This window comes from Chanodichthys erythropterus, chromosome 19 (genome assembly GCF_024489055.1).
Source record: "Chanodichthys erythropterus isolate Z2021 chromosome 19, ASM2448905v1, whole genome shotgun sequence".
Lineage (NCBI taxonomy): Eukaryota > Metazoa > Chordata > Actinopteri > Cypriniformes > Xenocyprididae > Chanodichthys > Chanodichthys erythropterus.
Genome location: NC_090239.1, coordinates 22008830 through 22115205, shown reverse-complemented (window position 1 = coordinate 22115205; position 106376 = coordinate 22008830). Strand labels below are relative to the sequence as shown.

The 106376-nt window shown below is 40.0% G+C and overlaps 7 protein-coding genes and 3 non-coding genes across 11 annotated transcripts in view; 5 read left to right on the top strand and 5 right to left on the bottom strand.

The window, feature by feature from the left end:
- Positions 1–28596: 28596 nt before the first annotated feature.
- Positions 28597–33082, top strand: LOC137008314 (transmembrane protein 238-like). The gene is made up of 2 exons (XM_067370285.1): positions 28597–29791; positions 30716–33082. Exon 1 carries the CDS (start codon positions 29227–29229, stop codon positions 29779–29781), a length of 555 nt encoding a protein of 184 aa, XP_067226386.1. The 5' UTR covers positions 28597–29226; the 3' UTR covers positions 29782–29791; positions 30716–33082.
- Positions 33083–33218: 136 nt separating this feature from the next.
- Positions 33219–40140, bottom strand: foxk2a (forkhead box K2a). Of its 2 annotated transcripts, none has more exons than XM_067370282.1 (9): positions 39651–40138; positions 38623–38817; positions 38365–38506; positions 38133–38279; positions 37171–37364; positions 36468–36658; positions 35649–35930; positions 34965–35153; positions 33219–34299 (listed from the first exon to the last, which is right to left on the bottom strand). In XM_067370282.1, exons 1-9 carry the CDS (start codon positions 39941–39943, stop codon positions 34145–34147), a joined length of 1788 nt encoding a protein of 595 aa, XP_067226383.1. In that variant the 5' UTR covers positions 39944–40138; the 3' UTR covers positions 33219–34144. The 2 variants fall into 2 exon arrangements, with proteins under 2 accessions (XP_067226383.1, XP_067226384.1); XM_067370283.1 differs by lacking the exon at positions 33219–34299 and adding an exon at positions 34312–34458 and having other exon boundaries at positions 39651–40140.
- Positions 40141–40706: 566 nt separating this feature from the next.
- wdr45b (WD repeat domain 45B) lies at positions 40707–46137 on the bottom strand. Its single transcript, XM_067370284.1, has 10 exons — positions 45726–46137; positions 44507–44581; positions 44030–44131; positions 43735–43822; positions 43086–43180; positions 42762–42952; positions 42512–42597; positions 42335–42436; positions 42085–42206; positions 40707–41901 (listed from the first exon to the last, which is right to left on the bottom strand). Exons 1-10 carry the CDS (start codon positions 45790–45792, stop codon positions 41795–41797), a joined length of 1035 nt encoding a protein of 344 aa, XP_067226385.1. The 5' UTR covers positions 45793–46137; the 3' UTR covers positions 40707–41794.
- Positions 46138–46283: 146 nt separating this feature from the next.
- Positions 46284–46356, top strand: trnar-ccu (transfer RNA arginine (anticodon CCU)). Its single transcript has one exon. It is a non-coding gene; the product is annotated as a tRNA-Arg (tRNA).
- Positions 46357–46584: 228 nt separating this feature from the next.
- On the top strand, positions 46585–46656 carry trnaq-cug (transfer RNA glutamine (anticodon CUG)). Its single transcript has one exon. It is a non-coding gene; the product is annotated as a tRNA-Gln (tRNA).
- A 506-nt stretch (positions 46657–47162) lies between these two features.
- Positions 47163–49275, top strand: mrpl58 (mitochondrial ribosomal protein L58). Its single transcript, XM_067369615.1, has 6 exons — positions 47163–47328; positions 47456–47483; positions 47564–47623; positions 48129–48211; positions 48279–48448; positions 48523–49275. Exons 1-6 carry the CDS (start codon positions 47170–47172, stop codon positions 48605–48607), a joined length of 585 nt encoding a protein of 194 aa, XP_067225716.1. The 5' UTR covers positions 47163–47169; the 3' UTR covers positions 48608–49275.
- A 3225-nt stretch (positions 49276–52500) lies between these two features.
- Positions 52501–52573, bottom strand: trnar-ucg (transfer RNA arginine (anticodon UCG)). The gene has a single exon. It is a non-coding gene; the product is annotated as a tRNA-Arg (tRNA).
- Positions 52574–53131: 558 nt separating this feature from the next.
- Positions 53132–56519, bottom strand: si:ch1073-357b18.4 (uncharacterized protein LOC797129 homolog). The gene is made up of 4 exons (XM_067369862.1): positions 56160–56519; positions 54828–54899; positions 54405–54685; positions 53132–54079 (listed from the first exon to the last, which is right to left on the bottom strand). Exons 1-4 carry the CDS (start codon positions 56290–56292, stop codon positions 53462–53464), a joined length of 1104 nt encoding a protein of 367 aa, XP_067225963.1. The 5' UTR covers positions 56293–56519; the 3' UTR covers positions 53132–53461.
- Positions 55950–76786, top strand: LOC137008065 (uncharacterized). Its single transcript, XM_067369863.1, has 3 exons — positions 55950–55972; positions 75215–75526; positions 75628–76786. The coding sequence occupies exons 2-3, from the start codon at positions 75451–75453 to the stop codon at positions 76125–76127; spliced, it is 576 nt and encodes a 191-aa protein (XP_067225964.1). The 5' UTR covers positions 55950–55972; positions 75215–75450; the 3' UTR covers positions 76128–76786.
- A 27667-nt stretch (positions 76787–104453) lies between these two features.
- LOC137008012 (solute carrier family 2, facilitated glucose transporter member 11) overlaps positions 104454–106376 on the bottom strand; it is a 1942-nt gene continuing 19 nt past the window's right edge. The window contains exon 1 of the mRNA XM_067369790.1: positions 104454–106376. This exon is cut by the window's right edge and continues 19 nt beyond it. Coding sequence (XP_067225891.1) covers positions 104744–106255 — 1512 coding nt within the window. The 5' untranslated portion in view covers positions 106256–106376 and the 3' untranslated portion in view covers positions 104454–104743.

Genomic DNA, 106376 nt, shown 5'->3' with positions numbered 1-106376 from the left:
GAAACACTTAATTTAATGATCACGGAAGCTCTGAGACTTTAGTTAAGATCCAAGAGCAGTTTAATAGGACAATCGTTGTCACAGCCAGGAAAAAGTTCAAAACACATGAAAACAAAAACAGCAAGAGCGCTCAGATGTGCAACGTGACAATAACAAAACCTCAAGGAAACTGACAGAAACAAACCAGGTATAAATAGGCAGAAACAAACAAGATAAGTGAAAACAGCTGTGTGCAATGAACAGTGATTAGTCCAGAACAAAGCATGATGGGATATGAAGTCCGTGTTAGTGAGAATGTCTGGCGTAGAGTGCCCTCTGGTGGCTGTCAAGGGCACTCCAGCAGGTGATCATGACATTAACACATAATTGCATGAAAAATAACTGAGAATATATGTTGGGTAAGAGCAAATGCATGTATAAACTAAGCTATCAGGTTAACCGCGTATCCGTATGCTATGCTAGTACATAAGCTAACTAATACAGACATTAATGATCATTATAACGTAGTTTAAACATTGGGGGGCCCAATTTGTCACTACAATGGCTCAATAGGGAAGAAAAGAAAAGACCAGCGCAACTTCCCTTTGATGCCGACTTAAGGACATTTGGTTCTGTTTCTGCAGTGTTTGCTGAAGGCCAGTTGATTGGCACATGAAGTTAGCTCTTAGTGTTATTTTAGTACTTCACTAGAGCCGTGTGATGTAAATAATGCTTTTTCTAACCTTGGAATTTCCTTCCAGGTTGAGCTGAACTTACGGCTGCAACACCTCTAATGAAAACAGATGGCTCCAAACAAATTGCCACCGTAAAGCACAGTTTGGCATTTTCTCCATACGTCTTGGTTCCCTTCGTATGCTTCTCCGACAATATGTGAAAAACGGTCGAATCAATCGAGGAGGAATTTATTAGCCACCTTACTTAGACTGCCAAATCCAACCATCTGTTTTTATTGGACAAACACACAGAAATCCAATGCTTGGGTTTAATGTCTTGGCACGGTGATGATGTTGTTGTTTTTTTCCCTTTTGTTTGATAGAAGAGTTGCTTATTGCGTCTCTCACTGATGCATTTCAAAGTGCTGGTGGTGTCGGTCACTGTGTTTGTTACATCAAACTTTAATAAAGCCACAGATTGGCTCAAGTCATCAGAAAACTAAGTCTTATTTTGCACAATCCTGCAAAAATAAAACAGTTCTGTTATCTGTTCTTCAAAACACGAGTGTCCCCTGCAATATTAAAATGTTTCTTAAAAAAAAAGAAGAAAAAAGTTTCTTTCCAAAGACGGGTTATGCGCTGTGCAACCATGACATATTTTTATTTTCCTCCTGTAAAGTTCTCACGCCGACTGGCGCCAAGTATGCTAATACAATTGGATGTTTGTTAAAGCGTTCAGGAGAGTTAGCAGAGCTCTCAACGCTGTATTATTCATGAACTCTGAATCATTGCACTTTTTAATATTACATTTATCTAGGCTGCTCAAGTGATAGCAACTTCAGCACTGGCTCATTTTATACGCCAACATAATTCAACTGCAGCTATCAGACCGATAAATAAAGGTAACCAAACGCAGTTATGCACACTACATACTTTAATCCTGATTAAAGATGAGAAAAACACAAAGGCTGAATTCAGAATCGCATTCTAGCTTATGTAACAATAATACTCCAGTATGTTATTCTGAATTTAGCCGATGTTTTGTTTGCTTAGAGAGTCTGCAGTGAATTGTTTTTTGTCGCTCTCTATTTATATTTTAAAGTACACATGAAATCAAAATTGACCTTATTTATTTTGTTAGCTCAAACTGCTAGTTTTGCGGTGAACAATTCATCCGTGCGATCAAAAAAATAACTTGTTGGTCTAACTTAATTCAATTATGACACCTATTTCCACACAGTTGAACTGATTTATTTGAACTTAAGCTAGGTTAATTGTACTGATGAGTAAAATTCATCCTATTTGAATGAGATCACACCAGTTTCATTTGACGTATTCTGTGAATGTTTCCTGAACATAATTCACTCTAGTTGATCCAACCAGAGCTATTGCAGTTCAGACTGGTGCACTTGTGCAGAGCTGCTCAAGTTTTCTGCGAAACGTGTAGCATGAATGTAATGATCAGGTAAAGAACTTCTCATCACTGGCTTTAGCACAATTAAAGCTTGTTGAGAGCAACATAGATCTCATGTAGCCACCCATAGACTAACCACAAGGTCTACACTTCAGCATAATGGTAACCTCATAAAAATCGACATAACATAAATTCTTTTAAATGTCAAATATAACTGAACATCAAACTTTAAAAGGTATTACCCTTTCCTAAAAAAACACATTAAACAGCACTTAATTTCAACATTTACTGTCCCAATCTATCCCTACCCAAAGCATGCTGGGAACTAGAAATCCACTGCCTGGTTTCAATCAATGCAACATAAATGATTTGTGTAGTCCTAACACAAATGGTTTAGGTTAACCTTACATTTTGCAAATGTAATATCATTTAACATAGTACAATTGAGTGCAAATGCCAATTAAGTAAAAAACTAAAGATGTGTGCTGTTTCAGCTTATTTTATTTAAATAAACTGAGCAAGCAGCTAGAATCATTTTTTGAGTGTGCAAGTCACTCCACACCAAAAAATTGTTTGGCTTCGTAATATTTAATCAAAATCTGAAAATGCTGCAACGGTGCTCTTCTCTGATGACGTCAGTTTGACGGTTTGTGCTGAAATCGCTTAAACGCTCCGACCGCTAGTCTGCTATGAGCTGGAGGAGCGCTGAAGTTAAACTCTGCCCTCGATTCAATATTCCGCTTCACTTGGAAATACGTCGCAGCACTGGAGAAAAGACGTTTGCAACTTCCGGTTCACGCGGAGTTTAAAACTAGAAATCCACCCTCAATCTGATGGTTTATCAGTATTGTTGGCAAATGTTGGCACTTAATAACACTGAATAATGACATAGAACAATGAACAAACACTGACTGGGACATTATTTATATTTATTTATTTATCAGATGCTTTTGTCCAAAATTGAGCATACAGGAGCCAACAATTCTACATAAAACTCTGCTGTGAATTTGCAGTTTTGTCCTCTTGGCAAAACTAGTTTTACTGGAGAAAAACACAATGAAAACTGCACGTGTCCTTCAGCTTGTTGAATATTTAAAAGTTACACTCTTCATTATTGAACCAACAGGCATACATTGATCCGTTATTTTCTGTAAGCTTTCTCTGTTGCTGAAATGCATAAAACATTTGAATTATAATGCTATGCTATGGCACCTTCTGGCAAAGATAACCATGGGATTCGGTCGAGCAATAAAATAAGATTTATAGCATAAAAGCCTTTCTGTTGTTGTTGTTTTGTTTTGTTTTGTTTGTTTTTTTCCAAAAAGAAGGATGATGCAACTGAGACATTTTACATAACGTGGAATGACACTTAACTCAGAAATGATGAAACCTTTTTAACTTATGCAGATCTTGCCTTTTATTCAGTGGAGGAAGTGCAAACGCTGCCTACACACGACGCCTATAAACAGGTGGTGATATGATAAACAATTTAATTGGCTGTGATGTGTAAACCTCTCTATCGCTCCCTCTGAAGAATGTACATACTAACAACATTTAAAACCTCATTCTCTCTTATTAGGAAATAAACACACCAATAGTTTTTCTCAACACCCACTCTTAAGAGTCCGGCTGGCGAAAAACCCGAACGCTGGACTACACAGCCTTTGGAGAATGTTTTATTACACCCTCCTCTGGGTTTGGATGTCATTTATCACTGCTGAATCTCAGCCGGCTGTTGAAGAAGGACGTGTTGTGGGAGCTTTCCTGGCCTGTCAGGCTTTGAGAAGCTGCAACTGCTCAGGGTAATTTCTCCCTGTTCTCATTCTCACAGATGAGGCCGACGGCTCGATCCGAGTTAAGCAGAACTCTCAGAAACAAACTTTCCTCCGCTCTCGTCTCGGGCAGATGGGGCTCGCAGAAAGAAGTGTGATTCCAGTCAATGCCGGAGAGCCCTGGAGATTCAGGGAAAATGTAGTGCACGCATCGCTTAGTTCCTTAATTTCAGGCTTCTGACTGGAGGTTCGGTCTTCTATGGCTGATTGGCTTTTCTTCTCATTATTAACGCAGTCGCACTCCAGAGAATGCCTCCCATTGGCTTCACCAAATATGATTTATTAAAACACACTACAACATATTCATTAACAAACCTCAGGTTTGAGCAAAATATGTGAAATGTCAAAGCAACTCTTGGCGGAAACGTACGCCGTGGCATTTAATAAATTACGTTCATGCTGAAAGTTAATTATAGTAACTCAGGTTGAGACAGGTATGAGGGAAGATGAACAATGTTTTTCTCGATTGCTAACACACTAAAACTGATTGAGATGGCCCAATTTCCCAAACCATTCATTCAGTTCTCGAAACAAAGACACACGTCCTCATTTTTCACAGGTTTAACCATGTTCTCATTCAGAAAACACAAACACAATATAATTACCTCGAGAGTCACACTGTGAACTCGTACAGCACACATTTATCCATGAGTAAACATGATAGCAAAACTGATGACAGAATCTCAGGATAATGTAAATCGGGCCACGTGTGATTATGTGCTTTACAAATGAATCCTATAGTGGTGGGAGACAAAGAAGAAGAGGAGAGGAAAGGAAAAGTGAAGGGAACAGGGTTCCTGATGAAATGCAAAGCACTTTAGTTGACCATGTTCTTGTGAAGGAATGACCATGAGGGAAGTTGGTCTACAGGGTTTTTTCTTACAGTATATTTACAGTAAACAGTAGCAGTACTGTAGATGAGAGAACTTCCACTATTCCATCTACAGTAAAAACTCTAGCACACGACGAACACACTCATAACTGTCAAACTGATTTGTAGCCATAAGTACTTCTTATGTTTCGTATCCCGTACTGAGGAGGGAGAGAAAGTCTTTTGTCAGAAGACTAAGAAACAATATCATGTGACAGGATGTGACATCATTCAGACACCTGCAAAGGACCACATGGTCATGAAGCAAAGTAACTAACTCTCTTTTAACTATTTGAAAAATTAATGTTTTCACTTGATCATACGCATGTCCCGAAACATCAGGTCATTCGGAGCAACCGCTATAAAACATGGAAAATGTTGTAATATTTTAAAAACTTGGACTAAATATAAAGGGTCGGTTTCCCGGACAGAGATTAAGCCTAGTCCAGGAATAAAGTGACCTTTTAAACCAGATTAACAGAAATCTGCTTTCTCTGTCATGGTTTAAAATTCCTAGACTTAGTCTAGTCCAGACTTTAATAAACTGATTTCCTGGAGGAAGACTAGAGCGACTCCAGGACTAAACTGAGCTTAAATAAACCGATAAGAAGGAGGTTTAACTTCAGATTAACGTTGTGTTTCAAAGAAGACACATGTATTACTTGGATATATATCGATATTGATATACACTGTATGTGTGTGTGTGTGTGTGTGTGTGTGTGTGTGTGTGTGTGTGTGCTTTTGTTTATATTACATTGTGGGGACCAAATGTCCCCATGATGTAATATAAACCTGAGTTCACCTACATCGTGGGGACCAGCCAGCGGTCCCCACAATGTAAATGGGTTTATAAATCATATAGAATGAGTTTTTGTGAAAAAGTAAAAGTTTGCACAGTTTCCTGTGAGGGTTAGGTTTAGGGGTAGGGGCAGGGTAGGGGGATAGAATGTACAGTTTGTTCAGTGTAAAATGCATTGAAGTCTATGGAAAGTCCCCACAATTCACAAAAACAAACATGTGTGTGTGTGTGTGTGTGTGTGTGTGTGTGTGTGTGTGTGTGTGTGTGTGTGTGTGTGTGGAAAGGGAGAAAAAAAAGATACTGCTGTAATGGATTTATGCAGGAAGATTGTGACTCATTTTTACGATTCAAAACTATACAGGAACTTTCTGAAGCAACTTACTAAACTATATATTTTTCTTTAACACTAACTTTAAACAGTAATTTCCTTTCATTCTTAAATCTGAGAACAGTTCTGTCAAATAACACAATGACTGATGATCCTCTGTGAAAAACCACAGAGCGTTTCTTTAACAGTGTGTGAAGCGCTGAATGTGTGACGATGACAGATTAGGCTGTTCTTAGAGAAATAAACATGAATCATTACCAACGCGTGTCTAAATAAACCACGATAAATCAATCTGGGCACTGAGAAACAGTTTTGAAGAAAGCAGTTGCAGGTCATATAGCCTTATGGATGTTGACATAAGCAATGCCACAATGCATTATCTTATTATAGCAGTAATGTGCCATTTTATCTTCCACAGAATCTCAGCAGTACCTTCCCATTCCAGCTGCAGGGATCCCGACTGGAGAGAGAAACAGAGACATTACATTTCCAGAGGTCAGAAAGAGCCTTTCATTACATTTCCAGAGTCTTGGTATAATCTGATCTCCTTGTTTCACGAGGGCTTTATAGAGAATGCTGAACACGCATTAGGAAAGACACGTTATACCCGCTCCATCTATAAAGCTCTGAGGTGTGAGCGAGTGCACAGTAATTCAGAGCTCATTTGACTGCGTTTCAGGTGTCTGTGTGGTTATTTACAGAGATGTGCTTGGGTTTAGTTGTAAAGACTTTAGTGAGGCACTGAGCAGCCTGAGGTGACTAGCAGCGATCGCTGATGAAATGTGAACAGCAGATCATTTTCATCTTGACCTTGCGCCAAATTATGGCTGATTTCTCAAGGAAACTCGTCGTGAATCTGGTCGGCTGCCAAAACCTCGACTCCTGAAAGTCAAGTCAATAATCAGTATGTAACAGAGCTCATTTCCATAGCAATGAAGCTTATTAATTAAAGCGGTTCGGCAGTGCTTTCAAATTCTTCTGAAACTGTGGTCTTCAAACACATCCATCTGCTGAAAACCCCGTCATTCTCTCATTTGCAGCAAAAGAAACTCATTATATATTCCTGGTTTAGGATTCAGTAATTGTTGATGATGTAAATACAAAACTATAGGCCTCTTCAAAGTAACTGTATAATAATTGATGTCCTCATATCAATATACGAAGTCTTAATTAAGCCAAGTAGATTTTAAATAAATACATTATTAATATATTTTTGTTCTACACAGCAGGAGATAGTACTAAAATGTCTCTTTTCCACACAATCAATGCAGTCAAATTCATCTGATATTTTACTTGGTTTAAAAGAAAGAAGAAGAAAAAAAAACACTTTGTATCCAGAGTTTTCCTGATGAACACATTTGATGAAATTGGCTTACAGAAACACTCTGCATGAAATGGACTTTCAGATTTTCTCATATCAGAGAGATTCAGAAAGAAAAGGCCAGAAAACCTCGTCTATTACTGTCTCTCTGAATGCTTCACTTTCTAAGAACTGTAAGAACCGTTCCAGTTATATTTCTTGAGCTTGAACGGCAACTGCTTTCTCACCACGCTTAATAATGAAATTAAAAGAAATAGGCCTATTTGACCATCCTCCATAACGCTGTTGTTATTTATATCTCATATCGTCTGTAAACTCTTGCGTTACCAAAGAAATGACTGCTGCATTTATTCCATTCAAAAGAGCTCCATTATCAGCGCCACACTGGAGAATGAAACCGTATCCGTCTCCCGGGTCGGATCGGCATGGACCGGAGCGGTTGAGCAATGAGAACGCTTTAGATCGGTCCATTGAAACAGTCGAATGTTTCTATCCGCTGATCGAATCACTTGAGCAGCACTATATTCTTACAAGACCTACACTGCCGAACAAGAACATCCCTGCCTGCTTTCAGCCTGCGTATCAAACGACACTGAATCTTGTTTTATACTGGTGGGTCACAACCCCAAAATTAGCCACAGGTCTGATCAACAGTGCCATATCACATATCTTTTGCTGCTGATGTCCATAATTCAATGCATATTCATCTGTCACTTGGTAGAAGCAGCCAAATTAAACAGACAGACATGGACAGGTTGACAGAAAAACCTCAACTAAACTATGAAAGGTACAAAAATATGACCCAGGCTTCTTGAAATCATTTGAATGATTGTGTCACATTGTGTTTTGTCCTGCGAATATTGGCTGTCCAGAGAATGAAACCATCGAAATTCATGAGACGTTTAGAGCGCCACTTTTTCTGTTCAGCCTCTGGCATGACGATGTAAATGTATTTCTGGCCCAATGGCTTCAGTACTTGACACAAAATCTGCACGCTTGTGTTTACATAAACAGTGTAAAGCGAAAGAACAGAATCTTCACAGAGCAGCAGCCAGAAGCAAAGATGGACAGTATCGGTTCATTTTCCAAAATAAGAGAAGATGGATGAACACAGTCAATAAGAACGAATTGAACAAGTTGTAAAAGTCTATGATGTTTAAACCTAACCCCCTCAGAAAGAGTTAAACAGTCTTTTCTGCTTGTCTTGAGGTAATATATTGGTAGACGACACAGTTTTACCGCTTTCATCAGACTGTTCCTCACATGGGTGCGAGGCAGGGAACAAGCAACGGCGCTGGAAAAAAGAGGAACAAACGAAAACAGATTACAGGGATTCAGTCATTTATCAAGGCCAAGCAGACAGAAATCTGCTCAAAGATAGCAGGACGACTCAAAGGAGGCCCTTTGAAATCCCAGGCCGACTCCAGGCCTCCGGCTGCGCTGCGTTCGGCTCCTGCAGGCGTTCTGGTTATAATAAAAACAGAGGATTAATTCACAAAGCCAAAAACATCGTGTACTGGCTTAAAAGTGTCCTTGTACTTCATATTATTCTTAAAAGTGGGAGATTGCCTTCACAGCGCCTCAGATTTGTCTTTGGCCTCAGGTTCAAGTTTAAGAAACTTCACACACTCTTTCTGCAGTGCGGGTAAGAGCACATTTTCTGTCCTCGGGCTTCTCGCAAAGCCATAAGAGTGGAAAATCCTCCATAAGGATTCTGCAAGATAATTTAATCCTTTAAACAATTTGTCAGAATCTCTCATACCTAAGATTGTCTTTAAACCTTTAACAAACCACTGCTTCCTGACAGAGCAATGAATAAAAATAATGGTTGACTTCAGCTAGACCTTCATCTCTGGGTCAAGATTGCTTTTTATCAGCCCTGAGAACTACTTAACGCTCATTGATCTTGTCTTCAGAGATAAAAAAAAAAAAAAAAAAAAACGATTATGTTTTCCTTTTCCATTGATGTGTTCATCCATCCCGTGCCCCTGAAAGTACACATTCTCACTTAAAAATGATTTACTCACCCTCATGTCCTGCCAAACCTTAATTTGAACACAAAAGAAGATATTTTGTCTATAAAATTAAAATCAGCGAGGTACAGTGTTATTTTGGAGCCCACTGACTTTTATTGTTCCTCAATGAAAGTTCCTCAAAATATCTTCTCTTTTGTTTCACAGAAGAAAGTCATTCAGGTCTGGAGCGACATGTGGGCGAGTAAATGATCATTTTTTTGTCAAGATTAAATCACTGTTTTAGTAATACCAACATATTACTGTTCATATCAGGCCAGTGTTTCTGTTCACTGCACAGTGTATGTCTCTCTAACCAAACCGGATTCAACGAATCAGCTGAATGTGTCGGAGAAGGGAAATGATCAAAATGTGCAGTTTTGGGTCTCCAGGCCCAGAGTTGATGAATAAAACCAGTGTTTGATGAATCAGCCACTCACAGACGAGAAACACAAATCACCACAAATAAGAGCAACAATACAGATTTCCTGATATAACACACACACACACACACACACACACACACACACATACACACACAGCAAGAGTAAAAGAGCTTCATTATTGAAAGCGTGGCTTCGTTCGCAGCGCAGCTCGTCTGAAGACTCTGACGCGAGGGTTTCTGATAAATGCACTTGAGTTTGGAAACGTTATCTTCAGCCTCAACAGCTGTTGTTCTATCATTTGGTTTGCCGTCTGCTCTTTTTACATTTAAAGTTATTGTACAGAAGGCATGTTTGGTTGCTTTAGACTCACTGGAATCCTCAGACATTCATGTAAGATGATTGTTTAGGGCAGAGGTTAGGCACGTTCGGTCCTAGAGAGCCGCTGTCCTGCAGAGTTTAGCTCCAACCCTTCAGCTGCCTATAGCCTTAGTAATCCTGAAGAGCTCGATTAGCTTAGGTGCGTCATTTCAAGATACCCGTAAATACAGGGTGAGGTGAATGCAGCACTTGTTCAGGTGTGTTTGATTAAGGTTGGAGCTAAACTCAGCAGGACAGTGGCTCTCTAGGACCGAACTCGTCTGCCCCTGGGTTAGGTCTACTAACACTATATAAGACCCGAAACTGAAACATTTACATTTGTGCAGTTTATACACCACCTTTCCAAAGTTAGGGTTAGTAAGATGATTTAATGTTTTTGAATGAAGTCTTTTCTGCTCACCAAGGCTGCATTTATTTGATCAAAATTACAATAAAACGGTGAAAAACAAAATATATATATATATATATATATATAGTAAAGTGTAATTTATTCCTGTGATCAAAGCTGAATTTTCAGCATCATTACTCCAGTCTTCAGTGTCACATGATCCTTCAGAAATCGTTCTGATATGATGATTTGATGCTCAAGAAACATTTATGATTATTATCAGTGTTGAAACTGTGATACATTTTATTTTTCAGGATTCTTTGATGAATAGAAAGTTCAAAAGAACAGCATCTATTAAAAATAAGAAATCTTCTGTAACATTATAAATGTCTTTACCTTCAGCAGTGTTTGAACAGTAGTGTACAGAATGAGAGAGAGAGAGATGGAGAAAGAGAGATAAGAGATCAGGCTGCTTTAGCTTCCTTCCAGAATTTCCTATGGGTTTGTAGAACAGTTGTTTTGTATTAATACACAAAATGAAGCCCGTGCTCAACATCACTTGAAAAGATTTTCAGATTTATTCATTTCACATTTATTACACATTCCTCAGAAGTAAAGACCACTGCGGGCCGACGCTTCTCAGCGGAGGAGAACAGATGTTCCCCACTGGCAAAATATGTACTAAGATTTATGTATTCATTATATTTTATTTGATATTTCAGTTTCTGCAATGTTTTTCCTAATCCCAATGCTCCCATAAACTCCAATAGAAAAACCGTATCTTTAAGTTAACCACAGACTTCAATTTTCCTAAAAAACTTAAATTGTAATTCAAAAAACCCATTAGGGTCTTCAGAACAGCTAAAATTATGATCCCGTCACAGACGGACGTATCTGCAGGTGAATCCGCGGCTCTCGACTGAACTGATGTTCCTCTGACCTTCAAACTCCATCCGACCCTTCAGATGAAATCAGTCCCCCGTGCCCGGGTCAAGGGTCAAAGACAGGTCAGATATAAAATAATCATTGAGGAACACTTCATTTAGTACAAGCATGTGAAAACGACATACATACTGATGTGACCTGGAAAATCACGGTCATCTTAAAATCATGTTATGGAGCTCACTGAATAACAGAGCAGCTGGTTTTTCCCAGAGCAGTGTGTGTCATTAAGGAAAATTAAGCTTTACACCTTCAAATCTGATCTATGAATCAGACAGGATAACATGTTCATCTCTGAGATTGTTCCTTTCTCCACAGATACAAATCATATACAGCATTTTGTCCACTTATATCACCTTTAATTATATAGCGCTTTAAACAATACAGATCGTTTCAGAGCAGCTGAACTTCATTTAAAGAATTAGTTCAATGAAATGAGAATATAGTCGAGTCTCGGGTGGTTATTGCTCTGCTCAGGATGTGTGAGAGAGATAAATGTACAACTATTATAATAAACACTGATTTACATTCAAGACAATACATAAAACAAGAAACAGACTGAAATAAGTAATCATTGAATGAAAATTGTAATTTACATGTTTGCACATTCCTGAGTCTGATTCATTCGATGAGGATGATTCGTTTGTGAATCAAACTGATGCGGTTCTCGAGTTCACTGATGCGATGAGCTGACCGTAATGATCTGAAAATGATTAATGACTTACAATTCAGTCTGTTCGTCAATCAGAAGACTTGAATACAGTCACTTCTTTTTCATCGCAATGGCACGGAAAAGCGGGACCAGCACAGCATTCAAACATTTCCGTGTGAAGCTTCAGAGTGCTTAGAGTCAGTCAGTGAGGTTTGGAGAGACATGAGTAAATGATGACAGAATGATGATTTATGGGTGAACTTTCCCTTTAACTCAGTCAAAGCCCGTAAAGAGCCACGGCTCTGCTTCATCCTCATGGACACACAGACAGAGTGGACAGAGCCGTCCTCATCCTCACCCGGTCTCAGTGCTGCCATAGAAACAAACAGGCTCGCTTTCTGATGGAGGTCACTAATGCAATACACACGGCAAATGCAACACGAAAAAAATCATTTTTGCACAACATCATTGGACAACGGCTCCACGAACACTCGTGAACAGACTGCAAGTGTGGCAGGAACCTTTGGGGATTGTGTTCATTCGTATGCAGAGCACACGTTTGTTTGTCGTGGTTAGTTTAGACAGTTAATTGTAGTATGAAAGTGATTTTCCGTGGCAGGGAAAGGAGTCCGTGTGAGTCCCATCTGTACACCGCACTAATCAAAGACCCTGCAATCTGCAGGACATCTTCATCATTTAATTTCTACACAACTGTGAGTTAGAAATCATCTTTTATTCCGAATCACTTACGACTTCCTGCTGATAAGGCGGTTTAGTTCGATAAAGATCAGACCTTGGAGGAAACTACACAAGATAATTCAGTGCTTTTCTAGGAATTCTTTCTTTCTCTTGTTTTATTCCTCCTTCTGAAGACTGTCTGAAGTCAGAAATCATATTTACTGTCGAAGGATTTGCACAAATAAATCTGAACACGTTCCTTTCGCATCTAAAATTATTAGTGGGCAGAAAAGAAACGAGACACAGTCAAAGTACATGTTTTCTATATTTCAATAACTATGACAATATAAAGGCCAGTGATTTAATTCAGAGAGCAACATGCTGTATAGGTCACATTTGTCAACAATGCTTTTATATTCTGGGAATCATTTTCCATCAAAAATCCTTTGTAATAAACTAAAGAACAAATGGTTACAGTGTAACAATAATTCACTACATGTTTTACTATATGGGTTAGGTTAGATTAAATTACATGTAATTATACATAGTTTCATAGTTATTACTACAGTAATTATATGCATCAGGCTGTAAAATAAAGTTTCAACAAACAAATGTATTACTATTCTGACCATTATTCTTGCCATTTATAGCTTGATGAAGTTCTCCTGAAAGCTGCTTGGAATTTGCTATTGTAGATTAATCTCCTGTCTTAGAGGATATTTACCATTTAAATTTAAACTTTAGAAGATAATTATGATGATTATCATCTGAATATGGAAGGCCTTGCCAGTCAAAGTAAAAAATAGCATCACATTGTGCCACAGAAAGAGCGATGAGTTTGCACAGTCCCATAAAAGACAATTATGATGATAAGGATAATTATGGCCATCTTCCATGCAATAATAAGAGGAGAATGAGAAAACAATTGTGACACTACAGCAAACGGGGAAACGAGTGCGGCTCTTAATTTAGCATTGCTAATGCATGGCTGAGGGAAGGAAAAGGTCGTAGATCTTTGGCAAATGATGAAGCGCTCCAGACGGACACACATCAGAGCTGCTGGCCGACACGGACGCTCTGTGTAATTCAACCTGTCAGACCCGGCCTGGACCGCATTATTAAATACTGACATCAGCTTGGTGTGATTTTACAGTTCCCACCAAATGGTGTTTGTTGCTTTAAAAGTCCTTTCAGAAGCAGGCGTATGAAATCTGACAGGGACTCCTAACCTTGTGCTGTGAATCCTGGCCACACACACACACACACACACACACACACACACACACACACACACACACACACACACACACACACACACACACACACAACGCATCTGCATTCATCTCATTACACATTTATTTTCTGATTCATATTAATGACAGCTAATAAATTATTTAGTCAGCTTTTTCTTTATTTCTCAAGGGTCATATCAAAGGCCATTTCTAAATCCTTCCCATTATCTATTCCAGAATAAATTGTCTCTGTCCCACTGCTCCTCTTCTGACCTTGCTGACTACAAAACTTCGGAGGGAATAATCGAGCACTCTGCTGCACTTTTCCACTTAAATCCAAAGAACATTCTCCATGACTTTATCAAGTCAAAAATGCCAAGATGAATGACAAAAACAATAGCCGAATTTTTATTTTCAGCTTGTGTCATGTTAACATTCTAGATTTCAATTAGGACTCTGTGTGGTTTCCCAATTTAAAATATGTTTTGGTCCTGAAAATCTACTGAGACGAGCTGACATTGGCACCAGAATTGGGCTTAAAATCAGCAGAGTGACGTTTTCTTGTGGGAAGGCATCTCTCTCTCTCTCTCTCTCTCTCTCTCATGAGAGGCAAATCCATTACACAACTGAGCCACACACTGGCTTTATGAACTCCACCACTGCTTTAAAATGCTTAGGTCTGCTTTTTGCTACACTCAGAGGGAACGCGCTCGGACTCAGACTAAGTGTTTCATTATTATTCTAATTAATGGAGAAAATTAAATGGATCTGTAGTATTTAAGTGAATGATTTTTCATATACTTTGTCACTAACTACAGTAGAGGGGGTTTATACTTCTGCCACCCACTCCAATCACGAAATCCTTCAGCCCCTTTCCATGATCACTCTCCCTATCTACAGTTATCAGCACGTAATCAAGGGTACGATCGCGCTACTCAGTAGAGCTTGGCTTGGTAAATGTTGTCATATATCTTGGGAGCACATTTACTGCTGTTGGACGAGGAGATTACCCTTAATGAGGCTTCCTCTGAAAGAAATAATCAGTAATTATGGGCACTGAAGTGTACACTTCATGCTGAACGCTGAAGCATCAATTATGATAACCAAAGTACATATAATGGAGGTCACACTGCAAATCAATGGATGAACTGCTAATAAAAGCCTTTCAGCACATTGTAAACGCTCATATATGAAGCTCAAGACTGTCTGACCCATTATGAGATAAAGAGAGGGGTGTAAAAGTCCCCATGAAAAATGATTAAACAAACATTATTTAACAAAAACATGCTATATTATTAAGAAAACAATTCATAATTATAATCAGTAATCATTTTATTATTCTACACACACACACACACACACACACACACACACAAACGTTTAATGTGGACTTTTGGAGATAAATAACTCTATTCCTTAAAACATTGGTTCCCAAGGAATGCATGGTAAAGGAATGAGGACGGTCAGGACGTCAGTGATTGCAGCAGCAGAAACACTCATCACTTTGAGCATCATTCTCTCATTTGTCCATTAAAACCCTCCAAACAGCCAGCAGCACCTCAAACCCGCTGCGTGTGTGAGCTGAGGTATAGTGGAAATGCTGTCGGTCAATGGGAGAGAGAGCCCAGACCTTCATCCCTCCCGCGGGACACGGACTTATTCCTCCTGTTCCTGGACCACAGGCTCCTTTTGATTTCAGAGGGCTGCTGCGCTCAGAAGAGAAGCAATGCATCAAAACGCCGGCACAGGGCTGCAGATAACAGAGCTCAGCCTGAGGAATAATAGACTTGATTGAATTAGCCATCCATTTCTCGGCATGCTCATAAATCTGGGATGCCTTGATCTCACTGGCAGCCAAACGGGGCCTGGACTGAAAAGAGAGGCGGCCTCTCAGCCACGGCAATCACAATGAGCCTGAGCCCAGAGAGAGTTAATGCACGGCTGTATCTAAAAGCTTCTCCCTTTAATCTGGGAGAGGCGGACAGGGACCTTCCCTGGCTCGATTGGGACAGACTCCATCCCCGAGCCTCTGGATGTCAGAGGACACGTCATTATGATGCCTAATAAAGATTCAGAGGAACACACACACAATGAACGAATACGCTGGAAAAACATCTAATGCATCCGTCGTGACGCTTTCAGAACATTCTAAAGCCATTTTACTACAGCGAGACATTCATATCACGTCACGATTCGATATTATTGTGGTACTCCAAGACATGTGGTAAAAGGATAACAAAAAATGTACGGTAATGCGTGTATAAGCGTGGACTTGGTGTCGGTAATCCAATGCACAGGACGATGCTGACACCAGAATAAAAATATTCATTTGCCATTATCAGCACCCACACATATTCCCCCATTGCATTATTTTACATTATATTCAACATTGTATATAGTAGTTTAATGTAGTACTGACACTAAAACTCTGTAAACCTACACAGTCATTTTCATTTTGGGTGAACTACACAACACATTTTGTCACTATCCACAATACGATACTGTTGCATTTTTTATTGCAATATATTGTGGGCGATATATTGTTACACCCCTATTTTTTTCTAATGGAGATTAACATTTCAGCTTCGGATTAAATACTTTAACAGTGCAGACGGATGTGCTGGATCCAGTCCAAACTATGATTGTGAGGTGCTGTTCTGAATAATGGACTGTTATGGATAAAAACATCAGAAATTATTCATTGTACCTGTTTACAGTGTAACCTTGACAGCTCAATGCTCCTTCCAAAAGTCACGGCAGCACCCAGAAGAACCGAAGCGCTCTGATTTTACATTCAGACGGGCACCTTGAACTTAGTGATTCAGGAAGATTTTATTTATTTTTTGTTTAGAGCTGTTTGGTTGAGGGAATTGGGAAGTGAGACGGCGGGTTTACACACTCAGACGTGAGGCTGGTGTCGCACCGGAAGCCGACGGAGGCAGGCGTGTGGGGATACTCAACTCCATGAAGGGTTAGGAAAGATTCTAGTAAACTGGGAAGTTGCTACTAGTGCGTCTCATGAACAGAAGCTCAGATTTAACTAGTGCGTCTCATGAACAGAAGCTCAGATTTAACTAGTGCGTCTCATGAACAGAAACTCTCAGACTCTTGCATTCAGAAAGTGGCGCCCCGAACTTTGTAGTCTTTAGTTAAAATATTTTTACTTCCCAGTGCAATATATTGCATATATTTTTATTTCTTCTATGATTATTTTATGATGATTATTTTAACTCCTTTTCTATGTAAATCACTTTGAATTACCATTGTGTACGAAATGTCCTATATAAATAAACTTGCCTTGCCTACAGTACACAGGTAGCTGTTCATTAGTTATTAGTTAGTGGAGGGTAAAAACAGAGGTTTATATATGTGAACAGGAGGTTTCAAAGACAAACTTAAAGTTCATTATGACTGACACTAGAGGAGCTGCGACTGTCAAATCCAGAGATCGTAGAGAGTGAAAAGATCCAATCAAACTTCAAGACAAAAAATGAGAATAAATCATTATCCTGACATTCATATGAGGTCATGCATTGGTACAGTAGTTCTGTGCTTCAAACACAAACTATACTACATGACCACATATAGACTGTTTCAACCAGACTTAAATGCAAGACTAAATCTGCTAAAATGATCATTCTGTGAGAGAACAGAACTAGTGATGGTTGACAGTAAACACTTTAACTTGTTTGGTTTGGGAGAAAAGCAATATTAGCAGGCAGAGCCCCATTAATGTCCGACCAGCTGTGTTGTGTTCATGTTAACACTCTCTGTACGAGACACAGTCATCATCTGTGACTGAAGCCAGACTCATTCCTGTGCTCCGCTCATCAGACCAGCGTTCAGCAGAGAGTTCCTCACTGAAGACACACTTACACTGATTTAAATGTGAAATAGTTCACATTCTGTCATCAAGCACTGAACAACAAACCATGACAAAATGTTCAATGCAGATACACGCTCAATGTAAATACACGCTGTAAATACATGCATTTCATGTATGATGGCACAAAGTTCGAGAATTAGCCATCAAATTGCATATTTAATTTTTTTTATAACAATTTACAATAAGCCTCATTTGTTAACATTAATGCATGGACTAACAAGGAGCAAAATAATCTTACAGCATTTATTAACCTTTGTTAATGCCTACAGGAACAGGCACAGAATCTGACAAAAGGAAAGATCGGAGCAGCTAAGAGGAACTATTCGGAAAAGCCGAGAAACCAGATTTCAGCTCACGACCCTGCGTCAGCGTGGAAATGCCAGAAAGACATTACTATGTATATAACATATAGTCATATACTAACATAACTTGTCCCTCTACACCAGTGACTGCACCTGCAAAGAGGAGCTGAACACACTCAAAACAGTGGAGATGATAGTGGGCTTCAGGAGGAACACACCAGCATTATTCCCACTCGACATCATGGACAGCACTGTGGCACCAGCATCTCTCAGGACCTGAAGTTCCACATATACTCCAGTGTCGAAGAGGACCAGCAGAGACTGAACTTATTTCACTAGCTGAGGAAGATCACCCTGCCGCAGGAGCTGCTGACACAGTCCCTGAATCCGTCCTCTGCACTTCTATGGCTGTCTGGTTCAGCTCAGCTACCAAATCAGACCTTAGAAGACAACAGCTGAGCGAATCACTGGTACACGTCTTCCCCCTCTCCAAGAACTGCACACATTCAGAGGGAGCAGAAGAGCTGGCAAAACCATTCTGGACTCTCACACCCGAGCCACTTCCTCTTTGAGCTGTCTGGTCGAGAGGACTGAACTCCAGAACAACGGTTTGTACCCTCAGGCAATCCATCTCATGAACACTTAATGCCCCCGCTGGCAGCAAACGTGCAATACACAACACTATTACATTTATTTATTTAACACACCATCCTCCTTATTTACATTTCCTTGCATTTGTACATAACATGCCTGTAGACACATATACCGTCTATTGTCTATTTTTGTATGCTATTTTTAAACTATTTTGTATATTGTTATTTCCTATTTACTTATTCTATTTGTATTCTTTTTATTTTATGTCTTGTCCCAGTAATTGTGCTGTGGAAGCTTCGGTCAACAAACAAATTTCTCATATGTGTAAACATAAATAAAGCTCTTTCTGATTCTGATTACAGAAAAACAGTTTTTCCAAAATCCCTTACTGTACTTTAAACATGTTAACAGATACAACTTTTGCTCTTAATGATGTATTACTAAATGTTGAGATTATACTGACTGGTATTATGTGGACATTCAACAGACGTAAGTGTTTTTATACTGTACAAACTGTATATCCTCTCATACCCCAAATCTACCCATCACACAAAATTTTCTGCATTTTTACATTTTCAAAAAACATTCTGTATGATTTATAAGCTTCTTTCCTCATGGGGACCTAAACAATGTCAAGGTCAAAATTTACTTGTGGGGACATTTGGTCCCAATAACACAGTGTTGCCCGACCAAAAAACTATCTTTTTTTTTTTAAATGGAGCGTCTGCATTGAAGCATGGAAACATAGAGGGCAAGTGGAAATAACATGGCTTTTTTAACACAGCATAGCTCTCAATCCTGAGACTCGGCCTCCGAACGCTGTGCAGGCCTATCAATATCCTTGTCTTATGATGCCCTTTCATGAAGGCCAAGTTGGCCTGGGTGAGATAACTAAGGTAGTTTTCTGAAACCTGACCAGCATGCTAAGCCTCTCACAATAGCATCTGCGGCAGGGCTTTATATATAAATGCAGGAGCTGCAGCGCTGAGTCTGGAAACATTAAATCATTGTGTTCTGCGACGTCTTAATAATTCAAGTCACTGAATTGTCATCCGTTTTGTTGGCTCAAAACTAAGACAGTCGTTATAATGCGTGTTTGCCCCACACTGTGAGGTGGATGGCGTGAATCAGGAAAATGTGTGCTGATAACGATGGGGTCGTGCGATGACAATGACTCAGTTAATTGCTATAACCTTTTCTTGCCAAGCTGGAGCTGCATGTCAGCGCTGGAGGGAAATTTGGCTTGTTGCTGTTCAGCTTCATTGATTGCTGTATTTGCTGATTTACGCACTGTGTCATGACAGGCCAAACTAAGACATGACGCTCACAAACACTATCACACCGTCACAAAACAAACTGAAGTTTATAAGGGAGGGAATTCAAAGACAAGCACATATAGACACACTGAAAAAATATGATTTGACATCACTTAAAGGGATAGTTTACCCAGATAAAATAAAACTTAATGATGAAATGACAATTTAACAATGAGAGAATTTATTCATTTTAGCATTTAATAGCAACCTAATAATTCCTTGAATTCAAAATGTCCGAAACCGTCGGCAGCGGAGTTCAGTTCAAACCGGAGTCGGACAATGATGCCTACAGAGCCGGAGAATATATGAAGACAGAACAGGTATGGTCTAATTTAATTACGGTTATAAATTATGTTGTCATCTTGCTTTCATCCTATCCGAATGATGGCTAAAACTTTACTGACGAGTTTTTATAAGTTTATTTATCACCCAAAAGATGAAGTGTCTGTTTTGACTCCAGAAAATCACAGTAAGAGCTGAATAAAACAGTACAAGAAGTGCGTATTAAAGTCTTATCCATAAACTCTGTCTCTACCTTGCATTATCATCAACATACACAGCGAATTACACAAAAACACAAGTTACAACTAATATTAAACACATATATTTAGACCTTTTTAGGGGGATGCTTAATAAACTGGTAAACTTTTTATCCGTAAAACAATGAAGAACTGTAATAAAGTGCTCTTCCCTTCATTACTGCCGTATCCAGCATCGCTCCGGAGACTGTAAGCTGGATTACAAACAGTTTGTACTGATCCATCCTTGAGTAACAACTTTTTAGCATTTTTTTGCATTGACCCTCGTTCACAAAGCAGTATGGTGTAAAATGATTTGCGCAGACATAAACAAATTTAGATATATGGGGCGCATTCTCTTCAAAAACAAAACGAATCCGCTGTGTCTTCAGCGGCTCTGATGTCGAGAGTACATGAAGACTGTTATGTTCACTCTTACATCCAACAACTAAACACCAGACATAGCTGTCGCTACAGCTGCTCCGGCCGGGAGAAAATGGCGGACAGTGTACAACACGCTCAGGCGAGTCTATGCTAATACGGTCAGCAGTCGTGGGCGGGGCCTGTGCCAAGCGACGTCACTTTGCCCATAATCTGCAAATGGCTTGTTCTGAGACACTGCTTATGATTTATGGGGAATAAAAAAGAGGAGTGGGTGGATTTTTATCATTATAAGGTGGTTGTGTTCACACACTGCCAACATTTATGTTCAAACACCATGTAAAAGTGAATTTTTCATAATAGATGTCCTTTAAGGTAGGATACAGTTATTGAGATTAGCGGCAGTAACGCACCACCAAAACAGCAGGAATGCGGTTCCTCTCATGGATGTGCCCATGTCCATTTACTGTCTGCCACGGGGACCTGCTGAAACGCTCCAAGCTTCTCTGAATGAGGCCAAATCCACGGATCGGTCTTGGCATGCACTAGTGGGCCGCGGGAAGCACTACAAATCGCTCGCATCCACCCGTCCTGCCAAATCCCACATCAGGAGCGCATGCTAGTCAGAGGACAAATGTGATAGATGGCACGTCTTCTGAGCCGTCAGAGGGTTTGTTTTACAATTAGACATCTCCAGGTGGTGTGCGGCCCGGCGAAGCTAAACGAAGGCGGCTGAATCCTGTTTGCGTCAGACTCGGGTGAGTGTCTGACAGTTAGGTCCCTCATAAATGTTGCCTGAGATCTCATTATGCCAGACCTTCGGCCCGTTCCTGATGGGGTTTAGCCACATGTCCTTGACACGCAGATACAAGCGCAGATATTTTTCACAGTGGCGTCCGGAGAATCGTAATTGCATTGGGCGCGTGCTTCAAAGCACAATGCCGCTAATTCAAAACAACTTGATCCGTGGGTAAACAAGTATATGTGTGGATATGAATACATAAAGAAAAAAACGCCTTTTGTTACCATCATACTTATGAAGTGATTATTCATGCTCAGATCCCTTAGTCCCCAAATAAATGAAAAGAGCTTAGTTCTGCAGGCTCATTAAACAGACAACGGCTGAAACAACTCATAACAGATCAATGAAGCACTAGCTGATCATAATGATGTTTTCAAACGAGAGCCGCAGTGGTGAAGTGTCAAATTTCTACACTTCCGTCCAATTAAATTATCATCTACGCTGCATTCGGGGCAAAATACGATTGTTTGTTTTTTGGAAAGTGAAGAATCTCAGCCGATCTATGGCGGTGTGGCTCCAGAGGAAAATCCACCTGATTGAAAACACTCTTCAGCAGAAGCTCAGAGATGAATCCGGTGTTGGACAGCACAGAAAGCCGATTTCTGTTTTCATTACTCTTACATACTTGAACAGGCAAGACAGTTTGTCAGGACTTCATCCCAATATCAAATGTCTTCAAGTCAGCAATAATATCTGACAACAATGCTTTAGATGCTGCTTCTATAGCTCAAATCAGACTAAAAAAAGCGATGCTCAGTCTCTCTGTCTTTGAATAGATCTGAGCAGCGTTATATATTTATTGGTATCGGCCAGAAATCCCTAAGTGATATGGTAGATGAGATTGAATGAATGAATGAATGAGGCATTTATATAGCGCATTCATATGTACTACTGAACACCCGAAGCGCTTTACAATCATATCAGGGGTCTCTCCTCATCCACCACCAGTGTGCAGCATCCACTTGGATTGCTGAAGTTTATGCCCTTACCTAAATGAAAAGTTAAAAGTCAGAACAAGAACCCTGAAAACATAACCCATGAAACATAAACTATAACATCATCACAATGCTCAGGTTATTTAGCCCCAGCACATGAAACAAAGACGTACAAATGATTTTATAACAGAACGGCCCTGAAACGATGAAACTAAATCTGTTTTGTTCTCATATTATCACGTGTATCCCTCAGCACAAGCTGTGTTCGGTGCTGACACAGGCATATACTCATTTACCATCTGTAAGAGAAAACACATCAAAGAAATAAAAGATGACAGAAGAATATACCTGCAATACTCAAAAATGACAAAACATCCAAAGTCAGGAGAGAAATTTGCTTCCGACAATTGGAAAATGAATGTAGTCGACTTGTTTTGTCTCCAAGGGAAGACGTTTTGAGATTACAAAGATTATAATAAAGAATGTAATGCAATTTCAATAGCAGATGTCTCATGGGAACCCATGCGGTGTCGAGCGCCTGACAAAACATAAGCTGGAAGACGGTAAAAAGATTCCTTTACTTCAGAGAAATAAGATGAAGAGGCAATGACTGAGCAGTCTTTAAAGCTGCAGTCTGTAACTTCCAAAATTATCCCAAATCATTTTTTGAGCAAGTACATAACCAGCAGTGTTCAAATCTCCTTACCTTGGCCCGATCCACAACGGTAAGCTTGTTATAATGTTTTCTAATTCGGATGGTACTGGTAGGTTTTTCACGGGAAATTCGAGCATGCAGCCGTTCGTCTTTGCATCATTACGTCACGTCTGTAAACATGAAGAAGTAGTTCCAGATAGCAGTCTCTATCATGTGAGGATGCTGCAGGTGACGGATCATTTATCCTTTTCTCACAGCAGCTGCAATAATTAAACTAATCATATTGATGGCGGATTGTATGGTATGACAAATTAATGTTAGAGATTAGACTGTACAGAAATTGAAATCTACAGGTAATGCTAATACACACTAAATACCAGGGACGTGCACAGGAATTTTGAGGGGCAGTTGCTCTGACCTAAAAAAAGGGCACTCCCCAATCGCTTCTCGGGTCGACATTAACACACTGAAAAAAATTATATTCAGAATTAAAAATATTTTTATACCACTTTTTAATGTGTGATTGTGTAAAGGTTTTCACGAGATACCAAATTTCGCGAACTTGCTTCCAATACTCGTTCTCATGGAGGCGCGGTGTGTGCACGGAGGGGTGGGGCTGTGCGCGCGCAAGTATGTGAGAGAGACGCGTGAGTGAGAGACGCAGGGAAATGAAATGCAGCTGAACGTTTGCTCTATGAAAGACATTGACAAAGACGAAAACTAAGGACATTTAATCTATAATTTTATTTTATTTTAAATAGTTTTCCCAAACACACATTACAGTTTTGGTTAGTTATCGTTTTTTTGTAATGCCTCGTTTTTATTTTTATTTCAGTTAACGACAATGTTTTTTCCCACCTAGTTTTCTTTTTTTTCGTTCGTTTTCGTTAACGATTATAACCTTACTCACCTTTCCGACAATGTTAAAGGCCCTTTCACACAGGACGCGGCATGGGCTGCGCAGCCGCTGGGCTGGCCAGAGCACAGTAGGCGGAGTTTTCCAAACATGTAGCGGGAGTTTTATACATAGTCATTTGATTGTTGTTCCACCTTTCGGTCAGCAGTAAAGCACATGTCCCGGGCCGTGCTAAGAAGTGAGCAATAGCAATAGCCCTGCTTGTAAGAAGAAGAAAGAGAGCAGCTCTTGACAGTGTCTGTCATGTCTCCATGACACAGCTTTTCTCCCGATGTCACTATACGACCAGCAAACTTGTATTGTATAGCTCTGGAAATTACAACTCAGTAAATAGCTGTTCATCCATTTTCCTTTCCGATTGTTTAGATGCTCCGTTTCTATTGGCCGCGCGGGTAATCGTCACAGAGCGCTGCGGCAAAAGTTGAACTATTTTGAACTTTGACCGCGGCGTGCGCGGAAGCTGTGCTGCGCTGCGCTGCCCTTGCGCTTTGGCCGACGCCTTCCTCGCGCAGCGCAAGCCATTGAAATGAATGGGTTTCATACCGCGTCCTGTGTGAAAGGCCCTTAAGTCGTCTCACCCGACAACCGCAACAATCTCCTTCTAGTGCCGCTCATGCAGGCTCAGCTCAGGTGCCGGTCGCGTGCAGTGCTGCAGCCACTTAAACAGAGTTTGCCCTTCCCCTACTGACTTTCACTTTCGGACGGGTGCCCGAATATGGAAGTGAATGAGGCTTTGCGAATTTTTTTTATTTATTTATTTTTTTTATCTGCCTACGTGAAATTCTGCATCCATTGTACGATTGTTTTATTTATTTTTTTCCACCTCGGAAGGGCAACGTGAGTCGAGAAGGGCATATGGGCAGTTGCCCGGGCAACCTGAGCAACCCCCCTGTGCACGTCCCTGCTAAATACACACAGTCACGCAATGCTGATGTTGTTAACATTAACAATTTGAGAAAAAGTATAACAATAATATTAGTTTCCACAATTTGATGTGATATGAGCCAAGCGAACCTTAGATTTATTCACCATTGGCAGTGTGATTTAGTGTAATGCTTTTTTCCCCCTCAGTTGGTCAGAACAAAAGTGGCTGATTTGTTATTCGATCAGATGACATTTTCCAGTGAAAATTCTTATTTTGGTCACACTTCCAAGAAAAAGCACAGTATCCACCTGTGCGGTGACTGACAGCCACACATTCTCCTCAAAACATCAGATTCATCCGCGCTGAGGAGCCGTGCCGATGCACAACCCACGAAAAGATGATAATTCTGCAAATAACTGCAAATGCAGGATTCAAACAGAGATGGCGACAAAGAGGCAAAACTTACAGACTGCAGCTGTAATAACGGCATAAATCATTGAAAACTGGAGATGTACAGCTTTTAGCCCACATCTACATGCAGGGGTTTTCCAACTGAAAGACCGCAGGGAAGAGCAAAATAAAGTTTTACAAAAAATATTTGATTCATAATTATAATCAAGTTGGAATCAAGAAATGCTAGTGTAGTGTACACAGATGCATTAAAAATGTCTTTCTCCTCCAGAAAGACGGACCAAAAATCCTGATGACTCATCCTGCGCTACACAGATTTCTGTCCAATCAAACGCTTCAGCTCCCCTGATACACCCTGCAGCCAATCAGCACACGTTACCGGCAGGTTATCCTGAAGAATGCCTCTTGTCCTCGAGATAAAGAGAGTCACTCTTTTCTTCTTTTAACAGGTTGTAAATTGAAGTTGGCTCCAGATGAATGCAGTGGTTTGAGTCTATTCCATCAATTACAGTTGGCAACACAATACAGGTTAGCTGTCAGCAGGCAGAAGTTACACTTGTTGTACGGATGGGCTTTATCAGCGCACATGCAGCTAAACACCTCATGTGGGCTTCAATTCACAGATAGCAATAAAAAGAATAGCCAGGAATGACGACAAAATCATAATCACCCCAGATGGATGAATCCACTGTGCGTTTAGATAAACCTGCTGTGTGAGGATCTGTTGGGAGAGATAAGACTGATCTCCGTTTCTGTCCTCGAGCTGCAGGCCTCGTGTTTATCGCTGAGAAATCAAAGGCGTAGGGATCGACTCTAGCGTGGGTCGAGCAGGACGGAGCTGTGGCCCGAACACACGTATGTAGAAGACGAGCTGATGGAAACACGCACGTGTCACGGGACGCCGGCGCATCGTCTTTCAGCTTGATTAAAAACATGAGCAGAAGTGACATTCGTCACGCCGCTGTCAGATAGGATAGGTGGCTCTCGCATTCATACGGGCACAGCACTTACACTTTGGCTATTATTGGAAGGATTTCTTCAACTACCACACAAATCCTAGCAGTAAGCCGTCACTGAGAAGGATAATAAAAAAACAAATTAGCCTCCTTCCCTTCCCACTCCTTTTTTCTGAATTATTGTGCTGTGGCACGGCTGATATGAAAGCTCTCAGGAAGGTGATGAACGGCGAGTGTAAACATTCAGCTGTGATTAGTGACGACGAGAGCTTAGAGCCGCATGGCCGTCCGCGATAAATAAGCGACCTTGGGGACGCAGAAGGACTGACGCAAAGAGCCGGTGCACTTTGACCCTGGAAGTCACAAAACACTGCCTGCAGCGTCAACAGATCCAGAGATGACAGCCTTGCCGCTCGAGTATCCTCCATACGAAGCGCGCCGACTCACTGCTGTTTCAGGCAGCTCTCGTCCGGGGAAACATCCGATTCCGTGAGACTGTCATACGTTTGGGAAAGCTGCAGGTAAGAGAGAGCGAGACGGGCAGCAGCGATGCCTCTGATAGCAGAACGTCTGCTTAAATGCTCGGGAAACTCAAGCGTGTCAGAGCTACAGATCCTCTGGGAAATCAAGACTTGGAGGAAGGCAGACTCTCTGGAAAGATCCCCGGCTCCAAGCACTGAGATCTGACATTTTGAAATGTGAAGTTTTGGACCACCTGCTGTAAACGGAGGTCCGTTCTGAGGCCTGATTAGAAAGAGCTGTGAAAGACCTCATTTGTCTTGTTACGTCTGGAGCTCGGCTCTGATTCTTCGAGCTGAGAATCTCTCCTGTAATGAGATCAGAGCCATCGCTGTCTTCATTCATCTTCTGACGCTGAATTATGCAGCGTAGATCTGTTCTTCACAAAAGCTGTTCTAGGAAAAATAAATATTTGACATCATTTCCAATGGGCTTTGGGATCTTGTAAAAACATTCAGTCAGAGACAGTAGGTGACGTTCTCCTGAGATGATCGACACGCTGATCACAAAACAGAACAATTGAAATCTTACGAGATGTTTTAGTGCTGAAAATATGACATCTTTTGATTGGGAGAAAGCTATCGAGAAAAAATATTGCTTTTACAGAATTATCAAGATTCAGGCTATTAAAAGAACAGCTTAGCGAGTAATGAATGAGTTACCGTCCTCCAGTGATTACCTCAATACACAACATGATATACAGCTATTGTGAATCTCACAGCTTCCAACAAAATGGCCACTCTCACCCTGCAATGCAGTCCGTGACAGAGAGATTCGCTTCAGCTGCAGCACAACAGCGTTCGGGTGAAGAGTCGAGAACATCTTCAGTCTTTCTGACTGACTTACTGCTGCATCTACTCTATGATCCGTCCCAGAGCTCGTCTGCATCCCGTCACTCCTACATTAACATGTGGTTTATGGTCTGCATTTCAATACTGCCATGGGAAGAGCTAAACATCTTTGACTGTGTCACTTTCCTTCACACCGAGGTCCCGCTCAGTTCAGCGTTCGCTTCTTGGATATATTCAATGAACAGTTTAGAAAAATACAAGCTTTCACTAGCTTTGGTCCCCCAGGACATAATTATTTCCAACACCTTATTATGCTTGTCCTAGTCAGAAGACAGCATCATCTCTCTGAATGCAGATGAAGGGATTCTCTAAACATCACTGAGACGTGCTCTGAGCTTCACGGGTGTTATAATGTTAGAGTATTTACTCATACAGCGGAAACGGGCGTATAAATGGATGATTTTGCTCATTTTGTGGTGCCATGTTTGAGATCTGATTATATCACAGCACATGTCTGCAGTTGCTCGCGAAGATCACTAGCGCCATCTGCCGGTTACATCAGCGACACAACAAACTTCCGGTACAGGTTTCAGTCAGACACTTCTGTATAACATTACACAGGACATTATTAAAAATAAAAAAGCCTAGTCCTTTTTTTCACTATAGCCAATTTAATGGCTAGCATGTTTGTATCATAGGCTAAAAATGACACAATTAAATGATAACATTAATAAGTTAACAAACTAACAATGAAAAATTCTTAGGTTAGGGTTAACTTCAGCATTTACTAATGCATTATTAAAATCAAAAATTGTATTTAAATGGAAGTTGTATTTTACAGCATTAACAACGATGAATAAATACTGTATCAGATGTGCTGCTCATCAGCGACATTAACATTATTGTAAAGTTTTACCAATTAAATGACCTTTTCACACTCTTTATAAACACATCTTGATTAGGAATGACACTTTACCTTCATTTTTCTTTGTTTTCTTCACACATTCATCTTGTTTTCTCCTGGTTAACAAGAAGCCTTTGAAATAAAACATCACAAGGAGCAAAATTGTTTGGTGAATGACGTCAGGCACTTTTACAAAGTAGATAAAAAACATTTTCACACAAAATCAAAACTGTTTAATTGTTTAATGATTAGTTCAGTCTTTGTTTCATCAATCAAACCCATGACCAATGTACGCATAATAAGCTACTGGTGAAGTGACAATCTTACCTTGGAAAAACAACTTCTTCAAATTCCCCAGGATCAAAGAGAACGCTAATGCGCATGCGCGGAGCAGCAATCACGCTCAGGGGGCGTTTCCCGAAAGCATCGCTATTATTGAACTCTGTTGGTAACTCTGAGTTCGCTTTGGAAATGCAGGTTTGCGGTGCACGAACGTTATTTAACGTGTTTCAACTTGAAAGCTTCGTTCACGTTCAAAACAACTCCGCGTGTCAGAGAGCGCATGCGCACTTCCAGGTTCGTCCTGGGTGACGTCACACGCAGGGCGGTGCTACGAGCAGGTGTATTTCACAGGTGTAAAGAGAAGTAAATGCGAGCGCGATTTGTGCGCTTGTTTGATGTTTGTCTCGGGAGCGTCATGGCCCCAGAGTGCGTCGGGGGCTGCGCCGCGTTATTCGCCCTCGGACTCGCGTTTGATATCGCCGGGTTCGTCTTGCTTTTAGTCGGGATTTTTGCCAATCTGCGACTGGACGGCAGATTTTACGGAGACTTTCTAATCTACACTGGCTCATTAATAGTGTTCCTCAGTCTCTTCTGGTGGGTCATGTGGTACACGGGGAATATTAAAGTTTCCTCGGAGGATCTGGAGAAAAGCACCTTTGATAACTTTGCGCACTGGGCGCGGAAACTCTCCGAGCGCCTGTCCAAGAGCGGGAAGAAGCCTCTGGAAGCCCGAGAGAAGCGCATCGATAACGGGAAGAACGGCGTTGTGACACATCACGCTCCGACGCGGATAACGTGGGAAAACTCGGGAACGGCGGGACGCGTCAATGAAGCGTACGAGAGGAGCTGCGATGAGAAGACGGTGGAGCTGGAGATCCTGAAGAACTCCGAGATGTTCGGGAAACAGGAACGAGTCCTCTGACACCGAACCGGTACGCGGTCCATCTAATGCAACCGACTTCTGTTCACATCACGGGGAACAACGCGACGCACTCCTGTACATTTAAGGATGTTTATCAAATAAATTATGAAGATCTATAGCAGACTTTCAGAAAGATGCTAAAATCACTCATTTACATAAAGGCAAGAAAATAAACTGAACAGGATGGAAATAAAGGGACTGGGAGTTTACCTGAAGGTGTCAGAAGATATATTTAACCATCTTCTGAACTTCTGATAACATTGTACTGATTTATGTAACTTTATCTGAGAGGTTAGAATGTTTTGAGATAAACCAACTAATACCACAAAAAGATATATTTAACCAGCAGAATGACGTCACATCCTGGAGAAGATCTGAAATCTCAGATATGAACATTGAATCTGTTTCCTCTCTCTCAGGATCTTCTGGGTTAGGGTCTTCCATTTTATTTTTGATTCCTAATCAGTTGATGTAGGCTACTGCTTTTTTGTGTACTATGTAGTGCACTTATCGTTTGTTAAAGTGATATTACAAAAGACTAACAGGGTGGACAGTTTACCAGTTAAACATGTTAGTATCGATTTAATAAGCTTCTTCACGTCAGAAGATATTGTAGCATCTTCAGATTAAAGTGAAATAATCAATTCACTCCACTATTACACACACACACACACACACACACACACACACACACACACACACACACACACACACGAATGATGGGGAAAATCACAAAATTGACTGTGTAACAGAAATGGCCTACAACTATAGCTTGTGTGATTCAGGGTCAGCTCGATGTTCTTTACAGGTTGAAGTTCAGGCTTCTTGTACCATTTTGCATAAAGTTAGGATGTTTTAAATGTTTATATTTTAAAATGATAGATGCAGTTCTGTGTTTCTGATGCTGTCAGACTCAAAGCGTTTCTCTCCGCAGGTGCTTCTCTTCCACGAGAGTCTGACGAAGATGGAGGAAAGCAGCAGTTTTTAACCAAACCTTCACATTCGGACTGGCTGAGAAATGAAGTCATTCATCAGGGAAAAGTTTTTAATTTGATGCATTTCTATGAGCACTTTATACATGATTTATGTATTTGTACTTTTAACTTGTACATATGAAAGGTAAATTTCAGATTTTATTCAGATTTATCATCTTTATAAAATAAAGGGTTGTCAGAAAATGATTCATGTGGCCAGTTTCTTGGTTTTGGTATTTTTCTGGAAAATATTCTGTTCTTCTGAAATGTTTGCATTGTTTAATGAAGCCCCTTTAATTCTGTTTTTTTTTAAATAGTGCAAAATCACTTTTAGTTTTAGTTCATACTTACAAAGTTATACAGCTTTTCCAGTCATAAATTGCACTTCAGGTACTACTTGAACTGTACATTAAAACAAACATTATGAATAATCCTCTGCAAACTTTATAAGGATCAAAGTCGTCTTCTGCTGAAGAGCGAGACCCTGATCACGTCAAGAAACCGGTTCACCCTTTTCCTCTCGTCCTTCTCCAGTGACAGACAGGGACTGATGACTTTAACAGACCGGCGTTTACTGCAAACAGAGCCGCTCTGAACATTAAAGCATAATAAAAGTGAAGTGAAGGACACATGTACTCTTATCAAGGACTGGAACAACAGCTTTTCTCTCCTAACTTCATTACAAACCCAGGCAAACCTGCCTGACAAATACAAGAGTGTAGAGACACACCCTGCTATTGTGTATCTGGATATTTGAGCCATTAAATCCTCCAGTCTTTCACAATCACAGCAAACGGACAATAAGAGTACAGTAACCACTGGAGAAACACGTCATGATGCTGTTTGATAGTGATATTGCCATCTATCAAAGCAGACATGGTAGTGATATAGTTCATTCTAACCAGTACAAAGTCATTAGTAATTGATCATTCCTAAATTGAAACACTAAAACAAGCAATTTATGTAAACCTGCTTAGAAACAATATGTATTATGAAAAGTATTATACAAAAACACTTAAGTTAACCATGCTGACATATCAGAACTCGGAGAACAGTATTACTTTACAGCAAACGCTGTTTCTAAGTTTCTTGCCACCATGGAAATGCACAACAAATTACCCTCCTATTATTAATTCATAAACGCCGTCAAGAAATCAGACAACCAGCGGAACAAGCAGAACAAGACGGTTCAGGTGGACAACAGGTCAAGTTTCCATCAACAGTCGAGGTGTCAGAGATGTATGGAGTGATCTACTTCTAACACCTGACAGAGAAACTCGATGCGGCGGAGACGTCCGGCTCGCCTTCAGATCACGGGAAACAGTCAATGTCAGGATCCTTTAATCAGACAACACTAACATCGAAGCACTTCACTATAAAATCACATGTAACTCAACAGTATGAGAGCCTTCTGGGAAAATCTTATCCCTTAGAAATGTAAAGGTGAAAATAAACAGGCCTGAATCTTGTGTCAGTAAATAACTCCAAACTCATTACGTCACTCTCGTGTGTTTAACAGACAAATGAATTCTTTATCCATAAATCATTGTTCTTTGTTTCCAAACCTGATTATAATGACAGCAGCAACCTGGAGAGAAAAACTAGTGTATTTCACAATAAATCATTCAAATCCTTAGAAAACAGAGCCATGGGCTTTAAAACACTCCCTTCTGTCTGTAACTTCACCAGAAGAGAGAGTCTTTTCCAGTGAAGGACTGATTCACACTCGGCTCTGGTTCAGTTCGGATAAAACACAAGATGGTCATTTCTTCCCTTATTTCTCTCAAGTTCCCAGCTGTACAACTGAGCGGTGGGATAGTGGTGTGCACGTGACAAAGGTTTTATCATCCTGACACAGCGCCATCTAGAGACACACAGCAGCTACTACACCTTCAGCAGTCTCTCTCACACACACACACACACACACACACACACACACACACACAACAGAAGTTATGGAGTTTTTAATTTAATTTATAAAAAATGCATATACCCACTGAAGCTGAACAACATCTACCACTTATTTTTCCGTGTGGAACATGTACTATCCGTGTAGACTCTTTCAGATGTTTGAACAGAATAAAATAATATTATTAACAGGCAAAGAGACTTCAACTTCAACACAAAGATAACAAACACAGCCAACGACATCTCCAATAGAAAAGGAAAAACATTGGGGAGGAAAGGAAATATTAGAAACGAAAGGTAAGTGCAGTAATGATCCCAATTGTATAAAATATTATTTTGCATTTTTTTCTTTCATCCTCTGCAGGTTCCCGCAGTCAGGAATCGAATCGGGTACAGCACATTTTCTCAACACGTTCATGCAAGCTGATATATTTTAACAAAGTACAAATGGAAATATATCTCATAGGTTACTGGTTAAAATATGAAAAAAAGAGGATGCGAGTAAACATCATTTTGATCTGATGTAATAGCGAGTAACTCAAACCCTCGATAGTGTTTCTTTTTTCTGAAAATAAAAAAAAAAAAAAAAAAAAAAAAATGAAGTAACTACATTCATTTCCATGACCACAAGTCCACGTCTTTAAAAATAAAACAGAATGAAAAAAGCCGAATGAGTTTCAGCGCTGCCTGTTTCTGTTGAGTATTTGTGCCTCAGGAAACACACACAAATAAGATCCTAAAGAACACGTACGACAAAATACTGCATATCTACTCAAGACTGCATTAGGTAGGTGGACATGGAGGCTAGCTGCCATGAGACTGGAAAAACCTGCCCACATTTCCCTTTGCCCAAGAGAAAAACGCTCATTTTTTCCATGTGTGAATCTGAAGCTGAAATGGTGAGCAGGTTCACATTTTAAGAGCTAATCGGTCTGAAATGATGTTTGGCAAGTCCGTTTCTGACCTGTCGTCTCAGCTGAATGTTCAGGACTCTGGGAACGGCGAGCACACGTCTGATACACATGCGTGACGATCACATAAATATCTATGTCAGTCATTGGCCGGGTGTTTGTTCGGGAAACACAAAAGGGGGTTCGTCTGTTTGCTCTTCATCGCGTTCAGCCCGAGACTCTCGTGATGGAGACCTTCTCTGCTGGGTTTACGCCCAGACAGGGACAACAATACATTTCATTCTGTAACTTCAAGTAGGCTATAATAATATATGTGTGTGCATATATCTGTGAGTATTTACCTATTGGTGTAAAAGGTCCCTCCCTCCTCCTCCAGAACAGCATCTCGCTCTCTATCTCTTTCTCTCTCACAATCTAATCCCCACATCTCTCCAAAAACCACTGACATTTCATCTCACCTCACTATTTGGCACCTTGGGTTCATTAACGGGTGACGCGGGTGCAGCAGGTGCGCGGCAGGCGGGGAGAAACAAAAAAAACGCGTTGAGGTCAAAAGGTCAGACGGCTGGCCTAGTCGGTGTCGTTCTGCTTGTCTCTCTCTGCGGTGACGGCTTCGGTCTTCACTCTCTTGGCGTCGGGCTGCTCGGCCTGCTCTCCGTTCTGCCGTTTGGTGGGGAGGGACGCGGAGGCCGAGGCGTGCGTCGCCAGCATGTGCAGCGGACTCGCTGAGGACGACCAGACACAACGCATTAGCAAAGTTACACTAACAGCAGAAAGCGTCTACTAGATTCCACTAATGCGCTCACAAAAGCCTGAGAGCACTAGTGAAAATACAGCTTTTGTCCTGTTTATGTGCAAAACTGAATCAAATAATGATGCCAGATCTGCATTAGGGGCAAAAAAAAAAAAAAAAAAAAAAAAAAATCAAATCAAATGAAATTTCTGCATCATAAACACTAGTGCTGCTCAACTGCAGCAAAAATCATAATCATTATATTGGTCAATACTGAGATTAGGAATATTTAACATGATTGACTTTGGAAACATCACAAATTTACTGAGCTTTTAACAGTGGATTTCCTTGAATGTTATATATAATTCAACTAAAACTATGTAATTAATATAAAAATAAATACAATTAAATTAGATAAGTAAGAAAGATGCACTTCCACAACCTACAGAAAACTACTAAAACTGCAAGGGAAGGAGAGATGATCTAAAACACGTCACTGTGAACACTGACCGGTTCACAATAATCTTGTTTTCAATATTAATACAAGTCAAAATTGTAACTGAAAAGATTAAATGAATCGCCCTAATAGAGAAATACTGTGATAACCTTTGCTGTAGATATTCCTGAAAACTGTAGTAACACTAAACCGGTCCTCACCCGTGCTGCCGGAGCCCTGCACCGCCGCCGCCACCACATGCGTCCCGTTCTGCGTGATGGCCTTGACGGGCAGCTGATGCTGGCCCACTATAGTGACCGTCTGTATGGGGCCGGACTGCGACGTCTGGAGAATACGAGCCGTCCCACCTATAGACGAGGCCGTGATGGCGGGAACCGGCTCCACTTTCACTGAGACAAACGTGACAAACAGCATTAAAGAGGAGCGAGAGAAGAGATCATTATCATTATACACAGATGCCGTCCACAGAGGTACATATTGATTTGAGAAAAACTCAAAGCTTCCAACAAGAAAAATGGTTCAGCAAGCGGCTTCCAACAAGAACGGTGAAGTAGTAACGTACAGTCATAGCATCTAGAAATATTGATATGACTTAAAATGGTTTAAACTCTCAGCTGTTTATTCTTATAATCCATTAGTGTCAAAAACAACAATATCACAGAGCTACTGATACTGAAGTCTGAGACGAGGATGGCATCGGCTGAGTGTGAATGACACGGGAGAGAGCGTTGCCATTGACGACGGTCGTTATCAGGAAATTAGGCCTCGGGCCAATCGGAATCAAGTATTCCACAGAGCCGTGTAATAAGATACAGTAAATTACCAGCTGCAACTTCTGATATTCATCCCTATAATCAACATCCACAGAGCTTCTGCACGCTCACCTTTGACCTCCTGGTGCTCTCCGTTCTCGTGCACTCCTGCTGTGACGATGCTGGACTGGGTGAACACGGGCTCTGCCACGTGCGTGTTGCTCGTAGACAGTCCGGTCACGGCCGCCACGGACACCGCAGGGATCTGATGCACCACGTGCAGCGTCTGCATGACGGGCTGCTGGGAAGCGGCAGCGGACACCGGCGTGGCCACGGCGTAGGTCACGGGTTTGATGGTCTGCGGAAGCTGGCGCTGGACTGTGATGAGAACGGGTTGGGTGTTTAGAGGTGAACCTGTGTGGGATCAAACCAGGTTAGACGCAGCTGAATCTGTCTGCTCTGTAATCATGCTGACAGCCACAGAGACACACACATGATGAGAGAGAGCCGTGAAATATAAACTAAGCTACATATTTATAGGCTCTTTCACCCTGCGAGAACAGCAGTAAATGTGTACGCTACTAAAGTCGAAAGAAAATGCATCTGCAAAATATTCAAAGTAATGAACACTGTTTCACAATAAACATTTGTTCGTAGTAAACGCCTGTTTTTCTGAATCTAATAAAATAAAATGCGATTTAAATCCAACTGTGACTTATTTTCTGGAAAACACAGTTATCACATGGAAATCATCAGAGTTGACCAATGAATTAAATTTCTATGACTAGCACTTTTTTGTGATTAATGGATGGATGTTTGAAAATCCATTTGATTCAGACCGATCCGTCCGGAGAATCAATCCGGCTGATTGTGAATGCCCACAGAAACACCAAACACCCAATCCCTATACGGCTCTTGATTTCTGATCTTTGCCGCGAGGGGTGACGTCACCTGGAGCGTTCTGTGTGAAGCAGGCCTCCTGTATGACTGCTAGTTTGGGCTGAATGGCCGGAGCCGGAGCAGGCGTGGGATCGGGGTCCATGGGAACAGGCGAGCCTTCTCTCGATAAGCTGTCTGGAGTCTGAACGCCGCTGGAGTGGGCCGACAGCGCCCCGGTGTGGTTAGGAGATGCTGGAGCGCTTCTGAGGAGAAGAGAAGAACACTGAATGAAGAAACTCGAGCAACACAGTTGATGAAGGTTTAAAAGCACGGAAACGGTGAATAGTCCACTTTAGACGTCTTATTATCCAAGTCTTGACACAAACGCTTCAGAATACCGTGACTTTATTTTCAGTCCGGCTGGTGAAGATAAGTGCAGTAATAGATCACCTACAAATGACGATTCTGTCTTCATTTACTCATCATCTCAATCTCAGTTTAATTATAAAGCACAATTAAAACCAATGACATTTGACCAGTGTGCCGAAAAATTATTTAAATAAGTTACAATTACAATAAAAATCAAGACTAAAAAAGTAATGCAAGATGAACTACAGCAGACATCACAAGGGCTGAAGAAAACAGATGTGCTTTTGACTTTGAAAAATAATGTCCTGTTGGTGCAGTTCTGACAGAAACAGGTGAGCTGGTGCAGCTACGGCGAACGAAACCGTATTAAACTAACCTTACAGTAACGACACGAAAATAAAATCACCTGGATGAGAGCGGGCCGAGCGGAGTCCTAAAGCAGGGAACGCCGCGCGGCCGGCGCTTGCGGAAAGCCTGTTCGATCAGCTTTCCCTCGGATGAGGGGTCGATCCTCCAGAACGAGCCTTTGCCCGGCTCCTCCTGAGATCTGGGCACTTTGATGAAATAGCGGTTTAAGGACAGATTGTGACGAATCGAGTTCTGGAAGAGAAACGTGACAAAAAAGGGTCAAAGAAATGTGATCTCATTGGACAGAGTGCGTTTACATGCACGTTCTTAACCCGATTACGCTCAATACGCCGACAGTGCATGTGGTCGCGTAAACGCACTCGCTGTAATGATGAAGCAGACCGTAATGAGGCTCATTAAACGGGTCGTATCGTACTTTTCCCTCCTATGGTCTACTTTCAGGTTGTGTTTCCGGTTTATTGTCTTTCTTTTGCCCACATGATCACTCTTCACACTTTTCTTTGCAAAATGAGGAATGGCTTTGCACATTCACAAGTCTGCGTTACGTCACAAAATGTGTAATGTGCTCTGAAATGTGAAGACTGAAACCAGCGGGAATCTTGTTAAAAGATGAAAATCAGCCACATCATTTCTGCAGCTACAAACACAGGAGGAGCTGTTGAGCATTTATCAGTTCTTTGGGCATTAAGGAATAAAAGCTTTAATCTTTTTAATTTATAAATGTGGATGGTCATGTGTTGATGAACCCATCTGGCTCTTATATCACAAGATCAAAAACCATGAGATTGATCATGGAATATGAGCCCTATAAATATTTGGACCAAATGGGAAAGCTAGGACTCTCATCTTGTCCTATCAATGCTGTAAACATCTTGTGGATTTTCCCAAACAATAAGTCTGTCTGGGCCGCTCGAGTTCGCCTCAACCACATACAAACACTACAGCACTGCAGAAAGACTAAACACACGAACCCAAACAAAAGAGCCGATTGACACTCACTTGCCAGCCCTTGTCTGCCGTCCTGTAATATGGATAATTCTTAGTAATGTGGGTATATATTCCATTCAGTGTTAGTTGCTTGTCTGGAGCCATTGTGATGGCCTGAACAATGAGCTGTGCGTACGAGTACGGAGGCTTGGAGTCGTCCTGTGAAAGACAAGAAGAACGTGACGACCACATATGCACTGAAAAACGAGACATCATTAGTCAGGGTTATTAAAAAGACACATACTTTCGGACTGTCTCCTCCGGAAGCTTCCTTGTCATTCTCGGATTGGGAATTTTCATTGATGAGATCCGCCGTGAGGCCGCGACCCATTTTGTAGCTGGAAAGCCCCGCCCCTCGCGGACTTGACGGACATGAGTTGGCAGCGCTGAGGAAAAAACGGCATACGCATGACGCATTAAATCTGTGCTTTAACAATATCCCAATGATGATAAGGCTTCGGGCACAGGGGGCAAAGGTCAAGTGTAAGTGTAATGCACGCACCTGATTGTGCCGGTCGGAGATGGGAGTGGACTCATCAGGTGGGCGATGTTGTCGGGAATGTTGATGGTCAGCGGCGAGATCTGGGGTTGGACCGCTTTCACAGGAGACTCCGGGGCGTTCCTGCGCTCTCTCTTGTCACTGGACAAGGCCGTGAATGTAATTTTGATATTTGTACTGGGAAACCGGAAAGTGCACCTACAAAACAGGAAACAAGCGAGTTAGCGATGTCAACCCATTACACGCTCATCAAGTGGCATTTTGAAAATAGAAATCCATGTCAATAAAACGCAGAGAGATGTTGATAAACCAGCCAGTAACAGTAGAGCCGGTTTATATATACAGACATCAGATTGATCACACGACAGACATCACTTCATCAGAAATATATATATATCTGAACCTCTGCAGTGTGTTCAGCCTCAGGTGACGTTAAAGCATGTCAGAAACGCTTCCGCTGACTATATTAAGTGTCATTAATCTTTGCAATCTGAGGTGAGGCTGATTTAATAGAGTCTCTGCAACTTGGCAAATGATGCATGGTCTAAATAAAGATGGAATAACAATAAAGGTGAACAAATTTAGTACCCTTCCTCCATGCATGTACTAAATGCAAGGTCAAACTATGGCGTTAAAACTATTACTTCATTACATTAGATAGAAACGACGATCTCATAATCAAATATGAATTATATTAATCAGGCCATTATTCAGTGTACGTCAGATGGGGGTCAATTAAAAGGTCAATGGAGCCCAAAACACACTGACTGCTGGATCTTCGTGCAGGAATAACAGCACCATGTTCGTTGGATATGCTTCAGAAGAAAACTGCCATTCAGAGACACATGATGGTGTCAGATGCAGAAGCCTTCAGTGTTGTGTAAACAGAGCGAGGCGGCAGCAGACGCGCGTTAGTCGCGCTTGTCATAATCAACACGTGCTGAAACGAAACAAAACAAATACCGCGAGCGTTCGACGCAAACGCATTCCCGCGGCGCTCGCCTAATTCCTACCGACAGACAGGCGCTTACATGCGGGGAAGCTGCAGAGGAGGCGCCCCTCGCCTCTGGAACACCCCGTCCACGAACACCCCGTTTTTGCCGAGGCATCGAAGATAGAAATCTCCGCTTCCCGTTCCATCCTCGCCGGCGGAGAAAATCTCGAGGTGCCTCCGTGAAATAAAGCTCGAGTGGCCCATGCTCACGTCCACGGAGCCTTGTGACGAATTCCGACCGATGGTGACCGAGCGCTTCTTCATCAGATACTCGAACTCTCGGCCCTCGAGCCGGGCGACAACCGAGCCTGACATCCCGCTCACCGCCATCTTTATTATTTCTCTTGACGGGAATTTGACACTATAAAATGAAGGAGCAGACGGCCGTTTGTCGGTCGTGAGGCCCGGTTGCAAAATTTAGAGGGGGGGGAATCGAATCAAAGGATGAGAAATAAACACGAAGGAACGCGCAGCCCGGGGACAGCGGCTCCAACCCACCGCCGCGACAGAGAGAATGAGAAAAGGATCAACTCTACCAAACAAACCGTGGAGGCGGGGCTAGCGTGACTGACAGCGGTAGCGACCAATAGTTCGCCGACTCTCGAAGAGAAAAATGTAACGCACCAATCAGCAGCGAGGCGAGCGCGCGTGTAGCGCCGGGGGTTGGTTGCAGTGTGAGCTGACACGCATGTAATTAGTGTGTTGTAAGAGACGGATTGGCGATGGATGCCACAGTGTTACCGTCGCTGCGGACATCCTACGCGCAAAATAACAAGCTTTAGACCGTAATTGTGGTTTACCAAAGAGATATGATAATCCACTCTTCTTCACACGACTTTGGTGGCCTTGGCGATGACTGTGTGTTGTAATGATATACTTGGAAACTATTCCAGAACACCTTCAGTCTGCTCGTGTTCTTCTGTAATGATGCTAGTAGCGATAAACAAATCAGCATGCAAGAAAAATATGCAGCATCACCTTTGCCAAGTTCCTCAAACTGCACAACCCTACCAGAGAGAGAAGAGAATCACACTCATCTATATGAGATCCAAGAGAAGAGTTATTCCCAGAGCTGGTTACACCTCGTTAACATGAAAGAATTGCCATTCTTTATTTTTACAATCGTCTTTAATTTGTCATACGATACTGAATTCTGTGGGCATCATCATCTTCATGAAATTATGCATATCATTTGCATGTTATCAATGACAAAAGCATCAAACGAGTAACAAAATAGCTTATAGATACATTTCAAAGAACAGTTATAAGAATGAAGACAAAAAACAAACTAAAAAACACTAAGTTCTTCAGGTGATCAGACTGGCACGTCTGGTTCGAGTGCGCCATTCTTTAAAAGAGATCGGCGACTGCGACACTACAATCTGCAGCCGTGTTTCAAGAGTTTACAGTCTACATCCTAACTACTGCTTACATTAACCTTTTTAAAGTAGCAATGTAGTTATTCTCGATTAGTTTGTGAAGAAAACAGCGCTGATCATTTTATTTGAAACAATGGAAAGTGTAAATGTGGACTAAATATGATCATGTTGTGCTCGCTTCACGTCTCTCGTGCGATAGCACAGTCACTGAAGTAAAACTTTTACACTGAGATAATATTGTTTCCCTAAAGCCGACGAATCCTTGCCAAAGAAAAATACTGCATTACATGAAATGAGAAGCACACATTTACACCATAAAATGTCTGTTTTGTTATACTAGTCTATAGAATATGTAGTTACGTAATTTTTCATCTGGTGCTCTTACAGCAAGAAAAACAATATCTAACACTAACAAATACATAGTGTGAATGATGTACATGTACACCCACCTCTCGCCTGAATTACATTAGATCAGGTTAGTGGACAAAGAGAATCGCTCTCGCTACCTAGCCAAGGACATCAACGCTTAAAAAATCCCATGGAAGACCATTTAAAAAATGTTGTCCTTTCAAAAAAATAAGGTTTCCCTCGTCACTCCACAGAAAGCGAATTCTGCGCTCACAGTTTTTCAGTCATCTCTCGTCTTCTGTGGTTTGAGTCGAGAGAATTTAGAGTTTCTGTGTGTCTCTCCTCCACGTGTGTGTCACGGTCGCCTCCGAATGCCCCTGGAGTCTTTTGACATCCCGGAAACTTTGAGATGTCGAGAAAGAAGCAGTCTGGTAAAGTGAAGTAGTGTCTGCGCTCAGATCTTCTCGTCGGTCATTTCCAGGAACTGCGCGTACACGTCCCTCGAACACTCGCCTTTCTGGTTGAACAGAAACTTGTAGTAGCTGCCGTCGGAACAAATGGCTGGAAGAGGGAGGGAACGAGTCAGTGGGAAAGTTGGTCACTAAACAGCTGAGAATGACCGTTTGCTCATCCACAACACATGCATATTAATATTACACGGTTCTTTTTGATAATATGACCTCATGCGTAAAGTGTGCTTTCAATGCCAGCACAGAGGAGCTCTTAAAACAAGCTTCACGCTACCTATGACAGCGTTGGGTTCTGTTCCGAAGGCACAGACGCAGGCCGAACCGGACGGGACCTGGAACTTGGAGAAACTCCATTTGGAGCTGAAATACTTGGGGAGAAAACTGGCCGATGCCAAGCTGAGGTAAAAGAGGGTTTGAGGGACATGTGAGCAAGATGCCTGCACTAAAATACATGAACATAAATGCCAGACAATAACAACAACAACGTCTGATCATTAAAACCCTGAGTGTGCTTCAACACGAACCTGGACTGCTTGTTCCTTTTGGGATCCTCTGCAGCAAATATGTGGACTGTGCCGTGATCGCTCGAAACGCAGATGAGCGACGCGTCCTGGTTGAAGTTGATGCTGAAGTACAAATACACGGTTATAAACACACACACATTGCTCTTTACAGTAATAGAGTAGGATGTAATGGGTTACCAGTATATATTGGCAGTCTGTGAGCCTCGTCTCAGCTCCTGGATGAGATGACCTGCTGAGGTGTCGAATATTCTGATCAGGGTCCCCTAGAGAGAAGACAGATTCTCCATTAGCCAAGCACTGACGTATTCTTGGCCATTCAGTGTCGGAAGTCAATCTAGTGACGTGATCGGACAGAGCAGTCAATGTGTGACGTCAACACAAGAAGCAAATATAAAGACAATTGACCACCAGTGGCGCGAGAACTGACTTTTTCTGACGCCGTGGCGATCCGTGTGCCCTGCAGGTTGAGCGCCACGCAGCACAGCGCCCCCTCGTGAGCAGGAATATCCACCGGCGGTTTCTCCGTGTTGGCCAGATCGACTATCTGAACGTGTCCGGAGTGCGTGGCTGGGAACGCCAGCAATGAATTGTTGCTGTTTGGGCACAAGACACACAAACCTGCAGAGACGGTCAGAGTGAGTGTTCTCATACGACACAGTACAGTTCTTATGTCTGTCCCGCAACGTTCAGATTAGCTTATAAGAGCACAGATGAATCGCTGCTATTCTCTGTGAATGCAGTGATGACCTACCTTTGGGGTTATAGCATGTTTCAAAGACGTGCAGCTGATGAGGATTATGGGTAAATGTAAAGACTTTAATCATGGAATCCAGAACCACCACAATTCTGAAACACCAAACGAAGGAACTTAAAGCTGATTATTACTGTAAGTTCACAGGCTAAGGAGTGTTGTAAAATGTAAAAGTAATTTGTGTATTTGTGTGCGTGTTTTTGAAGCGTTGCACAATCACAGAGGCTCGTGATAACCATCAGACAACACTGACTTCAGGAGCTTTAATAAGCCTCTAAAAAACTCTTTACGATGTGTTCGTTGTAATGCGATCCGTTTTTATTCATTCTATTACTGACTTTTCACTTTTTCTTCACTTTTGAAGTACTGTATTATAAGTTTTGTCATGGTATCAAAAAAAACACCATGTGTAGCACGACATTTCATTGGTATTTCTGTACAAAACGTATCAGTCAGTGTCAAAGATGGTTAAAGTAACCTGAAATTATGGCTGATATGTAATATGATGCTGCTGTACTGCATTTGTGATACTGGAACTTTGAATCTCATAACCATTTTATCTCTAAAACATCCTGAATCAGCTGTCAGATATTTTCACAATCAAAATCTAACAAATATTATACCAAAGTATTTAAATGCATATATATACCTGTCACGGCGAAGCTTCACCGCTTTGACCTCGGTGGAAAACTCGATCTCTATCACGGTCTTTTTCTTGAGATCATCCCAAATCATCACTAACACAAACATGGGGAAGATGCACACGTTTTTACAGATTTACTTGCATATTACAATTATGCTAAATTCTTTCATAAACATCAAATATGTTTATAAATTACCCACTGAGGTCAGAACACGCACTAAACGCGTGTCACCTTGTTTCACAACTTTAGCAAATGATGCCATAAAGCCTTCGACCAACATCATCTCGAAGAGAAACATACCTTTATTGGGAGGGTACTTTGGTTTTTTCCCGCCTCCCACGAGCGCAAGATAATTGCATCGAAAAAGCATCTCCACGTGACCAACGCCTCCCTCCAGAAACTCTGAACAAAGAGAATCACTGAGTCATCAGCTGCCACAGTAAAGATCCATAAACTGCGAGAGGTGAATGAGTAACTGTTGCTAAATGTGTGTCCTGTCTGTAAACTATTCCTGAGTCATCATGCAGTCATAGCGCAGGACTGAACTACAGACAAACGGATCTCTTCATCTGCTGTATGCATTTGCATTAATAAGCAGCAAGGTTTAAAAATCACATATGAAAAATGAGTAAGTTACTAACTTCCACATATTGTTGTAATATTGTGTTATCCCTTGCTGTAGCGGCGTCTGATCTGAAGTGTTTTCACCTGTAAACATCTGTCCGTCTGTATCTAGTGAATGAACATCTGCAGCCGGTGTCTGAACAGCAGACTCACCTTGTTTTTCCTTCTCTTTGAGCGGGTCTGTGTTATACACCCTGAATCCATTTTCCATTCCACAAGCAAAACATCCTGGTGGGGAAAAACAGACATTTTAAGGGAAATACTGGGATTTCCTGTGATCTGCTGTTTGACCTTCAAGAGGACAGTGCTGGAGACAGACTACTAACCCTAACCCTAACTAACACTAACCAGATCCACATAAAGGTGTCAGTATCAGATACACGCCTGTACATCTCCATGTGGCTTGGGAACCAATTATATTTATGAGAATCCATTTATTAGCATCTTCCTGGGAAGCGATTAGTGAGTGAAGTTCAACAAATCGATTGATGGATTTTAAGGCCCGGTTTCACAGACAGGGTTACATTAAGCCAGAATCAGTTCAATTAGGGCATTTAAGTAGCATTTATTAACTGCCTTAGAAAACAAACATAACTGATGTGCATCTTGAGACAAACAATGTCACACATTTTAAGATATCTCAGTGATATTTGATTTGATTTGATTTGAGTTAAAACAGCTCAAACATGAGGACATCGAGATCTACAGCTTCATTACATGCAGTTATGATTATTAGATGTAAATGTCACTGTGACAGAGAGAAACCTGCATAAATCCCTATTTTAAACCCGTCTTCATTCTCAGTGGCTTTAATGCGTCAATAAATGCTGCTTAAATACAGTTATTTGAGCCCACATTGTGGTATAGTTATTAACGCACGTTATCGAATGCTGACATACTTTAATAACACACAACACTGAATTATTTAGCTTAAATGAAACCCAAATGCTCAGATTGAAAGCTAGCGCTATTACAGTTAGCATGGCTAACCCGAACTGCCAATGTTTATTTGATAACATGTGAAACATGGTCACTTTTAACGACGTTACCGTCGATATTCATAGCTAACGTTACAATTGTTGGTCAATTACAATAAAAACATAAATACAAACACGCTGACAGCAGCCCTAAAGGAAACAATCATGTGATCTCTGTGGCTAACCAGCTGTTCGTTAGCTTGCTAGCCAAAACAGCAGTAATGTTCATCAAGTTTAACATTTCTTACAACCAGACTCTTAGACTGGCAACAACAAGCAGAATGAAAACACTGATGTGTTTTAATGTGTAAAACGAATAACAGTTCTCTGGCCCTGATGCATAACGGTAACGGTGAGTGATGTTAGCTTGCGTTAGCTGATAGTAAACATCTTACCGTGATCCTGGTTAAATCCAGCATACAGTAATCCATTACCGTGAGGGTTTGATGGTAATAAATTCATAGTGCTTGGTGTTACTGGTCTGATCAAAAACGAAAAGACTGTAACCCTAACTAAAAGACGGCATTAGGAGCTGTAGGCTAATGCTACACAGCTCAGTTTCGCGTCATGACTGTCTGTCAGGAAATAGAGTTGGCCGCGCGCCTGCGGTTCCTCCCGCCGCACCGACTGAGCTCCGCCGCGATCACACGCGCGATCCACTGCAGAAACACGCTCCTCACGCGTTATGTGATGTGTTTGCTTTCTTAATAATCAGATATGACCAAAACATAAGGCAACACATGACTTATGGACAACTGCTATCGTTATTTTATTGTATATATTTTATGTGCTACAAGAAACACGCGGTTATACTAAAGATTTTCTATATATACAGGAGCGAAAATGATACTGCAAGCGACAATAAAAAACCAGAAGATGAAAATGAAAAAAAAACACAAGCGTTTCTCGTCTCGTGTATAAGTATGAAACTGTTCCGGGTGTTTATCGTCACCGCCCCAGTGGCCTAATGGATAAGGCACTGGCCTCCTAAGCCAGGGATTGTGGGTTCGAGTCCCATCTGGGGTGATTCACTTTTACATCCAACGAGTCTTTTAATCGCGCATGTGATCCCAGAAACGGTCTAACGGTGGATCATTTAGTTTAATATGTTACAAAGAAGGGTAAATCTCGGATCAGGTATTCCATATGCCTACCTAGAGGAGAAACGAACGGATATTTAATATTACATAAGTTCATTTTAACATCATATTACAATCCATTGAAAACAGTCTATGAATCTCTTTCATAACGGGCGGTTCCATGGTGTAATGGTTAGCACTCTGGACTCTGAATCCAGCGATCCGAGTTCAAATCTCGGTGGAACCTTCCCTATTGTTTACCTTCACTGTCAATGGGAAATAATTACAAACTTCTTTCCATTTCTCTCACTAAGCACTTTATAAAACAATGAAAATGAATATATGCACCAGCATTAGACATGTGTTTACAGTAACATTGTAAAAATATTAGTTTTTCAAAAAGTCATTATCACAAACAACATTTTTGATCTCAAATGTTATTGTCGCACTCCTATTTTGAGAAAAAAACACAACTACAAACAAAAGCAATTTAAAGATTAAAGCTCTTTTGGGATGATTTGTGCCAGGCTCAGTGTCCGACTCTAATATTAGATACTTGCTAAGACTGAACAATGCCATATATGAGGCTAAAATTAGTCAATGAAATCTGTGGCTTTGAAAAAGGTGTAGGGCTGATATACAGTTTTTTAGCATTTCTGTTTAATTTTAAGCTGCATGTATGAAGTAACCGCCCATTTGACGCAAAAGCGGATGTTTTTCTTGCACGTGGTTCTTCGTTTTCAACATGGCGGCGGCATCCATGGTTACAAGTTTCTGTTTCTTACAGCTGAATAATCTGTCTTGTTCGAGGAATATGTGCCGTCGATTACTGACTGTATTCAGTAGAGATAAAACGCGATTGCAACTCTATGCAGACAGTCGTGATTTTCACATGAAAAAAGCATCGCATTTCACACAGGTGAAACATGTTTTTTTATCTCCATAATTTAAACATAATTTCTGCATTTGCTGCTCCATGACTCTAAATTATGTGCGACATCTCATTGCTTCTGCCAACATAACTGTGATAAACATCACATTGTCAGGACGATCTGATCTCGCGCATCCCTGTTGGTAAGAGGTTCATCATCGACACCAGTTTATTATTATAAAGGGCTGAAGCCCTTTTCTACTGAAACTCTGTCTTTCCTCAGATAAACTGAAGATAACATACAGTCGGAGCAGCGGACCGGGCGGTCAGCATGTCAACAAGGGTAAACCGTGTTAATGACTGTGATCTGGTGCGGGTCAGTAACAGAAAGAGTCGCTCGTGTTTTGCGCTGATCGTTGCTTCATGGCGCCACCTGCTGACGCGACGATGAAACCTGCTGTACCCGCTTTAATAATAATAATTAATAATTCGTTACATTATATATATTATTTATATATACATTATACATTTTCTGGGTACTCAAAGCGCTTTACATATTGAAGGGGGGATCTCCTCCACCACCACCAATGTGCAGCATCCACCTTTAACTAGTGAACCGTGTGTGTGTGTGTGTGTGTGTGTGTGTGTGTTAGTGCAGACTGCACACAAATATATTAATATTAATACATGTTATACATGCTGAAATGAGTGTGTCTGATGTGATGTATAGAAAAAGTGGTTCAAGACAGGAATGGATTTGTCAAATAATAATGTACTTTCTGTTCAGATTAAATTAATTTTATACACATTAATTTTTTCACGTAATATTCTGTAATGTTGGTTTGCAGTCAGTACGAAAGCAGAGGTCCGCTTCCACGTGCAGACAGCAGAATGGATTCCAGAAGAAGTGAGGAGAGAGATTCTCCTGAAGGTGAGAGTAACATGTATAATAACACGCGTGTGTAACTGCTCATGCATATGAACACTTTTGTCAACAGAATAAAACTCGTGTCAACAAAGCAGGAGAGTTAATCGTGACCTCTGAGATGAGCAGAAGCCAACAGAGGAACCTAGAAGACTGTCTTCAGAAGATCTCAGAGATGATCGCTGCAGCCAGTCAGCGGCGGCCGGACCCGGAGCCGGAGGATCTCGCCCTCAGAGCTCACAGGTGAGATGAAGCACAGCGAATCACAGAGAATCACTAATGCAATGTTGTGTCACAGTGCTGTTTTTTGTTTTCAGATTAGATAAAAGAAATTTGGAAAGACTCAAGCAGAAGAAGATACATGCTGCAACAAAGCAAGCAAGACGAGTCGACTTCGACTGAACCCAAAACATGATTGCATTTGTTCTGTACTCAAATTTTAATAAAAAAACAGCAAAATATCACACTGTAAAAGTTGTTGTTGTATGTATAGCATGTACTGAATTATGTCAGATCATTTATAACTTTTTTTCTGAAAATAAAATTTTAGATTTGAAGCAAGATTTAATAAACTGTAAACCTGTCAAGTCAAGTCGCCCTTTTTTATTTATATAGCTCTTTTTACAATGCAGATTGTGTCAAAGCAGCTTTACATTGATAACTGGTACATCATTTTTCCTTTTAAAGAATAGTGTCAATGCAGGCGGATCAAAAGCACTGTTGAATAAATGTCAAGGATACTGTTGAATATCAAATGTCAAATTAAATTAAATTAGGGCTGCACGATTAATCGTATTTTATCACGATAACGATATCTGCTTCTCGATTGATTTTAAATAATTGTCACAATATTGGCCCGCTCTATGAAAATGAACATAATTTGGAAATATTGGAAGTAATATTAGGAATTTTGCTGGTTTATCTTTTTAAGTTCCTAAAGGTTTTACCAGTTTTCATAATGTTGATCAGCTAGAAATGGTTTTTCTTTGCTTTACGAATTTGCCGGGCAATTTGAATCTGGTTTGTCTTATTGCAAAAGAATTGTGTTGCTTTAAAATCTAATGTGAATACATATTAAAAAGTGCTCACCAAAACCATGTTTTGTATTGATTTACCATCTAACGAAGTTATCATAGTTGGTTAAATTTAAGTCTTTGTGCCACCTACAGGCCTTTTGGGTGAAGTGTAGGTTGGTAAAGAACTTGCAAAATAGCCATAGTCTCATTACTCTTTTGATAGAATAAACATGATTAATAATCGTGATTATAATTTTGAGGAACTGTGGCACTGGCTGTCGTGTTGACTGTCTTCACAATGGATGATCTAGTCGACTCGATCTCTGCTGATACAGGGCTGCGTTGTGGTCGTGTCAAGGCACCGGTCCTCGGAAACGGCCCGAATCCGGTTGACTACGGTAAACCTCGGGATGAACAGAAAGACTAATATTAGCGTAGATGCCATTCTTTTTCTGATGTAACGAGTACACCAGGGGCACGTTCAAGCTCACACCGGTGCGCAACGTTTTGCTACGTTTTCCGGGTTGAACGACATGTTTCCTGGAAACGGTGTGCAACTGGTTTGAGATGCGTTTTCTCTTGTTTGGTGGGCGTGTCAGAAATGTCAGCCCAATCAGCGGCAACCTGTATATAAACCACGCGGTATTAAAGAGACAGCTCGCACACTGGGTATTAATGTAACATACAAATACTTTACTTGTATATTTTGCTGTTGTATTGTGAAGGTACACTTTAATAAACTTTTCTATACTCCTCTGATTATATAATGGTAAATATTACAATATCAAAGCACAACAACAGTGATATCAGCATTAATGATAAGCCTATTAAACAATAAAATAATATAAATCATAACAGTCACTGAGGTAAGAAGTGGATTATCCTTCACCTGAAATGTTTGTCTTTTCATCCTGAAATGCAAGGCAAGTGTTGTATCAAAATAATTAGAAGATTCCACAAATCCCTTCACTCGATTGGGATGTTCTCTTTTATTCTGGACGGCAAGGGCAGTGGCTGTAACATCGAGGGTATTTTGCAGTATTAAACATGTATTTATATCGACTTCATCAGGCTCCGAAAATTCTTCAAAAAGAACACAAAGATTGGCCTTCTCAGCTGCCATAGTTGCAACGCTTGCGTCATCACAACGGGGTGTTCAACGCGCCACCGTTTCCGTTTAAAAAACGTTTTGCAACGTTTTGTCGGGGCTGAACGCAGCCCAGGTGTTATAGTGTTCCCGGTTCCGGCTGAACTAATTTATGCAGCCTAATAATCCTTTAACGGATTTGAAAATATAAATATATAATGTGTTATGTGTATGCCAGGTTAAAGAGATGCGTTTTTAGTCTAGATTTAAACTGGCAGAGTGTGTCTGCATCCTGAACAATGCTAGGAAGATTGTTCCAGAGTTTAGGTGCTAAATAGGAGAAGGATCTACCGCCTGCAGTTGATTTTGATATTCTGGGTATTATCAGCTGGCCTGAATTCTGAGATCGCAATAAACGTGAAGGACTATAATGCATTAAGAGCTCACTTAGGTACTGGGGAGCTAAACCATTTAGAGCTTTGTAACTAATTAACAAGATTTTAAAATCTATACGATGTTTAACAGGAAGCCAATGTAATGTTGACAGAACTGGGCTAATATGGTCATACTTCCTAGTTCTAGTAAGAACTCTAGCTGCCGCATTTTGTACGAGCTGTATTTTATTTATCAAGCGGGAGGAACAACCACCCAGTAGAGCGTTACAGTAATCTAGCCTTGAGGTTATGAACGTATGAACTAACTGTTCTGCATTCTTCATTGAGAGCATATGTCGTAGTTTAGATTTTTAAGATGGAAGAAAACGGTTTTACGGATGCTAGTAACATGGCCTTCAAATGAAAGATTGGTATCAAAGAGCACACCCAGGTTCCTAACTGAGGACGAAGGTTTAACAGAGCAGCCATCAAGTGTTAGACAGTATTCTAGATTATTACGTGAAGTTTTTGGTCAAAAAATTAGAATCTCTGTTTTTTCTGAATTTAGTAGTAGGAAATTACTGGTCATCCAGTTTTTTTATATCAGCTACACATTGATAATTTTGTGAATTGGTAAGTTTCGTCAGGGCGTGAAGAAATATAGAGCTGAGTATCATCAGCGTAACAGCGAAAACTAACGCCATGCTTCCTAATGATATCTGTACAGAGTGAAAAGCAACGGTCCTAGTACTGAGCCTTGCAGTACTCCATATTTAACCTGTGATCGATACGACATCTCATCGTTTACTACTACAAACTGATGACGGTCAGATAAGTATGATTTGAACCATGCCAATGCAATTCCACTAATGCCAACATAATTTTCAAGTCTATTTAAGAGAATATTGTGATCGATATTGTCAAATGCAGCACTAAGATCCAGTAACACTAATAGAGAGATACAACCACGATCTGATGATAAGAGCAAATCATTAGTAACTCTAACGAGAGCAGTCTCAGTACTATGGTACGGTCTAAATCCTGACTGGAAATCCTCACAGATACTATTTCTTTCTAAAAAGGAACATAGTTGCGATGAAACTGCCTTTTCTAGTATTTTTGACAGAAAAGTAAGATTTGAGATCGGCCTGTAATTGACTAATTCTTTAGGATCTAGTCGTGCTTTTTAAATAAGAGGTTTAATAATAGCTAGCTTAAAAGTTTTTGGTACGTATCCTAATGACAAAGATGAATTAACAATATTAAGAAGGGGATCTATGACTTCTGGAAGCATGTGTTAAACCTGTGTTAACCTGTGTTAAAGCAAAGAGCTGGTTTATACTATACATGTGCTTTGACTGTTAATAGAGGGTAAGACAGAGTTAAAGTGTTTGAATGACACACTAGAAAAACCCCATTACTCATCCAGTCGTGTTCATTGGCATTTTTAAATGTGAATGAAAGTGAAAATTTGAATAAAATATAAAGAACTAAACCTATTTTTTGATACAGTTTCACATAGAAATCCACAACTTTAGTACAGGAATAAAAACATACTAGCAGAGGATGGTTTCGATCCATCGACCTCTGGGTTATGGGCCCAGCACGCTTCCGCTGCGCCACTCTGCTGCTGTGGTGAAGCGGGATTTATCTGCTAATACTAATCTAACGTTACATGTCATCAACAGACTGACTCTCAAACATTAGTTGACACCTGAATTTATACTTTGTTTTGAAAAGCAAATTCACGAATTTCATTTTTAAATGATATTAGTATGTTTTACTTATAAAAAAAAAGAGAGAGAGCGAGAAAAGAACCGACCACGAAGGGACTCGAACCCTCAATCTTCTGATCCGAAGTCAGACGCCTTATCCATTAGGCCACGCGGTCGACGTAGACATAGCCTGATCACTGCATGTATGTATTATTCACTAACGTAAATTCTCAAATGTAACTGATTCCCGTAATCCTGCTACATCGTTTTTGCTTGTTGTACATCCATGTGAAATAGCGGTCGAATAATGAACGATCACTGTCCTTTTAACCAACTTAACTTGTCAGTTTTCATGTGCCATGGCATGTGATCTCATTAAGTACTTAGGCATCTACCAACAGTCGGACACACTCAACACATCCTAACGGGTTTCTCACCGGTTCCGCGCAGAATTTTCTCATCTCAAACGAGCTTGATCCTAAAGCCGTTTTAAGTAATGCATAAAGAAATTGCGCGTTGTAAAACAAGGCACCGTTCAGCTGTTACAGTCACAGCACTGCAGACTGGAGACTTCATCAGTTTTGGAGGCAGATTATTTTGCTTGCATTGAATAAGAGCCAGTGTAGTGTGTACTGTGCTGCTGACCACTAGAGCAACAATAATTACTACATGTTTATTCTTATTTTTCATTTTAAAACCGTCCATCTTCCAAAAGGACTTTTTCCCCCTTCATTTACAACTATAATAATGTTTTTTTGTGACTGAACATTAAACAATACTGTTATTGAGTGTCAAATATTAGTCAAAACTAAAAACCCTCTGTGGAACAATGTTGTAAAACAATAAAACATGAAAACATCTTTTTTTAGGCACTGTATGATAATGTGTTAAAGAGTCCATACGTTTGTGTTTTTACATTTTGCTTTCAAGCTTTTAACAGTAACCAGGATCCCAAATCAATGACTTAAATAAACTATTAACAACAGGATACAGTTCATACACTTCCAATCAAATTCAATTCAGTTTCAAATGCAACATTAGCACAAGAGAAACAGGAAGATCTCTCAGTGTTTATCAGCCAGCCTCTGAAGCAGCGCGATGATGGTGTCCTGTTTGGACGAGATCAGCTCCAGCGCCGTCGCCATCCTGCCCATGGCATCAGCCGTGGCCCGCGCCGCTCTCTCCCTGCGCCGCTCGCGCGCCTCTGTCTTGCGCTGGTGTTGCTCGTCTAAACGAGCTCGCTCTTCTTGACCGCTGAGGAAGTTGCGAAGAAGTAAAGTGCGTTCCTCGGCCTGCCCGTGCTGCTGAGCGACTCGAGAGGCGGCGGAGTTGAGCCGGAGGTGCCGTAACCTCCGCTTCAGAGGCTGGCGGTTCACCGGCGGAGCTGGCTTTGGTGAAGGGGACGGCAGAGGTGCGTCTGTGCTGCAGGAGGGGCTGGCGCTCAGTTTCGGGCTGACCTTGCAGAGCACTGGGGACGTCACCAGCGTCGGGATCTGGGAAGAGGTTGTGATGATTCCGGTGGGAAGCAGACACGGAGCGGCCACCGCAGCCACCGGAACACTGCTGGATGGAGGATCCTCAGACTTTACAGATGCTTTGGCTGTAGTTGCAAATCCAACAAGAGTGGCTGAAGCAGGGCCTCGCTGAACAAACTTAGTCTTTCCTAATATATTATCCATCATCTGTGATTAATAAAAAAAACCAGAACAGAACAGAGAAGATCATTCAGTCACTGTAATTCCACCATCATAAGTTTTCTGTGTCCATGATGATCCTACAGTAACATCAGTATACCGTATTCAACATTTTAATATTTGTTATTCAGGTATTTAAAGTATTTCAGGTAATACGTTTAGTGTTTCTAAAAAAAGAAGGGTATTTGAGACTCTTGCAATAATGCAATTTCTTGACATGAGAATATAGTGAACGCCTGCAGCCAATAACAAACATGCTGGAAGCTTTATGAAATGAATATGCATTATTAATAACATGTTTCCAGTCTCTTACCTCAAAGTACTCCCACGAGGTCTTTGTTTGGCCGCCACACAACAAGCTGCGATCTTTAACTCTCTTGTATGTAACGATGAGGTTATTCCATTTTCTGCGAATCTTCTCCACAGGTAAGGAGTGACCGTGACTTTCCAGTTCTTTTTGGACGCTCTGGAAGAGAAGCGATCGCTCTCGTGCGCTGTAAACGTCCCAGCACCTCTGCATGGCTTCGATCAGGTGCACAATGGCACCGTGGGTAAACTCAGAAGATGTGGAAACCGCCTCAATCCCTCGAACACCTGTGGATTTTGTGGATTGCAATACAGTGTCAAATCAAAACATTTCATTTTTTATTTAAACATCACCATTGTTCAATTACAAATACTACAGCTGGACAATACTTCATGATAATATGATATAAATGCTCCTTAACACACTGACCATGCGGGACTTTGTTGTCTCTGTTGTTAAAAACTGCTGACGTTGGTAAAGCACTGTTAACACTGATGGGATCTGTGAACACAAACACAACGAAGAACATGAAGAACAGCTCTATCACTTCTGTAGAGAACAGCAGCCTGGGCTCGGTAGGTTACTTTTTACTTTTACTTTTATTTCACTACAGATTACAAAATACATGCCTTAAAAAGTCACCTGAAACGTATTTTGTTAGATTACCCGAGTTTTGTAATTTAATCTAAATACTTTAGAATACTTTGGAATACTAATAATATGTAACACAAAAAAATGGTTTTTATTTCACAATTCTAACCTTTTTCTCCAGAATTACGTGATATAAAGTTGCAATTGCGAGTTATAAAGTCAGAACTGAGATATAAACTCGCAATATTGAGAAAAGATGTCAGAACTGCGAGATATAAACTCACAACTGAAAGAAAAAACAGTCAGAATTGCAAGTTTTTATCATGCAATTCTGACTTTATAACTTGCAATTATGAGCTTTGCCCCCAGTTTCACAGACGAGGCTTAATCTAGTCCCAGACTAAAGTGCATGTCTGGTTTATGTTTATAAAACATATATTGTATACTATTTCTAGTTTATGTTTATAAAAGCTACTTAAACGTCCTAATTAAACTAAAACCTAATCCTGGGCCTAAATCTCACAATTCTGACCACAATTCTGAGATAAAAACTCGCAATTATTTTTTTTTTTTTTTTTTTTTTTTTTTTTTAACAATTACAAGGGACTCACAAAACATAAAAACAGTCATGGATCATCTCGGTCAGGGCATTAAGCAATAAGAAATGTGTTTGTTTGTTTGTTTGTTTGTTTGTTTAAAGAAGGGATTAGCTACTCAATATAAAATGATTGATTTATAGACATAAGTAAATATATTTTATGTTTACAGTAAAACATTCAATTTATACAACTATATAAGTTGTTTTAAGAGTGAAGGGATCACATATTTTCAATGAGATTTTCTGGCAAAGCAACAACGACTTCTCTGATTGGTAGAACTCTCTTAAGGATTATGGGTAGTGCAGTTTTTTAATGAAGCTAAAAATCACACTGGCTTGTGCAGAGGTAGACAGATGCTATCGCTGAACAACCTCAGATATTGTGGTAGGTCTGTGTTGAAATGTTTATATGTTATGCTTATAACATTTCTCCATGAAGAAATTAATTAGTTCAAGTCTAATTAAGTGTCTATATTGCGCACACAGTAGCCAACTTCACTAAAAGAGGCAGTCAAATGCTTAAACAGTGAAAGGATTTATTAAAACTGGACGAAATCCAGCGATAGACTCACAGAGCAGAACCGGAGCCGCGGCCTCGAGCTGTGACGCTCGCGCAGAACACGAGCCTGCAGGCGCGGCGTCATCATCGCATAACGGCACGCAACTCGCCGCAGACGCCTGGTTCCTGAGAGGAGTGCCCATCATTACAGCGCAGTGCGAGACGCGAGGACTTACAGGAGGCGAGGGACACTGACACTAGCAGACGCGCTACACCTTGTGAAGTTTCACAACTTTCCTGGGCAGAGATCAGTAAAATCCCGCTCACATTTTGAGCGACTTTCAGTTCAACATAACGGAATTTGTAGAGAAATGATTTGGCCAGTGCAATCCGAGCGACGGTTTATAAAGATTTAAGATCAAGTGTAATGGCTGCGCTCCTCACCATGTAACTGCGCAACTCTGCTGCGCGTGTGTCTCTCGCCATTGGCTGCTGGTCGCCTGCGTCACACGCAGTCTCTGCAGACGCGCATCGCAGACGACGACACTAAAGATGCGCGGTCTGTGACCTGTGAGATCATTCATTACTTAGTGTAAGATCTTTACTTTGTACTCAATCTGAAAGCTCGTTACAGAAAATTACACAATTTTTGCGATTAATCAAGCATGCATCTCTCGGTGTTCAGTGTTAGTTCAGCCATACAGCTGCACTTAAATGGTTCCAGTTTTGCCACATTAGTTTGCAGGTCTTGCAGTGAGTCGTCTTGGTTATTTCCTTTACTCCACAAATGTTAAGAATCAGAACTTTTATATAATCAAAATCGATGTTACTTCTAGGTTTAAAAAACTGTAAGTAGATTTTGTTGTTTATTTGGTGCAATAACATAAGAACTGTATTTACCTCCAGATGGCGATGTTGAATAATTAATTGTCATTTAACTGAGCGAAAACTTGGACCAAATGAATCAAGAATTGCAACGTTGTTATATATATTCATATTTAATATATATATACACTGCCCTCCAAAGGTTTGGAAATGCCCCAAAACAAGGGGGTTTTGGACAATATTGGCATGAATCCTTTTTAATTGGATAAGGATTTAAAAAAATGATAAGGATTTATGCAATGATAAGGATAAGGATTGATAAGGATTTATGCAGATATCGTCCCAAACCACACATTGCCAGGCGTGTTTCCAAACTTTTGGAGGGCAGTGTATGTATATATATATATATATATATATATATATATATATATATATATATATATATATATATATAAATAATGAATTACACAATAATATTATGATTATTTAATGTACTAACTGCTTTTAGTTGTGTTTTTCACACAACTAGCACAAAACATGTCCCAAAAGAAACATTTTTGTTTACATATACCTATTTGTTTTCACTAATTATGGCTATGGGTGCAAACTTTGGTTGCCTGGCTGGAGAGACATTTTTAATTTCATAGTAATGCAAATTACCCAAATACTTAAACCTGAACTTGTACTAGATGCACATTTTAAAAACTGTCCCCATTAAAGGTGCAGTAAGTGATTTATGTGAAATCACCGAAACACACCCCTATCCGAAAGGATCACACCCCTATATTGATAGCCCCGCCCACAAATTCACAAGCACTATGCAGAACAGGTACGTCTCCCATCATTAGAGGACACGCCCCTTACTACTGATTGGCTACAGGTGTGTTTTGGTGCTCGGTCAGATCCACTTTTAACAGCGTTTCTCAGAAATCTCTTAATGCACCTTTAACTTTACCTACCATATATGGTGCGTTAGCTAGCTAGCTAATATTACTAGCTAGGCAGATTTTTTACTGACTAATTTTAAAAAAAAACATTTATTTTTGTATGCTCTATATTGTAAGACAAAAAATCACAGTATATAGTATATTGGCTACGTATTAGGGCTGCACGATTATGACAAAAATCATAATTGTCGATTATTCCCTTGAAATTGTAATTGTGATTATTAATTACGATTAGGGATGTCCCGATCAGGTTTTTTTGCCCTCGAGTCCGAGTCATTTGATTTTGAGTATCTACCGATACCGATACCGAGTCCCGATACTTCTATAATACATTAAAAAAAAAAAGAATAAAGAAGAGCAAAAAAAAACAGATCCAGGATGTTCCTTATTTTTTATTTAATTCACCTTATTTTAACATTCAACAACAAACAGAGCACTTCTGTGAGGTAGCTTGAACAATCAAGTAATAAATAACATAAATTCTTCACTTCACTTTAGTGCAACAGTAAATATAAAAAGTCTAATATAAAAACAAATATATTTAAATATATTTATATATTTATATATATAAATATATATGCTGCAGTCTGTGTAATAACTAAAATAATCTTTATATATATCATATTTTCTGGCTAGTTTACTTTAGATTTTTATAATACACCATACTTTAATCCAAACTGAATAAGTAAAAACAAGTTTAAATGGGTAAATCTCCAATACTAATTTTTGATTTTTAATTTTCTTTTGAATACAATCCTCAACTGGATGGAACTGAAATAAATACTTTGATTGTTGCGATCCTATCAGACTTATGATAGCAACCTGATTCGTAACAAAGCACTGTTGGCCAGAGGAGAACTGGCCCCCGACTAAGCCTGGTTTCTCCTAAGGTTTTTTTTTCTCCATTTTAACACCTATTTGCCACTTGTTTGCCACCTGATGTCACCTGATGGAGTTTGGGTTCCTTGCCGCTGTTGCTTTTGGCTTGCTTAGTTGGGGACACTTGACATTTGATATTCAATAGTATTGACATTTATTCAACAGTGCTTTGATCTGCCTGCATTGACACTAGTATTTAAGAGCTGCTGTGCAGCCAAATTATGTACCAGTTATCAATGTAAAGCTGCTTTGACACAATCTGCATTGTAAAAAGCGCTGTATAAATAAAGGTGACTTGACTTGACTTGTGGGTCATACTCAAATTCTTGTTAAAACACATTAGACATGCTTATTCTGTGCATTTGAACCCTTTTTTGTGTGAAATTATATTTATTTTGTGCTTTCACTTTAATTGAGCGTCAGCAGCGCAGCGTGTGTCTCAATCAGCTCCCTAGTTCAGTAGTTAGGGCACTGATCAGGGTATCAGCCACATTCACTTTCATTATATACTGATTCACGACCTAGGGAGCTAGGGAGCTGATTGAGACACAGGGATAGACTCGGTGCCGAGACGATCGCAGCACTGCTGCTTACGCGACGCTCCTGCCTGACGTTGGTTAACACGCACACTGAAATAATATGCGCTGCTCACGCGCCGCTTATGCTTGCAGTGTGAAACAGGCCTAAGTCTGTGCCACCGCATAACTAGATGTGTTAGAAATAATGAGAATATATATATACATATATATCCGAGTCCTGATCGGGAGGTAACATCCGATTCCGATAGAGTCTGAAACCACGTGATCGGGCCCGATTTCTGATCACGTGATCGGATCTGGACATCCCTACTTACGATTGTCATAATTTACACTGAATGATGTTTTGAATAGCTTTATACCATTGTTTGAAGCAATTGCATGAACAAGCTGAACACTCTTCCTAAAATGTTTTATTGCTTTTCTATAGCAGTAAGCCTCAAATGTCTAATTGTGCATTGATTTAGGTGCTTAGGTGCTTAAAAAAAAAAAAAAAAAAAAAACATATGGGCCATTTTCCTGGTTGCATTCGCGCCGCCAGCAGGAACTCTGAAGTGACGTAAACTGCACTTGTTGTTGTGACTTTTATTGTGACGGCGCTGAGAACAGCTCAGCCAGAGCTCGTATTCTCAGTCTTCATTAGTTTATGTTGTGTTTAACAGTCCTGTCTAATAAACTGTTAGATAGAACTGTTATTCAAAGAAAGTAGAGAGTATATGAACAAGTGTTTGTTTGCTGTGTTGTTGATGCCCAATGTGGCTAGCTGACCAGAAATACATAATCATGTTTTGCTTGGCCCGTTCAAAAGCACACTGGATTTTCTTCTTAGTCTAAGGTTGAGAGGTACATCTGTCACTGTTTTCATGTTTGTAGAGTTAGTTCGTGGAGTAAATATATAGGCTGTGTACACGGCTTTTTACAAATGGCGGGTGCTGGGCTGCGTTCAGCCCCGACAAAACGTTGCAAAGCGTTTTTTAAACCGAAACGGTGGCGCGTTGAACTATCCCTCTTGAACTATGGCAGCTGAGAAGGCCAATCTTTGTGTTCTTTTTGAAGAATTTTCGGAGCCTGATGAAGTCGATATAAATACATGTTTAATACTGCAAAATACCCTCGATGTTACAGCCACTGCCCTTGCCGTCCAGAATAAAAGAGAACATCCCAATCGAGTGAAGGGATTTGTGGAATCTTCTAATTATTTTGATACAACACTTGCCTTGCATTTCAGGATGAAAAGACAAACATTTCAGGTGAAGGATAATCCACTTCTTACCTCAGTGACTGTTATGATCTATATTATTTTATTGTTTAATAGGCTTATCATTAATGCTGATATCACTGTTGTTGTGCTTTGATATTGTAATATTTACCATTATATAATCAGAGGAGTATAGAAAAGTTTATTAAAGTGTACCTTCACAATACAACAGCAAAATATACAAGTAAAGTATTTGTATGTTACATTAATACCCAGTGTGCGAGCTGTCTCTTTAATACCGCGTGGTTTATATACAGGTTGCCGCTGATTGGGCTGACATTTCTGACACGCCCACCAAACAAGAGAAAACGCATCTCAAACCAGTTGCACACCGTTTCCAGGAAACATGTCGTTCAACCCGGAAAACGTAGCAAAACGTTGCGCACCGGTGTGAGCTTGAACGTGCCCCTGGTGTTTTGCATGCGTTTGACCAATCAGCGTACACTTACAGCACTGCTAGTTCTTTTTGTGCTGGGTTAGACCTTTTACAGTCTGAAGTAGCCGCGATTCGCCTCTCACAATGTAACATGCTCTAAACACACAGAATAATGTAAGTGGATTATTTTTTTGTATTCACACCTTTGAATATTGTGAAACCATGGCATCCTTCAGGAGTTTACACATACATGAAATCAAATAAAGTAAGTTATGGTATATTTATAATTTATAGTAATTAATTTAATTTAATTTATGCGTATTTGGAGTGCTGTCCGGTGGAGGGCTCTGAGCTCGGATTTTGGCCTGAACCCAGAGTACTTCCCCTCTTTAACTGGGATAGAAACCTGCCAAGAGTGAGGTGATGGGGTGGTGGAGGGATGCTGTGAAACTTGTCGCGGGATAGAGGTGAGAGACGGCTTTATATACCGGCTTCCTTTTGCACTGATTGGTTGATTACCTGAAGTGCGCCTCCCAAATTTAGTTAAATAAAACTTAATTTAATCGTATAGAAATTGAAATAGAAATTCGATTAATTGTGCAGCCCTACATATTATTGTTTTTAAAAAGTGGTGTATACGAAATAAGCTTGTCCACAGTTATAAAGCAGCAATACAGATTAAAATCACTAATTAACAGCTAAAAAGGAGAAACATAGATGCAGTCTAAGTGTTAACAGGTCGGCAGTAGAATGTTCTATACGAACGCATGCATTCAGTCCTCAGAATACAGTAACATTAGTTTATTTTTCCTGTGGGGCCTAAGTGTAAGGGATTTAATAAGATCCACCTTTTCCCAATGTGGTTTGCTCAGTAGCCAGTGCCATTTTTAAAGGTATCTTTTATCTTACAAACTCATTTTTTGCTGCTGTAAGTGACATTACTGACAGAAGTTTTCCACAAATTCAACTAATCCACAACAAAATTATGTTTTGTAACACTTGAAAACTCACCCATCCGGCTGATGACAGCTATGTACTCACTTTGCTAAGTGCATAAAACTGATAAGCCATTTTCTAGCCATTTAAAAAAAAAATGCTAAAGACGTATCTTTTTCTTCAGCACTTGACCCAGTAGTAGTAGCACTTACCTTGACTAATATTCTTCTCCTATCTGTGTATTTATTAAAAAAAAAAAAAAAAAAAAAAATCGCTATGAGCACTTTACTGACATAACTGTGACTTCACTCAGCACTTACATACTGTTGTTCTCATGTTGATTTAATTGATTCTACTACTCTCATTTGTAAGTCGTTTTGGATAAAAGCGTCTGCTAAATGACTAAATGTAAATGTAAATGTGATAAAAATTGCGTCACACGGACAGACAAAGTATACTTTGGACTTAATATATTATTGGCATGGTAAGGCATATAGTGTTAGTGACAAGCCTATCCAGTCATCTCTCATTCTTTTAGGAATATCTGGTCTCTCTTTCCCCATGTATACAGAACACAAGTTCCATTGGCATGATCTGTCTGGAGTATAAAGGGGTGGCATCAGGTACAATCACATTGCTATTCTGTTCAATTAAACCTTTATGGTTATTTCATGGTTCTTTGCCCAGAGGGAGCAAATTCCAAACACATCACAGTTCCACGGATCAGGTAACCTTCAGACTTGCACATGTAGTGTGAATTAAAGTTCTGCCACCCCAAGAACAATAGCTGATGTGGCACTTTAACCCTGATTTTGTTTTGCCTTCATTTGTCGCTATAAATCGTTAAACTTATTTTTTCTTAGAAATGAATGTTGCTTGTTTTTTTCCCCCCAGTGACTGTGTCACTGGACAAATTAAACACACAAAACGAACTTGTTAATTTGAAATGAAGCACGGATGTCATTTAAACATCATGTGTTTATGTGAGAGGCACATCGTGACTCACTGTGATGACTTTTGTTATGCTTAGTATGGCTCAGTTTCCACAGAGACATCGATATGTTGCTATTAATAATGACATTGGCCAACCTGCTTTGAATCCCCGAAGCTTAACTGTAATTGGAAAAATGGGAAATGATATTGCTTGTTAAAGTACATGTAGCTGTGATTAACAGAGAATGATGCAATTATCCACCCGGCACATAACCGTGGGTTGACTTATAACAATCATATCACCTACAGTCAAATATGAGTAGGCTTTGTGAGGCGTTTATGAGCCCAGAAAAGACCAAACATGCCAAACATGTTTTACCAGCTGCTTTGAACAAATCATCTTCCATAATTCTATAATTCTGTTCAGCCTTCTGAGGATTTTACAGAGATTGTAGTGAATGTTGAACACTGAGTGGCATTTTGTTCTCAGCAGGTACAGAAGTATATGATGAGCTAATGCCACATGGGAATTTGCCCTTTCAGTATGTGATCTTCTCCTTCTGCTCTCTGCGTGTTCAGGACAAGTTCAGCACTCTCAAGGAAACTAAACATTCGACTAGGACTCAAGGCTTGTTGTTGTATTCTTATTTGTAAGTAACTTTAGTTAAAAGCATCTAAATGATAATGTGCAGTGATACTATCGGATGTATCAGCATTATATTCAAATAGTTAGAAATGTGATGGAAATCATTAAAGAATACACTTTAAAATAATGTTCAATCCATTTCCATTATAATGCATTATTGTAGCAGGAGAGGTGAGGATCTATCAGCAAACGGTCTTTATTACGTGAACACATGAAAAACAAAGATAAACCAAACATGAAGACAGGGAAAACATAAAACACATGGGAATCGTGACAATGATAGCAGGAGAGGTGAGGATCTATCAGCAAACGGTCTTTATTACGTGAACACATGAAAAACAAAGATAAACCAAACATGAAGACAGGGAAAACATAAAACACATGGGAATCGTGACAATGATTAACTATAGTTAATCATTGTCACGATTCCCATGTGTTTTATGTTTCAGTATACTAATCAACAACTTTTTACAGCATTTATTAATTTATCGTATAGTTTCATGAATATTATATTCTATATCATATATTTTACAGTATAATTGTTATGTTTAGGGGCCATTTACATGAGACTGTTTCCAGCTAAAAATGGAAAAAAATGTCAATGCTTCTGGGCCATTCATTTACACGACAGCTGCGTTTTGGGGGCCTGAAAATGCAAACTTTTGAAAACAGGTTTCAAAGTGCAAGTTTTTGAAAATGATCTGGATCTGTGAAAATGGTGATGACATGCACATGCGTATTACGTGTTCTATAGGCAGAGTGCTCTGTGAAAGACTGCGTATGTGCACGTGAGAATAGTCTTTCTTTACACAGTGACATCACAAACTACTGGCCTGACATGCACAATACAGCGTTTTAGTCGTTTTCACGGATCCGTTTTTCAGTGTTTCCTGTTCTGTTTTCTTTTGTTTGCATTTGTTTTCTTGGTTACTCATTGTTTGATTAAAATCCTGTTTCTCGTTTCCTTTCAGTGATTATCTTTTGTATTTATATCCCTCAGTTTGTAGCCATGGCTGTCCGTTCTCCTCAGTTTTATTGTGGTTGTTCTGTCCGTGTGTAGAGAGTTTCTAGTATCCTGAGTATTTAGGGGCCAAGCCCCGAAGGGGCTGTAGCCCCTATTGTAATTGTACGTTTTCCCTTTTATTATTATTATTCTTCCTCCCGAATGGGAGTCTATGGCAGCCCTATCAACGGAACATGAGAAAATGATGAAATTTGGCACAGTTGTAGAGATGCTCATGAATAGTGATTGGACCAAATTTGGAGTCTCTAGAACCAACTCTATAGCGCCACCACCAGTTCAAAATTTCAACATTCTAACGGTTTTAACATTTGAACTCTTTGTCATAGAAAAATTAAATTTAGTTCATCTGATTCGTCTCTTCATGCTTCAACTTCTTACATTAAGTCTCCACCCATTACAGTAGCGGCCATTTTGAAAAGTACAGTATTTGTTTTTTTTCGCTTCTCCTCCTTCAAAATTTGTCCAATTTTGTCCAGACTTTGATCAGGTGATCTTTGGTCTGAGCCGCACAGAAATGACTGAACAGATTTTTTTTATTCATCTTTGTTCAAAAGTTATGATGTCACGAAGTTAACGAGGTTGACCCGAAATTGCTATAGAGGCTGTATCTCGGCCAAACTTTGAGCAATCGAAACAAAAATTGGTACCCTTGATCAAGACCATGATCTAAGGTTCCATGCCGAATTTGGGAACAGCGCCACCTACAGGTCATGAGATATGAAAAATGGCTATTTTGGCCAATTACTTTTGAACACTTTATTAGAAAATCAAGATCTTGGTGTCTATGGATTCCTTGGGCCATGCCGAATCCGGGGATATTGAATTTGTCAACATCGGATGAAAAGCATGTCCGCCATTTTGAATTTTGTCATAAATTGCAATAACTTTTAAACAATTTGACATATCATCACAAAATTTGGTACATATGACCATCAGAGTGTCCTGAAGGTACATGAGAAGTTTCAGCACAGCGCCACCTAGTGTTCCACAGATATAATGTTTTTTGCAAAATTGCTTATAACTTTTGAAAATATTATCCATTTGTCTGCTTTATGTCATTTTATTCCCTGGCTTATGCCGATTCCGACAATGTGTCATTTGTCATTTTCCTTAAATGTACCTGTCTGCCATATTGAATTAAATCAAAAACAGTTTTTTCGCTACTCCTCCTACAAATTTTGGTCAATTTTGTCCAAAATCAGCTCAGATGATCTTTGGACCGAGCCGCACAGAAATGACTGAACGGATTTTTGATATTCGCTACCATTCCCAAGATATTCATCTCTGAATGTGACCTTGCTTGTGTTTGTTGTCTTATACTAGTTAGCTTAGCACAGTAATTGCTTAGCATGCTAAACTATTGCTATTCTTTCTAATGTGGTCTTCAGTCAACAGGTTAACCAAAACTTAGTTGGCATTAAATAACTTTGCATACTAATATGGTTAACATGCTATGAAGCTTTTTTTTTTTTTTGTGAACTCTTTCTCACACTGAAACCTCTGCTTAGCATACTGATGAACTTGCATGGCTGATTAGCTCAATGTGTTACGCCACGGATCCCGAATGCTCTGCATCGTGGGTTCGAAACTCAGTGTGACACATGCCCAGACCGCATGAGGTACTGTGGCAGGAAAAGATGCAGAACTTGTGTCTGTTCTAGGCATTCTGCCTAAAACTGGTCTAATCTGAAGCTATCACATGCAATTCCTTTATGTCCAAATTCGTAGTTATTCTTCTTCCCCCTGTATGGTAATCAATGAACCATAAGAAGGAAAATTATCAAATTTGGCATGCTTGTAGTGATAGTAATTAAAAGTAATTTGACCAACTTTGGAGTATCTAGGACTAAGTCTATAGCGCCACCACCAGTTCAAATATTCACTTTTGTAAAGGTTATAACTTTTGAACCCTTTGTTCCAGAAAAATGAATGTCAATACAACTGATTCCTCTCTTCATACTGATCACATTCAATATCTTACATTAAGACTCCACCCAGTACAGTAGTGGCCATTTTGAAAAGTACAGTATTCCGTTTTTTCGCTACTCCTCCTTCAAAATTTGTCCAATTTTGTCCAAACTTTGATCAGGTGATCTTTGGTCTGAGCTGCACAGAAATGACTGAACAGATTTTTTTTATTCATCTTTGTTCAAAAATTATGATGTCACGAAGTTAACGAGGTTGACCCAAAATTGCTATAGAGGCTGTATCTCGGCCAAACTTTGAGCAATCAAAACTAAAATTGGTACACTTGATCAAGACCATGATCTGAGGTTCCATGCCAAATTTGGGAACAGCGCCACCTACAGGTCATGAGAGCTGAAAAATGGCTATTTTGGCCAATAACTTTTGAACACTTTATTAGAAAATCAAGATCTTGGTGTCTATGGATTCCCTGTGCCATGCCGAATCCGAGGATATCGAATTCGTCAACATCGGATGAACCACGTGTCCGCCATTTTGAATTTTGTCATAAATTGCAATAACTTTTAAACAATTTGACATATCTTCAAACAAATTGGTATGTATGACCTTTAGAAGGTCCTGAAGGTACCTGAGAAGTTTCAACACAGCGCCACCTACTGTTCCACAGATGTAATGATTATTGCAAAACCACTTATAACTTTTGAAAACACTTTCCAAAATGTGTATGCTTTGTGTCATTTTATTCCCTGGCTTATGCCGATTCCGACGATGTGTCATTTGTCATTTTCCTTAAATGTACCTGTCCGCCATATTGAAATAAATGGAAAACAGTTTTTTCGCTACTCCTCCTACAATTTTTGTCCAATTTTGTCCAAAATCAGCTCAGGTGATCTTTGGACCGAGCCGCACAGAAATGACTGAATGGATTTTTGATATTTGCTACCATTCCCAAGATATTCATCTCTGAATGTGACCTTGCTTGTGTTTGTTGTCTTATGCTAGTTAGCTTAGCATGCTAATTGCTTAGCATGCTAACCAGTTGTCATTCTCTTTAATGTGGCTCTTCAGTTATCAAGTTAACCATGAGCTTCATTAGCATTAAGTTAGCTTAGCATGCTAATATGGATAGCATGCTAAGTAATGCTTTTTTTGTGAATTCTTTGTTAGACTAAAAGGTTTCTTCCACAGTCTGTTGAATGTGCATCCTCAAGTAGCTCAATGTGTAAAGCCAGTTATCTGAAGAGTCCTGTATCCGAAGTTAGTGGGTTCGAATCCCAGGTGGAGCGGTTTTATAAAATAGTGTGTTTTGATTCCTTTACTGCCTCTTGGATTAGAAATAAATGCTTTTTGTTTCATGCTGTGTTCATTTTCATCTAAGCTTATGTACATTCTGAGTTCATTCTTGCCCGTAATTCTGAACCAGCTGTTTCATGTTTGTTCATTTTCTGCTGTTTTTCCTCTTCCTGCTCTGTATTGCACTACAGCATGATGAGCTGCAGAATGATCTAAAGTGCAGCTTTATAAGAATTCTTCATTTTGAGTTCATTTTCACATGAACTAATAAACTTCGGCAGGTGTGGAAACATTCACTTGCACAGTGGTGCAATGAGATGATAAATGGACCTTGGACCCGGAGGTCGTGGATTCGAATCTTGTGTGGGGTTCCTTTATACAATTGTGTGTAATGAGTCATTTTGATACCTTTTTTATCCAAATAAGGATTGTGCTAATCTTTATTCCTCTTCAATGAGATACAAGTATTTTAGTTCATTCCGTGTTCGTTCTCTGAACTTCTATTGATTTTCATTTCATTTCCACCTGTCCTTCTGAAACAGATGTTTTGCATTTACATTCAATTTCTGCTGTTTTTGCTCTTCCTGCTCCGTATTGCGCTACTGCCCCTACTGGGGCTTGGCCCCGAATTGCTGCTTGCAGCTATATTTTGTTATTTTGATTTTTGGGATTAATAAAAGACTGCTGCACTTTTCTCATTCCTGCATCAACCACAGCATGACAATAATAGTATGTTTAAAAAAAAATTATATATATATATATATATATATATATATATATATATATATATATTTATATATATATATATATATATATATATATATATATACATGGGCGACATTTGACTCTCGAGTTAGGGGGGGGCAAGAATTTTTTTTTTTTTTTTTTTTTTTTTTGAAGGTAAACATCTTTTTGTACCTGCATCAGCAAATTATTCGCGGAAGTTTTAAACAAACAAGTTTAAGTTTGCTTGTTCTTTTTTTTTACTTATTTATTTAATAATTCACTTAATTGTATTATCACGGGAAATGACGCGGACGATATCTGGAATCAGAGTTCATCATTTTGCGAGCAACTGATGATAAAGAAAAATGTCACGTCGCAATATTGATAATAGGTATTACGATTTTAAACCATGAAGCCGAGCCAGTTGATATCACACAAACAATGAGCAAACTTTGCGTGAGAGTTATGCGGATGAAGTCTCACTAGAGAACAGTAGCGGCTCCTTGCCATAAATATAGGTAGGGCAGATTCTGGGTGTTAACGCTAGTTTATTATAAACATTTCGCTGAACACATCAGACACACTTTTGGCAGAATTCGAATGTCCTTGCGTTATTCAGACTGAGGGTGGCGCTCTAATGATGATTGACAGACTTTAGTACACACAACACACAAAATCTTAGAATTGTATTTATTGCTTTTGTTTTTAGAATATTGTTTTAGAATAGTTATGTAGGAATTCGAGAAATGAGCATGTTTAAATTAAAGGGTTTATACCCTCATTAATGTTATACGCTACTCCACATAGGAAGAACAGACATGCCAAACAGTTACTGACCTGATGCAGACACATATCTGAAGCGGACTGATATCGTCTTGGTCTGGAGCGAGGTGTACGTGAGGTGTGTTTAACGTGGAAGCGGGGCAGCCAGAAATCTGCCACTATGGCTCTCTATGAGAGGCTGCTGCAATTCCATTTTTCACCACAGATTTACATAGGAAAGTTGTGTGGCGCTGTAGAGCTGGGATGGGGCTTCCCCGCTTAGTATTATGAATACATGCCTGTCGAATCCATGCGCTACAATTTAATATATCCAGCTCACTTTACGACTTAAAGTAGTCTAGAAAATCTGAAAATTATTTGTTGCAGAATGCTGAACACATTTATAATGTATTATTAATTCAGTGTACATAGAGGTAGGCCTATATTTTAGGATTAATATTTTGGTAAGGCTCTGCCCCACCTGCCCATACAGAGCCGCGGCTGGTACAGAAACTGAAAGTAAAAACCATAGACTGTGGTAAAAACTGAGCTTTTGGCATCTGTCGGCGCATATCCTCTTAGAGACTATTAATTTATTTTCTTAATATTTCTCTTGTGGTCCATAGTGAGGAAAAAAATGTAAAATTTTACGAAAATAAACTAGTTGTTTTTTAAAAGAGGAGTATCCAACTAATCTTTTATCCTCACTCACAGCGCATCGGTTATGCGGTGATGCGCTATGATATTGTGGGGAAAATTAATTACAATATTATCTGAATAATAAAAGTAGCATAATAATAATAAGAAGAATTTAATAGCCCTGCGTGCCCCGTCCGATATACGCCACTGTGAAGGGATAAACGGCGTTCGGGCACGGCATCAAAGCGATTAACTGTTTTATCCAAATCCACATGCATGGACCGTCCAATGTTCAGTACTGTATGTCTCCTGTATCTGATGTTTATCATGTGTTTTCAGAAACGTTTACTAGACGGTGGACTAGCTTTGAATAGTGGCCGCGTTTTTTGTGACCACGGTCTTTCCGCGCTCACGGGCAAATTAACCGCTCCAAATTGTAGTGGACGAGCTGACGGCTCACATCGGGAAAAATTATGGGGGGGCTCGTGCATTGACTTCCATTCATTGTATGGGCCAATAAACACTTGAGACATTTCTCAAAATATCTTCTTTTGTGCTCCACAGAAGAAAGAAAGTCACAGGTTTGGAATGACAGAAGGCGAGTAAATGATGACAGTATTTTTATTTTTTGGTGAACTATCCCCTTAATTTATGTTAATAGGAAGAACCTTTTGAGTGTTACTGAAAATAGGCTGTTTTATACGGTATATTTTCTAGACAGACCTCGCTCAGTCTCTTCACGGCCCTTTGAATGAAATTCCTGGATTTAGATGATTACCCAGACTTTGGCTCTTTGAAACCTTCAGGATTTCCTCAGATTTTCCCTAGAGTGTGTCTAGGGAATCTTTCTGAAAGCATGCCTCTGTTAAGATCCTTCAATATGGATAAGATGCAACAAAGGAGATCATCCTTGCTCTTTTCCTCTTCTTTCAATCAATCCATCAGCGCTCCTCCTTCCATGATAGTTCTCGCCCACGTGCTCCTGCAGAACTGGGCTAATTACCCATCAGCAGCATCCGAGCCTTTCGTCATGATTAGTTTGTGCTGTAGATGCTGTGGAGAATCAAAGACTCTCACACTCCCCAGCCAGTCTGTACGGCTACGGCTGTGCTTTAAACAGACTTGTAAGCAGATGAAAAGTACATTTCCCCTTAGAGTGCATTTATCATTTGTTCGGTGGCTGAGATGCAATGATAAGTTGGCACAAATGGCACCAGACCGGGTGACAGGTGGAGCTGTAGGCAGAGCTCAGTGTGTCGTACCTCGCTGGGCACCAGTGAGTCATCGCACTGATGTCAGGTGACCAGACATATGGCATCCTCTTACTGCTGTAATGCTCCTCGGGTTCATCTGATAGGCAACATTCATTTCCTATGCTCTTTTCACACAATTTATCACTGAAATGAGTTTCTATAGATCCAAGTGCTGGTTTAAATGTGTTTACTACTCCTCTTCATTTCTCTCTTCCTCTCACTCTCCCTGGGCTCCCCTCTCCTCATTCAGTCACCTGTAACATCCATTAGAGGGGGATTTTCATAGATATTGAATGGGACCCCGCAGGCTACACTTTGCTTCCCATGACATGGACCTGAACCCCACATTGGAAGGAGAGAAAATACAATAGTGCTAATGGTGCAAGCTATGCATGAACTCATACAGTGCGTATAGACAGCTGCACAGGTTTAACGCATGCAGAGCTCGCACAAGAAGCCCTGTATTTTTTACACTGAAATACATTTCAGTTGCTTCTTCAAGAAATGCTCCTTTGAACAAATGTTCTTGTAATTTGTGTAATTTCTCTATTTGTGCAGAATGTGATCCAGCAAATCAGATCACATTGTTCTTACTCTGAGCTCATTGCGTTGAATCCCCCAGTTTGATTCTCGTAGTTGTATAAATAGAAGCAAGCATATAATTAGCCACATGGACTGCAGATGTTGAACATCTTCATCTAAAAGCTTCTCTCAGATAAAAAGCTCTCCTTTTGTGCATCATGTTTCATTTGGCAATGTGTTATGTTGCTTTGTGCCTAGAATGAATTGGTTTTTCTTCAAGTGTTGATGTGAAGAGTACATGCCATTATTAGAAAACATTAACTGAGTGAAAAGATTTGTTAAATGAGAGACAGGTCTTTTATTTAAAATAGAAACAAATGCATAACAATTTTCTGAATATATATAATCAATCACAAAAGTTCTGTCATTTAACTCTAGATGGTGCAGGCTGATAGGTCCTAAATTCAATCTGATTGCAATCACATGATTCTCTATAGGGCACAGCCGACTGGTTCCTGCTGTATCAATAGTAGAGATGTGCCCGAAGCCGAATACCATATTCCAATAATACCAATAGCATATATATATGCTTTGCTTTCTCTTTCAATTATATAGTTGGATAATTATAATGTAAATAATTTGCCAGCATCAGGAAGCTTCTGTTAATATGCAGAGTATTGAAATCGCTTTTGAATGCGTGCACACTTTTACTTTCACTTTCAAGATTCGCAATCACACATGCTGTGTGTATACGAGGGAGCATCAGTACTTATTTCACTTTTCACAAGATTACATATTTGTCAGTGACATTCAGGAACTGCAAACCTATCAGCCATCTCTCCTTACTCTCTTTATGTGGTAAGTGAAATCTGTTGTACTACAAAGTAACAGGCTCCTGCTAGCAAATGACTAACAATGTCCCTTTCGGGGCTCCGTAGACAGCGTTTTTTCCCCCCGTGCCTTTCCGAATATGAACTTAGTATTCGGGCACACCCCTAATCAGTAGCCAATGAGATCGCTGCTCAACCTTTAAATACTTGCTCAGTGTTTGTTGTAGCAGTTGCAGCGCACTTTCAGAAAACCTCCACTTTCCCTAGCTCCACCTGTATAAATCTGCTACGGGTTATGTATTTATGGGTTATGTATACTGTATTGTTCGGCAGCAGCAAGTCTCTGTACTTGCTCTGCAGCAGCGTAGCAGATTTATTCATTGTCATATCCATTACAATGCCAAACACTCAGAGACCTGTCATTACAGAAATATATCAATCTATATAGTCTTGAATTGTCTTGGCTGTGTGCTTAGGGTGATTGTCTTGTTGGAAGGTGAATCTGAGCACTCATGTCCAATCCACTGAATTTGCCACAGATTTTTCTGGTTTACCAGAGAAATGGGATACACCTGATCTAAATTTCAAATGTCATAGCAAAGGGTCTGAATACTTATATTAGTGTGATATTTCAGTTTTTTTCATTAACCAATTTGCAAAGTTATGACAATACTGATTTTTGCTTTGTCATAATGGGGTATGGAGTCTAATTTGAATCATTTTAGCCTAAGACTGCAACATTACAAAATGTGCAAAAGAAAGAAAGGATCTGAATACTTACTGGAACCATTGTAGATCCAATCTTTGAGTTTGTCTGGCCATTCTATCCATTTTTTCCTATATTTTCCAGTGTGAGGTGTGGCTTTGTTTTAAACTCTACCTTAAATGTCCAGCAGCTTCCCACTGTCTTTTCTTCACTATTGCAGACAAAGTTCAAACTGTTCAAAAGGTTTCCAGGTGAGACATTTATATTCTATTGCAATCATTTGCAACTGTATTAAAAATAAGAAATGTCTATTAATGACCAAACTACTGCAATGATGCAGTGGCGCGCGGTCCATATAAGCTGCGAATGCTCTGCATACCCAAGCCACTCGTGGATTCGACAACTAATATTAACATGATAAATTACTATTAAATCCCTTGTTTGATGTGTACCATAAAGCCTACAGGATTGGTGATGCATATGTAACTGTCTGTGATTTATTTATTTGCCAAACAACGGTATTTTCCTTAAATCTGCCAGTTACATAGACTTCCGGGTAAGCTGATGTACAGCAGCTTTTGCGCCTTCACGCTTTTGTTATGGAGTGTCATCATCGTCCCGCGTTCTCATTGGTTTGCAGGTCTATGCGAGTTTACATGGGCAGGATAAGCTATGAGTGGACCGCTCGCCCAAGAGGAAAAACGAGCTGCTGCCAGATCTCGATCACTGAAAATCACATTGTATTTGATACAAATCTAACAAGTCTTAGCCAAATCGGGAAACAAATCATAACTAAAACTATTTTCATAATATTTCATTTTCTCCATAGATATTTTTTTAAAGAAAACTTCTACAGTCCTACTGTGACTAGTCCTATCAGAGTATGTTAATCGATAGTCTGTGCGTTTGATAAAAGTCAGTTTGCACAATTTCAACTTATTTTTTAAAGAATAATGCCTTAAATACATATGGCATACGTTTAAATTGACGCCATGGTGTTTTTTATTTGTCGTGTCTGATTAAAATCTGTGTCCTAAACTGATTTATTTGAATTATTATTGAATTATTTGAATTATATTGTTTGTGTGACACTAGCGGCGGATTACAAAAATACAGCATATTTTGCAAACACACGTTTCGCATTTTGCTCCTCCGTCGACTCAAACATCACAGAAGCTCTTACAGGTGCTTGTGAAGGCACGTCTCAACAGGTAAATGTAGGCTACTCTCAGTAAAAGATCCAACATATTATTACTTTGCTGTGATGCTATTTGTCATGAGCAAGCAAATGAGTAGGCCTAAACTAACACTGAAAAGGCGAGACACCGAGTACGGGACATTTTAAAATGCTTAACGTGGCTTAATTTACTAAGACAGTGTTGTAGCAAACTTACTAAACATCATACTAATAAAGCATACTACAGAAAAGCATATGAGCCCAGAATATGACCGCAACACGTTTAATTAAACATTTTCCTCCCATTAAGAAAACGCTTAACGTGACTTAATGTATTATTAAGACAGTGTCATTAAAAAACAAACTGGGAAAACACCATACTAATAAAGCATAGTATAGGCTACAGAAAAAAAAAAAGTTTTTTGTAGAATTTGATCTTTTAATATCACTACATTAAGCGATGTTAAAGGCTTTTTCTTTATAACGGTTTCCTATGGGATGAAAACACAACGTGTAGGCTAATTAAACGAATTGCGTTCATATTCTGGGCTCATCTTTTTTGCTGTACACAGTAGGCTATACTTTATTAGTATGGTGTTTACTGAGTTTGGTCTGTTAATATCACTGCCTTAGAATGTCCATTCAATGTAACTGCATCATTTTTTCATGACTCACCATCCAGCATACCCGGTTAAAAAAGTCACCGCTCGCCACTGCAATGATGATGATTACACTGTAGGAAGAAAATGTGGCTTTGCAAAAATACTATTCTACTGTGTGTGTTTATAAAGAAGCACATACACACACACACACACACACACACACACACACACACACACACACACACACACACACACACACACACACACACACACATTCATTCATTCATTCATTCATTCATTCAAGGTCTTGATGTTTTGTCTTTTGAATTCAGTGAATAAGAAAGACCAGAAGCGTGAGAGGGCAGGACACGAGCATAAATGTAGGTGGCATACGCTGTGGATATATCAGCATCATCAATAACACTCCTGTTTGGAGCTCTCTCAAACCATCTGCCATCATGAGAAAGGCAGCCAATCAGACGGCTCCGACCAGACCCTCTGCTCTCATTGGCTCCTCCCTGGCCCTCGGCTCTGAAGACTCCAGTCAGCTCTGCTAGCAAAACAGACAATGTGCTGCTGCTACAAGCAGGGGAGACTCAACAAATGCAACGGAGCGAGGAACACGTCGCAGCCTGAGAGAGGAAGTGAGTAAAACTGTCATCTTGGCATATAACGATTGCATGACTCTCCTGTTCTCTTCCAGCTCTATATATAGATCACTGCCAGAAATATCCCTCCTTCCCAGGCAAATGCTCACTCCTGAAACTGCCAGCAGGAGGAGGAACAGCAACCAGAAAAGACATCAGCGGCGAGAGTCAGAAGGTCAGTGAGATGGGCTGCTCTTCTGGCCGCTTGCCCTGCCAGCCTCCAGCCTCCGCACAGCTGGCGACGCTGGACCCCGACTGCAGCCTGTCCCATGACGGCACGAGCCCGATGGCTGCAGCCAAAGCGCCGGAGGACCTCTCCACTCTGGAGCGGCTGGCCCAGGCCACCGGAGGCACGGAGAAGTCCTGGTACCGCTGCGTCTTTCCCTTCGGGGTCATCTCGCTGGTGATCGGCATGGCGGGCTCCGGCGTCACGTTCACCTTCAACACGCTGCCCCAGACTCGAGTGGTGTCCCTGGTGCTGCTGGTCATGGGCTTCGTCATGCTGCTGATAGCGGCTGCCTGCTGGAAGGTGCACCGGTCTCGCAGGAGAGAAAAGAAGGAGGGCGGCATCTTCAGCTCAGAGCAGTGCACTCTATGAGACGCACTTAACAAAGGCAGAAGTTTTTCTGCTGTTCTGGAAAGAAAAGAAAAAAAAAGACCTAATCCGCTGGCTCAGTTTGAGGGTAAGTTGTCCGTAACATCTCCTCACTTTCACTGATGGCCTGTGGAAACCTTTTTTTGTGACAGTACACAGGCAAATGCATTTTATGACTCATGTTTCTATTAGGTAAAAATCATAAAGAAACGAGGACCATGGAGGAGCTCTGTGTGTGTCAGTTTATAGATTGGAGAAATAATATGGTTGGGTCATTGGAGAAACAGGAGAGTCCCTGATAATGCTGCAACTTTCCCTGCTTTCATCTTGAGGGTTTTGTGAAAGGAGGAAATAATGTAAATCTCTGTACAGCTGACTGCAGGCCAGGAAAGGAAGGCATTTGTGCTAAATATGAACACTGATAAAAGAATGACAGCTACTTAACATGTTAACATGTACATCATGTATGATTAAGTTACATGCAGTTTGCAGTGAGTTCCAGGACTCACTTTTATTTGTTTATTTATTTATTTATGCCAAGTCAAATGTATTAGGACAAGATCATGTGAACTTATGTTTTGCATGACAGATGAACAGCATTTAAGTATGATTAGAGTGAAATTTGTGCAGTTACATATTTGTGTTGCATCACAGAAGTGTTTTTGAAGTTCCAGACTGTTATTTTGCTATTTCCTATTGCTTTGTCTGTCAAGTGACTGCAACGTGAAATCTGAGCACATGAAAATGTTCCTGTACATCCTTGCATGTATTTCTGTAAACCTGTGTGTGTTTTTGGGAGTAATACATGTTTTCTCCTGCACACTGTAGCTAACTCTAGGGACATGAATCAGATCATATCTACTGACATCTTAGCAGCAAACCAGTGTCAGCCAACTGAATGTCAAGTAGAAAAAGCTAAACAAGAACCTGATTTACTGACATGTGAAAAGTGGTACATTTAGAATATGCTGCATATGTGAAAATGATCAGTATTTCGGTTCAATACTTTGGATCTATTTGCACTGTTTATGTATTTCAGCTTTGGTGTGTTTTTAGGGAGTTTAAAGCTGTTTTTGATCTTTTGCTATGTACCGTAAATTTAGTCTTATATATGTTATATATTTTTATGATATGTATTTTTTGTATATTTCTCTGTGAGAAGAATTGCCAGCTGTTTGTATGTGTTTTCTGAGTGCCTGTATTTTAACAGTAGATATTTTTGTATCACCCACCACAACGTTTTCATTTTTAAAAAGCTGTATTCATTTTAACAGATACCCCTGAAATCACTGTAAGTGAAAATATTTCTGCTTTCTGAAACAGAAGGGGCTCGTGTTTCGGCAGTCGTGAGTCTGATGTGACAGTTTCTGTGATTTTACCCTTACAGGCAAGAGGGAATAGGGAGAGAGAGACAAAAAGAAAAAAAAATCAGTGGTGAGAGGGAGGTAGAGTAGTGGTTGGGTGGGTTGGAGGATTCATTAAGAAAAAATTGTCAGGAAACAGCACTACGTGCTCGGAATAAAATAAGTGGGAGAGGAGAGCTGTGGCAGACACTGCGACGTCAAAAACCAGCCTCGGAGAAGGTGCTGCGTGACTCATCTGACAAACATGTATTCTTCGCATTTTTGATTATGCTCCCGTTTTCAACCCTTGCATTTGGGGCAAGTAGCACAGTTGACTGTGAAATACTAGGTATCTAAAAAAACAACTGTGTAGTATGACTCATTATGAGAGATGCTGTGATACAGATAATGATTCTGGAATGATTAGACGGATCATAGACATTCACTTTTAGAGACAGATCTACCTCGTTCATAATATACCAGCCCAGCACTCTGATGTTAATCACACATCATTTCTTCTCATCCAGCTGAAAGTATGCAAGATATTTATAACTATATAGTCTAACTATAACTATCTGCACATTTGCTTAAACTAAGATGAATTCTCACAGATTGAAACGACACTCCCTGTATTTCACTTTCTATTCTGTTTCAGCCCTTTATTTTGAGGCAGATATACATTACAGTTTTGCATATCGTTTGTGTGCATCTTATTGTCAGTAGATGTATTTATACTTTTGTTTTTGGACTATCAAAAGAATTGTATTAAATGGAAGAATGCAATGCAATTCAAGCTCTGTCGATGTCATTATTGACAACTCCAACAAGCCAGGACTATTGAATTAGCATCTGGAATCCAATGTGCCAAAGTTCAGGCAAATGCCAAAAAAATTATTGTATATAACACCCAGAAAATCACCCGCACTTTGACACTGTTGGAGTAATGCTGTTTTGGACATTGTAGTATTTGGGTTTGGGTTTTGAGTTTGGATTGGCAGCATATTAATCTGATTTCCGCTCAAATCTTCCATCGGACGCTGTGCCTTTCCATGCATCAATGAAAAGCAGTTCATGCGCAGTGTGTCCCATTTTAGCAACCTCCTGTTGTCAATTTATTTATTTTGCATATATTTTTTTTTAAATATTGTTCAAATAGCTAAATATCTATATTGCAGAACAATTAACATACATACATGCATCAAGCACAGCTAAAAGAGTTGAGTGGTGACATTCAGAGAGGCAGATGACAGTCAAAGAGATTAATTAGGCGCTAATATTGCAGCGTATCTACACTTTCTGTCATCTGTGGCCTCTGACTCACTGTTCCAGCATCTCAGCTAATTAGAAGGCATTGATTACATGGTTAACCGCACAGCGAGAGCGGCAAGAGCCACGTAACATCCTTGCCATTGCGCTCCATGTTCCACGGGTTATGCAATATCTACTGACCAAATCCATAAAACTGGTGCCAAAAGCCAAGGGGACTTTTGAAGACTTGGTTTCTTGATGGACTGATTCACAATTAAAGCTGATTATTTAACTACAATTGCAGTAACCTTTAATTTATTTAGATATTTAAAGTAATTTAAAGGTACATTTTAATTGGTAATATTTTCAAAATGGTTGCTTGCTTTTCTTCCTCAAGCAAGTTTATATAATATATTAAATCCCCAAATGTGACAGTTACTGTTACAGTTTTTTACAGACGCTAGGACACATTTCTCAATACTTAGGTCACTTTTGCAAAACTCTTCACACAGTGAGCACAACAGAAGTCTATATGGGCTAAACTGAGGATCAATTATCATTGCTTTGGCACAAAATGCATTCAATGACTACATCTCTCAAATTTCATGAATTCTTTTCTCAGACTCAGACACAACAACTGCCAAAACTCTTTGTACGTACAGGCCAATTTGCACATGCTTACATACTGTTTTCAAAACTGTTAAACTTATGTTCAAAACAATAACATAATACAAAACTGAATAAGACAGAAATTTGTTACATTCCTACAGTAATATTTTAATGAAATATATTTTAAATCTGAAAATTAAATGCTATAAAAACAATTGAATTGTATCTGTATCAGTGGATGGTGTGTATACAAATTCTTGTATTTTGGAATTATACAAAATTATAAAAATAAATAAATGACATAAAATATTGACGAATTCTGCATCATGTCTGATTCATTCCAGTAACATATATTGCAGTGAATTATAAACAGAGATGTGTCCTTGATTTACACAAGAAAACATTGTATAATGCTACATGTTGTTAGTGTTTTTTAGGTCATTGTTTTGTGGGTGACAAAGTGTGTTTGTCGGCTGTCAACCTTTGCTAGTGTTCTGGAAGAATGAGTTGATTTGAGACCTGAATAAAGTGTTTTGGTAGTTGTAGTGCATTTTGAGTGTGAAATGAAATGCTTTGCCAAGATGAAAGTTGGTTAGGAGAACTGTGTGAAGAGTTTTGCAAAAGTGACCTAAGTATTGAGAAATGTGTCCTAGCGTCTGTAAAAAACTAAGATGAAATGGAGACTGAAATGGACAAAATTGGACAAAAAAGGAACTAAATTAATAAATAAACCAGAAGGAAAATAATTGAAAGTAAAATAAATGAGAAATATTATGAAATATGAGATCAAATACTGTATAAAAAGCACGTTATGAATGTGTAGAAGAAATCTGCATTACAGATGCACCTCTGTCACCTTCAATATGTTAATGGATTTGATGACTTAAGAAAAGTCAGAAAAGGGAGGAAATATTAATTATCATAGCTGAACAGTTAGTGCTAAATAGTGCATATTAAGATACACAAAATATTATTGCATTACCGTAGTTATTTTTTGAAGTAATGTAAAAAAATATTGAACCCCTTGAATTTGAATAAGACTTGAATGAGGACTTATTATTATGAGAATATTAATTTATACATACAAAAATATTTAAGTATGTACTGTTATACCTAAACCTAATTTTGACAAAATGGTTTGCAGGACAGGGATTTGGCCCCTTTTAGTACATTAGTTGAAACAATACTGGATCATTTACATATATAGAGAATAAAAGATTAATCACAGATTAATAGTTTTACTAATATATGAATGTACATGAATCAAAAGTGCCAAACTGCTCATAACCTTATTATATGAAAACACCAGCGTAGTTCTGTCTCAATGCACAAAATCAATCAAACTTGTGGGAAATCCCATTAATGAAACTCTGATTTTCGAGAACATGACAGGATGTTCAGCACAAACAAATAAAGGGTCGACTTGATTTTATCCATTAGGAACTGACCGGCTTGTTAAAAGTGGCCGTTACATAATAGAATGCCAGACGTAAAAGCAAGTTTGATAAAACAACCTAAGATAGCTATTTGGGTAACACGGAACTTTTTTAATAAGCAAAAATGAAAATAATTCCTAATACAACCTCCGCAATAATCTAGGGGTACAGGGGTCCAACATTTCAAAATTGAGATATAGTGCAACAAAGTAATTTATTAAGTGGGAGTACAAACTAAATATAAAGGTGTGATAGCAAAGCATAAACAAAAATAGTGGAAAAATATATTTACAGTATTTACACAAACAATCGTAGAAGAGACAGAGAGGGCAGTGCCAAAGAAAATAAAGTAACAAATACTAATAAGTAATAAATATCCCCTAATACTAACTACAAAAAGAAAATGTGAAAAAGAAAAGTGTTTAGCGTCCGAGACGCCTTAACTAATCTACACTGCCTCACCAGAAAACCAAAAGTACAGGGGATGGCTCTTGCTCCTAACCTAATGGGAGACCGGGAGCAAATGTAACATCTCAAATTACACCAGTCAGACACGAGACAGAACCATGAAACTCATTTTGCGTGTGCTCTGTGGAGATCCCTCTCTGCATGCCAAAGGACAAGCTTCTAAATCATACTTGGTAAAGTTTTTCAACAAAGACTCATTTTTGAAGTATAAAAGTAATTTTTTTCATCTACAGTATTTTCCTCATACTGTCTTAACCATTAATGTCTATGAACTTAAATCTGTCTTGATGACCATTTGATATCCTTGTCAAACATTAGCTTTGTTGTTCCAATAATTTAAGAAAAGTGTTTTTGCCTCTCAATCTGGGCATCCATTTTACTGAGTCGGCCCTGTACACTCTCTGTTCACAGCTTGCCTAGGGTCAGACCCTAGAAAAATTACTGGCACAAAACAACAACAACAACAACAACAACAACATGGGGGGCTTGTAAGTGGTCTGGTGTGCTCTTTTATCTGTGATTGGTGAAAGGATGGGAGGATGACATTAGAGGATGATGTTGAATGTCTGGACCAATGAGTGGTGTCTAAGAAAGTGAAAGTGACGGTGAAAAGTAGAGAGAGAGAAAAACACACACACACACACACACACACACACACACACACACACACACACACACACACACACACACACACACACAGCACGAGGACGTAACATGAACACAAACATGCATTAGGAAAGTAAATTTGCTCATGTGTTTCTCTGATGAGTGAGTGGGAAGCTGGACACAGAAAACCCGGAGTAGAGTTTGGAAAACCTGGAGTGATTACTGTCAAATTCTGGAGCTCAGCATGCAAAATTTAAATGAACTTTATTTTCCACTCAGACAAGTCATTACTGATCTAATTGACAACTCTATAAGTGTGAGCATCTCTGAAAAAGAAAATAAGCAGAAAGAAAAAATGCTAATTTATTTTTGGAAATATTCATTGTTACCATGGTAAATCCTGAAGCCAATGGATGTTACAGATTTGATTTATGTTTTTGCTTAGTGCTTTAATTAGCCACAGAAATATATGTCAGTTATGTTTTCTTTCAGCAGCACATACAGATATCTTGAACTTGGAGAAGTTAAAAAGCAATCTGTATTCAATAAAATTCTAACCAGGCCATTTTAAATCAGTACCATCATGTTCGTTGTGCCATAAGCTCCATGTAAGTGAAATCATTCCAACAAATTCATTACTGTGCTATGTGACTATTTATGAAAACTAAAATAATAATACTAATAATAATAAAGTTCAATGGACACCTTCCCCCTCTGTGATGTAAGCAAGTGTGTGAAGTTCACATTATAAAGAGGTCTTGGCCACCGCCGGTTGCAGGCAGCAGGTGGGCTCTAATGTCCTTGCAATCAAAGTCTTCATCTTGAAAGAGGTTCAGGCAGTTCAATAAGCCAGCAGCACTGTCCTTCATCAGCCGCCAGCATCCCCGCAGGACAGGAAAACACATACATACCTACACACATATATCCTCATCAGCCACATGCTAGAGAAGAGATCTCTCATCAGGACCTCGTCACAAACACACACTCTTCAGCCACAGCTGCTGTTGTTTTGGATCCAACATGGAATCAATCAAGCTCTAGAAAGGGGAGATATAAGCAGGCTTTTATAGTGAAAGACTGAGCTCTATGTTAGACCCAATGACCAGAACTGAGGTCAAACTCAAACAGATATGGCAGGAACACAACGACGAGGTCAGCCCTCTAAATAGGTGCCAGGGAGGATGATGGGAAATGCAGTCTGTGACATATATCTAGTGACCATTCTAGTTATCTATAAGGATTTAACCACTCATATGCAGACATTTTAACATTTCAAGTTTAGATTAAAGATTAAATTAAAAATAGCTGAAACTTACTGTTGCCAATAAATATTTTTACAGAATTATTATTTTAGCTGCTGCATAAAATTGAATGCATTTCACTTCAGTTGATGATTGATGATGATGCTGTTTGTAATGTGGTATGTAATGCTTCATGTAATGTAATGATTATATATGTATATAGCTCTGAATTAAGTCATTTTTGAGTGTTTTTTCAGTGATTCCTAAGTACACCCTAATACATGAGCTGTGATATGCATGAGAGAACAGTGACAGCAATAATAACAACCCCATCATTGTTTTAGCAAGTACGTTATCCATCACAATTTTTAGTGCTTCTAGTTTTTCTCTTTGAAACTATAGTAAAGAGCGACTAAGAGTTTCAGTATGTGACACTGACATCATCAGGCTCTTATGCCTCAATCAAAACTGTAACAACTAAACATTTCCTCAATAAAATTCCCCCTTAAAAATATTCTCACACAATGCAAATATAACGACAACTGATGGAACTCTGGTGAACCTCCCAACCAATGTTTTGTTTGAAAATAACATGAAAATATACAGTTATTGTTACGTTTTCCAAATGCATCACATCACTTCAGAAGAGTGGAGAATCTTTTGCTTTTGATGGATGAACTTTCTTGAGCAATATTCTCATTGGTCCCGTTCACTGCCATTATAAAGCTTAGATGCGTCAGGAGATATATCAATATATGATTGTGTTTGTCAGAAAGAAGAAAGTCATATACACCTAGGATGGCTTGAGAGTAAGTAAAGCTTGGGGTAATTTTCATTTGAAAGTGAACTAATCCTTTAATACCTTATTCTGCATGACCAAATTCTACCTCCCATAATTCCAGCCAATACCTAAACTTAACAACTACTTTACTATTAATAATCAGTAATAAGAGTTTATTGAGGCAAAAGTCATAGTCAATAGTTAGTTAATAGTGAGAATTGGACCCTAATCTAAAAAATGACCCAAATTTCTATCAAAGGGGTCCTATTATGCTTTTTTTTTTTTTTACTTTAGCTAGTGTAATGTTGCTGTTTGAACATAAAAACGATCTGCAAGTTAACAAAGGTCAAAGTCCACTCCAAAGGTAGGTGGGGGGTGATGAGCTAGAGAAGACGAAGAAGACCTGCTTCATAGCGTGTTGTTGCCATGTTTTTCCATCCTGGTTCCAAAACCCCTTTGTTTGACCTTACTAAGGCAGACAAACTTAGAAAACAGTAGTTAAAATGAATTTTTAACAGTGTTCCTGAACATCATAACCCCAAAGGTTGTCTGTGTGTGGCACATTTTATGGAGGACAGCTTTCAGAACCTAAGAAAGTAGACTGTGCTATGTCCGAACTGTTTGCACTTTATTTTATACATATTATCTTTTTATTCTTTAAATTCTTTTCCTGTTTTTATTTCATTTTTAATGTATTTTTATATCTTTTATTTATCATCATGATTCTGACTTTTAATGCATTTTAAATCCAAATAGCAAAATTATCTGTTTTTACTGTTATTTCTATTCCTTATGTTCTATTTTTCTTCTTCTTCTTTATGTAAAGCACTTTGAATTACCATTGTGTATGAAATGTGCTATACAAATAAATTGCCTTGCCTTGCCTAGACAAAAATTCTCCTGAAATACGGAGCAGTTCCCACTTTGTCGGTACAATCCGTTGTTTATGGATCACAACCTGTAAGTACATTTGTGGTTCCGCTAGTCTGCTAGCTAACTTACAGTGTTGAGGAAAAGTTTAGCTAAGACTGTTCAATGATCTTTAGGAACTTACCACTCTGAAACATCCTGTAAAATCTGTGCTTGCAAATGTTCTGTACGACAAACATTCTCAGGGTCTGAATCCGGCTTGAATTGTTATAGCAAAATTGATGTCATCATTAATATTTACACCTGAGCTGATGAAGCTCGTGGTCATGGTAAGGGACGTGACATTTCCAGAATACGTTCAAAGCAGTTCGCCAGTCACAACACACTGGGCCAGCCGACCAATCAGAGCACATTTTGTATTCAGAAGGAGGGGCTTCATCGAAACAGGAACTCAACAGTGCATTTGAGAAGAGGGGTGCTGCAATAATGTAAAATAATAGGACCCCTTTAATGTAACCATTAAAAAGCAAATCCCCACCCTCATTCTCTCAAATGGCTCAGGTAATGATTCCTTCTTTTGTCGTCTAATTCTGCTTCAAGAGAGAGTCTACCTTGAAATACAGGAGTAGTGTACTTTTTTTGGTTCTGACATTGATTTCCACTTTTTCGTGGGTTAGGTATGTCTGGTTTTAGCACTCACTAATTGGTTTAGTTTTGTCCAGGAAGAGCAGAACAGCTGAGAAAGCCAGTGGGAAAGAGTAAGCATGTGTCTGCCGAAAGTGTCAGAAACGCAGAGCAGCGCGTCGTCTGTGCTGAACTTCTTCACCTCTGCACATGATCTGTCACAGACTTCAAGGCCATTCATTTGTGTGTTGCATACTAATTAATCCGCATACAATTTAATACCCTAACTGCCTCTTGATTTGACACTTATCCCCAAACATGAATGATGCATGATCCTTATCATTTCATTCCTTTTTAACATCTTACTGTATTTCACCCCAGAATTTTTTTTTATTTTTATTCACCCTCATGTCAAACTTGTGTGCTTCTATCTTCAGCTTCAAAGATGTGGTCACTGGGAAAAAGCACATTTCTTTCTTTCTTTCTTTTTTTAATGCATTTGGGTGTGCAATTACATTAAAATAACAACATAATTTTAATTTATCTTTTCAGTTTCTTTTCATGTATACAGAAAATAAATCATAATGATTAAATCATATTTTGCATATATTAAACTATTTGCTCACACTGCGCAGGACTCCTGACCAACACAATCTATTCATAAGTGATCATGATTCACTAGCCCTGGAATTCAATTTATCACTAAAAATTGGTTTTACACGTTCTGATGGATTCTCGGCCAAAAATATAAAATAATTAAACTTCAGACTTTGCAAATCACAGAACTAGCAGGAGGAGTCAAAAGACTATGAGTCAGCATAAACCAGTATATAACCAGCATGTTATCAGCCGCAACAGAACCACCCTGAGGAGTAAATCCCAGACGAGATCCATTCACTTATTCAGAGCGTTTTTAAGTCTGTTCGTGTGTCATATGTGGAGTGCTGACATACATGAGATTCCTTGACATTTATATGATGATAAAGCAATTTCAGAGATTCCGCCAGCAGCTGAGAAGGAAAACTCATTGTTTAGATGGACTGCTTTATAGAAATATAGGTACATTTTTAATACATATGATGATCACCAGTTTGGAGTGCCCTGGTTGGCCACCAGAGAATACGTAACAATACGTAACTATTCTGTGGCGACCAGGGCGGGCGAGAGCCGTGAGGGAACGGCGCGACAGTTAACAAGCTTCACCTGGGAGGCGCACCAGCCTTGAGTCTCTCACGGAGGAGCTCCGGGAGCATAAAAGGAGGAGCGACGACAGTGAAGGACGAGAGAGGACCAGGCCTGGATATTATTTTATGTTTTATTATGTTTGTGTGGCCGGCAGACGTCCGCGAGGGTCTGCCGGCATTACTTTCGTTTTGTTCTTAGTTTATTTTGGTATTAAAGTTTGTTGAATGTTCGCCGGTTCCCGCCTCCTTCTTCCCGTACATACGGACCGTTACATATTCGTTTGTAATTTTTGTAATATTATACTAATTTTATTTTAATTAAATTTAGGAAACCCACAGCTCATGAATTCTTTATTGAATTCTTAGATTCTTATTATCCGTTACCTTTAAAGAATAGTCTTCCATATAGTCAATTTCAATAAGAATTTAATAAGAATCTCAAATGTTAAACAAATACAGTCAGTGGAAAAAAAAAAAAAAAAGGAAAAACAATCACATTCTGATTTATTAAAGAAAAAAGAGAAACATCAAAAAAGATCTACAAAACGGTCAGAACAAATTAAAAAAAGATTATTAATCACATAGCATCACAATCACATATAACATGCTACATCCGAAAACTCACTGACTTGTTGCCTCACTGCCTTATAGGCAATGACTCTGCAGCGTTTGCGCACAAAGGCTCCTCCTCACTGTGCTATTTTGAGACACCATGACTTATGAACTAAAGTGTGCTTTTAACATACTATCTCTGTATTTAAAAAAATGTATTTAGTTACCACTTGTAGTACACTATGGGTTCAAGTATATTATAAGTGGTAACTAAATACATTTTTTAAATACAGAGATAGTATGTTAAAAAGCACACTTAATTCATATTTGATGATGTCTCAAAATAGCACAGTCGAGTAAACGTAGATGTTCTTAAGCTGACCAATTAGAGCACATTTTGTATTCAGAAGGATGGGCTTCATCGAAACAGGAACTCAACAGTGCATTTGAGACAGTCTGGGAAGAGGGGTGCTGCAATAATGTAAAATAATAGGACCTCTTTAATGTAACCATTAAAAAGCAAATCCCCACCCTCATTCTCTCGAATGGCTCAGGTAATGATTCCTTCTTTTGTCGTCTAATTCTGCTTCAAGAGAGAGTCTGCCTTGAAATACAGGAGTAGTGTACTTTTTTTGGTTCTGACATTGATTTCCACTTTTATCTCTCTGTCCCCTTCTGTGTGTAACAGAACTAAACAAATATTTAATTACTACATTAGTAATTGCTTGCTAGAAATGACATCAAAACGTTGTGAAAGTGGAAAATATTGGTAAAAAAATTTACATTAAAACACAAACTGACCAGAAACTTTCAGACGCCGTCTTTCTTTTTAGCTCATCTGTCACAGAATGGAACGAATAAGATTGTGGGTTATCAAAGGCAGCCAAGGATATATCTATGCTGCCTTCAAAAATCAATCAGATTAAGACATCTCATGAGACAGGAAGTGAAGCTAACATTGGATTCGGACATGCCTTGATGCCTTCCTACCTTGGAATGCGTCCTACGAAGGCAGCATTTTTAAGTTTTTGGATGCAGCCCTTGTTTCCTGTCCCTCTTCTTATTTGTTGTCATAATTACTGATTTGATTTTCCTAGTTATTGATCCTCTCCACCTGTGTGCCATCTAGTTTCCTTTGTTAGCTCTGTGTATTTAAGCCTTCAGTTTGAGTTAGTTCCCTGTATGTATTATTTGTGAATTGCTATTTCTAAAGCTCCGGTTGTTCTCTTCTTGTTAAAGGTGACATCGAATGGAAAATTAAAAATCTTGGCATAGTTGAATAACAAGAGTTCAGTACATGAAAATGACATACAGTGAGTCTCAAACTCCATTGTTTCCTCTTTCTTATATAAATCCCATTTGTTTAACAGTCTGAAAACGCGCCGGCGCGTTTTGCAGGTTTTTTTTCACATTGCAGCAAAACAGACTTAAAATACTCCGTCATTTTTTGTCATAGAGACATAAGTAATATATCAATTGAAACTATAGAATATTTTCTTTTATTTGTATACACTCAGAGTAAAAACACAATGTTGTGCTTTTTGTAAAATAAAGAAAACTAACATAATGCGTGATCTCTCGTCTCCCTCTGAACGAAGTCCAATCTGATAGTTCTCAGAAAATGAACTGTAACTTATGAATACTAATCACAGAAAAATTAAACTTATGTCCTAAAAAACGTTAAGATGCCAGGTTTTAAATCATGTAAGTCAAATCAAAAACAAACCATCTGTGTTTATGTAATCTGTATGAAAAGAGAGCCATGTCAGAAGTCCGTGATTCAGCTCATTATCTGCTAATGCGGCCACGCCCACGGAGCCAGCGCTATTCAGACGCAAATTCAGAGGCAATACATGCATTCATCATCTCAATCGTGTATTTATTGTCTTGAAAAGTGTTTATCTGGTTGTAAAAGTCATGGTTAGCGATCTCTAGAAGACATGCAGTTAGTTCCTGTTTTCTTTTCTTCTACAGATGAATTTTAGATGAGTTTTTGTTTCTTTAGCGCCCTCCGGCTGCAGTATGTATTGGAAACTCCATTCATGGAATAGCCTCTTCTTCTTTTAGATGAATTTGTGGACTAAAAATGCAGAGAGCGCCCTCCGACTTCAAGGATGAATTGAAAACACCAGCGCTCATAGTAATGACAATGAATATTAAATATATATATCTCCTGTGTACAGAAAATTGACATAAGCATATGAGAATCCAATATTTCTCCAAATGTGCATGGTTTTAAACTAAAAGCCTATATTCAGACTCTTTGCATCACAGAAATACATTATATTTTATTTTATATCATATTATGGTAACCTAGTTTGTGCTTGTCACGAATACGGTCTATGTGACTTCCTCCGATCGCCACCTGAGGGCACCCTCACCGGAGTATTAACATTCACTGGACTACATCACCCATAATCCCCCACCTGGACTGATTACACATGCACCTGATCCATATCATCCTGGACTATTTAAGACACTCACACACACACACACACATTCGCGAAGTCTTGTTCTGCCTAGTCTGACATTTCTGAGCGTTTTCTACCCTGTATTTGATTCCTGTGTATGACCCTGGACTGTTTATTACCTCTGTGTTCTGACCGCCGCCTGCCTTGTGATTCTACTGCCTGTTTACTGGATATCCTCGTCTTACTTGCTGACTGTCCTAATCCTCTGCCTGGTATTGATTCTGATTTTGTCTTGCCTGTGATACTGTTACTGCTGTTCTCTGACCCCTGCCTGTACGACTACGATTACTGTTTAATAAAGCTGCACATGGATCCCATCAAGTCTCCCGCCTCGTTACAGAAGACTTCGCCGGACTACGATCCAGCAGCTATGCATCGTTTGTCTACCGAGCTCTCCACGCAAGCCAGCGTGTTAGCGGTCCATCAGCAGCAGCTCACCCGTCTCACCTCTGTTACTGAGGAATTAGTCAAGACGCTCCACAGTATGCAGCCTGCCCACACCGGTCCACCATTACCCACGCCACCTGCGGCGGCGTCATCATCAGCCAGTAATTCGCGCCTCGCTTTTCCTGAGAAATATGACGGCTCTCCTTCTCGTTGCAAGGGGTTTCTTCTACAATGTTCCCTGTTCATATCCCAACAACCAGCGCTGTATCCCACAGATGAGAGACGCATTGCATTCATCTGTTCCTTGCTGACTGGTAAGGCCCTGGAGTGGGCAACTACCGTATGGAACAATGGCCACACCTCCTTCTCTTCACTAGAGAGATTTCTACAGCGATTCTGGGACATTTTCGAACACGCAGAGGGCGGAAAGGAGGCCGGTAAGCTCTTGCTCGCACTTCGTCAAGGTAAACAGACGGCCGCAGAATATGCACTCACATTCCAAACCCTGGCCGCCCAGACCGTATGGGTTGACGACACACTCAAGCTGCTTTTCCACAAGGGCTTAAACATGGAGCTTCAGTCTGAACTGGCCTGCAGAGATGAGGGAAGAACTTTGAATGACTTTATTGATCTGGCTATAAGAATTGACAATCTGGTTAGATCCCGTCGCCCCATGCGAAATCTGCCTTCACTACCCGTCTCGACGCCCACACCATCGACCTCTGAAAACGAACCGATGCAGGTCGGTGCCACTCATCTGTCCCCAGCGGAGAGAGAAAGACGAATTCAGCAACGATTATGCCTCTATTGTGGACAGCCTGGACACATGAGAGTGCCATGCCCCATTCGTCCCACCGGTCGAAGTTCCACGCCGGTGAGTTCAACTTCTTTTCCTCCCAACATTGAATTACCAGCCGAATTGTCAGTCGGAGATAAGATTATCCAAGCACAAGCCATGATAGACTCCGGTGCAGCCGGTAACTTTATGGATGAGGATTTCGCCTCGGCCCACGACATTACTCTAACCCCTTGCGACTCTGTGTTAGCAGTGGCAGCGCTAGATGGACAGCCTCTGGGGACTGGTCAAGTTCATCAAATTACCGTTGACATAACCCTGCAGATCGGATACATCCACAAAGAAACCATACAATTCTACATCATTAAATCCCCGCTGAACCCCATTATCCTCGGTCTACCCTGGTTAAGATGACACGACCCTCAAATCTCCTGGGCCGAGAACAAAATCACACAATGGTCAGAATATTGTCAGCAGACCTGTATCCAGTCCCTGCAACGCCAACACCCTACCACGTCAGCCCAGAATCAACTACCTCCCGAGTATCAAGATCTAGCCGAAGCTTTCAGTAAGATCCGAGCCTCTCGGCTACCGCCTCACCGATCCAGTGACTGTGCCATAGATCTGATCCCAGGAGCTGTACCACCCAAGGGACGCATCTTTCCCCTCTCACAGCCTGAATCAGAATCCATGAAAACCTACATTGAAGAAGAACTAGCCAAGGGTCATTCAACCATCCACCTCTCCAGCTTCAGCCGGCTTCTTCTTTGTGAAGAAGAAACAGGGGGGTCTGCGGCCCTGCATAGATTACCGTGGATTAAATGACGTCACCGTCAAGTTTCGTTACCCACTGCCTCTGGTCCCCGCTGCCTTAGAACAGCTCCGTACGGCCTGCTACTTCACCAAGCTAGACCTTCGCAGTGCTTATAATCTCATTCGTATCCGGGAGGGAGATGAATGGAAGACGGCTTTCTCTACCACCACCGGCCACTATGAATACCGGGTCATGCCCTTCGGCCTTTCCAACAGTCCGTCTGTCTTCCAGGCCTTCATTAACAATGTCTTCCGGGACATGCTGAACCAGTGGGTAATCGTCTACATTGATGACATACTGATCTACTCAGATAATTTCCCCGAGCACGTACCCCAGGTCCGAGCAGTTCTTCAACGTCTCATTGAACACCAACTCTATGCCAAACTGGAGAAATGTGAGTTCCACAAGACAGCCACCTCATTCCTGGGTTACGTCATCAGCGCGGAGGGGGTTGCCATGGACGTCAACAAGGTGCAAGCCGTGATTAACTGGCCTCAACCCACTACAATCAAGGACCTGCAACGCTTCTTAGGATTCGCGAATTTCTACAGACGATTCATTCGAAACTTCAGTCTGATCGCTGCTCCACTTACTTCCATGCTCAAGAAGGGAAACAACAAATTGGTTTGGTCCGCTGCCGCCTCAGACGCTTTCCATAAACTCAAAGATTTATTCACGTCAGCTCCCATTCTGCATCATCCAGATCCAGAACACGAATTCATCGTGGAGGTCGATGCTTCAAGTACGGGCATCGGGGCCATTCTCTCCCAACGTCAGGGCAGTCCTGCCAAGCTCTACCCCTGCGCTTTCTATTCCTGCAAACTCACACCCACGGAACAGAACTATAATGTCGGTGACCGAGAACTCTTGGCCATGAAGGCAGCTCTGGAACAATGGCGACACTGGCTGGAGGGGAGCAAACATCCCTTCACTGTTCTCACAGATCATCGCAACCTGCAATACTTACGCTCTGCCAGACGCCTCAATCACCGACAGGCCAGATGGGCACTGTTCTTTACACGTTTCCAGTTCACAGTCACCTACCGGCCAGGGTCAAAGAACATCAAAGCCGAGTCCAGTTCTGCACCATTGTCCAACGAGCCCATTCTCCCGTCCTCGATAATTCTTGCCCCAGTCCAGTGGGACATAATGACCGAAGTTACCGAGGCCCAACGGTCAGATCCACCGCCAGCCGACTGCCCAGCCGATCGCACCTACGTACCTCCCCCTCTTCGTCAAAGGGTCATTCAGTGGGTGCATGCATTGCCCAGCGCAGGACACCCCGGAATCACCGCCACCATCCAATTGGCCAGTAATCGTTTCTGGTGGCCTTCTTTACAGTCCGATGTCATTACATATGTGCATAGTTGCTCCGTCTGTCAGGCTACAAAGTCATCCCGTCAGCTACCTGCAGGACTATTACAACCTCTACCCATTCCGCAGCGCCCCTGGTCACACATCGCTATAGATTTTATAACAGATCTCCCCAGCTCCCAGGGTCAAACCACCATACTAACGGTGATAGATCGCTTCTCCAAAGGGTGTCGATTCATACCACTGCCCAAATTGCCTACAGCCTTGGAGACGGCGGAACATTTATGTAATTTCGTCTTCCGTTTCTACGGCTTGCCCGAGGATATTGTTTCCGATAGAGGGCCCCAGTTTACATCACGTCTGTGGACAGCATTCTTCCAGAGATTAAATGTGAACATCAGTCTAACCTCCGGGTACCATCCTCAGGCCAACGGACAAGCAGAGAGGGCCAATCAAGAGGTTATCCGGTTCCTACGCTCCTATTGTCATCAGAACCAGGCTGATTGGAGTCGGTACCTGTTCTGGGCTGAATATGCTCAAAATTCTCTCATGAAACCAGCCACTGGCCTTACCCCTTTTAAGTGCATCCTGGGATACCAACCGCCTCTGTTCCCCTAGTCTGGTGAACCCACAGACCTCCCGGCCGTAAATCAATGGCTTCAGAGAAGTGAAGAAGTGTGGAACAGGGCCCATGTACAGCTTCAACGAGCCGTTCGGCGTCAAAAGGAACAAGCCGACCGCTCCAGGCGCCCTCATCCTGAATACCATCCAGGACAACTGGTCTGGCTATCCACTCGGGATCTACGCCTTCGGCTTCCCAGTAAAAAACTCAGCCCCAGGTACGTGGGACCATTCAAGATCACTCGTCAGATCAAGCCAGTGTCTTATCGTCTAGCTTTGCCTCCAGAATACCGTATCTCACCCACTTTCCATGTGTCTCTGCTTAAGCCCGCAGGTGGTCCGATTGGAGGGGAGGGTCTAGACGAGACCGGTGACCGGAGACCTCCTCCCCTCATCGTGGAAGGCGAGGAGGCTTATCACGTTCACGAGCTCTTGGATTCCCAACGCCGGGGCGGTCGCCTACAATACCTCGTTGACTGGGAGGGGTTTGGCCCGGAGGAACGGTCCTGGGTCAATGCCAATGACATCCTAGACCCTAACCTGATAACCGAATTCCATAGGACCCATCCGGCGCGTCCGGCCCCTCGCCCTCGTGGTCGACCCCGGCACCGCCCGCCTCCTCGCTTCAGGAGCCGCTCGCAGGGAGGGGGCTCTGTCACGAATACGGTCTCTGTGACTTCCTCCGATCGCCACCTGAGGGCACCCTCACCGGAGTATTAACATTCACTGGACTACATCACCCATAATCCCCCACCTGGACTGATTACACATGCACCTGATCCATATCATCCTGGACTATTTAAGACACTCACACACACACACACACATTCGCAAAGTCTTGTTCTGCCTAGTCTGACATTTATGAGCGTTTTCTACCCTGTATTTGATTCCTGTGTATGACCCTGGACTGTTTATTACCTCTGTGTTCTGACCGCCGCCTGCCTTGTGATTCTACTGCCTGTTTACTGGATATCCTCGTCTTGCTTGCTGCCTGTCCTGATCCTCTGCCTGGTATTGATTCTGATTTTGTCTTGCCTGTGATACTGTTACTGCTGTTCTCTGACCCCTGCCTGTACGACTACGATTACTGTTTAATAAAGCTGCACATGGATCCCATCAAGTCTCCCGCCTCGTTACAGCCTGCTCCGGTTTGAGGTCTTCTGTAACGAGGCGGGAGACTCGATGGGATCCATGTGCAGCTTTATTAAACAGTAATCGTAGTCGTGGGGGAAGAGGTGGGGATTTAAAGAAACTTTTATTGAAGCAAGAAGCCTTTTGGATACACAAATTAAAAACTAAATGTAAAACTGATGTATATTTAATGTTGTTGTTGGTGTTGTGTTTTCTGTTTTCTTGATAAGAAAGAGACTTTTACTTACAATTAGCTTGTTAAAGGGTTAGTTCACCCCAAAATGAAAATTCTGTCATTAATTACTCAGCCTCATGTCGTTCCCCACCTGTAAGAACTTCATTAATTTTCTGAACTTAAATGAAGATGTTTTTGATGAATTCTGAGAGCTTTTTGTCCCTCCATTGTCGGCCTATACGCAATTTTATCTTTGATGCTTCAAAAAGTTCATAAAGAGAATGTAAAACGAACCCATATAAATCGAGCGGTTTAGTTCAAATTTTCTGAAGAGACCCAGTCGCTTTATATCGTGAACAGATTAAATTTAGGCTTTACTCCCATATAAACATTGATCAATGAACATAAGCAGAAGCTCAACTGAACCTGAATGATGTGCGAGAACAAACCTCTTCCAGAAACTCAAACGAGCTGCATAACCATTGAGGTTCATTCTCAGGTGTTATGCAGCACTTTTGAGCTTCCAGAAGACGTTTGTTCTCGCACATCATTCAGGTTCAGTTGAACTTCTGTTTATGTTCGCTGATCAATGTTTATATGTGAGTAAAAGCCTAAATTGAACCTGTTAACCATATAAAGCGATCGGGACAAAACCTCTTGATTGTGACATACTGATTGTAATGTGATTATTTTCACCTGTGAGTAATTGTTGACTCTATTTATGATCTTCTCCATTTTGTCGGAGTTGTACATTGACAAAGGCTTGCTGCCAAAATGTCAGAATAAATAAAATGTGCAGTTATACTTTGCCCTTTTATAAAGATTTTTTTTCTCTCGAATTTGCACTCCCAAAAGGTGTGCGTTTGCTCCAACACAATATGTTAAAGCACGGACAACGGTGAAACATACGGTTTTAGTGGTGCCATATTGTCCACGTTCACACTGTCAGTTTTTGGGATTAACAACCGCATTTACTTACATTACTTTAAGAAAATTACTCTTTAACCGTTGCACTCGTGTGTCACGTCCTTTGCGGTGTCTTGCGCATGACACAGTATTTGAATTTGGAAAAGAAACAAAACTGACGGGAGCCGCAGTCACTGTTCTCCACCGGATGCACAACTGTCGCTATGAGGTACCCAAAGCGAAACCACACACAAAACACCTTAGAAGAGCAGCTCTCTCAAACTGTATGAAGTGACAGACAACTAGTTGTTCGGTCCTGTTCTGTTCACACAGCGCAGAATTTCTGAGAATGCAGTTGTGAGTCCTGAAAATTTACGGGTGTGAGTTAGAATGCGGATGTCACTCTCATAAATAACCGTACTGCATGCGAACGTAACCATATTAATGACTCAAATACAGGACTGACAACCATATTCTGCTGCTGTGTGAATGTGGCCGTTGCATAATGAGCATGAAACTGTCAGTTGCACCATTCAATGCCATAACTGACCATTCAGATTTAATGACCAATCAAATGTAGTAAGTACAGGGAGTACAAGCCTGAAAACAAGCAAAAAGTAGTAGTAAAATGTTAATTTGATGCCAAAAATAACATATGTTAAAGTATTCTGTAAAATAATAAACAAGTTTAGACCTGATATATACATGCTATAAATCTATTTTCCATCAGTATTACCACATCACTCATCAAGCCTGCTTAACTTTAGTTATTAAGAACACGAGAGAGAGAGAGAGAGAGAGAGAGAGAGAGAGAGAGAGAGAGAGAGAGAGAGAGAATGGCAAGCACTGTTGAAGGAAAAAATGTACACACACTCTTTCTATCACACACAGACTATTTCTTTACCGCAACACAGTTTATTCAGTGACCCTGAAAATCTTTTCAAAGGCCAGTCTCTCATAGCCCTCCTAAATGATTAGCTCAGTCTATCTTCCTCTCCGGCTGCAGCACTGCTGTTTGTCCAGATGGCGAGGAGTGGGATGTTTATGACAGTTATCTTCGAAGCAGACGGCTGGCCCATTCCCTCACCATAGACACCTATATTTGGGCCCTTTCCCCCTGACTCACTTCACTACTCATCTCCCTAAACTAGACCAACTGATCTAAAAGCCATATCGACTCTTTCTCCTCCTCCCACCCACACTGAAGTGTTTTTATCACTGGCTGGTTGCGTGGGTGGAAGGGTGGATGTGGTGCAAGTATTTTGGGAATATATAGAGGAAGAGAGGCACATGTGAGAGCATTGATGATATGCTTATTAATATGGGTGTAAATATTTACTCTGGCAACAATTCATAAACGATCGTATTAATACATTATGATGTAAGGTTGAAAATAATCAAAGATATTTGAAAATGAAAAAGACTTTTGCTTACCTGTTCTAAACCTCTCTATGTCTCAGCTCAATAAGGGCCGTCTGGAACTCCTAAAGACAAAGAGGTGTTGATAGTGATCAAGGCCTGTAGGCCAAGATGTGTGTACATCGGGGTTTTCCGAATTGTCATACCTTTAGTACAGTGGGGGGAGTTGTACTCATCTGATTAGTCATTTTGAATGTCTAACATTTTGGGTTTCAGTCACATGGTCAAGGAAGGGATAAAAGAAGATTGTAACTGTTGCTCTGGCTCTTTTGTTCTCTGGCTTTTCTTTCCTTTGGGTCCCTTTCTTGGGGCACTCTTTCTTTGCCTCCTCTTTTCTTTCTCTCCCTCTGACTCTCTTTATATCTCTCAGGTAATGTTTTTACATGCTGGGTACGATTAATACCCAGCATGGGTACGATTAATAACCATAACCAGATTTTGTAATTAAACTCTTATTACAAATGATGTGCTAACTAGTTGTTTTCATTGGTTATTAACTTTTAAGTTTTACCTATTGCAAAATAAAATCATCACACTATAGCAACACTCTCCCACATATTTTGCTATTAAAACTGCGCTTATTTCCGTCATTGGTATAAGTAGCAGTGGGTGGTAATAGACAAGAAATGTACAGTTTTCTACTGTCTTGCTGATAATGTTTCTTTAGACATTCAGCAACACTGCAGCCTGAACCACTGTAAGCCAAACCACCCTTACATTGACATCTAAAATGTGATTAATATTTGGTTAAAGGTGCTCTAAGTGATGTCATGTGTTTTTAGGCCAAAACATTTTTTGTCAAATACTGCAAACATCTCCTCACTATCCGCTAGCTGCATGTCCCCTGAACACACTGTAAAAAATTCGGTCTCTGTAGTCGCCACAAGCTCCAAAAATGGCAATAAAAACAAACTGGTGCAGCCTGGACCACAAAACATAATAAACATGCTCCAGCCAATAACCGACAAGAATGATTTTAAATGCGCGTTCATGACTGTTTCAGGAAGCACGGAGGATGAGGAGGAGGAGGGTCTAGCTAGCCTCTGTTTTGTTTGACAACACTTCAAATGTCAACAGAAAGTTACTCCTCCCAGGATCACTTTGTAACGATGCGGGAGTCATGGTAAGATCCAAATGCAAGCTTTATTAAGAATGTCGTACAGGCTGGGTCAATCAGGAGCAGACGAGAACAGCAAGGGACAGGCAGGATCGTAATCAGGGTGCAGGCAATGGTCAGGACAGGCAGATATCATTCACAGAACAGTATGACAGGCAAGGGTCAGGACAGGCAGCAACGGGTCAAAAACAGGAACAGGCAAGATCAATCACAGGCAGACAGAAAACAAGGAAACGCTCAGAATTGTCACAAGGAATCAAGACTTCGCAAACTGGTGGTGTGAGTGTGAGTCCTTTATAGTCCTGTTAATGTACTGCAGCTGGGTGTGGTGATTAGTGAGGAGTGTGTGCATGGCTGTATGTGGCGACAGGTGATTGGTGTGGAGTGACCATGTGACTGGCAGGGAGGATTGTGGGTAATGTAGTCCGGGAACTGACAGGAACAGACGGTGATCGTGACACACTTAGAGCACCTTTAAATATGGTTCTATTATTTTAGTAGTCATAGTTATTAAGTTTATAAAGTGTAATTATTAAATTAAGTCAGAATTATTATCAAAACTAAGATAAAAATATGAAGGGGAAATCCAATGTGTACAAACTAGATTAGGGGCCTCATTTATCAAAAGAAATCGTCTTACATTTGACTTACGACTTACGATCATTTCTCAAATGTGCAAACATGTGATTCAGAGAATGAACGTATCCACAAAAAACCCTCTCTTCCAGATATGAAATTTATAAATCGCAAATGATGTTGAAGTTGTGCGCAACTGAATAGATTCAGATCTCCACCTTGTAAACGCTGCTTAGTTTATGTCATTAACATATAAAAGAGCAGCAGTCAATGTCCAAATGCTTTATTGAGAATCACAAGGCATTAGACAAGCCAGTATTAACGTCTGGAGCTGCACAGCCGAATCAACAGACTTTATGCAGGTAAGCAAGCAAGAACAACACCGAAAAATGGCAGATGGAGCTATAATAACTGACATGATCCATGATAACATGATATTTTTAGTGATATTTGTAAATTGTCTTTCTAAATGTTTCATTAGCATGTTGCTAATGTACTGTTAAATGTGTTTAAAGTTACCATCTGTTATTACTGTATTCACGGAGACAGGACTGTCATTATTTTCATTTTTAAACACTTGCAGTCTGTATAATTCATAAACACAACTTCATTCTTTATAAATCTCTCCAACAGTGTGTAATGATAGCTTTAACCACGAAGCACTATCAAACTCGTTAAGAATCAAATGTAAACATCCAAATTAATACCAAACAAACAGCAATGCATGACAGCCTCTCAGAACCAGTGTTTCTTTCCAAAGAAATCGACCTATAGATGGTTTACTTATAGTTGCCTCTGCATTGTAAACTGGGAGAGGAGAAAATACTTTAACAACGGAAGCTCTTCTCATTCTGACAAACCAGATTCATCCTCTGCACATCTCATTATTCAGGAGATGCATAATAATTGGACACAGCATTTGTTAACCATTGCTCATAATTTAATTGCCTTTTTGTCTTTATACTGTGACAAACTGCAGCTGTCAAATCCTGATGGCTGAACAGCTCTCAACAATACGCTATAGAAGCTCAGTATTGTCTTCTCCATCTCTCAAAATCTACAGTGTTTTTAGGGCCATGTCGTTATATTTCCTTATTGTGGCATATTGTTAGGCTTCCCGTTTCATCTATAAAATTTATGCTGTGTTCATGAAAGATTATTTATTTATTTAATAATATTCTTGACTGAGCAGAGTAGAGGAAGGTGGTAGAAAGCAATGAATACCAAGCAGAAATAAAGGTCACAAATCAGTGGCTTTTATGTGAATTTGGAGCAAGATGCTCTTCATTTTATGAATAGTCTAAGATATTCTTTTTCATCAGTCCATAACACTACAAAGGTTTCATTGAATGTATTTGTTTTGGCCAAAATTTCAGTGTATGGTTAGGGGTTAGTTGATCTGTGATTGTCCTGGATCTCATGTTTGAAAAATATATAAACCCAGAATAACAATGAGCAACAACAACAAATATATGCAAATGAATCAAATGAAAGTATAATTTTGGCTAGAATTACTTTTGTAAACATTACATGTAACAGCAGTTTGGTTTAATATTAGAGAATAGTACAGTCATGTTGGGCCTCGGAGCGAAATGTGCACTGCCAACGGAAGGGGAAGCAAAGCATGCTGGTAAAAATAAAGCATAAGGGTTCATAACAGAGGCAAACCTCATGAATATCAGTATCCTATATATATGTATTTTTTTATATTTATTTGCTATACTTATTGTGCCAACTATGTGAATAGTCTGCTTGTGCTACATTTCTTTAAAATAAAAGTCACTGAGTTTGATAATTTCATATTTTCATTAATTTCATTAATTTTTGGAGCCACTTTGCATGCCTTTGAAATGCTTGAATTATATCTGGTATTCACAGACCAAATGGAAACTACTTCTTCTTATTATTCTTCTTCTTATTCTTTTTTTTTCTTTTTTCTTTTTTTTCAAAAATGGCTGTAAAAGTAAATTTCTTAGAGAAACCTTATTTTAATTTCTCATTAAGACTCATAAACACACACAGGTGCAGATGAATGAATGAAATGCATGGATGGCACTTATTAATTCATGTTGTTATTTGATGCAATCTATTTGACTCTTTAATGAATCATTTATAAACATCTATAAACCTGTGTTCTACATCTAGAACAATCCTGTTTTAGTTAACTGCATTTCATGATATTTCACTTGTTTTTATCTTCTCATCTTTCCTGAACATTGATTTGCCTTTAACGAGATGATGCTGTCAGCCTCTATGAACCCTTGTGGATGAAATTACACACTTAGCACTTTTAGATTTTTAGCTAATTAAGTTTAAAGTCAAGGAAGAAGCGCTCCTCTTCATCTGAATTAAACTGTACTGTAGAAGCCATATTTAGATTCTTGTGCTAGACAAAGAGATTAAATTTAATTTATTTATTTTCTATTTCAAAACATTGCTCCTTACTTGCTCCTCCTCCTTGACGTGTCACTACAGCGTGGAAGTGCAAATAATAGTGCATAATAGTCAGTTAGAATTGTTTGGCAGGAAGAGGTTAGAGGGTATTTCACATGACGGATTATCTTTGATTGATGAAAATTTATTTGCTGATTAATTAAAAGAATACTTATAAAGAATTCATGTACCATTCACATGAAGGACTCCTTATTCTGCATGCCACACAAAAAGCATGCCCCTTTTTTATATCATGCTCTCACAGCCGATCACAAACAAGGTCAAAAGTCAACTCAAACAAGTTAACAGTATTATTCAATTATACCCTTTTAGGTTACAACAAAGCTTAGACAATAATGTTGATACACAACAGACTCCTTCTCCACACAAATGCTGCAGAATACATGCAAATAAATACAGTAAATATGCCAAGTCGAGAGCTCAGCTAAAACCTATTCTGTAATGCCAGCTCATTTATGCTAATGTTATTTGAAGCAGTGTTTTGTTACAGTCCTCTTATCTCCCTTGAGGGAACATGATTTGGGTCTGACAGTTTATCAAAAACACAAATTACATTTTGTAATGAATATTTTCATAAAACGTCAACATGTTTTAAAACCAGCTGCATGTCACGATGAACGAATGACCATTGTTATGCTTTCACATCAATATATTGACACATCTAGAGAGGATGATATTTCTGTTACACCATATGTGATCACACCAGACTGTCAGAATCAGAAATGATATTAAATCAGAAATATATTTCTTTCTCTTCAAACGCATTGTTCACAGTATAGATTGTCTAATTTTAAAAGCTGTCTGATTTGGGAAACTCATTGAATCTTTCTTTGAGCTTCTGTTTGCTTCAGTAAACTTGTGACCCCGTCAATCAGCTGCCTCTTCTTGAAGCAATGAAGCCACAACAGCAACACAGCAACTAACAAGGAGAAAAACAGACCCTTTTCCTGAGAAGCATCCTCTTTCTGCTTCTGAAAAGACTTTGTAACCCACTTGAGAATCTCATTAAGCTGGGCTGCTTTCTACATTTTCAATTTATGGAAATTAAGTCAGTGATAAGTGTCGGATGGACTCCGATGAGTTTGTGAGTACAGAAATTGAATAGATTTCTATGCCTATGGCTAAATTTTTAATGACTAGCTGGATAGATACTCATTAAATTAATAATTATGTATATATAATATATAATGTGCTATGTATATGCATGCAATATACATTACAATGCAAGGTTAACTGTAAAATTAAACAGAGTGTAAAAATTAAACATAGATTGTTTCCGTTTTTTGGGGGGGGGGGGGGTGTCATACATTTTTTTCAATAAAATATTTTGATCATAATTAATATTTACCTAGAAAAAATTGACATCGATTGTTCTTTGTTGTCTTCTTGTTAAACAAGTACACATACTTTTGGGAAAAAAAAATGTGGTGGAAATAAAGCACCAACTGAGGGCAACCAATTTGTGTAATCAATATAAATTACTCAAACAATCAATACTTAAATAGTTTATTTCATATTATTTCACATTATTTCATATTTTTATTATGGATTTCCATAGTGTAGGATTGAAAGTGCAGGCCTTGGATTAAAGTTAAAACAATAAAATCTATATTAAATTAAAATCAAAAAATAAATTTTAAAAATGCTTGGTAAATCGCATCAAGTCACCTTCAAGTCAAGTCACCTTTATTTATATAGTGCTTTTTACAATGCAGATTGCATCATAGCAGCTTTACAGTGATAACTGTAATATTTTGGCTGCACAGCAGCTCTTAAATAAAATGGCATCATTGTCCAGCTTAAGTAAAATCAGTATTGATTCATTCGGTTGTAAAAATCAATAATTATTTCATTTATCTCTATATCAGCACTGGAGAAAACAGTGATGTCATCATCCAGCTCAGTTTAGTTCGCATACAGTGGTGTCAGTGCAGGCAGATCAAAACACTGTTGAATATCAACATCAGTGAACCCAACTAAGCAAGCCAAAGGCGACAGCAGCAAGGAATCCAAACTCCATCAGGTGACAAACAGGTGATAAAAATGGAGAGAAAAAGAAAAAAAAAACCTTGGGAGAAACCAGGCTCAGTCAGGGGGCCAATTCTTCTCTGGCCAACAGCGATCAGTGCATGATTATGATTCAGGCAGCTTTACAGGTCATAATTCTGACTGGTGTTGCAACAGTCAAAATATTTGGTCCAGTTCCATCTAGTTGAAGATCGTATTCGTCACGCCGGTATGGGACGGATTGTTGAGGATCTGTGCCACTGGCTGTCGTGTCGGTGATGCTTCAGTTTTGGGTACAATATCTTATTGGGTGCAATACCTTTTGAATGGTCAGTGATATAAGGCCATGTGAAGTGAAGCTGATTTCAACAGAACTACTGTAGGTCAGCTCATCTATAATCAGTTAAATACGTTAATCACATATCTAATAGGGGAGAGCAGGGCAAGATGGCACACTTTGACAGCGGTAAAGATTTCTCATTTTTCATTTTGTTTATTATATGTTAGTACTTTGGAGGTTATATAGGCAGATTAGTAGGCAGCAAATATGTGAAACTCTAAGGCACACATGAAGGTTATTTAGTGTTGATACTGATTGTCTTCCTTTACATCCATTACCTAAATGCAATAACATGCTATGAATAATCTTGTTTTGGTTAATTGAGAAGACAAACAATGCAGACATAAGAACACAATGATGGTGATATAGTGCCATCTGCTGGTACAGCAATCAAATAACTTGCAGGCTCTTAGACAAATCTCTGACAAATACAAGACAGCAGTATGATGAATTGCTCTTTGGGTGTTGCTTTCAACATAAGTAACTCTTTTATAAATAATGAACAACATCACATTGTGAAACACTGCATGAGGTAAAATACATAAGTGCAAATTGCTTTTCACTTTTGCAGGCATGAAGATTCAAGTATTCTGGGAAATAGTACAAAAAAATCTCTGATAAGGAGATTCAAACAGCAGTTTTACATAAATTTCCAACATGCATCTCTTTTTAAATAAATTGTTTTATAACACATATTATATATTCCTAGCTGAATTTAAACAGTCAAATAGGAAGGAGGAAGAGGAAAGACTAATAGAATAAGTAATAAAGTTTAAAATAATATAAATTTATATTATATATATTTTTTTTTTTTTTTTTTTTTTTTACATCAAATGCAGCTCAAAGTGTGTCATGTCAGAAAGTAAAAAAACATTAAGAAAGAGTTAGGGACAATGACATTACCTTGATGTAAAAACAGAAGAAACAATAATTATAGATCAATTTGTATTTTTTGGTATTCATGCTGGTTTCATATAGTTTTGAAAAACTTTTGCCATTTATTTATTTTGAAAAAATGATGAATAAATTAATATGAGTGTCAAAATATAAACAAGTTGGAAAACAATTAGAGTCAAACTGATAAAAGTAAAAGCAGAATACAGTAGCAACACAATCAGCCAGATTTCTCTCAGATCTTCTCAATCTCTATGCATTCTGATGGATCAGTCAGACTTTGAGATTGTTGACTATATTTAGGATTTCCATTAGCTGTGCCTTTCTTATTCCACTCCTCATTGATCTCTGCTGGTGTCCTCCCTTTGATTTCAGGTAAAGTGAAACTGATAAAAAGACACGCAGCCACACAAACACCGCAGAAGGGGATGAAGCAGAACTGTCCCAGGCCATTAACTATGAATGGAAATGCCATTCCTACTAGGAAGAGGTTAAGCCACATCATGGATCCGGCAACCATGTAAGCTGCGGGACGTGCCAGTTGGTCAAAGAGCTCAGCAGGAAGGATCCCGGTGACTCCTGCGGGACCCATGCCAAAACTCAAGATGTAGGCAAACACACAGGTCATACTCAGATAGGGCATGCCATCCACTTTGCCCTCCAGTGAAAGAGCAACAGTGAAGACCACCGCCCAGCAAGCCATGAGCAGATACCCACCTGCGAGAAGTAACTTGCGGCCAACACGCTCAATCAGCAGATTACAGGCCAAAGCGGAAGTGAACTCGCAGGCACCTGTCCCGATTGTGACATACTGAATCTTGTCTGCGGGAATACCAGCTTCCTGAAAGATATAGGATGCATAGAAGTAAATGGAATCATTTCCACACAACATCATGGCACTGCTGGCAGCCATTACAGTGTAGAGCTGCCTGCGAAGACTTCGGTCTCTGAGAAGTTCCCACAGTGTCTTGGCATGGGCTTCACCTGCTTCTGCCCTCTCCTGGAGAATCTCTTCCATCTCATCAGTAAAAACGCTGCACGCTCTGAGGCGTTTCAGGGCCTGACTGCATGCCTCTCTGTCCCCTCGGTCGATGAGCAAGTAACGCGGGCTCTCTGGAAACCAGGGCAAGGTGATCAGCTGCATTAGTCCGGGGAGAGCATTGCTTGCCAGTAGATACGGCCAGAGAGACTCACTCCCTAAAACTTCAGTCAGACCCGTTATCTGGCCCATCAGGATCCCTAGAGCAGTGAAAACAGCAGAAGAAAAGGCAACAGCACCTCTCATGTTTTTCGGTGCACTCTCTCCAAAGTACATGGGCTGGACGTTCATACTAACACCAGCATTGACCCCCACAAACAGACGTGCAAGGATGATCATCTCAAAGGAAGCAGCTGAGCGACTGCTCAGAGCTAGGACTGCACTCAGAAAAAGGAAGACATTGTTCAGCAGCAGGGCACCCTTCCGTCCAAACTTAATAGACATTGGGCCAGCCAGAAGGGATCCCAAAAGTCCACCGAGTGAGTAAGTGGAAACAATAAAGGTCCATATCAGTGTCACCTGACTAGGCTCAAGAACTGTTCCCCATCTCTTCATACAGGTCTCATTAATGAACTTCTGCACATAAGATGTGGGTGCATTAATGATTGAAATATTGTAGCCATACTGAAAAGTGCCACCAATGGCTGCAAAGCACACAGTTAATGCAAGAGTGCATGTGCAACCTCCTCGCCTCGTAGTTTCATTCATTTTTAAAATAAATAAATAAATAAATAAATAAATAAAAATATTTATATAGTCAAAAGGAAAACAAGTAACTCACATCTAAATATCTGTGCTATTATTGAACGATTATAAAAATACCTAGCAG

What these genes read in the sequence shown, in the direction of transcription:
- si:ch1073-357b18.4 (XM_067369862.1), bottom strand. Translation starts at nt 56,292, where the DNA reads ATGATGGGCACTCCTCTCAGGAACCAGGCGTCTGCGGCGAGTTGCGTG. An exon ending in CGCGGCTCCGGTTCTGCTCT is followed by an intron (nt 54,900 to 56,159) that starts GTGAGTCTATCG and finishes TTGTGTTCACAG; the next exon opens with ATCCCATCAGTGTTAACAGT. An exon ending in CCTCGTGGGAGTACTTTGAG is followed by an intron (nt 54,080 to 54,404) that starts GTAAGAGACTGG and finishes TATTAATCACAG; the next exon opens with ATGATGGATAATATATTAGG.
- LOC137008065 (XM_067369863.1), top strand. Translation starts at nt 75,451, where the DNA reads ATGTGCTGCTGCTACAAGCAGGGGAGACTCAACAAATGCAACGGAGCG. An exon ending in GTCGCAGCCTGAGAGAGGAA is followed by an intron (nt 75,527 to 75,627) that starts GTGAGTAAAACT and finishes CCTCCTTCCCAG; the next exon opens with GCAAATGCTCACTCCTGAAA.
- wdr45b (XM_067370284.1), bottom strand. Translation starts at nt 45,792, where the DNA reads ATGAATTTATTACCATCAAACCCTCACGGTAATGGATTACTGTATGCT. An exon ending in TGGATTTAACCAGGATCACG is followed by an intron (nt 44,582 to 45,725) that starts GTAAGATGTTTA and finishes TTTCCCCACCAG; the next exon opens with GATGTTTTGCTTGTGGAATG. An exon ending in AGAACCCAACGCTGTCATAG is followed by an intron (nt 41,902 to 42,084) that starts GTAGCGTGAAGC and finishes TCCCTCTTCCAG; the next exon opens with CCATTTGTTCCGACGGCAGC.
- LOC137008314 (XM_067370285.1), top strand. Translation starts at nt 29,227, where the DNA reads ATGCGAGCGCGATTTGTGCGCTTGTTTGATGTTTGTCTCGGGAGCGTC.
- mrpl58 (XM_067369615.1), top strand. Translation starts at nt 47,170, where the DNA reads ATGGTTACAAGTTTCTGTTTCTTACAGCTGAATAATCTGTCTTGTTCG. An exon ending in GGAGAGAGATTCTCCTGAAG is followed by an intron (nt 48,212 to 48,278) that starts GTGAGAGTAACA and finishes TTTTGTCAACAG; the next exon opens with AATAAAACTCGTGTCAACAA. An exon ending in CTCGCCCTCAGAGCTCACAG is followed by an intron (nt 48,449 to 48,522) that starts GTGAGATGAAGC and finishes TTTTGTTTTCAG; the next exon opens with ATTAGATAAAAGAAATTTGG.
- foxk2a (XM_067370282.1), bottom strand. Translation starts at nt 39,943, where the DNA reads ATGGCGGTGAGCGGGATGTCAGGCTCGGTTGTCGCCCGGCTCGAGGGC. An exon ending in CGGCAGACAAGGGCTGGCAA is followed by an intron (nt 37,365 to 38,132) that starts GTGAGTGTCAAT and finishes TTTCTCTTCCAG; the next exon opens with AACTCGATTCGTCACAATCT. An exon ending in CTCGGCCCGCTCTCATCCAG is followed by an intron (nt 36,659 to 37,170) that starts GTGATTTTATTT and finishes TCTTCTCCTCAG; the next exon opens with AAGCGCTCCAGCATCTCCTA.